General features: G+C 37.7%; 1 protein-coding gene across 5 annotated transcripts; it reads right to left on the bottom strand.

Annotated features, from left to right (window-relative positions):
• Positions 1-16703: 16703 nt before the first annotated feature.
• Positions 16704-63358, bottom strand: BPGM (bisphosphoglycerate mutase). 5 transcript variants are annotated; one of them, XM_007504344.3, is made up of 3 exons: positions 63179-63358; positions 46765-47425; positions 16704-19599 (listed from the first exon to the last, which is right to left on the bottom strand). In XM_007504344.3, the coding sequence occupies exons 2-3, from the start codon at positions 47363-47365 to the stop codon at positions 19421-19423; spliced, it is 780 nt and encodes a 259-aa protein (XP_007504406.1). In that variant the 5' UTR covers positions 47366-47425; positions 63179-63358; the 3' UTR covers positions 16704-19420. The 5 variants fall into 5 exon arrangements, 4 of the variants coding, with proteins under 4 accessions (XP_007504406.1, XP_016281654.1, XP_056655695.1 ...); XM_016426168.2 differs by having other exon boundaries at positions 63155-63305; XM_056799717.1 differs by lacking the exon at positions 63179-63358 and adding an exon at positions 49148-49280.
• Between the last annotated feature and the right edge of the window lie 68098 nt (positions 63359-131456).

The following is a 131456-nucleotide window of genomic DNA, read 5'->3' as shown; positions in this document are numbered from 1 at the left end:
GGGCAAGACATCACAGATGCCAGCCCACATCCCTTGTCTCCGGGTGCACCACCACTGCTGATCTCATTCCCGGTAGGCTTGGGGAGGGACTTAGAACCAAGGATGGGATCAGAGAGAGGTCCCAGGCTAGACTAGCTCAGCTCAGGTCAGAGGGCTTCTCCGCTAAGCTGGGGAAATGGGCATGCCCTGCTACATATCTCCCTAGCATCCACATTTTCTCACAGAGCACAGCCACAGCAAATACCCGGGGACGTGCAAACTGGAGGAGCCCCGGTAACAGTCCAGGAGAAGCAGCAGGGCAGACGCTTATACCTGTCTTCTCAGACGCTCCGGAATCAGCTGGATCCAAAATGGAACCCGTTACCTTCTGGAAGCCGCTAGGGTGGATGGGGCACCAGAGTAAGTCAGGAAGACTTGAGTTTGGCTTCAGGCACTTACTAGCTGTGTGACCCTTGGGATGTCCTTAAACCTCTGTTTCCACAACTAGAAAATGGGGATAATAGGAGAGTCATCCTTCCAGGGCCGTTGTGAGGATTACACGAGAGAAAATATTTGTAAAAAATGTTGCAAATCTTTAAAGAATTATATAAATGTTAGCTATTGTTATTAAGATTGTGATCCCTTGGGGCAGTGAGGAGACAAAGTCAGAGCACTGGACCTAGAATCAGGAAGAATCATCTTCAAAATTGCCCTCAGATACTTCCTAGCTGTGTGAACCTGGGCAAGTCACTTACTCCTATTGGCCTCAGTTTCCTCATCTGTAAAATGAGTTGGAGAAGGAAACAGCAAACCATTCCAATATCTTTGCCAAGAAAACCCCAAATGGAGTCCCAAAGAGTTGTATGTGCCTGAAATGACTGAACAGTGACAACAAATCTGTTTTTTTCCCCAATGCTCCTCATTTCAGGGGATGGCACCAGCAGGCTCCCACTTACCCATGTTCCTAAACTCAAGATTATCCTTGAGTTTTTCCTTACCTTCCCACCCTGCCCACTGCCAGTCAATTGTCAGTTCTTATCAATACTCTCTCTTCAACATTTTTCACATACATCCCCTCCTCTCTAATCATTTGGCATCTACCCTAGTTCAGGAGCTCATCATGTCTTCCCTGAACTGCTGTTATAGACTATTCATTGATTCATCTACTCTCAGTCTCTCCATTCTACAATCCATCCTGCACACAGCGGTCAAAATTAATTAATTTAAAAATAATAAATAAATCTGTTTAAGAAACATGTCAAAGTATGTACTCTCTTGCCCTAAGTCACTCAGTGGCTCCCTATTGAATGTAGGGTAAAATAAAAATACCTTGGCCTATCATTTAAAGTCCTCAGGTTTCCATCTGCCTTTAGCAAACTCTTAACTCCAGACAAACTGGAATACTGGCCATTTTCTGAGCCCCAAGCTCTATCTCCTGACTCCATGCATTTATGAGGCCTTCCTGACCCCCTATTCTTGGAATGAATTTCTTCCTTACCTCTGCCACCCAACATCTTTTTCTTTTGTCAAAACTTAGTCCAAGTCCAAATGCTCAATGAATCCTAGTTGTTAGAGGTCTTCGCCCCCCTCATCTTCTTTGTACCATAATTATTTGCCTATCAGATTGCCTCCTGCCCTTTTCCAAGAATGTAAACTCCTTCAGGCCAGAGCTTTCATTTTAGTCTTTGCATCTCTAGTACCTACCTCAGTGGTCCCCAATGTTTCTTATTTCTCAAACCTCTTCCAACAATAACAATAACAACAACAAAATGTGTTGTGAATCCTCCAGGGTAAATAAATATACTATCCATAATATTCTTTACAATTATTTACCTCTGATGGGTGCCAAAAGGAATTTTTACGGTGAACCCTTGGAAAATCATTATGAACCACTTGAGGTTTCACTGGCCTAATCCAATAACATGCACAAAGTTGAATTGACCCAAACTGAATTGAATTAAATCACCACTTTTCAGACATCCTGAGCTCCTCCTGCCTTGGACCTCCTACCCTGGCCTCAAACTTCTGTCTTGACAATCTTGGGTCCCTTATTTCAGAATCACAGAATATTAGAGGGAGTCCAATCTCCTCATTTTTCAGATGAGGAAACAAACCCAGAAAGGTTAAGTGATTTGTCAGAGATCCCCCTGCTGATAAATGACAGATCCAAGATTTGAACTGACTTCTTTTGTTTCCAAATACAACACTCTGTTCCATCGTCAACTTCCCAGACTTCCCACTCACATCTATACTGGGGAAAATATCTAAACAGGAATAGCCAGAAATCATTGCTGGAAACCATCCTTCCTGGTGCCATTTGGGTCTGGGTGGCTCTACAATGGGCCAGTAAATTAGAAAAGTCAACAATGGAAGCAAAGGGATTTTTCAAAAGCCATAGCCTTTCAAACGGGAAGGACCATCTAGTCCAGCCCCTCAAATTACAGATGAGCAAAGCACCCTCCTTTATTTCTTTTTCACATAATATTCAAATCTAATGGTCCTACCTCGTTGGGCCAGTAGTGGAATTTTTCTCCTGCAGCTCTTATTCATATGTCTTAAAGAGGCAACTTAGTATGGTTGAAAGGCGAATGGCCTTTGGTATCAGAATGGCTTGGACTCAAATCTTGACTCAGATATTTACTGGCTGTTTCCCACTGAGCAAGAGACTTAAATCTCCCTATGCCTCAGTTTTCTCATCTGTATAATGTCAGTGGTTGCACTTGCTAGCCTTCAAGACCCCTTCCAACCCTAAATCTATGATCCTATGCCTTACAAGCATTTCCTTCCTTTTTCATCCATCATCAAAGTATAGTCAGCAACTCTTAAAAAAAAACACTGGTGATTGGAAGGAAAATTAGATCAGAGGAATTGGTCTATTTGAGGAGAAACTGTTCACTTGGTTCTCCTGGACCATTCACAAATAGCCTTTACCACAAGGGGGAAACGGATTCTTTATGTCTAGGTTTCTTCCTAGGTGTCAGATGGAAATGATTTTTAGCATTTCCAGTTTGGACTAAATTTGATCCCAAATCTGAAAAAAGAAAAGAAATATCAAATCCTTTAAAATCGATGCACCCTGGAAGCTACCCTCCTAACTCTCAAGCTCATAAGGAGTAACATGTCTTATCCTCTAATCTTTTCCAAAAATGCATTCCATAAATCTTTAACATCCTTGCCAATGGCTCCGTTCTCTTAGTAAACTCACATACCAGCTTTAAAGTAAATTTCTTTAAAACCAATGCACCAGTCCTTTGGCTTAAGTTTATATTACTTCCAGATCCCTATAGCTGCTGGCTTCTTTATAAGGTTAAAAATGATAGCATTTTTTTTACAACCTCTGCTGGATTTTTTTCTTCTTTTTTGTTACCATTGCTCATTTGATGGGCTGAGTGGAAAACAGACCATAGCAAGTGGGCAGATGCAAAGCCAAGTGCTGTAGATGTAGCCATTAATTATCCTCCACTGGGTGAGCCAACTCACTCTGAAATACCACCACCTGGTGTTTTCAGTGTGCCTTTGTACACCAGCCTTATTCCAAAGGGTGTGGTATATTAGAAAGAGCTGTGGGGATATAGAAAACCCAGAATCTAGTGCTAACTTCCATTTTAGAAGTTGTGTGACCTGGCTAAAGCTCTATATTTTTCTTATCTTCATTTTCTTCATCACTAACATGAGGATGCTGGAATCATAGAAGTAAGAGGCACAAGGAACCTTAAAGATCATCTAATCCAGTGTTTCTAATTCTCTGGAAGTTTGTGGATAGATTTTAGGGGATCCATAGATGATCCATAAATGATCCATTTATCATTTCCTTCAATTGTTTAAAAGTATGATCATAAACTTACTATCTGATAAAAACAAATTGGGAAAACTTGAAAACAGTACAGCAGAAACTAGGTATAGACCAATATCTCATACCCTATATCCATGTTGGCGAACCTATGGCACCTGTGCCAGAGTGTGCCGGAGGGGGCTGCTCCCTTCCCCTTGTCCATGGGCACCTGAGGACATTTCTCACATGACCCATCCCTCTGCCTAGTAGCCCAATGGTAGCACTTCCTCCCTCCCTTGTCTGGGGTAAGACAGAGGGCTCACATATAGTGTGAGGGTTGCAGTTTGGGCACTTGGACTCTAAGAGGTTTGCCATAACTGTCCTACTCCAAGATAAAGTCAAAATGGGTATGTGATTTAGAAATAAAGGATGATAAATAAATTAGGAAACATAGAATAGTTTACATAGAAGATTTATGGAGAATGGAAGAATTTCTAAACAAATAAGAGATAGTAAACATTAGAAGATGTAGGCTGATTAGAAGGTTTAATTTTGACTATATTAAATTGAAAAGTATTTGTACAATTTTGCAATGTTCTCTAGCTCTTGCTTGGTCTTAAATCCATTCCTTTCCCACAGATCTAAAATTATCTGTACAAACAAAACCAATGTAACCAAGATGAAAAGGGAAACAAACTGGGCATGAGGGGAATAACAAATTTCTCTGGTAGAGGTTTCTTGCTCAAATATATAGAGAACTAAGTCAAACTTATATGAATAAGAGTCATTCACCAATTGATAAATGGTCAAAGTATATGAACAGTTTTCAGATGAAGAAATCAAAGGTATCAACAATCATATGAAAAACTGTTCTAAATCACTCTTGATTAGAGAAATGTGAATTAAAACAATTCTGAGATATCTCACACCTATCAGATTGGACAATATGATGGTAAAAGAAAGTGGTAAATAGAGAGAATGTGGCAAAATTGGGAAATTAATGCATTGTTGGTGGAGCTGTGAACTGATCCAATCATTATGAAGGGCAATTTGGAACTATGCCCAAAGGGATATAAAACTGTGCATACCCTTTGACCCAGTAATACCACTAGTAGGTCTGTATCCCAAAGAGATAAAAAAAAAAGGGAGGTGGAAAAGAACCTATTTGTACAAAAATATTTATAGCACCTCTTTTTTGTGGTGGCAAAGATGAGAAATTGAAGGGATGGCCATCATTTGGGGAATGGCTGAACAAATTGGCATATACAATAGTGATAGAATACTACTGTGCTGTAAGAAATGATGACAATTTCAGAAAAAGCTGGAAAGATCTAAGTGGGCTGATGCAGAGTGAAATAAGCAGAACTGGGAGAATATTGAACACAGTTCCACCAATAATGTATTAGTGTCCCTATTTTTACACATCCCCTCCAGTATTTATCATTCTCCATTTTATCATTTTAACCAGTGTGACAGGTGATCTGCTTCATATTTAACCTGCATGACATCAAGGCAGGCACTAAACTTCTCTTGGCTTTAAATGAGGGCAATGAACAAGTTTCTCTGAGGTTCCTTCCAACTCTAAAGCTATAATTCTCTGAAAATGAAGGACAAAAAGGTAAAGAAACTCACCCCCAAAACATACAGAGAAAGAAGGGCAGAGCAATAATTGTAATCTAGACACTCTAATTTCAGATCCAGTCCTCTTCTCGTTCTACCATGGTAATAAAACCTGCCCTGCCAGCTTCATAGTGTTATTGTAAGGATCACGGAACTAAAGATGGAAGCCTATCTGTAAATGACGTTGGCAAATTATAAATCCTTCTACAAATGGAATATGGATTAGAGGAGGCTGCTAGGTGGCACAATGGATAAAGCCCTGGATCTGCAGTCAGGATAGATCTCAGTTCCAATCTAGCAGCTTCTTCATCTGTAAAATGGATAGCTAGGCTGGGCCTAGAGTCAAGCAGATTCATTTTTCTGAATTCAAAGCTGGCCTCAGATTCACAGATTCACTAGCTATGTGACCCCAGGAAAGTAACTTAACTCTATTGGCCTCAATTTCCTCATCTGTAAAATGTAGAATGAGCTGGAGAAGGAAGTGACAAACCATTATTTTTGCCAAGAAAACCCCAGATAGGGTCACAAATAGTTTGACACAACTGGAAAACAACTGAACAACAACAAAATGGGGATAATAGCATCTACATATATGGAAGCCAGTTCATTAGAGTGATGGTTAAATTAACTTCAGTGTGAGCATTTTCAGGGTAAATCAGTAAAATTTACAAATCAGGGCTTGATTTATACTTTGTCAATTGTTGAGTCTTTAAAAGGTGATGGATAAACTGTAAATAATGCAGATTAAATATAAAGGTGAGTTGTGCATTCGTTCCTCACCCCACCTCCCCAAAGAACCAGCTGTTAAGAATTTACCTATTTAAATGTTTACCTGTTAACCTCTAACACACACTCTTGCCTAACTTCCAGAGTTGTTGTGAAGACACAATGGGATATTTGTAAAGGGCTCTGCAAACTTTAAAGTCCTAAATAATTGATAGCTAATAGTATTATGTAACCTGACTTCTTTAAAAAGAAAAATCTTGTTCATGTATTTTTGGCTTGTTTTTTTTTTCATTATCTTTGTCACTTCCCCAAGTGACAAGGAAGGAAGGAAACTAGATAGATCATTTATTTGGCACTTAATGTGTGCACCAACACTAAGTTAAATTCTGGGAATACAAACATAAGCAAAAAAAGGCAGTCCCTGCCTTAAGGAGCTTTTATTCCAAGAGGAACAATGGAAAAGCCGAGCACTAGGAATGGATCTGGTACAGAAATGAGTATGGATGCCTGGGATCTCCATGAAATAGTGGTCCCAGACAGAAATTCACCAATCAAAGGAGTGGTCACATGGGCAAAAGCATCTTCAGGATGAGAAGGCTATTGTGTGGAAGTGGAAGAATTGTGGAGGAAAAGTGGAGGAAAGTCAGGTTTATTTTAAGCCAAAGTTCTTTTGGTGGTCAGTTCCCTTAGGAAAAATGCTGGATGAGACCTTTAATAATCCTCTAGTCCAATCCCCTTAACTCAGACCTTACCCCTTCCATCCCTTTGCCCCCAAATCTCCAAGGTCTTGTTTCATACTTCCCAGCGCATGGAATGTTCTTCCTGTTAATATTTAATGATATCTTTTGACCACCCACTTTATCAGATGTTCCAGAATACTCTGTGCCTCCCATGTTATTTCCATTCTACTTCAGGATGTTTCAGACTGAAATGTCTGCCATTGGAACACATCCTCTTCAATAAAAATTATTGCTGTTATCTAATCATTGAACATGGCTTAATTGACTGCCCAAAGATAATACCCATTACTTCTTCCCCACCCCATCGCCCCCAAATCCACCACAGATCCACAGTAATCATCTTATCCAGAAACTGGAAAGCCTGGAGATCAGCTAGTTACCTGGTTCCATTAACTCTTGCTTGGACCTCTCCTTTACACATATCTCCTACTCCTCTTTGGCCTAATTAATTTGGGTACTCGTTCTTCTCCTCCTTGAGATTAAGTTCAAGAGCAAGACTTGAGATCTATCCCAGCCAGCCACAATCCCTGAAATAGGATAGTTGTTGTATGGCTTGTTGAACTGAATCTTAATGAGTTCTAGGAACTTTAGACTTGAAATCATGATGCCTAATCCTCAGTACAAACTTCCAACAAAATCACAAACACACCTGGGGAAAATGATTGAACTTGGACCTCAGCCTCTATATCAAAATGATGAGAATAGGAAGACATTCAGGGTTGGGCTTGATTCAGGCCAGGACCCAGGTAGTTTGGGCTCAGTTTTTCATAGATCATTCAACAATTAACAAAAGATTTGGCCCTAGCTATATCAGAGGGTTATTTAATGAGCTTTGAGTTAATTCAGCTGAGGGAAATTCTTCTTACAAAATCCATCAGTCAAACCTCAAAGAGCCCTTCTGCATGTCCTAGTGGTTGCTTTATACACCATCATTCAAACATTTCTTACAACCTAGTCTAATGTATGGATGTGAGAATTGGACTATAAAGAAAACTGAGAGCCCCCTCAGGATTGACTCTTTCTACTTATATTGCTGGACAAGGCTTTTGAGGGTCCTTTGGATGGCAAGGAGATCAAGGCAGTCAATTGTTTTTTATTCCAAATTTTACAAAACCAGCAAAAGAAGCATTTCTATTTTTCAAAAAAGAAGATAATACACAAATTAAATTACAAATCTCCTGTATGTTTAGCTTTCTTTTCTTCATATCTGCATAATAAATCCCATTCACTAGTGTCCCAGCCCCTTCTTACCTTCCCCACATCACAAAAGATATTGTCATGGTGGTCAACATGGACATGTAAGTTAAATCTTACATATTTCCTCTTTCTATTCACTTTCTAGAGGTAACATTCAGTTTATTCTTCCAGCATTAATTCTGTGGCTGTATATAACATTGTCCTGGTTCTATTCATTTCACTATTCGTTATATCATGCTTCTTTCCAAATTTTTAAGAACTGTTTATCATTTCTTATGGCATGGTATTCTCACAATTTATTTAGTCATTCCCCCAGTTTCCAATTCTTTGCCACCACAAAGAGAACTGCTATAAATATTTTGGAACATATTGGTTCTTTTCCTGATCTCTTTGGGAAACACAGTTTCATGGAGTATATAATTTCATAACTCTCTTGGGGCATAATTCCGAATTGCTCTTCCAAATGGTTGGATCAGTTCACAGCTCCACCAACAGGGCATATGTGTCTCTGTTTTCCCAGATTCCTTCCATTTGTCACTTTGCCCTTTTGTCATTTTAGCCAGTCTGATGGACATGAACTAATATCTCAGAATTGTTTTGGTTTGCATTTCTCTAATCAGTAGTGATTTAGAGTGTTTTTTCATAAAATTATATATGGCTTCTTCATCTAAAAATTGACTGATAATCTTTTGCTCATTTATTACTTGAAGGATGGCTTTTATTCTTATTAATTTGACAGTGCTGTCTACATATTTTAGATATTATGAGACCTCTGAGAGGTTCTCTATAAATCCACGCCCCCTAATTTTTGCTTTTCTTCTAATTTTTGCAGCATTTATTTTATTTGGACAAAAACGTTTCAATTTAATGTACTCAAAATTATTCATTTTACAAATCAGTCAATACCTAAAGAACTTAATTAAGACTATTCTTTGAAAAGTCAAATACTTAAGCTGAAACTTAAATGATTTGGCCACATAATAAGAAGACAGGACTCACTGGAAAAGACCCTGATGTTGAGAAAGATTGAAGACAAAAGGAAACAGATATGACAGGAGTTGAGATGGATAGATAGTGCCATGGAAGCAATGAGCATGAGCTTGGAGAGTCTGTGAGAAAATGGAAGATAGAAAGGCCTGGCGTCCATAAGGTCATGAAGAGTTGGACACAACTGAATGACTGAACAACAATAAACAATGACCCTATGCCAGGCACTATAATGCTAAGCCCTGGAGATACAAAAAAAGAAAGGCAAATGAGGATCTTTGTCCTCAAGGAGCTTATAGTCTAATGGAAGGGATGGCATGCAAACAAAGATATAGAAAGCAAGCTACATACAGGCAAAAATAGGAGATAATTAACAGAGGGAAGGCACTGGAATTAAGAGAGGTTGGGGAAGTCTTTCCTCAAGCGATGAGGAAGTGATGTCAACAGTATTACTCCTTGGTCCCTAAGCAACCAGATCTCCCAGGAATGTTTTAATACCTTTTAAGGGGAAAAAAAATGGGCTGAGGAGAGAGGAATGTATGGAGGCTTTTCCCCCCCAAGTAAAGCTACTTAACCTTAGTTCTGAAAAAATAAGACTCCCAATAAACATATAATGCAGGCAACTTGAAGAGGAGGAACATGGGGAAAAGGGGAAAGCAGACTCCCCTTTCCTAAAGGAAACTTTAGGTTTGAGGACTGAAACTCCTGGGAAAGAAATGCTGAAATTCTGAATGTCTGAAAAGCGTATGTATGATACACTTCCAGGTCACAGTCAGATACTTAAACAAGGCCAGTGTTTAACTACAATGTAGAAGAAAGGAGAGAAAGTGGTCAAACCAGCAACATTTATCTATCTTTAACAGATCTGCCCTGGTCTCATAGTAAGTGGGGAATGGGGTGTATCAGGACTAGAAAGAACTACAGAGAGGAATCCAGTCTCATCTCCTCATTATATAGACCAAGAAACTGAGTTCCAGTCAGCTTAAGGAATTTTCCCAAGATTACCCAAATAGACTTTAAAGAGTAGAAATAGTTTTGGGTTTGTTTTTTTAATGAACTTAGTCAGAGATCCTTTCACCTTTTCCCTTTGAGACCTTGGACAAGTCACTTGACTTCTTAGGTCCAGGGCATTGGATTCCGAATTATTATTTTTTTTACAGATTACAAAGGATAAACTCCCCAACTTCCCCACCTTCTCTAAGCCCAAAGGATGCTGCTTAGCTCCACTTCTGAAGTTTGACCTGAGGGCTACCCACAACCTTGTGGGCTTGTGCCTCCAGCTAGTCTACAGTATGATCCAAAGTGAAGGATGTCAGTGTTTCTATATAAACACTCTCATGAAGAGAAGGCAGAAGAGAGGGTCAAAAAGTGTTTGTGCAGGATGTGGAAGTGGCAAGAACACTGATTTTGGAGACAAAAGAACTGAGCTGGCTCTGACAATTTCTCTGAGCTTGACATCTTCTTTATTCTTAAGATAGGCACTCAGTTAGCTCATCTGTAATACAAGAATAATGCATCAGCCATCTCCCAGATTTGTCATAATGGACACTGTAAACTTTCTAGCAATCTGCAAAATGTGAGGAATTGTTTTGAGTGATCACTGGCTAACCAGGCTCTCCACACAGAAAAAAGCTCCCCATGATACAGAAGAATCAGCCAACTATCAGCCATCTATATGTCACCAGATTCTATTATTAATATGTCCCAAGATTATTATGGAAGACAAATAAGTCAGTCTGTAGTTTATAGGAACAGCCAGATCAACTATAAACCGATCTCTAGTGAGGCAGATAGATGGCTCAGTAGATTGAGGGCCAGGGCTAGAAACAGGAGATCCTGGGTTCAAATCTGACTTCAGCTACTTTCTAGCTGTGTGACCCTGGGCAAGTCCCTTAAACGCCCATAGCTTAGCCCTTACCCTTCCTCTGCTTCAGAACCAATACATGGTACTGATTCTAAGACAGTAGGTAAAGGTTTAATTTTTTTTTTAAATAAACTGATCTTGAAGAAATCCTGAGTGGAGCATGAATGCCTAACCTGAGGAGTCCTTGAAGCATGAGCAGATATCCTCTACCTGATTTCAGTCTGAGCAAATACATGACTCAGAGCCTTGTTCTGTAATGATGAAGTCTTCTAATTGGCTGTGTAGCTCCCATGGCTCAAAGACTGCTGAGCTGGAATTGAGTAGGTACATAAATGAGACAGCCCACCCCTACGCCACTCTCTTTTTCCCTGGTGTCAACTCCTTTGAGATGATCCTGAGAACTGGAAAAGAAATGTAGTCTGGTCTGCCATTTGGCTGTGGCAGGTGTGAGTAATGGCTATCTCCACCTTTGATGTTTATTAAGCAATTAAGGATTGTTACATCTTCCTGGAAACTGAGAAGACTATAAAATGAGAGAGAACTTTGGAGCCCACCCAGTTTTAATTAATTGCTGTTCATTTTTTTTTAATTTTGTTGGTAAGGAAATAGAGGCTCAGGCAGGGGAGATGAGATGTCTGAGATCATACAGCTAGAAGCAGTATGGTGCTAGACTTGGGTTCTGATTATACCACTGACATCATTTTGTCATGTTGGGCAAGCTTCTTCTTAATCTCTATTTCCTCATGTATAAAGATTATATATAGTATACAATGATAAATGATATTCTGTTTCACGTTCAATCCTTTCTGCTCTAATTGTGTATATTGAAATGCTTACTTCAGATGGTATTAAAGCCAGAATTTTTAAAATATATTTTATTATATTTATTATTATGTTAATACAGTTTACATCATATTGATATTTTATAATCCTGTTTATTTTATTTTATATTTAATTATATTTATTATTTATAACATATTTACATAAAAAACTATTCAAAAATACAAAAAATAAAATGGAAACATAAGATTATCATGGAGATCAATGGAGATGATATCTAGAAAAGATTTTGAAAACAAAGTGCTATAGAAAAGCAAGCTCTTGTTATTAGTCACAAAACTAAGATGAGAGCCCAGGTGTCCTGGCTCCCAGCTAATGGTCTTTACCTCATACCAATCACGTGGAACAATGTTGGTTGTTTTTTTATCCTCGTCCATCTCTATCAGCAGAGAACCATGGATGGACGGCTTTAAATAAAGCCAGATGAAATATATCAATTGTAAACCAAAAGAGAAGAGCCCACCTACTCCTTGTCTCCGTGTATGCTTGTGGGTTTCTTCACTCCTTATGATATAATTACTGTATTTGGCTTTTAATTGAAGTCAGGCTTAGCCAGCTGGTTCTGACTCCCCCAAAATGAGGCTTGATCAAGGGTGGGACAGAAAAGGAAGAGAAACAAATATGTTTCTCCCTTCTGGAAGGAGAAACACGGCTAACAGAAAGAAAGGGGGGTGGGAAGACATTGTAGCTCTCTGGCTCCTCTTGCCGTCAGTTCTTCTGCAGCTCATAATGAGTACAGCTATTACTACTACTAACTAGCATTTTTATAGCATTCTAAGGTTTGAACATTGCTGTATACATGTCATCTCGATCGCTCCTCATCACTGTTACAACTCATCAGCAGAAAACATAGCTGTTCAATTTTAGATGGCCACATTGCTTTTCTTAAGCTGACTTTATGTCTGGGAAGAAGCAAAATAGTAGTGTTAACAATGAGATAATGGTGGTAATAATGATGACAGTGACAAGAATTACTTATCACACCACCTAAAAACTTGGTCAGAAATGCAAGGAGTAGCTGCAGCATTTTGAGGCAACTTCTTTGTGGTTTTTGCCTTTCACTGAGTCAAATTTTATTTCTTTGCTCCTTGGTTATTGCTCTTCATCTATAAGACAGCCTTAGCCAGGGCTCGACTGAAGAATGTGAAGGCACAGAAAAATCCAGAAATTCCTCAATCCTCATCTCATCCTGCCCTACAAAAAAAAAGACTCTCTTTTCACCATATTTTGGGAGTATGTGTTGGAAGTCAGAATGTTTAGTGGAGAGAGTGCTAATCTTGGAATTGGGAAGATACAAGTTCAGATCTCATCTCTGACACTACCTGTGTGTCCTGGGCAAGTCATTTAACCTTTTTAAACCTTGATTTCCTTATCTGTAGAATGGAAGGTTTGGACTAAATGGCCTCTTAAGGTTCTCTCTAGATCTTAATCTATGATACTTTGATCATTGTTTTAGTATATTTTTCCTAGAGAAAAGATTCTTAATCTGGACTCCAAGAACTTGTTTTTTAAAAATATCAACATAATTGTTCCTTTGTAATCCTATATACTTTATTTTATGCATTTAAAGACATTATTCTGAGAAGAGACTTCATCAGAGTCTAAAACACAAAGTATTTTTGCCCTAAAGAAATGCTCAGAAGGAGCCAATGAGCTTTCTCTAAATTAGAAAACAAATCTGGGAGGATTTGTCATGAGAACAGGAAGCTAACACAAGTTAACCTTTATCTGGTATGCCTGTAAGAACTGAAGAAAGGCTCCCCTCTACAACTGGTGCCTTCTTTCATGGGAAGCAGGAGATAGCAGCATTGACGGTGCACAGAGAGCTTCACCAAAACACTCATGAAAACCAGATCTGTGCTCCCAGAATCCTTAGTAAGAAGTCTTCTCCCTTCAGGTTACTCATACATTTAGGGATTTGCCCTGGGAAAGCAGGATGAGACAAACATCAACATGTGCTTTTCAAGATTTTAAGGAAATATTCTTTTTAATACTGTCACTAAACTCAAGGCAAATCTACTTCTGCCCTAAATATGAGAAGGCATTTCTGACTGAACACTGACCTCCAGTGTCTGTCTATAGAAATAGATGCATAAGATTACAAAATAATTCATCTTTGCCAAAGGAGTTCCTGGATATTCATATAGTAATCGTTTTTCTATGCAATTCAATTCTGTATTTTGGTAGCATAAGATGTTGGACTTCAGCTTGCCTTGTCTTTCTTAGCAGATGTCTCAATTGGGCATTTGCTTCTCATAAATAATCTCATTTTAGCTGGTTCCAGAGGAAGGTTGGATTTTGTTGTCTTTCTCTTCCTTTCTTTTTCCCTCTGTCTCTGTCTTTCTCTTTCACATTCCCTTCTTGCTACCTATAAAGAAAAGGGAAGGGAGGAAGAGATTTGCAAGTGTACCATCATGTGCCTCTGGACAGAAGAGAAATCTGGAGCCGGTGTCTCTTTAATTTTGTGGGGGATGATGGTTTCTTTTCACCTTCACAAAATCTGGACATCACCATGGATAGACTGATACTACTGGTGTTCCAGTTCTTCCTGGTGAGAGGCTAGAAGGATGGTGGCAGCAACCAATGATTTAGAAATTAGTATTAGTGCTTAAAACATCTGAAAATGCATTCTCATTTGATCTTTACAACCAGTCAACCAATCACAACCTCACAACTGGGAGGCAGTGCCAATTTATTTCTAAATAATCTCATGGGTCAAAAATTTCCCATTTGGACAACTTGCTCTCACAGCTTGTTTCTCTGCTTTCCATTCAGTCCCCAAACCCAATCCCAGCTTTAACAACTCCAAGTACTCACCCATTAAGCCAGGTTAGTTTTGTTGAGCTAATTTGAAAGGTAGGAGCTACTTTTGTGGAGGAGAAATGGGGAGAGGAGAGGAAGAAAGCACCATTTACATTAGTCCCCATACTTGGGTGGACATAACATCAAAGGAAGGAAGACTCCTCTCATGACAATGGTTCCCCACTCACATGAATGTCTTTTCCAGCCTGTCAGTTCAAGCATTTCACTTTGAAGCTTTGACCACAGCTCTCCTACAAAGGACAAAGAAGGGATTCTGTGGGGGATCAACCCCTGCAAAGGACCACAGCTGCTCATTGGAGGATGTTAGCCAATGTTTGCTAGCAGATAGTTTCCATCTCGTTGAAGGTTCATGAAAAATGCTTTGATGCCATTTTCTAGATTGCCATCAAGCTGTGTGTGTGTGTACATGTAATATATTATAAAGAATTAGCTTCATTCTAAAGCACTTTCAGTTCTCTATAGCTTCAATATTCTTAAAAGCAGGAAACAACAGGAATTTTGCTATTGGGACACTAAGGTTAGGCTTTAATTGTAGGAATGCCCACAAACAGGTAAATGACATATCAAAATTTGGGGAAAATATTTTCTTCTTTGGGGAAACCTTAAAATATGGCATATCATTATATCCACTGTAAAATAATTCTTTAGGGAGAAACCTTGCTCTTAGGGAGCTACCAAAGGGTGAATGGTTTTCTCAGGGTCATACAGTTAGTGTCAGAGACAAGACTTAAACCCAAGTCCTTCTGGGTTTTCTATCCATTACATCACACCACTCAGCATTTTCAGGTGCCCTTAAGTGAAGCCAAGTGTTGAAACTCTATTTGGGGAATCTGAAAGTACCTTAGGATGACGCAGGGAAGAAGTGAATATATTGCATGAACATACTAATGTGACGAAGGTGGACTGCTTGCATTTCCCATGGGAGTCTCATCACAAAGGTTTCTATGCTTCGATCTTCTCGTCTACAAAAGACAAACTAGAACCCCAGTGATAGATATGACCATGAAATGAAATGTAAACGCTTAATAATTTGTTCGAAAACATTGTTTCTTATCCTGTTGTCAGCATTTTGTCCCATGCCTAGCGTATAGTCAAGATTTTTTAAAAGGTCAGTCTTGAAGTAGACCACAACTTTTAATGTGAATCTTTTAATCTTTTATATTTTAAGTCACATCATCCCAAAATGTGCTAGGTTACTAGTATTTTACCCCAGGCTCTGGAATTTCTTCAGACCGCATAGCAAGTTGTTGAGATGCCATAAAAGTTTATATTTTAAAAGTTACTTTCCTTTTTTTGTCAAAGCTTTCCACTTCCTATCAAATATGTGATTGAATACTTGACAATGTTCTCTTAGAGCATTTAAGTTGTATCCTGTTACCTCACAATTCCTGATCTGAGTCAATTGGGGTGGGGAGTATGCAGGTCATCATCATCGTCTATATTCCAAGACTAAGTGATGTTTTGGAAAATCCATCATCCCTTAAGATTCTTTCCTTACCCATAACCTCTTTTCAGCATCTAGCCCATAATCTTCCAGGAAAAAAAAAAAAAGATGCTTTTCAGCTTGCATGAACATGTGTTAAGTGAGCTTTTCTTGGCTACTTGGAGATCATTACTTCATAAGAGAACTTTACCATACAAAGTCAAACCAGTGGAAGGAGGATGTGAGTCCATCTCGAACTGTGACCACTACAGCGAGGGCGTTCCCAGTGAAAGAGAATTGTCCTAGTGATTCCTCACGCTTGTGAGCCACTCCTTTCCTCTCAAACAGAGGGAACCTACAGTGCCCTTTCCTGGCACAGCAAAGACTTTAAAAGGTTAGAGATGACTCGATTAGCCTTCAGGAAAGAGCCCTTTACCAAGTGTGGAGAAAGTGATGCTTCCGATGCTTAAATTTTGCCAAAATGACTCCATTAGAAGAAGAGGAGGCTGGATAATGAAAAAGTGTTCTTGTTTCTCTGTTTGAGGTCCTTCCTGGAATGCTGTGGTTTAAATTCCCCTCATAGCATAGTGAGAGGCACTTTTGTGCCAACATGGCGCTCCTGGTGGGGGCAACCATCATGATGGGAGATGAGAGGAATGACCCGTGGGGCGATTGTGTACCAAGTGAAGAAGGAGGAAGTTGGCAACAGCCAAATCACACACACCTTAAAGATGATGGGGAAAATGAATTTGCTTTTAATGAGCCAAAAGTAACATTATCAAACATAACACTGAACACAACTGCCCCCACTCTCCTATCTCACATGAAGGACTAAAGGTTCTCTTCTATTGACTACTCTGGAATACACTGAAGAAGTTTCTGGAATAGAGGAGGAGGGAAGGAAAATAAACAGAAGGGGGAAAATGATCATTCCACTTCAATCCACTAAAATCCTTATTTTTCTCAGCCACACATTTTAAAAGAATGGTTAGAATAAATCCCTATAAGCATAGCAAAGTTTTCAAATGCTGCTGAGGGTGATGAGTCTACTACATGTCAAGATGCTCCCCCCTCCCACCTCAAGCAATCAGCCTCCCCGTTTCTGCCAAACATTAAAGGGGGTAAAGACAACCAAAGGTGATAAAAGGATGGAAAAATTAATTCTTGATGCCTCAGTTTAGCCATTTGATCCTTCCCTTCTAATTTGGCTGCTTCGGTATAACTGCATGAGCCTGTTTTTAGAACTAGTTCACATTGCCCAAGAAACAGAATTTTTCTATGTCAATTTCCCCAAAATTGGCATCACCCTCTGCTAAGGCAAAACAGAATACAGGCTGAAAACTATTGCTTTGAGGATGAGGCAAATTCCTTGTTCACAAAAGTTTATCTTCTCTCAAAAGGGTAAAGAAAAAAGAGTTTCAGTTTTTTTTTTAAATGGGGGGATTTGCTTGGGCTCCTCCTTCCATCTTATATTCAAAGGGTTCATGTTTCAGCTAGCTTGGATAAGTTAAAGGCTCAAAAGCCATTCTCTAAGCTCAGGTCAAATGAAGAGGCTTTTAAGATCCAAAGGATGGCATGAAGGATAAAACACAGTGGGAAAACTCCCCTAGTATTCTGACTGATCTCCATCTAAAGAGTGGTCACATCTAACACTGAAAATTGAGAAGTATATATTTTTACACACACAAAATAGATTTTTTTTTATCCTATAGGAAATTCCCCTCGTGTGTTCCCTACAAGCAAAGAAACAGGTGCTGATCCTGCTAAAGGCCCTTGGCAACCTCAGTGTTTACATGAAATATCAGCCTCTCTAGGAAAAGAGAATCTCTCTTTATTGCAACTAAAAAAAGAGGCCTCCAAAGATACAGAAAACACATGCCTAGTCTGTCAGGATGCTCAACCTTGTGTATCTGAAGATCACTCTAAAAAAACACCACCATCATAAAGCTTTCTTTGACTAAATACATAGACTTCTGTCAAGGATGTTGTGACTTATTAAATCTTCATCACTTTTCTGCATAGATTTTACTCCAGGGTAGTTTCATGTAATGGAATAAATACTGCCTCCTCTCTGAGTTTACAAAGAAATTATAACTGGTAGACCTCCAAAATGTCCTCAGATGTAACCTAGCCCTAAGAAAATGCTCAGCCTCAAACATCCTCTATGGACAGCTCACTCCTCTCCTCGTTGAGAAAATCACCTATCATGGAAACTACAATTACTGTGATGCCCTTGGATCTCAAAGGTCAACTTCATGGGGTCAGTGGTGAGCTCACTATTAAAAAAAAAATAACTTTCAAAAAGTGTCCAGTAACTAAATCACTGCCTTAGGAGATAAGATTTCAAAAACTGGCTAAGAATCAAGTCTGAGGCCCTAGAAACACAGAAAAAAAAGGAGGGGGGGGGCAGAGGGAGGGACAGAAAAAGTAAAGGAAACCCCCTGCCCCTTGCAGTGGGCTCTGTACTATAGTCAGTTCTCTTAGTTTATGCTGGTGTTACATGACAGACACAACTTATATTTTTTCCTTGACTGCAAACAGTCACCATATGGTCTTCACAGTCTTTAAATTTTATTTTGTTAAATAGGAAACTCAGTAGTGCCCAGACACTGAAATGAGCCCAATTCTTTTCCAGTGTTACAGGAGGGGTTTTAAATCTAATGGAACAGATCACAAAAAGGCACAAAACCAACTGTTTTTAGTTGAATGTTACACTTGGGGTAACAGTCAACTAAGGAGGGGAAACCCACATGCTATGTGCTTTTCTTTTAGTCTAAGCTACTCCTTATGACAGATTTTTGTCCCAATCTTTTAGATCCCAAGAATTCAAGGAAGGGAGGGAAAAATAATCAGAGCATGAAATATTCTAGTTATTTATGCTCTGAAAACTTCAGTGGCCAAAGGGAATTTTACCAAATACCAAACAAAGGAAGTTTTTGGGCTGAACACTAAAACTAGAGGGCATAGTTTTATGAGGGGGGAAAAAAAGATTTTTCCTTGTCAATGAGTCATTGGTCTTAAATAAATCAGAGCACCCATTCCTTTATGGAGAAGGGGGAAAAAATCTGATAATAAATAATTCTTAGGTGCAGTGCATTTTCTAATACCCCATAGTGCAATCTCAGAAAGAATTTAGTGCATGGGAAAGTGAATTACACCCCAACTGAATGGAAGGAGGCACAAAGCTTCCCAAAGATATTGTATCAGAATGTCTCAACCTCACTTACAAATTATATCCGTCACTAACTTATCAGAGGTTTTTGATAATGCTCAAAGCCCCACCTATTTGCCAGTTTGTCTTAAGATCATCAAATAGGCTGCACCCCATAGTCTGCCTGCTCAATGCTCAATTTTGGGTTAATTCAACTTCATACACAAAAAGAACACATTTTAGTATCTGCCCCACACTACAGAACCTTCCCACAACTTTTATCCAGTCAGTAGTTATTTTATTTTACGGCTTGCTTCACTTTTCCTTGATCATTCACTTTCTTGATAGCTTCTTGGATGGCTTCTTGGTCGCCCAGGAATTGATGAGGGCCAATAGCATGGAGGTTCTCATCTAGCTCCAGGAGGATGGGGACACCAGTAGGGAGAGTGATGTTGATAATGTCATCATCTGAGATGCCTATAGGACAAGGAGAAGAGAGCAAGGAAGTACTTTAAAAAATAGGCAGATTCGGCTTGAAAAAAAAATATAAAGTAAAAATGACCACATTTAAGGAGCCCCTTATTCTGTACCTGGCAGGAGTTCATAATCTAGGGATTATGAGGGCACAAATCAAATATAAACCAGTCCCTGCGCACAAAGACTTGGAGAGAATTAAAGACTAAACACATGAGAGAAAATAAAATTACATATACTCTCCTAAGTTCCATCTACGTTTTATGAGAGTAAACTTGACATTTTGTTCATCTGTTCCTCCTCAGAACACTTTGGAAAGAATCTGGTGAAAATAGACAAACAGAAAAGTTTTGAAAGTTACACAATGAATTTCTTATGTATTTTTAAAGGAAAAACAAGCTATATGCAAAAGACAGTCAACTTCTTGTACAATCACATACACATTTTTCTATGTGGAAATGTTCATTTGTGTGTGTTCATGTTCATGTTCATTTTGTTGTTTAAGTTAATAATAAAAATGCAATTTTTTTTAAAGGAAGAGCTTAAGATTTGGAGTCAGAGGGCCTGGGTTCTAATGACAATTCTTTCCTTTATGACTTTGAGATGGTGCCTCATTTGTAAAATAAAGGGGTTTCATCTGATGTCCTCTTAGGTCTTCTTCCAGGTCTAAATCTAAGACCTTAGGGTGGGTGGTCTTTCTATATGTAAATGTGTAGATTGTGTTTCCTTCAGGAAGCCTTCCTTCATCCTCCCCCTTAGAAATCTGAAGGCCAGGGTTCTCTTCTCTCACTTCCTTTTTCTTCTATATATAGTAGTACATTTGAAAAAATTATCAGAGCCAAATGTTGCCCTAGTTCTCTGGGGGTATTACTAAAATTAGATCTCTTCCTCTGATGTCCCTACAGCACAGGCTCATTTGGTAGGAATGTGGTTGGTATTTCCAACACCGATGGGGCCTGGAATACCCTGGCCCAGACTTTGCCAAGCATGAACTTTCCTCCCTGGGTACATACCAGTCACTTTAGGCAATTCATCTTTGCATCTGGGGATGAGGATACCCCCATGGGTATTAGAACAAAAAGGAAAGGAGGAAGATGGGGAAAATTTACAAGTAAAAAGCTAAACACTTGATTTAACTACTATAACATAAAGAATTATTTAATAAAGGAATTCAAAAGTACATGTTAATTCTATAAGCACTTATTAAATGTTCACTGTGTGCCCAGAACTGGAAACAAAAACAAAAAAAGCAAAACTGTTTCTGCCTGCAAAGAGTTTATAATCTATCAAGGGACATATAGTTCATACCTATAACTAAATACAAGACAAACATAAGGTGACTTGGTAGAACTAGGAGGCCCCACCAGGATATACCTCATGTAGAAAGTGACATGGTAGATAAAGAGTGCTGGCCTTGGAGTCAGGAAGATCTCAGTTCCAATTCGGCCTCAGACACTTACTAGCTACATAATCTTAGGTAAGTCAATCTCTCATAGCCTCAGTTTCCTCGCCTGCTAACTAGGGACAATAATAGTATGTTATCTCAGCATTATTTTAAGACTCAAATGAGATAATATATTCCTATATTAAATAAATTATAATATATAATATTACATATTATATATTTATACATATAATATATATTTTAATATATTTATATACACATATAATATATAATTATATATTTATATATAACATAAAATAATAAATTTAATAAATAAATAAAATTTCCTAGATATATAAGCAAACCTTACCATGATCTGTAAATATTAGCTATTATTATATGATCAGGTATTATTATGTGAACATACATATTATTATATTGCCATGACTAATTATGGGAAAAAAGTACAGAACTTGAGTTGAAAGGGACGTAATCCTTTCAATCTATCTAATCCAAATAACAACAGAAAAAAATCATAGTACTCCCCAATTATTATCTCATTTGATGTCCTGAGAAGATGCTATTATTATCCCCGTTTTACAAAGAAAGAAACCAAGGCAAATAAAAGTAAAGTGGCTTGCTCATTGGCTGAGGCTGGATTAGAACTCATGTCTTCCTAACTCCAGACCTGGTGTTTTATCTACTGTGGGTGGCACCATCTAGGTTGGGCTGCAATTGCCTCATCTCTACAATATATGCTTTTGCTTTTAATTCTCTCTGATATCTATCCTTCATTCATCCTTTGTTTGTTAAACAAAAAGCAGGATCTAGTATTTCATTTTATTCCCTCCAATAAGAAAAAAAAAATTCCCCAAAACACAAAGACAGGTTAAGTTTGGAGAGGGAAGGGGTGACTAGCACTTAGATCAGACACAGGAGGTCCCACTTCTAACTCATAACTCTTCTTCAGGTTGGGTAAATTCTGGGGATTTCTCTGAGCCAGGATCCTTCTGCAAGACAGTCCTAACTCTCTAGGGCTATGGAATAAGCTTCTTCTTGGAGGATTAGCCCCTAAGCAGAACATTTGACAGTTTTCCAGGAACTGCAGGGCTGTTCTAGGTTTTTGTTGATTGTCCTCTAACAACAAAACCAAAAATCCCTACACCAAACTGAAAGGATGCCAAGTCTCTGGCATGCTCGTGTTTATGCTTCATTAGCAAGTACTTTCTTGTTAAAGCTTGCCAGGACCCACCAACAAATATTTATATCCTTTTGGAGATCCTGTCTTTTATTTAATAGGTGCCAAGAACTCTGTTAACTGATGTTGGTCTCTTCTGTTTGCAATCCCCACCTCCAAAAGCAGCTTTAGTGGAACTGAAAATTAGAGAATGTTATAGTCCAATAGAGTCTGTTAGAGCCATCTCCATCCCTGGAATTACTATGCTGAACATGCAAAATATACACATGTGAGTACACGTCTGTATATTACATATACAGGTAGACAGACAGAGGCTGTCAGCTCTTAGAGGGAAACGTTCTTAAAGAGAGGAAAATGGATGTCCAGATGAGTTTCTTGAATCACCTGAAGCTTTGTGGTTGTTTTTTCCAGTTACCTGATCTTTTCCTACTACTCAATTTCACCCTTTCCCAAGAAACCTTTTGTGGGTCCATCTTCCACCAAGCCTCTGGTCTCTGCCCATCCCATGAAATAATGCACCCCCCACCAACCTTCCAAAGCCCCTCACCCTACCAACTAAATGAAGAAGAAAATCCCTTCATCAAACCAGTATTCGTGGTCCTTCCCACTTTTCTCCCATCCCTCCCCTCTCTATGATCTAGTTAAAATGAACCAAGTGTTGTTTCTTGAAAACGTCCTGGCACACTTGGCCACCTCTGCCTTTGCTCTTGCTGTTCTATCTACCTCACCTTCTTAAGCCCTATTTATTAAATTCTAGAATTCTTGTCCTTCATGGCCCAGCTCCAAATGCCACCTTCATGAAGCCTTTGTTCAAATCTCCTGGCCAGATGTAATCCCCTTCTTTATCTGAACCCTGTTTCTCCTTGTATTTTCACTTTCTAACCTGCATCTTTTGATGTTCTGATGACTAATCTTGACAGGGACAGGGTCTAGGTCTTCTATCCCCCACCACAGCTGGCCTAGAGTAGATGCTCAACAACTATTTGATAAATTAAAAGGACTTCAATCTGCTACAGTAGATGTCTTCAAAGTAAAGACAGGCTTTTGGTATTACTTGCAAGAGACAGGACAGAAGATGGAAAGCTGGCATGAGAAGAGCCATTTAAAGGTGCGTTAAGGCAGGAAGAATATTTGGGTGGAAAATACTGGAACCACAAAATAAATCTGCAGGATATTGGAGAGAAGGTAGGCAGCTATGGACTGAAAGAAAGATTGATTCTATGTCGTTTCCTCTAACCTATAAACAAATTACCACCATTAAAACCAAAAGGTCAGTGAAACAAAGCTTTATTGTTACATACTATGAGGGAAAGAGCTCTCTATTGGGTTCTACAATTGGTTCTGCCATTGACTAACCACAAGTCCTTGCTCAAAATATTGCTTCTCATTTGTGAGGGAAAGGATCAGAGCAATTTAAAGAGATCTAGACCTTTGGAGGTAGAACAGGACCAAATGGAAGACAAGTGTTCAATCCTGACTAGTCAAAAATGGCAGAATATGCTCGTTTCTGTTTACCCAATAAGAAATAATCACTTTAGGGGAAAAGAAGTGAGCATGGATGGAAACCATTTGTGCTGACTACACAGTGAGCCCTAGGCTGGTCTATGTGCCACATGACCCAATTGTGCACTTAACCTTTTCTGAGACTACTATGAAGAGTGTAAGACCATCTACGAAAGTGCTTATACCCATTCTCCTATCTAGATTAAGTATTCTTTAGCCTAGGTCCTGTGAATTTGTTTTAAATAATATACAACATATGATATAAAATAGTTTGCTGACATGTTATATATAACACATTAACATATAACACAAATAATAACTTGTTTAGATAATTTTTATATATTCAATATAAACTTTCAACATCACTCATCTCCTTTGTAATCCTATGTATTTTTAAAGCACTTAAAATAGTTTTTTCAGAAAGGGGTCCCTCGGTTTCACCCAATTGCTAAAGAGGCCCATGATACATAAAAGGTTAAGACGCCCCCTCCCCTTTTTCTAGGGCAGATAGGGCAGAGCCTCAGACCTAGAGTTGGGAGGACCTGGGTTCAAATGTGTCCTCACACACTTCCTAGCTGTGTGATCCTGTGCAAGTCACTTAACTCTGTGCCTAACCCTTGTGCTTCTTAGAGGTGTTACTAAGGCAGAAAATAAGGCTTTTAGAAAAACAAACAAAAACCACAAAAGTTCTAGCCCTTTCCCTAAAGAATAGAAATCATAAGTAGGGAGGTTTGAGGAGAGGAGTAGTGAGTTATCTAGCTCCAGGTTATCCTGAATGGCGTTGGGATACCTACAAGAAGTCACCGTTTGCTATCTACCCCAGGATTAGAAAGCCAGGGGTCGGGAGACGACTCTCCCTAGAAACTCACAAAGATACGAGGGGCCAAGTTTTTGTAAACCTTATGGTGCTATAGGAATGCAAGCAGTTATTAAGGAAAAGATTAACCCACAATGTTTGTTAATTCATCTAGTTTTTGCTCAGACTGTTCTACTAGTACCTTGTCTCTGCTTGTAACAAATAGCCATGAGGTTGGGAGTACAGTGTGTGTCCAGGAAAGGGGTACTACAGGAAAGGGGGACTCCTGTGAGGTGTGATAGTCCATGACTGTAGTGATAGCAAGTTTTAATGAAACAAACTGGCCTGAACCTATCACACAAAACCATATGTATATCAAGGCTCTTTGCTTTTTGAGATAGAGGTATAGTCAGATCTGCAGCTAGAACAGATCTCGGGTCATCGAGTCCAACATTCTGATTCTATAGTTAAGGAAACTGAGGCACAGAGAAATCAAGTCACACAGGAAATAAGTAGACAGACCAGATGTTGAACCCAAGTCTTAGAATTCCAAATCCAGCACTCTTTCCACAGTACTAAGTACGGAGCACAGATTTTCACCCATTTTGGTAGATAATCCTTCTGAATCTTAAGCTGGAGGACCCAAAGGGCTTGCCCCCTGACCACTTAGTCAATAAGTCTCAAAGGAAAGATTTGAACCAAGCTCCTTATGATTGCAAGTCTGGCACTCTAAACATTAAACCGTGTTGTCTTTCTAGCTGAATAGCACATAAAACAGAGTCTATAAATACTCTTTTTCACAAGCTCCCAAATATCAAGGTGAAGGAGAGAGCCAAAAGCACTCTATTCATAAGTCTCATGATCCAATTAGATATTGTTTTAATCAGTAAAAGATTTCAACAGCATAATTTTCACTCTTACTCTAAAGCACTAACATACTATATTATATATTTAAATACCAGCTTTGATGTAAAGTACAACCAAAGAAATTTAAAAAATAAATACATAGCAATGTAATAATACTTCCTTATTAAATTTCTAGTGGTATCCATCACGCACAAGGACAGCAAAGAACTTAAGTTCAACAATCACACAAAAACATTTCCAATGAACAGCAGACTTTCCATTCCAATTAAATGACTCCAGCCACACACGCAGAGCAGCAAACTAATTGCTTATAAATATTTAAGACACGCAAACTGGTTAATGAGTCAACTGGTGCTGAGTGCCTAAGATTCAAAAAGGACAAATTCAGAAGAGTTATAGTCCAGTAGTTGCTCATGTTTATACATCTTAGGTTGATCATTTCAATCCAGTCTCAATTTATGGCCCGAAGAAGGTCAGTGGTCAGATTTCAGAAAGCTGGAGTAACCCAGTCAAAAACTTGATTCAACCAATTTAAATCAAGATTATTACGTAGGCAAATATCCATCACAAAAATCCACTTTATGGGGCTTCCAAGTAATGTTGTTATAATGGAACAGAAAGCAACAAAGCATAATGAGTAGTGTATTGGGGAGTTGGGGGGGGGGGCACAGCTAGGCAGCATAGTGGATATAATGCCAGGCCTGAAGTTGGGTGAACCTGGATTCATATCTGACTTCAGACACTTCCTATCTGTGTGACCCTGGGCAAGTCATTTCCCCCTTATTGCATAGCCCTTACTGCTCTTCTGCCTTAGAATCAATACTTAATAACACTATCAAAGAGACAATGTACACATGTAAACACACATGCTTCACTTTTCTGCCTATCATGTAAATGCCATGGTATCAAGTTTGGAGGTTTTGTTTTTGTGTTTAAATTTTTTTAATCAATACTTAATATTGATTCTAAGACAGAAGGTAAATATTTAAAAAAATATAGTGTAATAGATTCCAAGTCAGAAGAGATCAGGAGTCAAATCTCTTCAGTCACCTACCCTGAGCCCCCAAGCAAATCCTTTAACACCTTTGAATTTCAGTTTCCTTTTTAATAAGATAGATATAATTCCTGCAGTACCTCCTTCACAGGGTTACTGGGAAAATCAAAGAAACAAACAAAAGGCACTTGATAGATTTAGCTAGACAAAAAGTCATCGTAGGTTGTCTTTCCTATCTTTGAGGGGCCTGAAGAGGAAGGTGAAAGGAGATTTCAGATTGATGAAAAGAAAAGCTTCATTGGAGCTGCTCCCCAAGGGAATTAACTCCCCAAAGGCTAACAAGTTCTCAGAAGGTCTTTAAGCAGAAGTTGGACAGCCAATTATCAGTCAATGATTTAGAAGAGAGATAGTGAAGAGACTCATGTTTTGGATTGAGGTCCAAGTAGATAAGCCCTGAGGTCCCTTCCTCCAATTTTTCAGTTCTACAAAGGACTTAGGGATAAGGTTTCAAGCTGCCCAGAATGAGGAAGGAAGTGTCATTAAAAATTAAAACCAACAACAACCAATCCCTAAACCTTCCCTCCTCCTGCTTCCTGGATCTGTGTTTGTGAATGGACTCCACAAATTCTGGAGGGTCTGGCTTTGTTTAATTGGTGAGAATCTTTCAGGTAGGGAAAAGGTATTTTAGAGTGATGTCAAGGAAGCAATGCGAGTGCATGCGTGTGCACATGCACACGCACACAATTTCCTTTCTGCCTACAATGCAAATGCCATGGAATCAAGCTGGTAGGGGTTTTTAATTTTGTTTTGTTTTAATGTAGACTTCCACAGCCCCTCTCTGCCACCATGATCATACGTGCAAAGTATGACATTTGAGGAGACAGGGACCAAAGAAGCAAATGTTTGCTGTACAAGCTGTTCTTTGTAAAGAATTCATAATTAACCAGAACAAAAGCAAAGTTACCAATAAATCATGTGCCAGAACCCCAGACAGTTTTACTACATAGAAGCTTTTTCTGCACTGACCACTTCTCTCAATGCCCAACTGTATTATTAACATCTTCCTACAGATGGGAATCTTCCAATGGAAGCCCTTTAGGACCAAGGCAGAGATTCTAGCTTCTTCAGTATACTGTTCTAGAGTCATAATATTCTTGGGAATAAGACCTTCCTTAACCTTCATGAATTTAAGTGATATGGTCTTCTCACACACCATGGTTAACATGGAAATATGTATTTTATGAGAACACGTGTACAAGATACATCATATTAACTGCTGTTCTGGAGAAGGAAGGAGAACATGGATTTGAAAAATGTCAGAAAATGATTAAAAATTGTATCAACATGTAAAAAACTAAATTCTTGAAAAAAGAAATGTAAACTCATCTCTTTTTATCTTCAGTAGAAATCATCCTAAATTAAGCCAGTCAGTTAAGCATCTACCTAAGAGAAAGATAAAGCATGACAGAAGGCAGCTTTCTTTCCCACCTGATTGTGGAGCAGGAAGTCTTTGAGCAATTGGGAAAGCTTCAAAAATGGAAGTCCTATTTTCATTATTATGGTCCCTATCCTAGGAGATATGCACCTGGCAGAGACTGAGGTTGAAATGGTTGAAAAATGACTTTAAAACCTTTAAGAGTCTTAAAGAGTAGAAATGGGAAACATCTAGACTTCTATCTAATTTTTCTGACGTATCAAGAGAGGGGCAGCTAGATAGCACAATGGACAGAACAATAGGCCTGGAGAGTCAGGAAGACCTAGGTTCAAATCTGACTCAGATATTTCCTAGCTGTGTGGCCCTGAGCACTTCCCTTGCCCTTTCCACTCTTCTGTCTCAAATTGATACTAAGACAAAGGATAAGGGTTTAAAAAAGGAAAGAAAGAAAGAAAAAGGAAAGTCTAGCAGCAGTAGTTTTGGAGTCCAAGACCTTGGATTTGAATCCTGGCTTTATTACTTTCTATTTGTGCAAGATATTTACTTTCTAACCCTCAGTTTCCTCCTCTGTAAAATGAGGGGGTTGGACTAGATGATCTTCCTTTTATCGTTCTATAACCACTCGTGTAGAAATTCTGCCAGCCAGGAAGTTTGCTAAATGTCATTTGTAAAAGATCATATCATCTACCATAAGAATAAAAAATAAAATATATAGAACGTTTCTGACTAAGGAATTTCCAGCCTAACAAGGAGAAGCAAGATCAGTTTTTATGTTGGCTAAGAACAAAGTAAAAGTGACAGCATTAAAAATGCTCGAGGAGAACAACAAAATTTTCTTCCAGAGAAAACTTCACAGAAGTGAAATTTTTAGATAGGAAATGGACACACACACACACAGCCTTTTTATTCCCTTCCTGTCAGTTTCTACTTTTAGTGAATTTTTCTTAGCTGTCTAGACAATATTTCCCTTTTGGAAGGCATTTTTGCCTCTAGTAGGCAAGTGTTCTATGCAATAATAATTTTTCAAGTCCCAAATTATTTGAAACTGCCAAATATGCATATATATTGAAACACACACCTGAGATGCAATTTAATCTAAGAAGCTATGATTAAAGTTAGGGAAATTCTATTTTTTAGCCATTTCTGGAAGAGGGAAGAAATGAGAAAGCAAAATTTAAAATTAGCCATCAAAAGAATTAAGAAATGAAAAATGACTTTAAAATAAATTTTTTAAACACTGAAGAGTAACAGATAGAAATAGCCTTACTGTGAAAGGACTTCTATTTGTCTTCTCTGGTTTTCCTGACTCTTCAAGAGGAAGACATTTAAATCACTCCTGGTTTTTTGTTCTTGTTTTTGTTCTGACCATTGGTATTGGTAACACTCTTCTACCAATCAATGTGTGTCTGCAACTCTTCTATAGTCTTAGAAAAGAAACTGCTTACAACATTCATAAAATTAAAACCACTCAAATCAGGTTGGAAAAAGATGATGTGCTCAACTTCTCTCAACTTGGATGCCATAGGACTAGAAGAAATAAGACTAAGAAATGATTTGGTTTTGAGCAAGAGAAACCCAAGCATTATGTGTATTATTACCTTATCCTTTTGGATAAGAGAGTAGAGCAATCATGATCCATCATGTTTAAATCAATTCATATTTTCTAGCCACCCTTTCCCAGGGTTTATACTCTAAATTCTAAATTAACGTAGCATGAATTAAAGATGAGAATTTTTTTTCCCCACAGGATACAGAATCACAGATGTATCCTTGGAAGGAAGCTCAGAGGCAAACCTCATTTTACAAATGTGGAAACTGAGGCCTAGAGAAGAGTCTTTCCCAAAGACTCACAGGTAGTATGAGAGCCAGGAGCTGAAAACAACTCCTTTGACCCCAACAGCCTATGCCTTTTCCACCATACCACAATGACTATGCTCTAAGTAAAAAAGTTAAACATAAAAACACTAAGTAAACCTTTTAAAGCTATGTCCAAATGGCCTATTTACAACATATTTGACATGACTTGGGACACACTATAGTGTAAGTATCCTATTTTCCTGTTTTGAAGATAAGAGAATAGTCTGGCAAAAGTTAACCAATCAAGCTGACTTGAAAATGAACACAAATACTTATTACAACCCTTGATTGTGTAATAAAGATAGGCTGGGGATGGGAGTGTTTAGGGAGGAAATCCTTTCTATATGGTATAATGTTTTAACTGTAAAATAAAACTGCTGAGCTGAAGGTTCCCATAGTTTCTATTTCAATTCCCATACAGGAATACTTAATCAAACTTTATCACACCATTAGGTAAGTGTTGTTTTTTTGTATAGGAGGTGACACTTGACTGCTTATGAAAATCTATTCCACTAAAATGTCAAAAGGCAGCTTTACTCACGTCTCCTCCCCACCCTTGCAACCAGACCTGGCTGCCCTTTAGATGATTTCTAATTTCATCCCACTCTCTTCTGGGCCTCCTTCTTCTACCATATAAAGTCCTCCAGGGGCTGTATCCATCTGCTCTGCCTGCTCCCAATTTAAGAAGTCTCCATATTCTGAGGCTCGGTCACAGAGACTAAACAAATGACTTCTGGCAGGATCCAGACGATAGCCAAAGTTAGATTTGAAGGACCTTTTTCCTTCAGTGAGGACTGGCAGAAAACAAATACCAGAAGTGGCCATGCCAGCCACAGAGAAGGAAATTGAAACTTCCTGTCTGGGAAACCACCAAACTAGATTCTATTAAATTATTTAGGTGTACATTAAGAGAATCCATGAAAATGATTTGTAAAAGGTAGGCCTGAAAAGACATTTGGGAAAGAGATCACAGGCTAGCAGGGAGGCAAAATAATAGCTAATATTTAAGTAGCTAGGTCTAGGGCTTGCAAAACACTCAACATAGATTATTTCATATAACTCTTGCAACAACCCTGGGGGATAAGTTCATTGTGTAGATGAGGAAAGCAAGGCAGGCAGAAGTTTAAAAAATTACTTGCCCAAGACCACAAAGCCTGTTAATTATCTGAGCAAGGATCTTTACTTGGGTCTGGTTCCAACTCAGGTATTTTATCTACTATTCCACTTATCAGATTTTAGTTTTCTAGATCTCTGTTGAACCTCTTTCCCTGTCAAAAGTTAACTTACTAACTTACTTCTCTGGAAGGTATGACATCCTTCCAGTTGCCTAGCTTTACAACCTTGGAATAATCCTCATCTTTTCATTCTCTTCTTAAATCAGCTTATGGAACTTGATTCTATCTACACAACATTTTGTGCATCCAGCCTATCTCACCAGGGTGTTAAAAGATCAAATAAGATAATATTTATAAAGCACTTAGCACTACCTGGCACATAGTAGGTATTATAAAAATGCTTATTCCCTCCCCTCCTCCTCTTTCTCATACATGTCACAATCTTAATGCAAGTCCTTATCACCCAGCACCTAGATTAGTATGACAGCCCCAAAGCAGTAACTGGCATACAGCAATGATTAATAAATGCTTACTGGATTGGACCAATTAGGTTTAATTCTGCATGTCTCCAAAGGGAAGAAAGATTAGCAATGAGAAGTTGCAGCACTGATGCACAGGAAGAAGGGGGAGAGGAATAAAAAATTGTTCTAAATAATAAGAGTTATCCAAAAGAGAACTGATTGCCTAAAAGGCAGGACATCTCTAAGCAGTACAATGTATTAAGGGGATTCTTATTTAGATATGGAACAAGATGTATCTTTGATGTCCTTTCCAACTGAGATTCTGAGATACCATCAATTTGCTCCAACATATAGCTACATTATAGGGTGAGTCCTTTTCAAATTGAAATGTAACAGTTTAGGAGAAACAGTCATTATTTTTTTAAAGATACTCAAGTATCAAATGTTTCATAAGTTCATGTTAAAAAGTATCTTTTGTGTATTAGGAGCCGCTGCCAAGTAGGCAAATCAAATGAAGATAATTTTGAGTAGTTTTAAGTCTGGGAAGATACAATTTGTTCCTTTGAAGTTGAGGGCAATTCATTGAGGAGAGATAAATCTTTTTAGAAAGGGAAAAACCATCTGAGGCCTTAACTTGCATATATTATCCACTGTGATTCAATAACCAGAGGCTCAGGAAGAAAGCAATAGAGATTGTATAGACATTTAACACATATTTGTTTTAAGCACCCAGTCTTCCAGTGCCTTAATTTTATAAGATTCCTATGGCATTATTAGATCCAATTTTATATCAATTTCTCATGATAACAAAATCCAAAATGTTACTAACAAAATCAGAATGATTCCTTGAAGTTAGTCCTACTTCCTAGGAAACATTCTAAAAGAGAGTTAAAGAGATATTAGAAGCACCCTCCCTCTCCCCTGCCTACCTATAAATTCTCAGAGAGATAGTCCAACCTCAGAAATTGCATCAAAATAGCAAAGAAATGAGGTATAGTGGAAAAAAAAAAACACTAGAGATGAAACCAGTTTCTGACTAGCTCTGCTACTTACTGTGTGAGCTCTCCTTGCTTACTTCCAATATCTCCCACTCGTTTTACTCCCAATAGCAATGTTCTGTCTGATCAGTATGATCTGCACCGATCCCTTGGCACAATTCACATGGTTGGGGGATCTGGCTGCAGACTAGATGCCAAACCCAAAGCTGGTGGTATTGCTGAAGCTAAGTGTATACTGCCTGCATGGTCAGTTACACAAAGAGCAGACCATTGCTTTGACATCACTATCACCTACAACTAGATCTCTCTATGACCTCAAACCTTAAAAGTAAACCTTTCAAAACAATACCCTAGGCTGCCATCTCTCCCTGAGTATTACTCTTACACATCCTATTATTCGCCATCACAGTCTTGACCTTCAGTCCCTCTCTTTTCTCCAAATCTATCACCTCTACTCTGGCCTCATTTATTTTCTCTTTAGATTCTTGACCCTAGCATAGAATAGTTCATTACACTGTTCACCATCCCTGAATCAATTCCCCATTGTAATACTGCAATTCCTGCCCTATCTTTGTTATTAAATCACTTCTGACCTTCTCCACTTTTACTCCTATGCTTCTAAATACAAGTAGAAGCCTCAAAATAATACCAACTGGATTTCCTACAAATTCATGTTATTTAATGTTAGCAGGGACCTACTACATGGAAATTTCTTTATACCTTAAATAATGAATTCCAGACCTCCTCCTTGAGATCATTCTTCTCAGCAGAAAATCAAGTCATCTACCTTACTAAGAAAATTGAGATCATCCACTATGGATTCTCTCATTTCAGCTCTACACCTTAAAACTCCACTAAATCACCACATAGCCTCTCTTCCTTTGCTCTAAGCTGAGGAAGAAGTGGCCTTCCCTTACCAAAGTTAACCTCTTGATTCCATCCCCTACTGCCTTCTCTAAGAGCTAGCTACAGCAATTATTTCTACTTCTCTCTCTTATCTTCAGACTTTCTATTGGTTTCTTTTCTGTAGACTATCAGATATACTCTCCTCTTTTCTTGGTTGTCACAACTGTTGCTTTCTTTTGGCTCTCCTAGCTTTCTTTCTTTCTTTCTTTCTTTCTTTAACCCTTACCTTCCGTCTTGGAATCAATACTGTGTTTTGGTTCCAAGGCAGAAGAGTGGTAAGGGCTAGGCAATGGGGGTTAAGTGACTTGCCCAGGGTCACACAGCTGGGAAGTGTCTGAGGCCACATTTGAACCTGGGACCTCCCCTCTCTAGGCCTGGCTCTCAATCCTCTGAGCTACTCAGCTGTCTCCTCTCCTAGCTTTCTGAACACTTCTTTTCAGTCTCTTTTGATGGTTCATCATTCCTATTCCTAATCATGAATATCTCAAAGGCTGAAACCCCTTCTCACTTAACCTTCTTTCCCTTAATGACCATGTCTAACTTTTACAGATCCGGTTCTTACTATTCACATGATTCCCAAATCTATATATCCAGCTCCAACCTCTCTCCTTAAGTCTAGCCCCAAATTGCCAATTGCCTGCTAACCATCTCAACATAGATGCCCAATCAATCTATCCTAAATGGAACTTTTCCAACTTAAAGCTGCCCACTTGCAAACTCCCTTCTGTTGAAAATACTGCCATGTTCAGTCGCCCAGCTTTATTAACTTTGGAAAAATCCTTTCCTCTTCCTGTACCCTCACTCTTTCTATTCACTATCAGCTGTGAAGACTTAAGAGCTTCTGCTTCCATAACATGTTACCCATCCCTTTCTTTATATTCCCACAGTTACTTACTATCCTTGCTCATATCTTCATCATCTCTAGTCTTAACTATAGTAAATAGCTTTCTTAATTGGTTTCCCTGTTTCTAGTCTCTTCCTTCTATAATCCATCCTCTACATATCTGCCAAAGTTTCTTCTAAGGCACAAATCTGACCATGTTGCTTGTATTCAAATAAAACAGACCATGGCTCTTTATTGTCCCAACGATCAAATTCAAACAACTCAGCCTAATATTTAAAGCCATTCACAGTATGACTTGAAACTTCCTTTCCAACACTGCTTCACATTACTCTTGTTTACTCATTCTTATTTCAAAGAAAGCCAACCTCTATTCATTTCCCAAATGTTACATTCCATCCCTCATCTTAGTGCACTTCACATCCCTAATGTCTAGAATGGACAGTCTCAGTTTTTTTCTCAGATCTCTTATCTCAGACATGTTCTCAATAAAGCTTTCTGACTTCTGGGTAAACATGGTGGCAGTCTAGACGCAGGACTCTTCCTCTCCTCACCACCTACCAATATAGACTACCTCAAAAGACCAAAAAAACCAAATTCATATGAATGAAGGGACTCTACAGTAGGGCACAGCATTGAAGGTATGTGGGATTTGGGCATTTCCACACTATAAGGGGGTGAAAAAGCTTCCACCCAAAACAGGAGCTGATCTACCCTCCCCCACCCCACCTATGGAGCCAGAGTCAGAGCCAGCATGCACTAGAATCAGTGAGTGAGCAAGGGGCACATCAAGAGCGAGTGAGGGGCACTTCTAGGTCCTAGGCAGCTGACTAAGACCACCAAAGACCTACCCCAGAGAGAAGCTAGACCTGAAACCCCAGCAGGCTGAAGAGTGTAGACCATGGACACTCACGGGAAGATAGCACAGAGAAGGGCAGCAAACAGTAGAAGCTGCAGAGATTCGAGAGCTGGCCTCAGGCAAAATCCTTGTTCCTTAGCTCCATGTACAGAGAGTCTGCCCATCTCACTCGAATTTCTGACTGGAAAGGGAAGGGAAAACCACCATAGTGATGGCAAATAGTACCCAGGAACAACTTCCCAACACCAAGAAAAACAAGAAGGGGTTGACCCTGGATAATTTTTATGGAGGAAAAACTCAGGCTACAGAGGAAATAGAAGAGGAAATACAAATAAATGCATCAAAACCTTCCCAAAAAAATGGAAATTGTCCACAAGCTCTTGAAGAATTTAAATTGGAGCTTATCAAAAAGATGGAAGCCTTCTGGCAAGAAAAGTGGGAAATAGTTCAAAAAGAAAATAACAGTTTAAAGGACAAGAACTCCCAATTGGAGAAACAGCTGGAAGCCACAAAAAGCAGGATAGACCAAACTGAAAAGGAAAACCAGTCTTTAAAGACCAGAATTAGGCAACTAGAAGTCAATGATCTTGCAAAACAGCAAGAATTAATAAAGCAAAGTCAATAAGGCTTTTCCTGAACTCTCCTGGTGTCAGTGCTTTCTCCTTCTGCAAATTACATTGATTAAATTTATTTGGGTATATGCTGAATCACCCAGTAGAATGTAAGTTTGGGAATAGACACTATGATATTTTTTTGTCTTTATTTCCCTACCACAGGGCATTGTATGTAGTAGGTGCTTCATAAATGTGTGTGTAATTGAAGGAGACAAGACTATCTTGGCCATGCAAAAACAGGAAGATCCTAATCACAATGAGGTACTACAAGTAGTGTCTGAACAAGCAAGCTGGGATGAGTCAGGAATACACTAAGGCTACTGAGATTTGACCTGTTCCTTCTCTAATGAAGTTGTGAGTTATGGAGGAGGTTGTATCCAAGGGAAAGGAAGACTGAAATTGTCCTTATTTGAGAATATGGCTGAGAGTGTTTTCTATTGCCTTATTATTCATGTTTATTCCAATTAAATGATTTACTATGCTGTTCTTTGCTTGGGTCTATTAACTGTAAAAAGTTAAACACAAACATTTTTTCCAAGACAAGCTCCTTTTACTAGACTTTCTAATTAACATTCATTGGATTATGGGGGCAGCTAGGTGGCTCAGTGTACTGAGAGCCAGGTTGAGAGACAGAAGACCCTGGGTTCAAATCTAGCTTCATACATTTTCTAACTGTGAACCTGGGCAAGTCCCTTTAGCCCTTTGCCTAGCCCTTACCACTCTTCTGCCTTGGAACCAATACAGAGTATTGATCCTAAAAAGGTAGGTAAGGGTTTTAAAAATATATTCAATGAAGTGAGGGAATCTTTCAGAATATTAAAAACAAAAATATCACATTAAAAAAAGGAAGGAGGGAAGAACTTATTAAGTACCCACTATGTGCCAGGCACTATGCTAAGCACCTTACAAATAAGATTTTGCTTGACACTCATAGCAACTCTATAAGGTAGGTGTTATTATCTGCATTTTATAGATGAGGAAACTGAGGGAGGTAGAAGTGACCTGCCTTGGGTCATACAATACTGGTAAATGTCTGAGGCTGAATTTGAACTTAAATCTTTCTGACTCTAGCCTCAAAGCTCTATCCACTGTGCCACCTAGGCAATTTGGTACTTGGAACTTAGTCAAAGTGGGTTCTTGACATACTTTCAAACCTGTCAACTATGATAATGGCCAAATTATCTGGGTGCTCCTTTAATTAGCATTCCAATAAAACATTCCCTGTCACTTTGCTACCTCATAAGAATGGAGGGGAGGGAAAAGTATATCAATGGACATTTAAGATGACATGAAGTACCCTGTCCCTGTGGCACGTCTGGCCGCAGCTTTTGGAGCTGGGAGGAACCCTAGTGATCCCAATCAATTTCCTCTACCTCTGGCTCCATCCACTTTAGAGATGAGAGATGAGGATACTGAGGCCCAAAGAAGTTAAACAGCTTATCTAGAGTCACTATGGTCATAAAATTGGATACTCAAGATTTGAATCAAGGTCCTTTCACACACCATGCAAAGATACAACATACCTGAATACATTTCAGAAAGGCATTAACAAAGTCCTTTTAAGATTTCAAAACTGGCCAGTTTTTTAACCAGATTTATAATTGGTGCCAATTAGAACCATAACTAAGGCCAAGTAACCAGGGTTTTGAAATGAAGAAAGTGCTGAAAGCATTTAAAATCCTTCAGGAGACTAGAAGCACCAGAGTACAATTTACCACAAAACATCAGTGGCTACATCCCAACCATTCCACCAGGGACTCTTCTTCTCCTCTCCCCAACAGCTTTCTCAGAAGTATGAGTGTACCTTCTGTACTATTTGCCCCCAAAGTATATTAATTCAGGAAATAAGCATTTATTAAATGCCTGCTATATGCTAGATGCTGGGGTAAACTATAGAGATATTAAAAAAAAAAAGAACAAAAGACAGTCCCAGTCCTCAAGGAGTTCACAAGCAAATCATGCTGTTTGTGCTGGATATATTTTGTGCTATTTAATCCATGTGCAAGGATAATTAACTAGAGCTAGAAAATCTAGTGTCAACACATAAGCCTAGCACAAGCAAAATATACATATGTATATTTTTATTCGGGATTGCAGACAGCTCCCATGGTCAACTAGGGGGATAAAGCACATTTTCCTGCCTGGCTAATGAATGGAGGCACTTTTTCTCTATATTCCTTCATGGATACAACTGCTTTACAGCAGAAAGTTAGTGACTGGACATATGCCAGTCTACCTCGGAGAAATGCTCATTTTCAATGCTAAGAAAGGTCCAATTTGGATATGGAGAAAGGATGCAGCAAAAAATGGGAAAAGAGTATCTGAAATTTCCCTCCAAAGCATTCACAGGAATAAATACTTAAGAATAAAGATATGGGAGTATTCCGGTGATTTCTTAGGCTCCTATTCTTAGAACTTTAGGCTTTGTGGAAAAACTTATATGAACTAAAGCAGAATGAAATAAGCAGAACCAGGAGAAAATTGTAGATAGTAAGAGCAATACTTCCAATGAACACCTGTGAATAGCTATTCTCAGCAAAACAATGATCCAAAACAATCCCAAAGGACTCAAGATAAAAAAAAATGTCATCTGCTTCCAGAGAAAGAACTTGATAAGAGTTCAATCCAGACCAAAGCAATTTTTTTCACTTTCTTATTTTTTGTTCAAGTTTTCTTTCACAAAAGGATTAATATGGGAAAATATTACACATGTAAAATCTATATAGGGTTGCTTTTCATTTCAGTGGGGAGGGCAGAGGGAGAAAAAATTCAAGACTCAAAATTCTTTTGAAAATGTTATAAACTGTTTTTACATGAAATTTTGGAGGAAATAAAACTAGAAAAAGAAAAATAATAACTTTAGGCTTTGTGTTAAATAGAATAAAATTATTTCTGTCTCTTAAGAAATTAGCTTACTAGCTCATTTCCAAGATTTGGTTTTAAAGCTATCTTAAAACTTATAATAAAGGGGAAGCTAGGGAGCACAGTAGATAGAGAACTAGGTCTCGAGTCAGGAGGACTTGGGTTCAAATTTGGCCTCAGATACTTCCTAGATGTGTGATCTTGGGCAAATCACTTAGAAGCCTCATTTGCTTAGCTCTTTATCCTTCTGTCCTAGATTTATTGCTAGGACAGAAAGTAAGGGTTAAAAAAAAATCAGTGGTATCTAATAGATGGAGTGACTGAAGGCTATGAAAAGGCAGTTTTCAATAGAAATGAAACAACCACAATGAAAAGGCAGAAATGAAACTTAACCACATGAAAGCTACAAATGCCTAAAACTCTGAGTTTTGTAAACCTTAAAATTTCTTAGACTTAAGTCTAAGAAATTTTAAGGTTTACAGTTTCCACCTCACATCTAGACAAAGACGACAAAAATGGCAAACTGTAAATGTTAGAGGGGTTGTGGAAATAAAGGCATACCACTGCACTGATAGTGGAGCTTGTGAGGTACTCTAACCACTCTGGAAAACCATTTGGAACTATACTCTCTAAGATCTACAATGGAAGAGGGAGGTCCTCATCTGGAGCTCCTAAAACAATGAAATCACAAATGTCTTCCCATCCACCAAAAAATAGAAAACTCAAATCCACAAAAGTCAACAATCCATACATTCTCCCAGACCCAGCAATACTTTGTTCAGTCATGTCTGATTCTTGGTGGTCCCATTTGAAGTTATCTTGGCAAAGATAACGGTGTGGTTTGTCATTTCCTTCTCAGTTCATTTTACAGATGAGAAAACTGATGCAAACAGGGTTAAGTGACATATCCACAGTCATCCAAATAGTAAGTGTTTGAGGCCAGATTTAAATTCAGAAAGCTGAGTCTTCCTGACTCAGGCCTGGTGTTCTATCCTTACTGCCAAATAGCTGCCCTCACAATATCACTCCTGGGCACATATCCTCAAGGATGGCAAAGAAAAAAGATATCACATATAACAAAATATTCATCATAATAGAAAAAAATTGCAAGGAGACTAAACACCTATAGATTGAGAAAGTGCAAAGGAAATTGTGACATATGAAAGCAATAGATTATGATGTGAGAAATGACGTATAAATTTTTTAGAAAAATTCTGAAGAATCTTATGAAATAATACAGAAATGAAGTAAGCAGAACCACAAGAATTTACATGGCGACCACAATAATGAAATGGAAAACACTGTAAGACATAAGAGACCTCATCAGAACAATGACTAACCATGATTTCAGGAACTGACTAACCATGATTTCAGGAACGTGTTGCTCTCTACATCTCAGAAAGAGAAGTCATGTGCCAAGTGGCCGTGTGTTTTTTTTCCTTAACTGTACTCCTTTGTTTCAAAGGAGGGTTCTCTGGGGAGTGGGGTAAGGGAAATCAATAGATTATTTTTAAAAGTCATTAACTTTTCTCTTTAGAAGGAAAAAAAACCACCCTTTCCCCATATATTTGATTTTTCAAGAGTTGAGAAAATTCAGAAACTCAACATAATCCTTTAAATTTCTACTTTTCCATTAAAGAATTTATTGTAGCTTAGACCTTGCCACTCTTCTGTCTTGAAACTGATATTAAGACAGAAGGTATGGGTTTAAAAAACTGAAAGAATTTCTTGTAATGTGTGGGTATGAGTAACAGGTTTGCATTAGAAAGACCTTAGGTACCATGTAATTCAATCCCCTCATTTTTATAGATGAGGACGCTGAGGCCCAGAGAGGTGAAGCAACTCTGTGTGTCACTGAAGGCTCAAATTAGGAGATCTAAATTAGACTTCCTGCTTGCCACCAACTCCAAGTCTACTCCTTTTTGCATTAGATTATTACTGTGCCATCTCTTACTTCTAGTCTGAAGTGATACGCCACCAGGGGGTGCTAGGGACTGAAGAACGCAAGCACTCATTTCCAATGCACTTCCAATACACTCATGTGGAAGAAAGTCATTAAAAGTCATAATAAGGAAATGGCAAGCCCAAGGTCACTTTGGTAGTAAATAGCAAGGCTAAGACACAAACACTGCCCAGCTGCCGGCTTTAAAAACCTTCCCTTTCTTCTTAGAATCAATACTGTGTATTAGTTCCAAGGCTGAAGAACAGTAAAGGCTAGGCAATGAGGGATAAGTGACTAGCCTTGAGTTGCACAGGCAGGGAATATTTGAGGCCATACTTGAACCCAGGACCTCCTATCTCTAGACCTATCTCTTGTGCTCTTTGTGGTGGCAAAAAAATTAGACCTGCCTCTCGATCCACTGAGCCACCTAGCTGCCCCCTTCTACAGTCTTAATCCTCATGTCTCCTGCCTTTCTTTCACTACTATCAAAAATAAGGAATTAGTCCTATTCCTCCATTGCAGTCTGGCATCCAAACTCACAACACAACTACTATGTGCAAAGTCACCAATTATACCCTCGTAGCCAAATCTAGGGGGCTTTTCTCAATCTTCATCCTTCTTGGTCTCTGAAGCATCTGACAGGGCTTAACCAAGCTCTCTAAGAGGTCTGGGGATGCTGCCTTTTCCTGATCTCTCTGTCCTTTGTTAAATCACACACTCCCCTTTCTAGAATACCCAAGGCTCTGCCCTCCGTTCTTTTCTCTTCTGCCTCAACACTGGCAGGTTCCATGGGTTCAATCATCACCTCTATGCAGATGACTCCCAAATTCTTTTCCCCCCAAAGTCCAATCTAACATAACCAAATGTCTATTGGCTATTTCTAACTAGATGTCCCTAGAAATCTCGAACTCAGGCTATCCAAAATGAAACTTATCTTCTCCCAAAATATGTCCCTATTCCAAGCTCCCCCGTTTCTGCTGAGAAGACCCACCATCTTTCCAGTCACTCAAGGCCTAAATCCTCAGCGCTTCATCTTCATCTCCTCATTCTCACTCACCCCATGTATCTAGTTACTTGCCAAATCAAGTCACTTCTCTGTCCACAATATTGCTTCCACATGATCATTCCTCTCAGCTCCTACAGGAAGCACCTTATTTCAATGCCTCATCGTCTCTCTATGGAACTATTTTAATAGGCTCTTTAAAATGCTTTATATTATTTTCTTATGCCAAACCTAAATCCCTAGAGCTCCTTCTGCTAAAATGGTAACTCCTGTTCTATCTAGATAGTTACTCTGTCTTTTAAAAGGCCCTACAGAATACAGCTATAACTGGAGGGTAATTAAATAAGTGGGCCTATGGCCAGGACCTTCAATTTCATACATAATAGAAGGAAAATTGGTGGCATGAGGAGTATCTAAGAGGAGGTTCGGCCACTGTAATCCAAACATGGAATGCTCTGAGAAAAAGAACAAGAAAAAATAATGTTAAAATAATGTTGAACCACAGAAGGACAGGCAAACATAAGGATGTCCTGATCAAGAGATTAAAAAAAAAAAAGAACAATCTCTGGAGGAGATTATAGGCTTTATTCTTTAGGGAAGGAAGTCTCTAGAGTTAGAGCCATCACATCTGGAGTTCTGTGATAGGAAGGGAGTCTAGATACCCTCTTTTTCTATTTCCCCAACAAAAAATAAAATAAAAATCAGTTTCAGGTTAAAATGTGCTCTTCCTGCCTCACTGCTCCCTCCAAAAGAATCCTAGTCTCATTTCATGTACAAGATACTTAAACCTTCTTTCAAAATGATTTTATTGAGTGCATATTATACTGACTTAAGTGACAAAATAGGCTTTTTGGTTGGGGGGACAGGATTAAGGAGAAAAAAAAATCAGGAACGCAGTCTGAAAGTCTATTTTATAAAATCTTGTTAGAAGTATGTTGTTTTTTTAAATCAGGGTATCCCTAAAGATCTGGAATATGGGATCACTATAGGTATAAGACAAGATCCCTGCTCTGAAAAGCTTATAATATGGAGGAAAAGCTATATTAGGGCATAGAAATATGAACATAAGAAGATTCTATGTTAGCAATCTTAAAGTCATAAAACTAAGCCAGAAAACCACCTGTTAAAGCTTCCTTCTGCAGCAAACTAGTTTTACTACATAGTTTAAAAAAAAAAAAGAGGACTTTTTCAGCAGATAAAAATAAATGTCATCTTCTTCATACCAAATATCTCTACTTTATTCATGGCAGCATTCCCCAGCACCAAATCTACACAGTCCTATGAAGTGTCTGTTCTCCCAGCTAATAAGAATTGTAGAAGTAACAAATTTTAAAGGGGAGTTAAAGGAATAGAAGGTCTGCTAGGTGGCACAGTGGATAGATAGAGTGTCAGGCCTGGAGTCAGGAAGGCTTATCTTCTGTGAGTTTAAATCCAGCCTCTGACACTTATTAGCTTTGTGACACTGGACAAGTCACTTAACCTTAACTTGGTTTCCTCATCAGCAAAATGTGCTGGAAAAGGAAATGGCAAACCATTTCAGTATCTTTATCAAGAAAACCCCAAATGGAGTCACAATGAGTTGGATGTGCCTGAAAAAACGACTGAACAACAACAAAAAGGAAGAGAAGATTGAAAGCACATGATACAGTAATAGCTGCAAAAGGACAACCAAAAGAGGACTTATAAAAAGCACACACTTTGGAACTCAAAATTTAAACAACAAAGAGAATGTTAAATATTATTTTTTACATGTAATTGGGGAAAAAATAAAATATTTTTAAAAAACATATATCACAAGTTCTCAAGGTGGAGTGAATTAGCAGGAAGGAAACCACCTTTTAAATCAGGGAAACAAATTTACAAACAAATGTTGGTAGCCTCTGAGGCTTTCGCTGTATTGCCATAATGCAAACACTCTCATTCCTCATTTAAGCTTCTATCTGTTCCAGCAAGCATTTGCTAAGCAGCTTCTATAAACAAGGCACTGGAGCATACAAAGGTGTTCCTGAGGTCAAAGAGCTTCCTTTCTAGTAGTGGGAAGACTGTGCTCAGAGAGGTATAAACACATGAATGCTTTAGGAAAGAGAGAATATTTATCACCGAAAAACTGGGGATCAAATAATAAATAACTAAGGGCTTCCCAAAAAGAGGCAACAGGCACTCATAGCCATGAGCCTGGAAGGGAGCTAGGGATACTCAAAGTTTTGGATTCTTCTGGGTCATAATGAGGTTGTGTGGCTTAAGAATGAAGGTAAGTGGGGAAGGTAGGTGGCTCAGTGGATAGAGAGCCAGGCCTGGAAATGGGAAGACCTGGGTGCAAATCTGACCTCAGATACTTCCTGACTATGATTGGAGGCAAGTCACTGAACTCCAACTGCCTAGCCCTCACTACTCTTCTGCCTGAAAATCACAAATCTAAGACAGAAAGCAAGTATTAAATTAAAAAAAAAAAGAATAATGTTCTAAATTGACTAAATAAACTTAAATTTAAAAGAAAATAAAAAGGAATGAAGGGAAACATATAAACCATAAAAAGAATTTGATTAGAAACAATGGGAATGAAGATTTTAGTCCTTAAATTTCAGCTAGCTGGAAAATTCACTTATGCAGAGGGATGCTAAGTAAATCTGGAGTGTGTCCTTCCAGACATACAAAACTGGTTCAGTTAATCTTGGAAAACAAGAGGTTGGGGCCTGAGGATTAGACTTTTACTACATTAAAATAGCATTTAAGGTTGGCTGAAGCTAATTAGAACAAAGAATTCTAAAATTTGATTCACAATCTGACTCGAGCCTATCCAGCTCCTGCCTCTACCTCCTTCCTCTTCTCTGTACAGAACATTCAGTCTCCTGTTTCCATCCATACCTTTGGGGAGGCTGTCGAACCCCATGATTGGAATCCTCTGTTTTTTCACATCTACCCTAGTTCAGCTTAAGGTTCGAAGCAAATCAACTTCCTTTGAGAAAGCAATTCTGATTTCCCTGCTTGTTAAGTCTCTTCTCCTTCAGCCTAAGAGCTAGCTGATATAGTGTATATAGCACTGAGACTGCAGTCAAGGAGATCTTAGCTCAAATCAGGTGTCAGACACTTATTAGCTATGTGACCTTGGACAAGTCACAACCTCTATCTGCCTCGACTGCCTCAAGTGTAAAATGGAGATAATAATAGCATCCACCTCAAAGAGCTATCATGAGGATGAAATAATGTTTGTGAAGCACTCCGCAGAGTCTGGCACCTAAGTGCTATGTAAAGATTTATTTCTTTTCCCATCAAATGACTCTATATTAATTTTGTATGTATTTGTATATATATAATATGAGATAGATATATATGTGTGTGTGTGTACTTATCTGTGACCCCATTAATCCCCCAGTCCAATGGTTCTTACCCTGAAGTCCATGGACCCATAAAGGATCTAAGGATATATTTATACTGTGATTAAAATTCTCTAGAGATCGGATCTTCATTTTGTAATTATTATTTAGCAAAAAGCAGGAGAGGGAGACATAAGCCCCGAGTGGCCAGCTAGTTCTCTCAGCCACTTCCTCGGCACGTAGGCTGAGCCAGCTCAGAGCCGGAACATACACCCTCCGGATCGGATCCCTGGTTCCAGGAGAAAAGCCAACTTCCTTTCCCCTCCATGTATTTTGCTCTTCTCCATGTCCTTTTCCCAAGGCTCTCTGACTGGAGGACTGAGAACTCACTCAGGACAAGAGGCAGGCCTTTTGGGCTCGGCGGCACAGTGCATGTGCACTTTTCTCCATGTGGCTTTGCCTAGCTCATTTAATTACTTCACCCCACAAGAGATTTCTTGTTTACACAAACAGAGAACTTGTCTCCACCCTGCCTTAGCCTGGGGGGCAGATGCCAGTTTCTAGCTTCAGACAGAAGATCAAACATTTTTTAGCTTTAAAATCAAAAGTTGTTTTGGGGAGCCAAAAAGGGGGTACAAATGAATATTAATTTTCCACATTAAAAAAACTTACTTTTTGTCTTAGAATTAATACTAAGTATCAGTTCCAAGGCAGAAGAGTGTAAGGACTGGGCAATTGGAATTAAGTGACTTGCCCAAGGTCACATGGCTAAGCAGTGTCTGAGGCCACATTCAAACCCAGGATGCCCCATCTCTGAGGCTGGCTCTCTATCCACTGGGTCACCTAGCTGCCCGTAAGGATAGGTTTTAGGAGGGTCCATAAACTTGAACAGGAAAAAAAAGTTACATCTTTTATTTTCATTAATCTTTAATTTCCATTATAATTCTATGGATTTTATGCATTTAAAAACATTATTTTGACTTTTCTATTGACTTTATCAAATTGCCAAAGAGGTTCAAAAAGATTTTTTAAAGGGGGGTGGGATGTAAGAAAATCTGCCCCAGTAAAACAAAAGCTCTTTGAAAGCTAGTGCTGTCCTACCTGTCTGGGGGAGGGGGGTGGTCTGCATATAGCAAGATACACCCCCTTTAATCAATCAAATAATCAGAGAGGTCAGAATAAGATGCAAACAAATGCAGCTTTATTGCTTATGAAGCAAAGAACAAGGATGGTGGGCTTGAGTCAGAGATCCAAAGGCAATGTCCCAAGATCTACCGATGAACTCCCAATTTATAGAAAACTAATATAATGCCCTCCTCCTGTGCCAAAGAGTACTAATTAAAGGTTTATATGAGAAACTGGGAGGAGGAAGGGGGAAGGAAGAGCAAGGCTGTGTCTAATAATAAACTAATGATTCAAACTTAACCTCTACTTGGAGTTTCAGGAATATTGATCTAATATTGTCATTACTAACCAAAAATATATTGAGAATAATACACTAATCTCGTACTAATTTTCACTCCATACATACCTGAGGACAGGAACCACATTTTTTGCCCTTTTTTGGTATCTTCAGAGCAGAGTACTTGACATATGGTAAGAACTTAATAAATGCTTGCTGACTGACCAAAAAAAGTTGGTGCTGTCTCATTTTTGTCTTTATATGTTTCACCAATGCCTAATAATAGTGCCTAGTATAGAGTAAACACTTAACAATGCATATTGAAAATGGAAGGCTTAGTGACCTCATTTGAAATTACATTCTCTCCAAACCTTTTAACTCCCCTAGATATCCATTGTTTCCAAAGAAGAGATGTTTAAATGCATACACAACATGCACACACATATTATTTGATTTACAAGAACAATAGGATGAGGGGGTATCAAGGTGGCTCAGCAGACAGAGCTCTGGCCTGAAGATGGAAAGTCCTGCAGTCAAATTTGACCTCAAATACTTCCTAGCTATGTGACCCTGGGCAAGTCACTTCACCTAATATTAATTCAGAGGAGAGGGGAGGAGAGAGGGGAGAGGGGAGGGAAGAAGAGAAGAAGAAAAGAAGAGGAGGGGAGGGGAAGGGAAGGGAAGGTCTTACTCCTGAAATGACAGACTGGGAAGATAAAAGGGTTCAAATACATCTAGCAAATGCTTTAATACTTCCATTCTTTCTAAACCAAGAATGGCACCCAAGCACATCATGTAAACCTAGTAAGTCTCATACCTTCCAGGTGTTTTAGCAGTGCTCTACTGCTATTGCCATGAGCCGATATGAGAACAGTTTTGCCACTTCTCAGTTCGGGTGCAATCCTTTCAGTCCAATAGGGAAGCAGCCTATCCAACACTTCCTTCAGGCTTTCTGCCCGGGGCAGCTGATCCAGTGGCACATCACAAACTTTATACCTCCGATCATTGTAGATTTCATGATAATAAGGATGAGATTCCTCAATGGGAGGCGGAGTCACATTATAGCTTCTTCTCCAGATTCTTACTTGTTCTTCACCATGATTCAGGGCCATTTTCTCCCTATTAAGACCAATGAGAGCCCCATAGTGCCTTTCATTTAGTCGCCAGGAACTCTCCAATGGAACCCATTCTTGACCCAATTCTTCCAGTATCAGCCAAGCAGTATGGATGGACCGATTAAGGACAGAGGTAAAGACAAGATCAAATTCAAAGTGATGGGCTTTGAGTTGCTTGCCACAGTCTCGAGCTTCTTGTACTCCTTCGCTGCTAAGCTTCTGATCCACCCAGCTGCAAAAGCGATTCTCCTTATTCCAAGCTCCTTCTCCATGCCTTAACAAGACAAGTTTATACTTGGCCATTGTGATAATGAGCTTCCCTAAAGCTCTTGAATGGATCCACGCTTAATGATGGTGATGCATCTAGAAAGAGGAGGGGGAAAAGGCAAAATGAGGAAGGCTCCTCCTTCAACACTCTCACTTGGAAGACAATATGTTTTGTTTTATGGCCAGCTTCCAAAGTAAATTGGCATCTGTTTGAACACCTTTTCACATCATACCTAGCTATTCACTCATAGGTTAGAGCACACACTCTGACTATACCTTACAGATAATTAATTATAGGGGGCCCAGTGGACTTAAGTGTTTTGATGGCAAGATAGTATGAGTTAATTATAGGGTATCAATTAACAGAACACCTACGACACCCAAATGGTATGTGGTGTTTCCTCCAGATGTGTGGACAACACATTCAGAGGAGAGAGGATTTAGTAGAATAAACTGTGTCAGAGAATGACTGGTAGATGGGAACACACCTAATGTCTAACAGACAGTGCCTTTGGCTTGGAAGAAATCCCACCCACTTTTAAGTGCCTCACTTTTTTTCTCTAGGGAGGAAGGAGGCAGAAGAAATTATTTCATAGTTCTGAAAAGCTTCCATTTCCTTTCTTCCCTAAAGTCTATTAAAATGGTTACCCCAGAAAAAGAGCATGAACATATTTAAGTTATCAGCCATCATTATCACTACCCATATTTATATCAACAATACTAAATATTTATTAAACACATAGCAGATGCTAGACACTGTTAGATATAAGAGGGGAAGAGGAAGAAATCTTTTCCCCTCCAAGGTCTTAACTGGAGGAGACTATGTACAAACAAATATAGGTATAAAATAAACACAAGCTAGGTCGAGAAGGAAAGGTAACAGCATCATTACTTTGTTGGTTTAAAAGTGCTGTTCTTACAACAACCCTGGCTGAGCTAGGTAGTACAAGCCACATTTTATAGATAAAGAGACTGAGGCTCTCAAGTGAAGTGACTGATCCAGGGTTACAGAGGCAGTAAGTCAAAACCCATATTTAAGTGAATCTCCCTAGACTTCAAGTCCAGCACTGCAATCTCATGTTCCCCTATCATCATTCAAAATGAAAAGCCAAATGCCACAACATTACCAAAGCAGGAATCTAAAAGGCTCCGTGTACAATTGATAGCCATGAAAAAAACACATTTAAAATTGGAAAGCCATAAAAAAGACATGGAAAATTAACTCAAACTGGAAACACTCACCTGATCATTCAGAGGCATTTAACTCAAGACAGGTCTCAGGCCTGATGTAAAGGGGAAACCTTTGGCAGGAGAAAATGAGGCCACAAAAACAAGTTATCCAGTGCAGCTGTTTAAAGCTGCCTGGAGGAGCAGATAAAAACCAAGCAAGGTCTGAAGGGGGTCAGAGAGGAAAGACACAGATAACATGGCCTTCACACATGCACACTAGCTACACCCTTCCAACTAAGGAAAGGCATCTACTCTAATGATGGAATTAAGCCAATTTGCAACCAATTACTTATCACAAATATGAGTTGTCAACCCAAATAAGTGCTTAACCCCTAAAGGGATCAGTTTCCTCTTTTTTTTTCCTTCAAACCCTGATCTTCTGTCTTAGAATCAATACCGTGTCTGTGTCCTTAACATCTCTGGCAATCACTTTACAATAAAATTTTAAATGTATAAAATATATTTTAAAATAAAATTAACAAATGAAACATATTAAAATACAGTTATCGAAATATTAGGTGGGGCAATGGATAGAGTTCAGGGTCTGGACTCATCTTCCTAGTTTCAAATCCCACCTCAGACACTTACCAGCTGTGTGACCCTGGACAAGTCACATTACCCCACTGGCCTCAGTTTCTTTGTCTGTAAAATGAGCTGGAGAAGGAAATGGCAAACCATTTCAGTATCTTTGCCAAGAAAACCCCAAATGAGGTCATAAAGAGTCAGACACGAACAAAAACAACTGCACAACCACAAAAAAAAAAAACCCAGACACAAAACACAACAACAAAATATTATTTTCAAAACCAACTGAATAAGCCCTAGGTAGAGAAATCCTGCTTGAGGATTCCTTCTAGTTCCAAATCTTTTGTCTGAGATGCTTTGCTGTATATCCTATTCAACTCAACTTCCTCCCACAAAGCAACTAAGCTTAGCCAGAACTCTGTTGGTCATTTGACCACCACTTAAAGAGGCAGCTATGTGCCACAACACTGTGCTGAGGTGCTTCGGAAAGACAAAATGACCATTAAGATATAGTTCCAGCAGTAGTTGCATCACATCTCTCCTGGCAAGTAAGTAATGTATTTATAAGCATTAACCCCCAACCTCTTTGATATTTATTTGCACTCTGGGGAGTAAAGATTATGTGAACCACTGAGTCTTGGGCTTCCTCTGCTATTTTTGGCAACTCATTAATCTTTGAGATTCTTTCCCTGTTTACTAAAAGACAGTGATTCACCAGAAATACATAGTCATCAGCAGCAAATTTAAGACTCTAGACTCAACATTTCTATCTCTCTTTAGAAGTGTCTAGAGCTTCTGGAAAATACCTTTTAAAAGGGGTCTGAGTGTTCGTGAGAAACAAAGGCAGGAGCCAATCTGGAAGCCATTAAGAGGTGGCAGTATTTACATTTTAAGAACTTCTCTTTCCAGACTAGCAGGGGCTTTGGCATTTCTTTGTTAGGAGTAAGAATTAGAGCTATAGAAGCTCAAGTAATTTTACCTAACTAGAATATCACTGGAGTGAGTGCTAGGCTAGGGGGAAAGAAAATCCGGTACCCCTAGGCTTGGGGTCAGAGGTGAGAGAAAATGAGGTTAAAGGCAGTCAGGAAACAAGAAGTCATTCGTTCTGGCTGTCCCCTCAAAAGCAATTTGTACCAAGCTACTCCTCTTGTCTCAAGGGGGCTCTGTAAACTGAAACAGCTCTCTAAGGCCGAATTTCAGATAGATATGGATAGACAGATAGACAGACAGATATGTATTTATACAGGGGTATATATATGTATGTATCATTTCATATGCACATGTATGTACAAAACATGCATGATCTGTATGATGTACTTCTGTGTATATGTAGGTGTTTCTGCCCACATGAATATACATGTATTACACACACGTAGGAGGAAATGCTGGCATCCTTCCCTCTACTCCCAACATACACACAAAAAACATACAGAGGGAGGGCTGAGGGGATGATTATACAGGAAAAAATGGCACATACAGGAGTACTAGAAAGCACACTGGCTCCTGAGTCACAGGGCCGGGTTTACATTCTGGCTTCACTTCTTACTACCTACGTGACCGAGGACAAGTCACATAACTATTCTGGGCTTAAATTTCCTCATTGATAAAATGAAAGAATTAGACTAGATTTTGTAGGCTCCCTTCTGGCTTTAAAACCTATTATCCTAATTTAAATACATGTAAGTAGGTGCCCCATCAGGAGGTAGCTCTAAGGTCCCAAGTTATGCCAACAGATGAGTCAGGTTGCACTAGGCTGAAAAAGTAGACTTTTGGCCATCAGTGGTCAAAAGCTGCAGCAGGCTTGCAATGTGCAGGGAAGGAAATAGATAAATTAAATCACAGATCATTGATGTGCTTAAAACGACACCTATGTCTATGTTTTATTTATACGTGTGTGTACTTATGTAGTAGCCAACAAAGACAAGAATTTAACTTTTCTCTGCTCAGAGAGAAAACCCTTAAAAAGGTTCAGTTTGCTTTTAACGTCTGTATTTCCCTCCTCCTGCTCCTCAGCCTGGTTTTTAGTCACCGATTAGCGAGTTGGGTTTGTCTCATTCTCCCAAAGGATGATTCCCCTTTTCCTGTTGCTGCAAATACTTGCAAAAGAGAACCAGTGAGGTTCTGATGCTCTGAAGCTTCAGTCTCCCCTCACAACACACACAGTAAGGACAGGTGAGTTTCAGAGCTAGAAGGGCCCCCGAGGGGTGATGCAGAGAGTTCTCTCATTTGACCGATGAGGAAACTGAGGCCCCCCAGAGGTGAAGTGAGTTGTCTGAGGGTCCAATACCTTAGATGGCAAAATGTGTAAGGAACACTATTACCACGGCATGGCCTTATACACACATGTGGACGCACGCTTCAAAGGAAAGATTTCCTTTTTCATGAGTTGGGGTGAGGGAAGATGGGGAGAAAGAGTAGATTTGTATTATTCAAAAAATAATCTTCTCAAAGTAGAAATCTGGTCCTATGACTCCCTGGCTCCAGAACTTCAAGTGGGTCCCTACCGCCGCTCCTCGGCTTGGTATTTTTAAAAATCCTTTGCAGACTTGTGTTGAAATCTATATCTATACCCAGAGAAAGAATTGATAGTCTGAATGCAAACTGAAGCATACTTTTTTTCACATTCTTTATTATTCTTGGGGGTGGTGGGGGTGGGGATAATCTGTGTTTTCTTTTACAACATGGGTAATATGGAAATGTTTTGCATGACTGCACATGAAAAATCTATATCAAATTGATTGCCTTCTTGAAAAGAGAGGAAACAAGGGAGGAAGAAAATTTGAAATTCAAAAGAAATTTTTTAATGCTAAAAAAGAAATTGTTTACTATGTAATTGAGAAAAAATAAAATAAGTCTTTTCCAATGAAAGCCTACCTTTCCAAAGGTTTCACCTTACCCTTTTGATATGTTCTTCTCTAAAGTTTCCCCAACTCCCTAGTCATTAGTATACAAAATGTACACTCAATGATGTACATATGTGTTATCCCTGATAGAACATAAATTACTTCAGCTGTCCCCCACAATTTTTATAGGGTAGGTACCTTAGAACCTGGCACATAATGGATGTTTAATCTGATTGGATCTGCCCAAAGATCTAAGCTCCTTTAGCCTAGAAGAAAGAAAGATTTTATTTTTTAAATGAAGGGATGGAAACAGCCTAAGACTTTTGAGAACCGTACTAGAGAAAAGAGGAATTAAGGGTATGCTGCTGGTACACAGAAGGCAGAATGAAGAGTGAGTGTAGATTTGGCTTAATATGAGAAAACAATTGACACAGTCCTCAAATAGAAAGGGCTATCTTTTAGGGAAGTGAATTCTTGGTCACTAAAGGTATTCACAGAAAAACTGAAAATTCACATGTTATGGATGCTATAAAAGACTTTTTGTTTTGGATTGATATTTAAGTCTTAGAAAAGAGAAGAGGGTGAAGTCTTAGAAAAGAGAAGAGGGTGGTTGAGGGGGGAGGGGACTGCTGCTTCCCTTTCCTTTAAAAAAAAGTTCAAGTCCTCCCTTATCTTTAAAAAACAAAGCAGATACACACACCCCAAAATAAGTAAACATACCTTCTTCCTCCCTTTCCCCCACTTTCTAGCTAATAATCTAATGCCCCTTCTATTTTTCTGTACTCTGTTTGTTTGTTTGATCTTTATCATCTCAAGGCCATTGAATGTGGTAGATGTTGAATGAATGCTTGTTGAATACACTCAGGGTTTGGTGTAGAAATGCTGGAAAACTCAAAAAGGGAACAAGCAAGAATATAAGGAATAAGAGGGGTCAGGTTAAGAGGAAGGACAATATCAATAATGCTTAGAAGAGAATATAGGCAAGAAGAATAAATTTCCTGATCTTAAAAAGTTAAAGGGGGAAAAAAATGAAAAAAGGCAAAAAACTAAAATCTAAAAGGATACTCATCAATTTGAGAAAGACTAAACAAAATGTATTTTTTATGAAAGTAACAGAATAGTATTTCACCATAAGAAATGAAAGAAAATTTCTAGTAATATGAACTGAGCAGAGCCAGGAGAATAATTTACATAAGGACCAGAACTTGAAGAAAAACAACTTTGAAAGACTTAAGAACTCTGATGAATGCAATGTTTATTCAATGTCTATGTCTTCAGAGGACATGATGTCTTCTGAAGCATGCCACCCCACTCCATGACAAAGTTAATTAAAGTCAGGGGATAGGAAAGACAATTTTGAACATGACATCTATATGGATTTGTTTTGATTTTTTTTTAAACAGGGGATTGTTTTATCTTTCTCTGTGTTTTTAATGGGGGAGGGGGGTGTTAACAATAGAGGTGTCAAAAAGTAGAGGGTCATGGAAACATTTTTTTAATGTAAAAAAGGGAATAGAAGGAAGTACCAGACAATTGGGAAAGTTTTGAAATTAACTGGTGGAATTACATGCTATTTTTCTAATATGCTATTTTTTAAAAAGCAAATGGTATGAAACTGATACATGGTTTCATATATAATTCTCTTTTATGTTCTGTTATACATATGGAAATATTCTTTTTTAGTGTGTAAGTTTAACATAAAACATAAATTGAACTGCATGGAAAAAATATACATTTCTACTTCCTTCTAGTCATTTTATTCTTTTGTCAGAAGCTTTTTATGTATTAATTTGATCATAAGGGTTTTTTTTTACCTTTTTTTAATATAGTCAATTATGGTAAGTTTTCCTTATATTAAACTATCCTTGCATATCTAGTATAAATCCTATTTGGTTATGATGTAAAATCTTTGTGATATATTGTTGTCTCCTGGGTAATACTTTATTTAGAATTTCTGCATCTATCTTAATTAATGAAATTGGTTTATAATTTTCCTTTTCTGTTTTTGTTCTTCTTGGTTTAGGTATCAGCACCATTTTTGTTCCATAAAAGGAATTTGGCAGGATTCCTTCACCAACTGTCATAAATAATTTATTTAATAATGGAATTAGATGATCTTTAAATGTTTGGTAAAATTCATTCCATTCTTAAACCTCAAATTGACCTCTTTCTCTACTGATAAACTAAAGTAGTGGTTCTCAAACTGTGATCAAGGGAAAGAGAGAAGTACCCAAAATTCTTCCAGGGGGTCTGTGAGAATCAAGGCTATTTTCATAATAATCTAAAATATTTTTATTTCTGATATGGTAAATATTGATAGCCTTACATCTAAAAATATTCTTTGAAGGGTTCTCATTAGGTTTTAAGGGTGTAAAATGATCCTAATAGAAAGTTTGAGAACCAATTCTTTACAGAAACTACTCTTCTAAAGGTCACAAAATGCCATAGGCTTTCCCCCTCCTCTCCTACCCAAGCATTTCAATAGTTAAGATATCAAAAGTGCTTCCTCCCCACAAATGTCCTATTATGAGACATCACCATAACATGGAATAGCCTTTGCCTTGCTCCACAATACCTCCTCAATGTGTACCCTTCTCAACACTCTACCACCCCAGCTCATCCATCACCACTGTTCTGGATGTTTTGACAACCTTTTAACTTCTCTTGAGTCTCATGTCTCTTCTTGCTTTAATGCTTCCTCATCATAGCTAAAAGTGATTTTCCTAAAATCCATGTCCCTCCCCAGCTCAAGAAACTTTAGTGATTCCCTAGTACTTCCAGGAAAAATTCCTTTGCCATTTAATCTTTCACAACCTCCCAACCTCCCTCTCCATCTTACTATATATTACTCTACTTTATATTCACTACAGACTTTGCTGTCCCTCACAAACAACACTCCATCTCCTGAACCTGTTCTTCATGCTTGGCATTTGCTCCTCGCTTCCCTCAACCTCCAAGGATTCCTAAATCTCCACTTTTCTTCAATGATCAGCTCAGTTATCACCTTCTTCATGAAGCTTTTCCCAACCACTCCCCCAACTCAATCATCTTGCATCTTCTGAATACATCTATATATGTACATTACTTCCTCAGCAAGAATGAAAACGTCCCAAGCACAGGGACTATTTCACTTATGTCTCTGTAACCCCAGCCTTCAGCACTTGGCACAGGGACTCATTTCTAGTGGGCCCTTAAGAAAAGCTTGTTGATGAAGGCTATGCTAACAAAGTCTAAGTCCTAGTCTGTCAGACAAAGCTGAAGAGGCTTTGAGTGTAGTCCTAATGATGAATTATGGGACAACCATGTTAGTTAAGTTCAGTGATAATCATCATAATCATCAGTGATAATCTCCCCTTGACAGGGAAATACTACCACTCCTCTGGCAATGTCTCCTTGTTGCCACCAAGTAGGTCAAGAAGAGCAGAGCTTTGCCTTCTAAAATTACCACCATAAGATTTACAGTCCTTTCCCTTCTTTTTCTTCCTAGAACTATCCTTTTCTTTCTCCCCACCAAGTCCTGTCCTATAGCACAGTTACAGTTCAAAGAAAGCTCAGGTGCAAACCATCTATAGCAGGTTTATTTTACTCAGCTTTGAGTTAGCATAGGTTCTTTATCTGAGGTCTGTGGATTTATGTGAGTATTTTTAAAATATTTTTATAATTATTTCAATTCTGTAACACATTTTATGCATTTAAAAATATTCTGAGGAGTTCATAGGCTTCAAAGACTACCCAAGGGGCACATGGTACACAAAGAAGTTATTAACTTTTGATTTAAAGCATTATTATATCTCTTCTAGACTCTCTGAATAAAGTGGTCCTCTAGATTTGGACTACTGAAGTCACTGTCTCTCTCACTAGCTCATTCAATTCCAACCACCGGTCCACAATGACATTTGTTTCCCAGATCCCTAACCAAGCTTTTCTATCTTTGCCTTGTGCCCTGTTCAAAGCCAATTGATCTCCAACTCAAGTCAGTGTCCCTGGTGCTATGGCCACCAGAAAACTGTGGCCAGCCTTTCCCTTTGTTCAGAACACTGGACGCTGTTCCTAAGTTGAGTCTTACATTTCTACCTCTCAGATTCTCATTAATTTGCTTATCTCCCTCTCCATTTCCTGATTTTAATGCCTTTTTTGTTAGCAGATTATAAATTCTAGCCATCTGACTGAAAAATTCATCCTGGAGATTGGTCAACTATTTTAACCAATACCAAAAAAAGGCCAAATAGGCATTTATTAGTGCCAGGCACTATGATAACATTAGGGATACCAAGACAAAAGCGAAAATTTCTATCCTCCAGGAAGATACATTCCAGCCATGGGGAACAACATATACATTTATAGGTATATAAAAAATAGACACAATGTAATGTGGAGAAGGTGCTAGCAGGTTGGAAAGGGGTGGAAAAACCTAAAAAGACTTCAGGAAGAATTTAGTGCTTGAATTAAGCCTTTACAAAAACCAGGGATGCCAAGATGTTGAGATGAGGGAGAAGCACATTTCAGGCATGAGGCTGGAGGAGAGGATTTGACGCAGGAGAGGAGAGCAAGCACCGAGAGGCCAGCACCAAGGCATGGAGAGGGGAAATGAAAACGGAGTGCCATATATAAGGAAGAATAACATCTCTGCCTTTTGGTATTATAAATTCATATGAACAACACATTGAGATCAACCAGAAATGCCAATAGATTTTTCACCTTCATTCACCTACACATCTGGTTAAAGGAGAACCTTAGCATTACTTTTGATGGGCAGCATTCCCAAACTTAACCTCTATTCTCAATTTAAACCTTGTTAAATTCATCAGACCAGTCTGAAGTCTTTCATCAACTCCCAGATTTGAAGCTTAGTCATTAGTTATGCCTTTCATCAATGGTGCAGTTCCATATTCCCAGTTGGATAAAAAATATCTCAACCTGGACAGCCCATACAAAACTAGTCTCATAACCTCCCTTACCTAAGGTAATAACAACTTTGCAACAATTCCACTCCTAGTCCTGATAACTCCATTCCCCTAGACTAGAAATCTAATGATCATTAAAAAAAAATACTTTCTTCTTCATCCCCTGAGAGTCAGTCTATTACCACATTTCATGATGTACTCATTTCCAAGTCTCTACCATTTGATTCTTGCTTTCCCTTCACTCTGCTAGCCCCCAATCCAGGATTATGACCTCTAGATTACTAAAGCAGATTTCTTACTGATCTCCCTGCTTCTACTCTCTCTTCACTAACCCAGCCTATAGACCACTCCTAGAGCTGGCTTCCACTGTCATCATTTCCCTTACCCAGTTTAAAGAACTCTCCTGTCGCATCAAATCTAAGCTTAGTCTGGTTTATAAAGGCCCACAGAATTTGCTTTAATAAAACTTGCTTTTTCTGCTACACCTCAGACAACCTCAGCTCCAGGTAGACTGGTCTCTTCGCCCCTCCTCCCCAATCTCAGAGGTCACCCTGGTGCCATTGTTGAGGTGACTGGTCCCTTCCTGGAATGCCATACTCTATTTCTACCTGCCTATATGTCATTCTTCCTTTGAAGCCCCACTTACATTCTATCTCTTCATTCCCCTCCTATCTTTCTATTTTCCTTATACCTTACTCCCTGATACACACACACACACATTGGCTGCCTGGCTGTTGTTCCATGAACAAGATACTCCATTTCTTAGATCCAGGCATTTTCTCTGGTTGCCCCAATGCCTGAAATACTTTCCTTCTTCCACTCCAACTACTGGCCTCCCTGGTTTCCTTTAAATCCCAACGAAGCCATCTTTGACTGGAACTCTTCTTACTTTTAATGCATTTTCTTCTATTAATTATTTCCTTTTATTATATATATATATATGCATATATATATATATAGCTTGTATATATTTGCTTGTATGTTCTCTTTTCCCATTAGATTATGAATTCCTTGAGGTCAGGAATTATCTTTTCCCTTCCCACCCCACTTTTTTAAAAATCCCCAGGGCTTAGTACAATGTCTGACCCTTACCGAACATATAATAAATGTTTCTGATTCCTAGGAAGAGAAACCAATATATGAAGATGAGACAGAAGATGACAATTGAGAAAGTCTTATTTCATTTGTAGGAGTCCCTAAAGCTTTCTAAATAAAATTCTTTCTTCCCCAAGGAGGTCAAGCTTATTGAAAAAAAAACAAAAACATTTATAAATATATGTCCATCCACAAGCACTTCTCTATTGGCAAAGGTTCATGGAAGTTTAGAGCTGAAACCAGCCTCAAAGTCCAATCCCTTCATTTAACAGATGAGAAAACTAGGATCCAGAGAAGTTATAGATCATAAAATTATAGGGCTGGAATTGGAAGAGACCTCAGAGACCACCCAGGACAACCTACTTATTTTATAGATGAGGAAACAGAGGCCCAGGGAGGTTAGGCAATTTATCCAAAGTCACAAAGATTGCAAGTATGAGAAGTAGGATTTGAACCCGGACCTTCTGGCTGCAGAACTAGTGCTCTTTTCATTATACTAAGGTCATATTGCTAATAAGTGATTGGGAGTCTATACTAGACTAAAAATCTACCCATTCCAAAGCCAGGGCTCTTACTTTTGCGCCATATGTTCAACAAGCAGAGAGACGTCAATTACAATTGTAAGATGGCAGACCCTGTACTCTATCGAGCACTGCTAACCCCACCCCCCACCCCATACAGGTCTCCTCTAATCTGAATATAACAAGTTTTTGGTGAGCAGGGACTATTGGCCCTATTGCTTTCCCCAACACTTTATAAATGGTCTTCATTTGCTCGTTCCTAAACCCTTACTTAAGTACAAGAGGACTAAAAAAAAAATAGACATCTAGTCGGAGAGTTAGTGCCTCCCTGCCCATGTGCTCTCATGCCAAAAGAGACACTCAAGAGATGACTGATCTTACTCCAATACCTTTCCCAGTCAGATCCTTCCCCTGACATTTGCACTCCTCTTCCATTAGTCACTTTAAAACAAACTAAGGGAAGGAAATGTTGGCTCAGGAAACTAAATAGAGATTGTCAAATACTGGCACACATGGATCATCAGAAGCCTTGGCTTAACACAGATTGTTTCTTGCCTGGAGCAGCCTCAATGCCTCGATGCCCACCTGGTTTCCTCTAAATTATACACAGTTCCTATCAATTAGCTCCCTCCTCACCCACATTTAGGGCCCAGGCTAAGATCACAGGTACATAGAGGTGGTTAAAGTATTGGCTAACATTCAAGCCTACTCAACAGATGGGAAACCAAGTGCAAGAGTCAGACAGGAATTGGGAGTGACTAATCCCTACCCCTACACCAATTCTGCTCTTCCTACAACAATGAGTGGAAGGGATGGCAGAGAAAGTGAGGCAAGAAGGTGGAGAAGATAGGTGAAGTGGGACACTAGTAGGGGTGTGCTAGAGTAGGCTTGAAGGGAGAGGATGTTGTTAAATTTTCAGTGTGAGCATCTTCATGGTGGAAATTGGCAAGTGCTACAAACCAGGCATTCACTTATTGTTCATAGTCCAGACTTTAAAGAGTGATGGAGAAATACTTAGTAATACAGATTAAATTTTAAAATGTCCTTCAAAACATATACTGGTCTAGAGAGCCAGTGGTTAAATAATTTCTAGTACACCAGTGGACTCAACACAACTTATGGTTGAAAATGGGAGAACTGCTTACAGACTTAGCAGGTTGGAGAATTTTAAAACTTGCTAGGAGCACTTAGAGATCATAAACCCACCCTAATAAAAATACATTAAGGTTCTGGTTACTATTTAATTAGCTTGTTTTCCAAAAAGTGTTAATATACCAAGTTTGTGGCCAAATTTCAATGAAATGAACCCACCCTTATTCTCCCATTACTACCTACTCAGAAGAATCTCCCAGATGTCTAAAGGGTCCCATTCAAACTCTTTGGCCACACCAGATTTTTTTGTACCAAATATATTCAGACAGATTTTGAACATCACTTTGGAAACTTTTTTGTTATGGATTTTGACATTCTAACAGTCACTGTATATCTTTTTTGTGTCTCCAGGAGCAGATAAAGAAGAGTTGAGGCCCACTACAGGGAAGACTTATTTACAAATCAAAGTTTTAAAATCTTAGTTAACTTTTTAGATTCGGGACTATTAGAGATGTATAGGAACTTTGAACATCATTGAATTGGATCTTCTTGTAGTCAAAAGTGATTTGTCCAAGTCTAAAAAGTTTATTGACTACTTTGGAACCAGTATTAAAGTGAACTCTTTAGTTAAATGTTAATGTTTACAATAAACTCTGCCTTCATTACTATCTCAGTGCCTATTAGTGAGTGATTGCATTGCCAAGAAAGAACCTAAGTTGTCAACAAATTCACACTTAATTAACAGTCATTAAGCATTTATAAAACCAAGTACCAGGAACTATGCTAGGCTACTAACTTTCCAAGACCAACAAATAAATAAATCATTCTCTGCCCTCAAAAGCTTACATCCTATTAGGGAAACAATATGTCCACCTATAAAATATAGGTGCTAACACTTCAGAACCATTCAAAGCAGAGCTACAATTAGAAATTATCAATGAGTTCAGTACATGTTCTTCTCTGCTAGATAAAATAATAGAATTTCAGAGTTAGAAGGAATCTTAGAGACCAGCTAATTCAATCCATACCTTAACAACCAACCTTTCTACAACATTCCTTAAAAGTGGTTCTCCAGCCTTTGTTTGAAGGCCAATCTCTAGTGAAGGAGAATTCATTCCCTCCTGAGGCATACTGTTCCACTTTTAGATATCTCATATTTGGGGGGAATTTTTTCTTTAGAGGCACCTCGCTGGCTAACTGGTCCTGGTATTAAGAAGAACTGAGTGCAAACTCAGGACAGTTATTGGCTATATGACCTGGGGCAAGTCAATTAACTTCTATCAGCTTCAGTTCTGTCCACTATAAAACAGGGATAAGAATAGCATCTATCTCCCAGGTTGTTATGAGGATCATATCTGTAAAATGCTTAGTGCAGTGCCTGGCACATAGTAGGTGCTTAATAAATGTTTCTTTTCTTCTCTCCGTAAAACCTAAATCTGCCTCTTTCTAATTTCTACCACTGCCCCTAGTTTAAGCTCCCAGGACCATGAAGAACAAGTTTAATCCCTCTTTCATAAGACAGTCCTTGAACTACTTCAAGACATCTATTCCACCCCAACCCATACCTATTCCCCCACTACTACTACCAAGTTATCTCCTCAGACTACATATGACTGCCTCCTCTAATTAGTTCTTATATGACATAATCATGAAGCCTTTCATCTTCCTGTCTCTCCAATTTATTAATGACCTTCCTAAGATGGAGTCCAAAAATGAACACATTACTTTGGATGTGATCTTACCAGAGCAGAATGCTGATCAACTATTAAGGTTTTAAAAACAAACCCCCCCTAAAAAAAAATAAGTTTTTACCCTCAAGGAACTTACATTTTACCAGGGGACACAACCTATCCACATATAAATTGTACAAGCCAATATGTGAGGAGCATTCAAAATAAAATTACAAACAGAAATAAAATTCATGGGTTTAATACTATTCCACCCTCCACTGCTTCTCTTAAGGAAGCCTAAGATTACAATAGCTTCATTTAGTTCACAGGATAAGAAATTGGTTCATATTAAGCTTTCAGTCAACTAAAACCACAAATAGTCTATTCAGAAAAATGATCCATGTCTCATTATCTTGTGTTTGTGGAATTTGTTTTTTGGACCCCAACAATCACTTTACAGTTATCTTGAGTTTTCTTATTAGATCCGAGCCTAATGTTCTAGTCTGTCAAGATCTTTTGAGTCCTAATTTTGTCTCCCAGTTTCATGAGACTTATAAATGTGATAAGTGTGCCATTTATACCTTATTCAAGTCAGTGATAAAAGCGTTAATCAGTATAGGCCCAAACAGACTCTTGAGGTCCACCATTAGAGACCTTCTTCCAAATTAATATGGAACCATTACATTACACCTATTCTTTGGGTCCAGCCATTCAATGAGTTCTGAATCCTACATCTTAGCCTCCATATTTCTGAATCCCACCTTTTCCCTATATCTTACCATATATTTTCCCATTTGACCCCCCCCCCAGAAAATCACAAAAAACCCTCTCACAAAGGCTTTGCAAAAATCTGAGCAAGAACTATTCACAGAATTACCCTGATTTACCAATCTACTAACTTTATAAATTGTTTATAATAATCTGGCAGGATTGATAGAATTGGAAGATCTTCATATGCTCAGTGCCTGGCACATAGTGGGTACTTTGCTTATGGATTGATCTGTTTTTGTAACATCATACAGGCTCTTTTTAATTACTGCTTTTTAACAATTCATAGAATCATAAAGCTAGAGTTCTATGGAGGGACCTCAAAAACCATCTAGGGCAGTTTCTTCATTTGACAAAGGAGGAAACAGATCCAGGAAGGCTAAGGGACTTAGCTAAGGTCACACAGGAAGTATCAGAGAAGGGATCTGAAACCAGGTTCCTGGATTCATTGCCCTTTCCACTGTCAACCCATAAGCAGAATTGACATTAATGATTATAACATCCTATTTTGAGGTCTATCAAAAAAAAAAAAAAAACCAACATTTTAATGCCATGGGTCAGGCTACGACATTTTAAAAGTTTTTTTTTTTTTTTTAATTTAATGAGTCCTATAGACTATGTAATCCTACCATTTAAATCTCCTACTTATAGCTACTAAAATAGCCATCTTCTCCATGTATTTCTCTTCTTCCTTTGGACTTTGGAGTCTAGTCTTTCAAATTAGACTTCAGGCCAGGTCCTGTTCTGGGATGTACATCGCAGGTAGCCCAGTACCTATAAAAGGTTCACATCAAGCGGCCTTCATCACCTCCAGCCTCAGCTACATCCCTAAGGACAAGGGAAGCCGATTCATTGCTCACGTTAACTCCTACCTACTCTGGCTGCCAGGGCGCCACGGCATATCATTTGGGATCCCTATCTGGGGCTGCCAGAGTAGCAGCTGCCAGAAAGGCTCAGACGGAGGAGGGACAACTTGGGGGCGGGGGGGGGGGGGAACGGAGGGAATCCCAAGGGGTTAGCAACTGGGGGTGCTGCACGGGCATAGCTCTTATACATACCAGCAGCACTCGGGTAATTTTTTTAAATGACCTTTCCTCTCTCATCCGCTCCCAAAGCACTGAATTTCATATGCATATGTGACATACAGTAATTAAGAACTCCCCCCGCACCGACCGACCTATCTCCGGAAGAAAGCACTTGCCTGACCGAAGACTTCTAAGCGCTGCTTCGCCTCGAAATAACCAGCAACAGCCTCCACTCTTCATAGCTCCAGCAGGCTCAAAGAGCTCATATAGAAGTAACCAGGGGCGGGAGAGTAAGTTATTTGCGTCTGCTCATTGGCAGGCTGAGCTGTCCCTCACAACCCAGCTGGCTCTCCGAGACAACAGCGCTCGCCCTAGCAAGTGGGATGGGCTCCAAGACACTGGCCAACGGCCTTTCTTATTTCCAAAACGCAAAGAGAGGAAGTGATGTTTTGATTGGTCTTCTTCAGAGACAGATATTTGCAAGAGCCAATAAAGTGCGTGATGAGACACCTGGTGTATTTCCCAGCCTCCTGCAAACTGAGAAGCTGAAAAGTCTAGCATGGCCCACTGGGAGGGAAAAAAAGCCCTCTGCCTTATAATTAATCAAGGATGCTCCGGCTGTAAATCTATACCCGAAGGATACGAGTAATAAGGAAATCATCTTTATTGCAATGGGAAGAGCTAGCATCAACACGGGAATGAGATAGGCTATGAAAAATAAATGTCTTCTTGCTAGGAAAACTCTTTTGGCATAAACGTCAGTGATTTTAAATGTCTTGAATGAACATCAAAGGTTTTGAGACAAAATAGTTTTTTAAAGTAAGCTTTCTGAAAAACGATTGCTTCTGTGTGACCCCGGACAAGTCACTTAGCCCCCATTGCCTAGCCCTTACCATTCTTCGAGCCTTGGAATCTATACGTATTGATTCCAAGATGGAAGGTAAGGGTTTAAAAAAAATTGCTCTTCCTACCTTTGCCACGGTTCACCCAGTTTACTGTAGTCAGGGGCATTAAACAACACCCTCCCTACCCACACCTAAGGAAAGATAATACTTGCTACCTAGAGGCAGTCTGGTACAGTGAACTGAAGTGAGTGGGATGGCCCCAAAGCCTTTACAAAATGAAAGGCAGAGATTACCTCAGGCAACCACCTTTGAGTCTACAAGCACTGGGCAAGAAGAACCACCAAAAAAACAGATCTAGTAGCATCTAGTTCAACCTGAAGTATGACAGACACTTTTCTCTGGTTAGTTTGGTATAAAGAAATGTACTTTTTTATTTGCTTTTCATTCTTGGGCTTTTTTTTTTTTGCTTTAAAAATGCTAAATTTATCAAAACGTTCTTTTTAAAAGGCCATCATTGTAATTTGGATCACATAATTTCAAAAAATTTATATGGGAATTTGTTATTAAACCTCATCATTTTACTTTTGAGAAAATTGAGACCCAGAAAGGGGAAATTACTTATAGACTAGAAAAACAAGGTTTCAAATTCAGGGCCCCAAATTAAAAACCCAGACCTAAAATAAGATAAAATATAAAATAAAATAAAATAATCCAGGGCTATTTCCACTACATTCTCTTGTACCCTGGAAACCCTGCTTGGTAACCTAGCATGAGATTTTTTTTTCTGCCACCCTTATAGAGTCTGTCTAGTGTTACTCTCACTGTTCCCCGTGCCTCCAATTTCCACCAACATATAAGTTTATAAGTGGAAAAAGATTATCACCAGCATAATTTTAAAAGAATCAGAAAACCTAGAATTCTTTCCACATACCATGTAGGAAAAAAAAATCTTGTTATATATCGCATAATAAGTGCTTAATACAGTAAGCCCCCCTGTTTATAGCCCTATTCAATGTCATACTTGGCACAGGACAACTTTTCCATTGGCATCAACCAAAGTGCAACTCCTCTCCAACAATGAGTATTTGCAAATCTCTTCCCCTGAAACATCCAGAAGGCAGAAGAGAAAGTAGACCAGAGCCTGAAAGTTAAATAGAATTGGGGGAGGTTATAGGAAAAAACAGAAGTGTGTGCCCAGAATCCTGCTGTCTGCCTTTAATAACAGTTCACATTTATACAGCATGTTATATATCACACATTTGCTCATCACAATAAAACCTGGGAAAGACAAGTAATATAAGCATCATGATCACTCCATTTTATATAATTATATATATTATAATATTTATATAAATGAGGAAACTGAGTCTCAGAAAATTTAAGTGACTCATCTAATGTAACAGTAAATAGCAATAAGAACCTAAACCCAGATTTCATGAATCCACATCCAAATGTCTTTTAAATAATATTATTATAATAATAGCTAATATTTAAAAGGCACTAATATTACTTCATGTAATTCTCACAACAACCCCAGGAAGTTGGTGATAACTAGTGTTACTATTTTACATATGAAGAAAGTGAGACAGAAGTTAAGTGACTTGCCAAGGGCTACATGGCTAATAACTATATGAGCCTGAATTTGAACTCAGGTCTTCCTGAATCCAGGCCAATTACTCTCTATATAACACCATCCAACTGACTCCATCTAGTCCCTTTATTCTCCTCTTCATCCCATTCCTTCCCCACAAATGTTCCTCCTATTAGAAGTCTGAAAAACTAACTCATCCTCCTCTCAGAAGAAAAGAGATATAAAGCCTAAACCAGGAAAAATAGGTGACAGCCCATCTGGGTTGCTGGCTCTCACAACAATTAACAAAAGGGATTAAGATTAGCCTGGAGTTCCACTAAATCTCAGATGAGTTTAACTAGAGTTTAGACTTCTGAAAGGGAATTCTTTATTCTCTTTGTCTATTTTGAATAAATCAACCAAAAACTTAAACACCCCTACTTAACATTAAGTAAGGGGGTTCACAAGTCACTTACTTGGAGAGCTCCACCCTTTTAACTCAATCAGTCAGAAACTTGTTAATCCTTTGATAAGAGTTTACACCCTTAGAGGATGAGAGGTAGATCCCATAGACACTGCGGCCCTGGGCAGTGCTAGGCAATTTGGAAGCTGTGATTGGCCCCTGTGAAGTGGAGGAAGGGATAGGAAGTGATATGGAAAAAGGACTAGTAAAAGTCCTGAACTTCCTGTCCAAGGGGTTTTAGGCTTGAGTCTTTGTTTTGAATCTTCACCTTGGAGCTTTGGCCAATGACTTGCCTTTTGGAGGTGGCTTTGGATTTGGACCTCAACTTCAACTCAGGACCTTAGCCTTTGGATCTTCTCCTTTGGACTTTGTCTTGGGTGAGTAAATAGCTGGTCTTCCCTTCCTGGCTTCTGGAAAGATTAGGTTCCAGAGAGACTTCTTTCTTCTGGAGGAGGCTGCATTGCTGAAACCTTTGTACAAGACATTGTGGGAAGTAAGAGATCGAGTAAATTTCATGGATTAGCTGTAAGAGGAAAATTTGGATACAAGCTCTGGGAGAAGATTCTGACAAGGAGAAAAGGATTGTGGGAGTTTTACTGGCATTAAGGGTCACTCTCTCTCCTGTTTTGACTGAGCTAGAAGGAGGTCTTTTCTCTGGCAATTTTTCCTTGGCAATCCTAATCTCATGAAGAGATTAGTGATTCCTTGGTTTGAGAGTTTGCCTTGGAGTGGACTGGTTTTTCCCTGAAGTACAGAGATCATCTGTCTGTGATCCATCTGCCAGCAATCCACTTGGCTAAGGTAATCCCAAGGGTTTGTCACCTGGGACTCTGGGTTACCTAGTGAAGCCAATTCCAGCCTTTAGGTAAGGGCTCAAATACATCTGTGAGTCCTTCCTTTTTTTCCTTTTAATAATCCATATTAATTAGGTTAGTTTATAGTAAGATAGCTTTTGGAGTCTTAGATAAGAGCAGGAAGCTGTAGGAAGGGCTTGAGAAGATCAGAAGAGCAAACCCCAGGTTGGGGAGCATAGATTGGTGGAAGGAGCTATAGCTGTGTTGATTTAGGACTTTATTTATCATTTCCCTACCCTTAATAAACTTGTTTTTATTTTTTTTGGTTTTGTTTTGTTTTTTTATAATTGCAAGGGTTGTGCTTTACTGGCCCTTGGGAGATCCCTAGGTGGGGTTTTATCATCTCCCATCCATCTAGGAAGGATTTTTACTTCAACATCACCAGGTCCTCTGGCTGAAGGTTAACAAGCCCTGCTGGGGCTGAGTCAAACACCGGAGCAACATTTAGTGTGATAGGCTAGATATTTTCTATACCCTCTTCTTATATTTCTTTACTTTCACTCTTTCCACCTCTTTGTAAATAAAAGCTACTAAAAGTCACTTGATTTGAACTATAATATTTTTAATCAGTGATCACAATATTACTTTAGAATTCTCATATTTTAGTCAAACCCATAAATTTTATCCCTACAGACTGCTTAGAAAGAAGTCTCTCTACTATCAGCCTTCACCATTTTGTTTGTCATTGTCCTGAGTAAAACATACATAATGAGGTATTTTTTTGTAGAAATGCTTATTGACTGAAGCCAAAATTGTAGATGGGAGATTCTGGGTTCAAATCTGGTCTCAGAAATTTAATAGCTATTTGATAGTTTGACCCTGAGCAAGTTACTTAGCCCTATTTGCCTCCAGTTTCCTCATCAATAAAATGAGTAAACCACATCAGAACCTCTGCCAAGAAAATTTTGACTGGGGATCATGAAGAGTTGGACATGACAAAAATGAATGAACAACAATGTCACACCTCCCCCCTATATACACTCTTCTTTCTCCTACCCCCACCAAAGGCTTTAGAACCAGAAAAGACTTTGGAACTCATCAAATCCATTTTACAGATGAGGAAAACAAAGGATCAAGGAGGGAGAGATGACTTACTCAGGATACAGAAGCAGAAAATACCAAAGCTTGAGGTTTCACAGCTTTTCATTTGAGTCACATTTTAATTCCAATACCAGTGCTTAGTACACTACACTATACTTTGAGCAGGAGTACATTGTCACAGACACTGGTGGGAGAGGATGGTGAAACTTCAGTACTTTGGGGACTCCTGGGTATTGGTTCATTTAGGCCTAGAAATCTCAATTTCCACTGCAATAGAAATGGCAACCTGGTTGCCCATGGGACCTGTCATACACAATCCTGATAATATCAAACCTTACCTTCGTTTCAATGACACTGAAAAGAATATTTTGTGTTGTTATTGACAGGTAAAAAGGAAGGCCTAAAGAACTTCCTCAATAAATAGATTCATAGAATAACAGAAATAATGGAAAAATTGCTAGATTTGGGATCAGAAGACCTAGTTTCCTGCAAAGACCTTCATGAACTGATGCAGAGTGAAACAAGCAAAATCAGGAGAACATTGGGCACAGTAAGAACAATATTTTGTGAGGGTCACCTGCTAGCTATTCTTAGCAACACAGTAATCCAGGACAGTTCTGAAGGACTTGTGACCAAGAATGCTTTCGACCTCCAGAGAAAGAATTGATGATGTCTGAATACAGATGGAAGCAAACAATTTTTCACTTTATTCCTAAGTGGCTTCATTGTGGTGTTGGGATTTTATATGAATATTCTCTCATTGATCAACATGGAAATGTGTTTTGCATGATCATACATGTATGACAGATCAAATTGCTTACCATCTCACAGAAGGGAGTAGAAAGTGAGGATAGATCTCGTAATTTTGGGAAATGTATGTCAAAAATTGTTGTTACATGTAAGCAGGGGAAAATAAATTAAATATTAAACAATATTACATGGTTAATATTTAATATAATAATATTAAAATAAATAAAATATTAAAATTTTTAAAAAGAAGACTTGTTTTCAAATACCAGCTGTTACTTATTTGTTGTTGTTGTTGAGTTGTTTTCAGTCCTGTCTGACACATCATGACCCAATTTGGGTTTTTCTTGGCAAAGATACTGGAATGGTATGCCATTTCCTTCTCCACCTCATTTTACAGAGGAGAAAACTGAGGCTAACAGGGTTAAGTGATTTGTCCAATGAAGTTGCCCAGGGTCACACAGCTAGCAAGTGCCTGAGGCCAGATTTGAACTCAGGAAGACAAGTCTTCCCAACTCCAGTCCTAGTGCTCTATTCACCATATCACCTAGATGCCATGCTATGTCAGAATCTATAAAATCAAGAGGTTGCCTGGGTGAACTCTAAGGTCCTATTGAGCTCTGAATCTATGATCTGCCTGAATACAGGAAGTATAAAACTCATCTTGTTAAGCTCTAAATGAAGTGTGGATAAGCCCTATGAGTAGGTCATAAACATGCGCTCAGGTTTCTATGGGTAGGAATTTATTATTACCCTATTGCAAAACTCTATTCCAAAGGCAGCTGAGATCACTAGAATACATGAATCAGGTCTGATAAAGGAACAATTTCCATCATAAATTCTCACATAGATAAGTCTTAGTCTGTAAAGACAATAGGGAGACCATGAACCTTTTCTCTTTCTTTCAGTTACAGTTATTACGTTCGTAAGCCTATGAGCAAGACTTTCGGTATTCAAGGAGGTAACTTCATCCTTTCCACTTTGTTGGTGCAATGGTAGCATTAATCCCCTGCCCTATATCTGACTTTTCCTACCAACTGAAACCTTTTCCTGACTCTTCACAAGGATTTCTTCTAGAGTCCCCTAAATTGGCTTGTTTCTTGCCAGTAGAACTCATTCAGATCCTTTGATGAATGACTAAAAAAAAGTTTTTTCTTTCTATACATGTGCATTTCCCCCCACAAATGCCTTATGTCCAGATATTATAGCATACTCAGGAAAGTCAAATTCATTTTTAAACTGCAGTTTTTATAAATCCTGCATCAATCTTAAAGCTGGACTTTTTGAAAATGACCCAAACATGCTACTTTTTTTGACTCTGGGGCCATTTGAAGCATGGCTATAAAATATAATGCACTATAAAGTTATGAGCTTCATAAACTGGCTGTGCGGCATCATGGCAATAAATATATGACCTCCCCAAATGACTATGATGAAGGGCCCCAAATTCACCTGAATTTCACAGATTTATAGAATCTCAAGTTGGCAGGGGCTTCAAGGGCCATCTTGCCCAACACACATGACAGGTGACCATCTGGCCTTGAAGACAGGAGGCTACTTGTCCTGTCTTAAAAGTACGACCTCCTTAAGTTAGGTTGATATCATGTAATTTTTATTTGTAAATTTTAGGGGTTCAGGCAAATATCTGGCATGTTTTTATGCTGAATGAGAGTAGGAGTTAAGGTCTTAATTCCCATCTCCTCCCTTCACCCTAAAGCACCAAATGTGTATTTACAAATGTGTATGTAAATATATTATACAATGCATACATATATTTAATATGTGCATAGACATATAATATATAGAGAGATCTAATATTATATATATATTGTTATTGTTGTTGAGTTGAATTGTTAAGTTGTTTCTGTTACGGCTGACTCTTTTTGAGTTTTCATGGCAAAGATACTGGAGTGGTTTGCCATTTTCCTTCTCCAGCTCATTTTACAGATAAGGAAACTCAGGCAAACAGGATTAGGTGACTTGCCCAGGGTCACACAACCAACAAGAGTCTAAGGCTGAACTTGAACTTGGGAAGCTGAGGATATTGAGCTGGGAGTCAGGAAGCCTTGAGTTTAAATCTGGCCTCAGACACTTTATTAACTGTGTGACCCTGGACAAATCGTTTAACCCTGTTTGCCTCAGTTTCCTCATCCACCAAATGAGCTGGAGAAGGAAATGATAAACTACTCTATTTTATATATATTTTAAACCCTTACCTTCTGACTTAATATCAATTAGAATACAGAAGAGCAGCATAATCAGGGTTAAATGACTTGCCCAGGAAATATCTGAGAACAGATTTGAACCTTGATCCTTCCAATTCCAAGCCTGACATTCTATCTACTGTACTGCTTAGCTGCATTTACCACTCCAGCATTTTTACCAAGAAAACCCCATATGAGATCATAAAGAGTGAGACACAACTAATGACTGAACATTTATGTATAGTGATTCCTCACCTATGGCAGGTGTTATATTCCAGAGACCTCTGCAATAGGTGAAAATCTGTGAAGCAGAGATGTTATATTTTATTATTTATATTTATTTTAAGGCTTTATAAACCCTTACCACTGTCCTATAGACCTTTTCCACACTCTTATTAACCTTTCCCATACTTATAAACACTGAGCCAACCAGTGCCCAGGATACAGAACACAGCAATGGGTTTGGTTGTCTTTCAGCCAATAGTGTGCCATGTACAATCTCATTGGTAAACTTGTACAAGCAGTAGTGGCATACTGCATTTCCATTGTGTACAGTACAGTATTCATCCACAAAATCCCACTATATAGCAAAAACTCTGTGATACAGAATTATATTTTTTTCTTTTTAAAACCCAAAATATAGTGAAGCCTCAATAAAAACTTGGACTTTTGACTCCGTCTCTAGCTCTGGGAGTTGAAGCTGGCCAGGGGGAAGAAGCTGAACTGATGTTATTTAGTTTCTGTCCCAGGCTGAAGGACCCTTCAGGGGGACTTCTGAAATTGGTGACGTTGTGAAGAAGAAAGAAGATTTTAACTGTTGTCCTCCATCTCTGACTGTCTCTCTGTCACAGTTGTGATTTCCCAAGCCCTCATAATCTTCATTTTAGATTAGGGACACCCTCATCCTTCTTACCTCAGTTTCCCACCCTGTTTCCCAATAAACCCCCCTGACTTGAAAAGGAAAAGAGTATCTTTATAGTTCACTCAGGGGGGAGGGAAGAAGCCAAAGGCTTCAAGAAGAACTGGGAGGTGAGGGAGACAGGGAGGAGAGGGTAGGAGGAGATTAGGAGCAATATTGATCCACTTGTTATCAGTAGGGATCAGTAGGCAAACTCCAGAGCATTCTGTGAACCTAAAAAATTCTCAGACCCTACTTTTTAAGGTTCACAATCCTAACCTTATGAAGTAGGGTCTGAGAATTTTTTAGGTTCACAATTCCCCTGTACGAGCAGTGTCTCTCATCTCTTTCCATTGTAACTAAGCACTCTCAGGTGTGTCCCATACTAGAAGCTCTCTCTAGTCTCAAGCCAGAGTACCTCAGTCACTGCAGCAACAAGTAATAGTGTCACACAGATTAACATTTCTATTTCACCCCTTTGGCAGTCTGGTGAAGCCTATGGCACCCTTGCCAGAATAATGTTTCAATATATTTATTAAATATGTCCAAGTGTATAAAGTTATAGATATTATTTATTATTGAATTATTACTTATTATTATTGAACCAATTATATTAAAATACAGTTCCCAATTCTCAAGTGTTTGGATCCAATGAATTATTAAAGAAGGAGTGAAAATGAGAAATTGAAGGTCCAAAAGAGTTAGAATTTTAGTTACAAATGTGGGTTCCCAATAATATTTCCTTTGCGTCAGGTATGGTGGATAAGGAGAAGAGGAACCCACCTTATCACTTCTTTTTTTTTTTAAATATATTTTATTTGATCATTTCCAAGCATTATTCGTTAAAGACATAGATCATTTTCTTTTCCTCCCCCCCCCACCCCCCATAGCCGACGCGTAAGTCCACTGGGCATTAGATGTTTTCTTGATTTGAACCCATTGCTTTGTTGATAGTATTTGCATTAGAGTGTTCATTTAGAGTCTCTCCTCTGTCATGTCCCCTCAACCTCTGTATTCAGGCAGTTGCTTTTCCTCGGTGTTTCCACTCCCATAGTTTATCCTTTGCTTATGAATCCACCTTATCACTTCTTGCTAAAGACAAAGAACACAAACCAAGAGGTATTCACCAAGCAACAGAAAGATGGAGGTATTCACAGTGCAATAGAAAGCTGGAGCCAGCAGATAAGGTCCCAGAGCCTCTTCTTGATACAGATGGATGTGCTGATTACCTAGCCACAAGTCTCATATCATAATGGTATTGATGTGGCATAACACTAATTCAGCAAAGTATGGGAAAAAGAAAGGGGAAAAAAAATCCAGAAAACTTGTACTTAAATCATTATAGGAGACAAAGTAAGGTCATTTCTCTGAAGTACTTAATAAATGCTCATTAATTGGGGGAATCTAGGTGGTACAGTGGATAGAGTTCTGGGCTTAGAATCTAGAAGATTCACCTTCAAGAGTTCAAATCCATCCTCAGACACTTTCTAGTTGTGTGACTTTTAGTATGCCATTTAATCTCGTTTGCCTAAAAATAAAATAAAATAAAACCCATTGTAAGGAGAATCGTCCAGCTCTAACCATCCCATCCCCTTCTTCCCCCAGTTTTTGAGTTAGTAACTAAGGAATATTGAAATGTTGACTGTGGGCAACTCTTAAGCTTGAACATCATTAGGAAAGTAAACACAATGTGCTGTGCTTTCTCATAAAACCAGATTTGAACACTATGTACAAATGATGATCCAATAGCTGAATAATAAAAAAAAGGTTATTCCTAGAGAGGGAGAGACGTTCTCCTGAGATATAATGAAGGTTGTAGAGATTAGGGACCACCCTGTAATCAATTGAGACAGAACAACAGACACCATGGAGCTCAAGTTCTTCACCACAAAAACCTCAGGCCATTAAAGGAACCCTAGACAAATATCTTGTGGATGTCTCTGAGGATGCCCTCCCACAAAAAGCTCCTTTCAAATAATCTGGAAAATCTCCAAACACATCTGTATCTGCACACACATTAACAGGAAGCTATGAGTATTAATAAAGTATCAGGCAGCTCATCTCTTTTCATTCAGCTTGGTACTTCCCTAGCAGAGGTATTAAGAGAGTGGAAGGCTTTGCCCTGAACTTAGCTAGTTCCCCTAAAAAATCCAAAGAAAATCAAATGATTCCTTTATTCATGCAATAAAAGTACCCTACTATATGCAATAAACTATGTCAACGGGTATCCAAGGATAAGACATGTTCTTTGCCCCCAAAAGGTTTGAAGATGTATGATTTGATGAGACAAGTCTAATACAGACAAATTAGAATGAAGAACATGAGACTTGTCTCCATTGCAAATAAAAAGGGTTCCTTAAAGAATATCAGAGAGGGAGATACTATTACTCTGCTGGGGTGAAGTTTGAGTGCACTGGACCTTGGAACTCCTTCCTTCCTATCCTATTCAGTGTGAAATGATGGCAAGGTAGTCATCATTATGTAAAAATGGTGCAAGCAAGTACATTCCTCATCCACAAACCACCAAGAACTGCTCATCAAAGAGTAAAACATTTATTTAGGCAAAATATCCAAGTAAATTACAAGGGAAAAGACAACTAGTGGAATCATTCTTTGTCCTCTTTCTACAGACCTTCTACAGACTCCCAAACCCAATTCCAGGGGAAATATTCTTTTTTTTTTCACACAAGAAATGATGAATAGTTTAATTTTGGAAAAACATGGAACAATCTACATGAAATTATTGAGTGAAACAAGAAGAACCAAGAAAACATTATATACAGCAACAGAAATATTGCTTGAAGAAAATGACTTGTATATGTCCACCTTTAGAGAAAGAACTGATGAATATAATTGACATAGTTTCATAATATACCTATAGCTTTTTGTCAAATGATGCCTTTTCTACTGAAGGCAGGGGATGGAAGGAGTTAACTGGGTATTTTAATTTAACAAACAAACTAATTAATTTTTAAAATAGTGCTTTAGAGAGAAGCCATGAAACACAGTGGAAAGAAGGCTGGCTGTGAAGTCAAGAAAAACTTACATTCTGATAATGTTTCTAACACATATGGAATATGTGGCCCTGTGGAAATCACTTAATCTCATAGTGTCCCCAAACAAATTTGTAAAAGTATGTTATAGGCAAGTTGTCAGCACGTTTCCTATGTCTTGGAATAAAAGGAAAAAAAGCTATAGTTTAAGACTTCTACCATTTTAGTTCTTAGAGCTTCCTTGGCCCTTGAATTTAGCTTCTTTTCTCCTCAAAGTGACAGTTGCTGTTTCTTGCCAATGTTACTATTGCCATCTACTGGAGCTATCATCTAAGGTCATTGCTCTTTCCTGGTGGGGATGGAGGTGTTGGGGAATGACACCCAAAGGTCCCTCTGATCCTTAAGAAAGGACTAAAATAGTGGAAGTCTTAAACTATAGCTTTTTTTTTCTTCCAAGGCATAGGAAACGTGCTTATTTAGAGACAGAGGAGAAGAGATGATAGAAGAGAGACTGAACATGGTAGGGAGGCAGGGATATTTGAAGGAACAATGCTGGAAGAGATGGGAAATGAATAGGATCAATGATACAAGCTTTTTTCTTGGAAAGGAATCTCTACAGAGGGAAGCAGCCCTCCAGGACATTCTAGATGTATGAACACAGAATTTGGTCAACAAGACTGTGAGTCAAGGATCTATTTGACTTCTGGCATTCAGCTTTCTATTGCATTTTTGGATTGTGTGAAGGGCTCAGTAAGAGTAAAAGGATGAAGGACTAAGTTCATGATAACGTAGTGAACTATACTGAAATGCTATAGCAATGGTGGTCATCATATGGTGGAATCATGCCATCCTAGGGAAGAAGGATTTCCTCTATGTTAATGCCCTGGGGCAAAATCTCTTCACCTTCTTATTGTTGCTCCAGTCTCACCCCCAAACTTACATCTTATTATCACCATAGAGGGAGGGAGAGAATGCCAATAGTTATCAAAAGGGGAGGAAATGTAAGATGATTTGGAATCACTATAGGAATAAGGCATTGTGGTACAGTGGAAAGTCCCAACTAAAGGATATTTAATAGCAATGTGATTTGGGGAAAGTCCTTGGAACTCCTCTAAGTTTCAGTTTTCTCATCTAGCCAAGTTCTAGTCTCAGCTAAGCCATTTAATAGCCATGTGATGGGGCAGGGGGCGGGGGGGAAGGAGTTCCTGGAACCATCATTTTTCAGTCTTCTCATCTGTTAAATGAGGATCATATTTTGCCCTTCATTGGGTTTATATGAAGATCAGGTAGCACTTTGCTTAACAAAATACTTAGTAAGTTGTTAGATGTGAGTTTCAGTAAATTGATCAATTGGAATCTATTGTTTTCTATTCTACTGTCCCTACTGTGCTAAAAATGGAGGTGAATGATTTTTTTTAATGGCTTAATGCCTAAGAGTGAGGACCCCTTCCAAAATAGATGCACACTGTTGTTTGTATCATATTCAACTCTCTTTATCACCCCAGGGTCCTACTGTCCATGGGATTTTCTTGGCAAGGATACTGGAGTGGTCTGCCATTTCTTTAAGTGGATTAAGGCAAACAGAGGTTAAGTAATTTGCCCAGAGTCACACAGCTATTGTCTGAAACCACATCTGAACTCAGATCTTCCTGACTCCAGGCCTAGTACTCCGGTCCACTGAAACATCGAGTTCTCCCTACACATACTCGAATTTATCTAATATTTTTCTAAAGGCCACTTAATTGGCTGAGTTGAATATTAAATGGAGATAAAGCAATGATCTAAGCAGAGTTTACATATATCATTCTTCAAAACCAAATGGATACTCTTCCTTTTGTTGGGGGAAAACAGTTCCATTCTAAAAGAAATAGGACACAATCTTTAATGTTTAGACTTAACTTGATCCATAGATTTTTTTTGAGTGAGGATTCATGTCCTTGAACTATAAGAGGGATAATTCAATTTGTCTCTTGGCTATTTCATAGATTTAGAATTGCAAGGGGTCTTAGAAGTAATATAGTAAAATGCTCTCATTTTACAGACCAGAAAACTGAGGCTAGGCAAGGTGAAGGTAATTTTGACCCAACTAGAATTCAAACCTAGACTCTCTGATTTTATTTGAAGCTAATGTCATCACTCTTTGGGGTAGCACAAAAAATACTAGAAACAAAGGGGCAATCCACTGACTGGAGGACACCCAAACGAATTACAATATATGAATGGAATGGAATCTAACTGTGCCACATAAAAAAATACTAATTAAGAGAAATTCTGAGAAGCAAAGATAGGGCTGTTAAGTTCATGAAAAGTTAATTAAGGGGGATTAGTAGATGGCTCAATGGATTGGGAGCCAGGCCTAGAGACAAGTCTTGGGTTCAAATGTGACCCTAGACACTTCCTAGCTTTGTGACCCCAAATAGGTCATTTAACCTCCATTAAACAGGATTGGTTCTAAGATGGAAGTGAATTAAACAAAACCAAGAGATCTGTAGCAATGTAAATGAAAAGAAGACCAAAAAAGAAGCTAAACTCTAATAAATTATAATGGTCAATTTTGCTCCCCAGAGAGGAGATGACAAAATAAAAGTCTTTTTCTTGGCAAAGAGATGGGGAAACATGGGTGTGGAATGTTGCTGATGATGTCATTTTTTCATGCCTGTTTTTCTTTCTTCCAAAGAAAGGGTTAGCATTGTGTGGGTATATGCCAGGAAATGACTAGGGCATAAAGACAAAAGGCATAAATAAACATATTTTTAAAATAATTTGGTCAAATAAAGTCATTTCCATTATACTAAGCTGCCTTTTAAATGGCTAAGGAGAGATTTTAGCTTTTGCCAGGGAAATCTCATGCCCAGAAAGTATGTCCTTTGTTTACCTGACCCATAGTAAGCTCTTGATAAATACTTATTAATGATCAAAGTACTAACATCCAGGATTTATATAGCAGTCAGGCACTGTGCAGAGTTTTACACTTCAGCATTGTGCTGAATTTTACAAATTACAAAAAAAAAATACAAATTTTACATTTGATTCTGCAAGGTGAATGCTATGATCCCTATTTTACAGCTGACAAAACTGAGATGAATAAAGGTCAAGTAACTTCTCCAGGGTCACACAGCTAAGAGTCTGAGCCTGGATTTGGATTCAGACCCAATGCTTTAGCCACTGTGCCCTTAATGACTCTGCAAGGTAGGAGCTTTTATTATCCCCTTTTTATAGTCAAAAAACAAAAAACAAAAAACTGAGGCAACTAGAGGTTAAGTGACTTCCCCAGGGTCACAGAGCTAAGTCTCTGAAGCAGAATATGTCCTCAGGTCCAATATTCTATCCACTGTACCACTTAGCTGCCTACATACTGACTAAATGTTGTGGACTGACTAAATGATATACTTTGTATTGTGTTCCAATCCATCAGTTTGACCATTTTAATATGCTATGAACTCCTTTTTTCCCCCCTGGGTGTTCTCAAGTTTCTACAACATTCTTATTCATACTGTCTCTCATGAGGCCCACAACAATCTGTATGAAATTGATGATGCATGAAATAGTATTTTCCTTACTTTATAAATAAGGAAAATGAAGGTCAGAACTGAGGAAGGATTTCCTCCAGCCTGGAGAGCTCTCTCTAAGTGTCTAGAGGCTAGAACTGAAATCTTTTGACCTCTAATTAGTGATTTACTCATTATGCTGCCACTGCTGCTCTCAGAGTTAATGGAGTTCAAAGTTGTCCATTGGAAAGAGAGTTAGTAGGCAACAGAGATTAATTTTTCACTCTTGTCTCTAGACTGTGAGCTAGGAAAATGGCTTCTGACCACACTGACCTTCAAACGCTTTTCTCTACCCAATGTCTCTTTCCCCTGGTAATTTAATGCCTAACTTTAAGATGTGCCCAATAGGTCTTCTTTCCTACCAAAGTCAATAAATTACCTCAGTCCTAGAGGATATGGTGTTTGCTTTTTTCTGCCCCTATCAACAACGAGAGGCAAGGTTTATATGTGTATTTTTTCCACTTTTTTTCATTTGTTATAGCCACCCATTCAGAAAACATGATGTGATTGAAGTAAGGGCACAACACGAGCAGCTTGGGTCCTCTCGTGTTTCTCTTCATTTCAATATGCCATTTATCTATTTCATTCATTCATTTAAGGGTCCAATATATATGCCCTAGACACTATATTAGGTTTGGGAGATACAAAGACAAAAAAAGAAATTGTCCTCGCCCTCAAGGAGCTTATTTTTTGGTGGGGGATCCAAGATCTGGAGCTAGATGGAATCCTAGAGGCAACCTAGTTCTAAATCTTTCGATTATAGATGAAGAAACTGAGGCATAGAAAGATAACATAACTTATCAGCATCAAATAGGTAATATAGACAGGGGCAAGATCTGAACCCGAGTTCTCTAACTTCATAGCCATAGCTCTTCCTATTGTACCTTCTACCTTCTATTTATTTTGCCTTTCTTATAGTGTATATTATGTTATATATGTATTATATTATATAATATATGAATGATAGTATATGATACATAATATTCTTATATTGCCCTCCTATAAAATATTTATACTATATACCATATACTATATTGATTCCCCTCCCCTCTGTGTTAACCCCTTCCCCTACCATGACATTTATGCACGCCACTTTGTGTATATGAATGTACACACACACACACACACACAACATGACCCTGGGGATATAGTACCAAATAATCTAGGATAAAACATAGTATTTACTATAGTGCATATATAGCATATAGCATATGTAGTATGCTATATATTATCCAACATTACATATTATATATATACCCCAGTATATAAAATTATTATACTATACTCCTAGCATCTCCTATAATACTACAGCATTGTTATATTATATCCCCAAAGCTCCATGCAGTGCCTGGTATATATGTGAGGATATACATACATACATATAAACACACTCATGTATATTTGCATAATATCTACATATATGTACACACCCATATATGGTGCGTGGTATTCTGTGATGCAGAAGTGAAGAAGGGAGTACATTTCAGGCACAGGAACAACATGGACCAGGGCACAGTGACAAATGATGGAACATCACATCTCATGGGGCAGGTAATCATGACAATGAAATAGCAGCTTGGAGAGCCCTTTGAGAAGTGAGTCATTTTAATGGGAATTGTTATTAATCTACCTCTTGAATCTGCTTTGAAGGAATTGTCTCAATATTTGTTATGTGTCTTTCCTCAAAATACACTTCCTTTTCTCTCTCCCCAGTCTCCTTGTGAACAGAAATGATGGGGAGGGATGTGGAGTGCCTGCATCCCTTGGCATGTCAATTTCATTTAGTTGACAAACTTGTGGGAAGGACCTACCTAAGGACCCTAAGCTAGATGAAAATACAAAACTAGAGAGGACTTACATTCTATTAATTTAGTATTTAGTAATGAGAGGGGGAAACAATACAGAAATAATGATGCAAATGAGAGACTAATCAGTAAAAAGGGAGAGGTCCAAGAAACAGGCTACGAGGAAGTCATAGCATCCTAGATTTTGGGCTAGAAAGGACGTTGGACTTCAGCTCAAAGGAAGTCAATTTACTCATTTGGAAAAATTCACAGAGTGATTCTGTGGTCTCCCTCAAAGTAGTGACGGCCACACATATGCCTATGACAAAGAATATTAGTTTGAACACCCCGAGCTTACTCACTTGTGAAATGAAGTACTTGTCTGCTCTCTGGTGGTCAAAGAAAAAAACACATCTTGAAGGATATATTAGTCTGGCTTCAATTCCAAAAGGTGGAAAGAATGCTCGAATTCCCTGAGGTTGGGTCCTAAGACTTCACCGGATCAGAATTGACAGGGATCTTTGAGAACATCAATTTTATTATTTTAGCAGATGAAAAAAAACTGAGGTACACAGACTTTCTGAAGGTCTCATAGGGAATTAGTAATAGAATCAAGATCTGAAACTAGCACCTCTCGCCATGAATCCAACTTACTTTCCACCATAGCACGCTGTCTCTTTCTTGATTTCCTTCCAGAATGATAGTCTATATTTATTTGACACTCTTTTGTGCTCATTCCATTGAAAAGATTATTTGGAGATATAATATCGGTGTTCTAAAAAATATAAATTTTGTCTTTCCTAAAGAGTCTATGGAGAATTTGGATTCTATTAGTATTAGTAAAAGAGAGAATATGTTTATATGCCAGAAAATTACATTTCAAAATTTTATTAATTATTATTTATAATTATTACATAATATTTGTACATAATGTATAATTATTTATTAATCAAAGTTAATAGGTACTATCAGGTAAAGGATGAGAAATATCACTAAACTATTCATAGATTCTTAATTTTAGCCTGACATCAGCAATGTAAGTGATCTTCATTCTTGCACCCCTATATACTATGTACAAAGTTTGTTCTTATCATGAAATTCATCTCCTCAGAGAAACACAGAAATCTCACAGAGGTATAAAGAATTTCTGAGGCTCAGTCTTGAGTCTTGATTCTAGGATATATAGTAGCCAACTTGAGAACCAACCTAGAGCTTGCCAGCTCTATCAAGACCACTGGCTGGTCCTGACTGGCCCACTATTCCTCTACCCCAGATACTTTCAGCTATAGTTGTATGAATAAACTATTAGAAATATTTTACAAATCAATCTTACTGGGTCAAAAAATTCCATGCACTGTGAATATATCTATCAGAAATAAGCCAAATAAGAGTTCACAAAAGTTTTTAAACCTTTTTTTATGTTGAAAATCCCTCTGGCAGGCTAGCAAAGCCCGTGGATCTCTTTTCAGACATTTTTATGTCTGGATGACATTTTTAATGAATGACATTTAATGAATAAAAATGACATTTTTAAATTAATAAAATAGAGGATTACAAAGGAAACCAATTATATTCACATTCAGTTATCAAAATATTCTTAAGTTTCCATAATGATAAAGTTAATAACCTGTGGTATAAGACTTATAGGCTTTGGTGCATCATGATTGTATCCTATGGACTCACTAGTCATACTGGATGTTTATGTTGATGTGCTCTCACCTTCCCTCTGAGAGACATCTAACCAAGATGCCTCATCAACCTTTATTGCAGATGCATTAGAGAGGGAAAGAAATGTGTTATTTCAGTGCCTCTATGGTCATTATTCCCCATGCCACATGGAATTTTTTTTTCCTAACCAGTGCTTAAACTTATGGATCAAACCTTTTGAAGGGGCAGTTAGGTGGCTAAGTGGATAGAGTCAAAATTGGAGATGGGAAGTGCTGGATTCAAATCTGGCCTCAGATATATCCTAGATGTGTGACCCTGGGCAAGTCACTTAACCCCAATTGCCTAGTCCTTATTGCTCTTCTGCCTTGGAACCAATACATAGTATTGTTTCTAAGATGGAAGGTAAGGGTTTAAAAAAAAACTATTGAAACTGGGACCTCTAATTTCCTCAGTATGGCTACTCCCTTCACTAACATTGATCAGGAATCCTCTATAATCTCATTAAATGGACTTCAAGAATGGCTGTGACCAAAAAAAGAAAAATCATCAAACTTTAGTTACCTTGAAGAACTTTTCTAAACTCAGTGCCTATAACTGCAAAGTCTCCCAAGATCTGACAGCTTGTATTCCATTGCATAACCTTTGAGAACCCAGGCTTTGCCCCATGTCACAGTGAGGCATCAGAGTAGGATTTCCCCATAAGGTAGCTGAAATACTATATGCTGCATTCACTACCTTCCTTTTGAAAGAGGAGTTTGAACAGAACCAGCAAAACAAGGGCAGAAACATCCATGAAGGGATTGCTATTGTCAGTACTCACCCAGCCACTGTCTAAGAAGTTTAAAGAAAAGCATGCTTTATACATAGCTTATTCTTACTCCTTAATTCCATTAATGGACACTGAACTGGAATAATAAAGCAGCTATATCTACATAACCTAAGAGATCTTTTGGTGGTATCAATTAACACAAGTTGATCATGAAATACATTTCACTTGAGGAGATCCTGTCTATTCAGGTGAAAGGTCTAATATTTTATATATATTATATGTAAATTTACATAGAAAGACATACACTATATATGGACATTCACACATACACACATTCTCTTAAAAAAAAAAAAAACACCTTACCTTTAATCTTAGAATCAGTATTGTGTATTGGTTCAAAGGCAGAAGAGCGAATTAGGTGATTTGACCAAGCTAGGAAATATCTGAGGTCAAATTTGAACCCAGGACTTCCCATCTCTACTAAACCTACCTGCCCCTCACATATAGACAGACGCTTGCCTAGAATCTAGGTAGAATTTCAAATCTAGCCTCAGAGATGGAAGAATCATAGTATCATGAGAAATAGAAGGTTCTTCAGAAACAAATTCTCTCATTAAAAAATTATGTCATAGAACTAGGAAACATAATAACAAAATTCATCTGGAAGAAACAAAGGTCAAGAATATTGAGGGGATTAATGGGGGTGGGGGGAAGTGTCAAGGAAGGTGACTCAGCAGAACCAGATCTCAGTATATAAAGCAGTAATCATCAAATGAGTCTGGTAGTGGCTAAGAAATAGAAGGGTGGATCTGTGGAATAGATTAGCTACACAATATACAGGAGTAAATGACCTTAGCAATCTAGGGCTTGATAAACCCAAAGATCCCAGCTTTTGGGACAAGAATTCACTATTTAACAAAAACTGCTGGGAAAACAGGAAAACAGTATGACAGAAACTAGGTATAGGTCAATATCTCACACCCTATACCAAGATATGGTCAAAATGGATGTATGATTTAGATCAGTGGTTCTCAACCTTTCAATTTGTAGCAATGAGAACACATAATGCATATCAGGTATTTACATTCCAAATCATAACTGTAGCAAAATTACAGTTTCGAAGTAGCCACCAAAATAATTTTTTGGTTTGGGGTCACTGCAACATGAGGACCTGTATTGCCGGGTCACGGCATTAGAAAGGTTGAGAATCACTGATTTAGATATAAAGAGTGATATGATAAGTAAATTAGACATAAAGAGTAATATGATAAGTAAATTAAATAAGTAAAAAAAAAAGAACAGAATAGTTTGCCTGTAAGATCTATGAAGAAGGAAAGAATTTATGACCAAATAAGAGAGAGAGAATTATAAGATGTATAATGAATAATTTTGATTATATTTAATTTAAAAACATTTGTAAACAACAAAAACAATGTAACCAAGATTAGAAGGGAAACCACAAACCGGGAAAAATTTCTCATTGCAAATTTCTCTGATAAAGGTCTAATTTCTCAAATATGTAGAAAACAAAGTCAAATTTATAAGAATAAAGTCATTCCCCAGTTGAAAAATGGCGAAAGTATATAAACAATCAGTTTTCAGATGAAGAAATCAAAGCTATCAATAATCACATAAAAATGCTCTAATTTGATTAGAGGAATACAAATTAGAGTAACTCTGAGGTACTACCTTATAACTATCAGATTGGCCAATGTGACAGAAAAAGAAAGCGATAAATGTTGGAGGGGATGTGGCAAAGTTGAGACACTAATGCATAGTTAGTGGAGTTGAACTGGTCCAATCATTCTAGAGGGTAATTTGGGACTATGCCCAAAGGTCTATAAAACTGAGCATTCCATTTGATCTTGTAATATCACTACTGGGTTTATATACCAAAGAGATCATAAAAAGGGGAAAGGACTGACAAACAAAAATGTTTATAGCAGCTTTTTTTTGTGGTGGTAAAGAATTAGAAATTGAGGGGATGTCCATCATTTAGGGAATGACTGAATGAATTGTGGTATATATTGGTGATGGAATACTATAGTAGTATAAGAAATGATAAACAGGATGATTTCAGAAAAAGTTAGAAAAATCTACATGAAGTGATAGAGAGCAAAATAAGCACAACCTGGAGAACATCATATACAGTAACAGCAATATTGTACAATAAGACTTAGCTACTTTCTACTACTTAGCAATACACAGGTCCAAGACAATCCTGAAGGACTTATGACAAAGAATGCTATCTATCTCCAGAGAAAGAACTGTTGGAGTCAGATGAGGATCAAAACATACTATTTTCCACATTGGTTTATTCATGGTTTTAGTTTTATATGAGTATTCTCTTACAACAATGACCAGTATGGAAATATATATTTGCCTGATAATACATGTATAATTCAGATCAAATTGCTTACCATCTTAGGGATGGAATGGGGGGAGGCAAGGGAGGGAAGGAGGCTATTTGGGTCTTGTAATTTCAGAAAACATATGTTGAAAATTGTTCATGTATATGTAATTGGGAAAATAAAATATCTTTGAATAAAAAAATAGTCTTCCAAAAAAAAAAGAAAGAAAAGAAAAGAAACTAACCTTCTCAGTCTACAAATGAATAAAGAGAAGCTTAGGTTAAGTGACTCCCCTAAGGTCATGCAGACAGTTATTGACAGGTACCATATCAGAACCCATATCTCTTAACTCTCAATCCAGCATACTTTCTACTATATAATTATCCATTTGTTCTGGATATTTCCAGAAACAAAAGGTAGAATTTGAATCTCCAAGGTCTATCTAATTTTTAGTTGTTAATAGATACCAACTATTGTGGAGATTTGGGATTGGCAGTGCTTTCTCATGAAAAGTTCAGGCTAAATTATCAGCTCACATGAAGAATTCAATACCCATCAGCTGTTGTCTAACAGTTGTTGACAAATAAAGTGTATCCTAAAGTCTCCATTTTAAAACATTTTAAAAGAAAATCTTTCATTTCCAAATTCCTTGAACCAGTGGTCTACAGGAGGTTTCAAGATGTTCCATAGAAAGACTTTTTCAGCTCATCAACCATATCTGCCAACACAATGTTTTTTTTTTTTCTAAGAGATCCCTCTCCTCATGCTCATGAATGTACTATATGGCCATGCCCACCTTTTGATTTATGATGTTCCCATTACCTAGAAAATTAATGCAATGGAATGTTTGTTCAGTCATAAAAAATGAAACATTTAAAGGACTCAGAGAAACTGGACGGACTTGTATGGACTGATACAGTCACATACATAGGACCAGAAGAATAATGTATGCAGTAACTGTATAATATAAATTGGAAGAAAGGACTACGAACTCTGAAGAACTGTAATGAACAATCTTGGTCCTAAAAAAAAATAGAAAAAACCTAGCTATTTATAGTCAATAAATAGAGATTTATAGGAATGAAAGGAATTTACGCTAAAAACAATGGGGAGTCACTGAAACTTCTTAAGAAAAGGAGTAACATCAAACAATAAAGTAAAATGAATAATTTTGATTATATTAAATTAAGAGGTTTTTGTACAAACAAAATCAATGCAACCAAGATTAGAAGGGAAACAACAAACTGGGGAAAAATTTATAACAGATTTCTCTGATAAATTTTCTCATTTCTCAATTATATAAAGGTCTCATTTCTCAATTATATAAAGAACTAAGTCAAATTTATAAGAAAAATGATCAAAGGATATGAATAGGCAGTTTTCAGATAAAGAAATCAAAGCTATTAATAATCATATGAAAAAATATTCTAAATCTCTCTTGATTAGAGAAATGCACATTAAAATAACCCTGAGGTACCACCTCACTTATCAGATAAGCCAATATGACAGTAAAGGAAAATTATTAATGTTGGAGGGAATGTGGCAAAATTGGGACACTAATGTATTACTGTGGTAGAGTTTTGAACTGATCCAACCATTCTGGAGGTCAATTTGGAATTATGCTCAAAAGGCTATAAAAGAAGGAACACCTTTTGATCCAGTAATACCACCACTGGGTCTTTATCTCAAAGAGTTAAAAAAAAATAGGAAAGGACCTGTATGTACAAAAATATTTATAACTGCTCTTTTTGAGGGAGCAAAGAATTGGAAACTAAAGGGATGTCCCTCAATTGAAGAATAGCTAAACAAAATATGATGGCGACAAATTTCAGAAAGAGCTGGAAAGACCCACATGAACTGATGCAAAGTGAAATAAGCAGAATCAGCAGATCATTATACACAGCAACTACAATATTATGGAATGATCAACTATGATAGGCTTTGCTACTAACAGCAGTACAATGATCCAGGACAATTCTGAGGACTTATGAAAAAGAATACTATCTACCTCTAGATATGGATTAGAAATGCTGATGAAAGCATATGATTTATCACTTGTTTATTTTGGTATATGTTTTGGGGTTTTAGTTCTTTAAGATTATTTGCTTACAAAAATGAATAATATGGAAATGATTTGCATCATAATATATATATATAACCCATATTGAATCACTTGTCAGCTACAAGAGGGGAGAGGGAAGAAGGGAAGGAGACAACATGGATCATATAGCTTTGGAAAACACATGTGGAAATTTGTTATTAAAATATAGTGTGGAAGTTCCAGAGGATAGTACATAAGTAGTGGGACATTGTAGGAGATGGGGTAATGTTAAGGTAAAGGAAGCAGTTGATCTTCAATAGTGTTGGATGGAGCTGCACAGGGATGAGGAGAATAAGAGGGAATGAGAAATTGTTAATGATTAGGGAATGAATTCAAACAGATTATTAGTAGAAGGAAGGAGCTCTGCTGATTAACACAGGTGAGTTGAAGGTTCTCTTTCTAACCCAGAAAACCAGTGTAGTGTAAGCTTTGGTAGATCCTACCAAACAGGAAAATCTTGCACAAGCTTGGTGACACACATTGTGTTTGCCATCTGAAGACTAGTCTAAGTGTTAAGAGGTTTACCACTGACTTTTGAAAAATTAATTTGGCCTTGAAATCCAGGGGATTGTATGTGTATGGGAGGAGGAGATGAGGAGGGCAATTAGTATGGTAGCTACATTAGTGAAGGCAGTACTCATAGTGATGACATCAATTTTTAGTTTTGTTTTAGCCCAAAAGATAGAAAAAGAAATTCTGTTCAAAATAGCTGCAAACAATATAAAGTAATTGGGAGTCCTCAAGCCAAGACAAACAGGGATTGTGTGAACACAATTACAAAACATTTTTCACACAAATAAAGACAGGTCTAAACAATTGGAGAAATATTAATCATTCGTGAGTATACTCAGCCAATATAACAAAAATAACAATTCTACCTAAGTTAATTTACTTATTCAGGGCCATACCAATCAAATTCCCAAAGAATTATTTTATAAAGCTAGAAAAAGGAATAACAAAATCCAGCTGAAAGAACAAAAGGTCAAAAATATCAAGAGAATCAAAGGAAAAAATATTAAGGAAGATGGTCTAGCAGTTCCAGATTTCAAACTTTATTACAGAGTGGTATTCATCAAAATAATCTGGTATTGGCTAAGATATATAGTGGTGGATCAGTGGAATAGATTAAGTACACAATATATATTAGTAAACTATTACAGTAAAAAATTATTGTTTAATAAAACAAAATAAACAGGCTTTGGGGATAAGAATTCAATATTTGACACAAATATTTGGAGAAATATGAAAGGAATTTGGCAGAAACTAGTGACTGACCAACATTTCACATTGTATATAACAGGAAAAGGTCAAAATGGATAAATGATTTAGGCATAAAGTGTGATATCATCAGTAAATTTGTGGGCATACTCATGAAAGAAAACTGAGGGAGGATTGTGGGAAGATGGTAGAGTAGGGATGTGAATCTTTCTCACCTTCTAAATCCCCCCCCACACACACACACACAAACAACCAAAAATAACTCCATAAAACCAACACTGAAAGGTGCAAAACCAGTTAGAAATATGGAGTGAAGCTGAACTGCCAAGGAGGAAGGTTTCTAACTTTCCTGGCCTCGGTCCCATAGCTTCAGGGGAAGGAACAGAACAAACAGAGGGAATCTAAAAAGCAGCTCCAAAAGTCAGGATTAGCAACCTCACCTTATTTGCTGAGTCCTGAGGATACCACTAGAATCTTATTCCCAGCTGAAGGGCCCAGGGAGCAGTTGTGTTTGATGCCTTGGCTCCTGAAACTCCCAGGGGTTTGGAAATAGAAGGAGTAGACACCTTGGAAGGCCCATGCCAGGCTCCAAGGCCAAGAATTCAAGCCTCTTTGCTAACAAACAAGAGATTTTGGAGGCCCAAGAACCACTCACTAGACACAAGCTCTGTCTGGGGCTACAGTGTTGAGAGAGAAGGAGTGAGGAAGGAGTGCACACTGGTGAGTATGATTGCTGAGAGACTGGGGCCTCATCAGCTGTGGTCACTCCTAGGAGAGTCTCTGGTTGTTGTCACTTGGGGAAACAGTCGGCCTGCTTGCAGTTGCAGAGGCAGAATAGACCTTAGGCTCTGGTGCTCCAGCACCTGAGGTAAATCACAAATTGAGGCTTGAACTTGCAATGGGGAGTACATCTGACTAAACTATAAGAATTGCAATAATTAAATATAACTCTATTTAGGGAAAAACAAACACACACAAAAATATTCCTGAAACCTGAGATAAATCAATACAGTCGGAATCTTGAGACTCTAGAAAAAACAAAGCCGTGAAAAAAAAATATAAAAATTAGCAAGCAAAGGAGAAAAATCCCAACTACCGATAGCTATTGTGGGAAAAGAGAAGATTTTAGCTCAAATTCAGAGGTCAGTGAAGTAAAAACACCTAATTCAAAAAAAGCAAAGAAATATAATAAATGGCTACAAGCTCAAAAAGAGCTTTTGGAAGAGCTTTTTAAAAGATCTCAAAAACCAAATGAGAGAGGTAGAAGAAAAATTGAAGAAAAAAGTAGAGTAATGTGAGAAAACCAAGAAAATTATGAAAGATTGATCACCCAAATTGAAAATGAGAACCAGAAACTTATCAGAAGAAAATAATGTGTTAACAACTAGAACTGAAAAAGGGGAAGCTAATGATTTCCTAATACAACAAGAAATAATAAAGCAAAATTAACAGAATTAATTAATTAAAGAGAATATGAAAAATTTTATCACAAAAACAATTGACCTAGAAAATAGATCAAGGAGAGACAATATAAGAAAAGTTGGACTCCCAGAAAGTTATGATAAAAAAAGTCTAGACACCATACTCCAAGAAATCAGAAAACTGCCCAGAAAGATAAAATCAAAATTGAAAGAATTCATGTTTCACCACCTCAAAGAGATGAAAATGCACAGGAGCACCATTGCTAAATTCCATAGCCTCCAGGTTAAGTAGAAAATATTATAAGCAACAAGAAAAAAAAATTTAACACTATAGAGCTACAATCAGAATAACACAAGATTTAGAAGCTACAACATTAAAAGAACACAGGACATGGGCACAACACTGCAGAGAGCAAAAAATTGGGATTACAACCAAGAATAATATATCCAGCAAATATGAGCATAATTACAAAAGGAGGAAAATGAATGTTTAACCAACTAAAGGAATTTCAACTATTCCTGGAGAAAAACCCAGAATGTAGCAGAATATTTGACCTATAAGAAATATATACAAAGATAATAAAAGACCAGTCATAAACAACCTAAAAGATCAAACTGTTTGATTCTGGCATGAGAAAATGTCTGGCATGGGAAAAAGAGTGATCTTTGGAAATATGGGACAATTTGGAAGTAGGAGGGAAAGGGGAGAGGATAAGGGAGGATTTGGGGGAAAGGCTATAAAGAGAAGAGGTACTGGTCAAAGGAAATTGGTCAAAGGACATCAGAGGAGAGACATAGCAGAAAGAAAAGAAGAGGGTGACAAATAATGAGGAGGAACAGAGAAGATGGAAATGCATAACTAGTAAATGTGACATTGAGTGTTATGGATGGATTCACATATGCAAAGAAAATGGATAGCAGAAAGGATAAAAAATCAGGACCTGACAGTGTGTTGTTTACAAGAAACATACTGAAAATGAGAGACATGCATAGAATGAAGCTGGTCCAGAGAAGGCAAGGGTAGTAGTAATGATCTCTATGGAGCTAAAATGGATATAATTGGAAGGGATGGACAGGGTAACTATATTATAGGGAGGGTGAGAGGGTTACTGTGGATATTGAAGCATTTATCAATATTGGACTCATATGTACCAAAAGTTATAGAACTCATATTTTTAAAGGAAAAATGAAATTAGAGATAGATGGAAATAGATAACAAAATAATCATAGCAGCAGACTTTAATTTTCCCCTCTCAGAACTAGATAAGTCTAACCAAAAAATAAATTAAAAAGAAGCTAAGGGGAAAAAATAGAATCTTAGATAAATTAAATTATTCAGATATCTAGAGAGCCCCCACATAACTGCATGAGATTATTAGTAGATCTAAGACTGAGCATATACATCATCTAAACATAGTTTCTGGTGGGACAGCAATGGTTTAGAGAGCATAAATATTCTGTAAAAGTCTTACCTTAACTTCATCTTACTGTGGAGGTAACTGAATTACTGAGGGGTAGTGACACTGGAACAAAAGTTCTACTCAGTATGACCAAGATGTAAAGGTCTGTTTTGGAAAGAGTATGGTTCTGGCAACAGATTGTGTCTGTTTCCTAAAGACCAATCTAGCAAAATATATTATGAGAACCAGATGGGCTAAAGTAATCAAATTAAATGCTGATAGTAATGTGGAGAAACAGACTTAATATTACATTTCTTGTGAATTTTTTTTTAGAAAACAAGATGGAAATATACATTAAGAGTGATAAAGCTGTTTATGCTCATTGACTTAGAGATCCCATTACTAGGATTAAGCCCTAAAGGCATTATTGAATGGATAAAAAGCTGTGTGTATATGAAAATATCCTTGGAATCTATTACAACAAAATAACTGGAAATAACACAAATGTAATGAATGAGAGAAATGGCTGAATAGATTGTGATATTTGAATGTAATGATTTATGTCATGTTCTTGAAATGACAAATATTGGAAATTATGAAAAAATGAAAAGAGAAGAAAAGCAAATAAGAATAATATATGCTATAATTACCTTGCAAAAAATACAACCATAAAAATCAAGAGAAAATAGTATCCATGTAAAAACAAGTCCAAGGGGAACTCAAAAGCAGAGGAGGTTTATATTAGCACACATACACAATTTACATTTTTAAGCTAATTTTAAACAATGTTGATTTTGTGATTTTGCACAAAATATTTTTTATGTATATGTTTGGTTAAATGTCTTTTGGTTGCTAAGTATATAATAATTATTTTAAAAAGAAAGAAAATTGATTTTACCATTAGAATGAGCAAAACATAATTAGAAGGATAATTTTTTAAATTCCTAAATGCTTATTAAGTTCAATTTATAAGCTCTAATGTTCTTGATTTGAATTATGTTCACTGTTGCTTTTTTCTGTCAGCAGGTTATCAAGTCTTGATTGGATAAATCATCATTCACTGAGCTTTATGGACATAACAGGTTTCTTTCTAAATCCAAGTTAGGAGAGCAGTGAACTGGTGGTAGCCTCAACTATTCATATTAAGGAATAAGAAGAAGCCTGGGGAGTTATTGATTGACTGGATTAAGGAAAATATAACATAGTTATTAAAAGAAGATGCTTTGTTAACGAATCATCTTGCCTCTTTTGTCCAAATGAGCTCATTATTAATTATCAGTAGTACACTTTGAGCTGCATTGGGGTTTTGGCCATGATATTTGTCTTTTTTTTTCTTCTCTCTTGAAATCAATACTAAGTATTGGTTCCAAGGCAGAAGAGTGGTCAGGACTAGGCAATGAGGATTTAGTAACTTGCCCAGGGTCACCCAGCTAGGAGATATCTGAGGCTAGATTTGAACTAGGCACCTCCCATCACCAGACCTGGCGCTCTGTCCACTGAGTCACCAAGTGTACCCCACCCCTTTTTAAAAGTCTTAATCTTTTAATAATAAAACTGTGTCCTCTTTCCTTATGGCATTTCTTCTCAATGAAGTCAAAAGAAGTTCCTGGGTTTCTTAAAGCATCACCTGAGTTTGTTGGTCTAAAAAAGAAGGAACTATTGACCAGTGTCTAAGAACTTATCTACTACTTGTTTGGGGGGCGAGGGGAGGGAGAATGGAAAGAAAAGAAGGTCAAGAGGATTTGTTTTGGCACCAAGTCTGTTCAAAAATCTTACAGTTTAAGTCAGAGAACACATGGGAATTCCAAAATTCCAGAGTCCCTTGGATTCATGGGATTTTAGAAATGCCATTTCATATATATATGTGTATATGTTTATATACATACATATATGTCTTTTTTCCTTTGGTCATATATTTGACCTTAATCACCAACAAACACAAGTATTTCAGTTTTCAAAGAATAAAAAAAAATTATATGAAACAATGAACTTTGGTTCCATATATTTTGTTTTTAAAGTATGTATTGAATTTAACAAGCTAGTAACAAAATTGTCCTGTTTGTGTCCCTTTATCACCTCTTTTTATTTGTACTTCCATATACTTTATGTCTGATTTTGTTCTCTTTATTTTGTTTACAATCTACTCTTCTGCCTAACTCATCCCCTACTCCATTTCTCTCTTTTTTCATTCATTCAATAAGAATTTATTAAGAGCTTTCTCTGGGTTGTGCACATAGGAGAAGCAGCAGAGCTTAATGGGCAGAAACAACTCGAACCTGAGTTCATGTTCTGTCTCTGACACACATGGGGTGCTTGAGCCCTTAATTTCTTGTTATCCCAGGAGTATAAATATTCCTATTAAAGACTATGACTATATTCCTATATGTGACTATAAATTTCTGCACTAGGCATTGGAAACAGATACAAGGACAAAAACAAAAAAGTACCTGCCCTCAAGGAGTTTACATTTTACTGAGAGAAAAAATGATGTGTAAAAAAGAGAAATAAATGCAAATATTTGCAAAATAAATAAGAAAGTAATGGGGGAGGAGGAAAACTAAAAGCTGGGAGAGGATCAGGATAAATCTTTTATAGGAAGTTGCATTAGAATAGAGCTTAGAAGCAAGCCAGGGGTTTCATGGGGCAAAAGGAGACCAACAAGTAGATTCCAGTCAAGGAAGACAGTATGTACAAAGAGAGAAATAGGAGATGGAATTTTCGTGAGGTATAGCAAAAAGGTCTCTGGTTAGAGGAAGAGCCAGGCAAAATAGATAAAACACAGGACAGAGGGGAAGAAAGTCATTGTTTTATATTGTTTTATACTTTACATATATATATATATACATATATATATATATATATATATATATACAATATATATTGTTTTATACTTTACCTCTGACATTCATGTATTATGTGACCCTGAGGAGCTCTCTAAGGCTGTTCCCTCATCTGTAAAATGGGGATAATAATATCTGTAGTATCCACCTCCTGGGATTGTTGAAAGGCTCCAATGAAATGATATGTATATGTAAAGTCCTTTGTAAACTCTTAAAGTTTGGATAAGGTCAGTCACTAAATGATTGAGGCTCCTTTTGGTTCTGGTTTCATGCCCAGAGTCATGGCCCCAGCTCACAAAGAAATTTAGACATTTTGTGTTGTAAGCATTTAACAAAGCTTTATTTGTCTCCACTGTGAATAAGGGAAAGGATCAGTGCTGACTGGAAACCCAATTCATCTTTTTTCCTTCATTTCAAGAAATTAATATATTGATCATATTTCGCTCTCTTCCCAAACTCATGTAGCTGCCCAAGTCCTTTTATCTCTCCCAGTTAGTCCCCCAGCCAGAAGATTTTCTGTATAGGTCTTTTAAAACCAAAGTTCTTGGAAAAGGTTTCATTAACAGCCAATCAGTATATTCTGCTTATCTGAATGGCCTTTGAAATTAAGCTTCCTTGAATAAGAGAATGAGACTTTAACAGTTCACTTGTCTAAAGCATAAGTCTGCTTCTAAGAAAAGAATTTGCTGAGTTGAGTCTGCCCTTACAGTTCACTTGTTTGGGGGTATTCTCAGATTTATAAAAGTACCAATTAGTAAAGTTTAAAAAAAAGACAAATTAGTGGAACATGTTAAAATAAGCCTGTCAAATCTTTGAATAAGGGAAGAGTTTATGACAAAATAAGAGATAAGAGGGAATTATGGGAAGCAAAATAGATAATTTTGAATACAGGAAATTAAAAAGCTTTTGCACAAACAAAATGAATGCAGCTAAAGTTATAAGGAAAAAAAGATACTGGGAGAAAATTTTTACAGAAATTTCTCTGAGAAAGATCTCATTCTTCAAATATATAGGGAACTGAGCCATTCCCTCTATCACCTGGATTTTGATACTACAGTTTAACATGCCATTGAACTCTATACCAACAATATAAACCAATTTGAAAGTTACACTGATGCTATTCTTTAGCACTACAATGTGTCTAAATATTCTTACACATACAGATGAAAGTGGCCAAGAACCTTCTATGTAATACAGATCCCCAATCGTGCTGTTCTGTCCCCTACATCCATGACTCTCTGCCAAAACTTGCATCATATGACTTGAAGGAGAAGGTTCAAGTAGTTTGAAGAACCCCAGCTCTAGTTTTGAGATCTCTGGTAAAAATAATAAGCATTAAGGGAATTCTTAAAAGAGAGAAATAACTTCCTATCTTGTTGACCTTATTGTCTAATATTATTCTAGAGATAAACTCTATACTTTAGCTAGACTAAGCAATTTAAACTTTATCGTATAAGTAATGGAACGTCTGGAAGAAGGTGAATGGCATGACGAACAGCATTTGGGGAAAATTAATCTAGCTTCCCTTCCATTTTAGGAATATTAGAAGGGAATGAAACTGGTAAAGAGGCTATGGTAGTAGTCTAGATAAGGGGCAGAAAATGGGGTGGGACAGTAGAATTATAGAAAAGGGATAGACTAACCTTAGAGATCATAGGATTTAAAACTAGAAGTAACATTAAAGGTCATCTAACCCGGAGCTCTTAATCTTCTTTGTGTCATGGATCCTTTTGGAAATCTGGTAAAATCTACAGACTCCTTGTTAGAATCATGTTTCTTGAGTGCATTTAATACATAGAATTACAAAGAAAACTAATTATGTTGAGATACAATTATCAAAATATTAAAAATAAGTTCACAAATGCCAGCTTAAGAATATTTGATTTAGTCCAATACCCTCACTTTATGCATAAGAAAATTAGGCTTTTTAAAGAGTGACTTAAGTGATTTGCCCATAGTCATGTAGGTGTAGCACAGCTAGAATCCTGTAAGAGACATCTTGGGAATATTGAAAAGAGCTGGTGATTTCATACCTGAAGAGAATGAAAAAGAAAAGTGTCAAAAGATGACTACAATGTTTCAAATATGGGTGACAGAGAAAATGGTAGTACCATCAACAGGAAAAAGAAGCAGCTATGAATCAGTTTTTAAGAGCACTGGACCTGGAGTCAGGAAGATCTGAGCTCAAATTCAGCCTTACATTTCCTAGCTATATGACCCTGGGGAAGTCACTTAACCTCTGATCCCCTGACACTGGAGAAGGAAATGCCAAAACTATGCCAGTATCCTTGCCAAGAAAACCCCTTGGATAGTTATGGCCTATGGAGTTATGAAAAGTCAGACATGACTCAACAACAACATGAACAGAGAAATCAGAAAATGTTGGGAGACAGGAGCTAGAAACTCCAGTTTTAGAAAGTTCCCATTTGAGGTTATAGCAAGGACTATAGCAGAGCAGAGAAGTGGAGTTTTGGTGTTATAATTTAGGAGGAAGGTCAGTACTGGAATTAGTTTTTTCAGTCACTTATCTGAAGATATAGCTAACATCACGAGAGTGGATGAGATCTCTGATGGTATGAGTACAACAGAAGAGAACACAGGACTGAGGATGGAATTGTGAGATATGACCACATTGAATCTAGGAAGAAAAAAAAAGAGCCTAAGTAATCAAGAACCTAAGTGAGTTGTCTAGCTGAATTCCACAAAAGAGGCAGTTACCAAAAAGAAGGTGTGATCAACAGTGTCAAATCCCGCATAGTGGTTAAGGAGGATTAGAATAAAACCAAGCCTATTGAATATAGAGTTCTATATGGCATGGCAAGGTATGGCATTGGTGCCACCTTGATATCATGCTGTCACATACATTGCACTCTACCTTCATAGACTCTCTTTCCAACCCTACTTTATGGATTTTTTTTTTTTCATTAGAATGCCAGCTCTTTGAGGGTAGGGAAAGCCTTGCTTGCTTGTATAGGCATCCCTTCCACATCTTGGGAGTTGGTGAACAGCAGCGCCTCAGTCTAGAAAATCCAAGTAAAAATTTTTGGCTCTTCCTTCATACCAGAGAAGAAGTTTAAATTTTAGAATAAACAAAACCCAAATAATGGAGTTTACACTAACCATGATCATATGAGGAAAAGCAAGTTAAAATGAACAATCACTTCTCAGACTTTGGCACTAAAATCAAGCATAGTGATATTAGATGGAACTGAGGCATTTAACAAAATCTCCATATTGGTCATGTTGTTGAAGAAAACACATCTAAAAAACCCATGAGGAATCAAAGTGAAAAAATGGTATTCTTCAATCTGCATTCAGCTTCATCAGTTCTTTCACTGGAGGTGGATAGCATTTTCTATCATGAGTCCTTTGGAATTGTCCTGGATCATTGTAAGTCATTCATAGCTGATCATCATACAATGTTGTCGTTACTCTAAAAATGTTCTCCTGGAAGCTGAGACATTTGCAAAAAAATAAATCTTAATGGATCTTAGAAGGAAGCACTGAAAAAGATTGTACTTCATGGAATGCGATTGATTAAGTCGGTTCTAAGCATGTATGTCCTGCTATTTGCATAAATGGGTAATGCCAAGTTTCTAATAAGACATTGCATTTTTTGAAGTGCCTGGGACTGCCTCTCCCTGCTCCTGGGGAGACCCGCTCACAACACTGGATGGGGCAGTCCTTCCCCCTTTCCATTTGGCTTTTCCTCCCTTTCCTCTGCACAGCTGTCTGCTCAGCTGTTTACTTAGCTGTCTGCTTTGTCTGAGCTCTGAGGATGGTGCAGGTGCAGAGGATTAGCAGAGAGGCTGGAGACTGAGTCAGGGCAGTCAGAGGGTCAGAGCTGGAGTGAAGGGACACAGACTAAAATGGCAATTTCATTGCTAGAAGGAGTTTCTCCCTTTACTAATGCAGGCTGGTATCTCCTTATTGGGATCAGAGGTGTCAAATGTGTTGCCCACAGACCACTTGTGGCCACAGTAGTCTGGAGTACAGCCCAAACCACAGCGAAATACAATTGGGAAATAACTGACAAAATTCAAAAAAATCAATATGTGGCCAGCGGGGATCCTTAGGCATAGCTTAGTATGACTGTTTCCGTATGAGTTTGACAACACTGGTCTAGATTCCTGAAAAGTTAAAAGTTAGAGGCAAGTCTTCAACTCATCTTCCCAGCTCTAATTCTCATTTTGTAACCTCTACAATGATCTTGGGTGTGCAAATCCAGTCCACCAGCTATGATAGCTATTCACCTCCACTTTGCACTTCTTGCTGATTTTTCCATGATGGGTTCTTTGGCTCTAGGTGCCTGGTATTAATACCCACATACAGCTAGGTGGCTGCAGTGACTAGAGTATTGGGCCAAGGATTAAGACAGCTTGAATTCCAATATGACTTCTGACACTCCTAGCTGTATGACCCTGAGCAAGTCATTTGCCCACTGTTGGCCTCAGTATCCTATAAAATGGAAATAATAATAGCATCTACTTCCCAAGATTCTTGTGAAAATCGAAAACATTTATAAAGAATTTCATACTAGTGGCACTGAGTAAGTAGGTGCTTAATAAATGTTCATTTCCATCCATATCTGGAAAACCCTGCTGTGGTTGTATTTTCTCAGAGGGAATATTTGGGTAGCTTTCAATTTCCAGCATGAAACTTCCCATGTTAAAGATACTGGAGGCTCGTTAAACTATAACTACAAGGTTCTATTGCTCCACAATATAAGCTCTTTCCCTGCATACACTAACAGCTCAGTTAATTGGTTTTAGGTTACTGTCTTAAGACACAGGTTGGTGACTAACTGGGGGTTTATAAACCAATTTTTAATTATAAAATATTTTGTAGCTATTTCAATATCATTGATTTCCTTTGTAATCTTAACTTTTTTTATTTTGTGCTTTTAAAAACATGATTCTGAGAATCATAGGCTTAACCTATAGTTAACCTATAGTTAACCTATGCCAAAGGGTTTCATGACACAAAAAAGGTTAAGAATCCCTGTTTTAGGAGGAAATGGACTATTATTGTTTATAGATAGTTAATTCATGTAGGCAATGAAATTCCCTAAAAGGAAGGTAAATAGGAGAATAGATAGGGATAGGAATATAGAATATAGGAATAGGAAAAATAGGAAATTAATAATAATAGGAATTAGGAAAAATAGGAAAATAAAATAGGAAATGGGGAAAAAAAAGAACCCCATTTTGGGTTTGTACAATTGAACTGACAGTTCAATCATATGTTGTTAGAAATACTGCACTAGGGGGTAGCTGGGTAGCTGAGTGGACTGAGAGCTAGGCCTGGAAACAGAAGGTCCTTGGTTCAAATCAGGCCTCTGACACTTCCTAGCTGTGTGACCCTGGGCAAGTCACTTAACCCCCATTGCCTAGCCCTTCTGCCTTGGAACCAATACATAATATTGATTCCAAGATAGAAGGTAAGGGTTAAAAATAAATACTACACTCAAACAACTATTCTTTACCTTAATCAGTCCTTCAAAAGCATTATCAATGGCCTCAGACACTTTCTAACTATGTAACCCTTGGACAAGTCTTAAGTATGGATTCTAAGACAGAAGGTAAAAGTTTTAAGAAAAAAAAAGCATTGTCAAGTACCCTTTGAGGTGGACTTCATGAAAAACACAAAACTAGAATTATCTCTATTACTTTAAATAAGAAGAATAAGCCTAGAGGAAAAAATATTTTCCCAAAATTTCATACAGATAGAAAGTTTTAAGAATCAATAAGAAAGCTGTGTATTTTTTTATTTGATTAAAATTTGAGTCTCCTTTGATAGAATCAATAAATTTGGTTTGCATTATAGCAATGACTCATGTCATTTAACCTTGGGCAAGTCCTTTTACCTGTCTGTGCCCAGATAACTTTCTTAGTCTATATGATAAGGAATTGTGACTGATATGCATTTAAACAAGTGATAATTCCTTATGCAAATGAAAATTCAAGTCTAGACCAAAATAAAAAGTATTCTAAACTCTATCTATCTATCTCAACCTGTCTGTCTGTCTTCTCAGTCCGTCTGCATCTGTGTCTGTCTTTCTGTCTATCTGTCTGTCTATCCGTCTATCTGTCTATCTATCTATGTATCTATCTATCTATCTGTCTGTCTGTCTGCCTGCCTGTCTTTCTGTCAATCTATTTGTCTATCTTCCCTCTCTTTTTATCGTCTATCTTGTTACATATCTATTCACCTATCTATCATCGCTATCTTTCTATATATCTGTAGCTCAAGGGTCCTATAGTCTTTGACATAGTCAGGAAATCCTATTTCCTAAGAAAATAGGGAAAGACTCAGAAAGTATCTAGGATGTAGCTGGCACTGGCCCAATGAAGCTAAACCATGATAGTTCAAGTGCTTTGGAGGGCTGTATTCAAGCCTTCAGGCCATTTACTGTCAAGTCTAGCAAGGGTCAGCTTGACAAAAATCATTTAGGGTCCCCAAAAGGCAGCAAGGAAAATGACCCAGAAGCAATTGGCAGGCAAGAGTGTTTGAGGTACTGGTAGCAACCAAAAGCACTTTATTGATCACTGCTAGTATTTTATAGAAAAAGTTACATAAACTAAGGGATTAGGTAAGCTTTTCACATATACAATGGAAAGTAATGATTTATCATTCACTTACAAAGCCAATAATGATTTATCATTCCCTTATCTCATAGAATCTAGACAGAGTTTTCTATAGGCTAATAAATCAGTATGTAAATATGGAACCATCTAGCCCAGATTTCCAAAGAAAATGTTTGCTTCAGTGAGTTTAGTAAGGATATCCAGTTACTACCAGCTACAGCAGGGAGAGATTCAATTTCTGCCCATTGTTCCAAGTTTAGAGCTTGTAAAACAAGACTCATCTGTCTTCTATGTGACCTTTATTCATCGTATTCTTTCCCTAAGCATTTTTTCCTTCATTTAATCATCACCAATCCCATCCCAAAAGCATTTCTAGAGTCCTAGCAGACAGGTGGCACAATAGATAGAGTACTGACCCTTGAGTCAAGAAGATTCATCTTCCCAAGTTCAAATCTAGCTTCAAGTACTTACTAGCTGTGTGACCCTGAGCAAGTCACTTAACTCTGTCTCAGTTTCCTCATATGTATGGAATGAACTGGAGAAAGAAATGGCAAACCACTTCAGTATCTTTATCAAAAAAAACCCTAAATAGGGGCCACAAAGTCAGAAATGACTGAACAACAACCAAAGCTATAGTTGTTCTGGCTCAGATCAGAGCCTGCAAGTCACAGCTAAATTGTGAAGGAGACTTTAGAAGATGGGCTTATATCTCTTCAACATTTTTCACCTTTATGCTAGCAAATATGCTAAGAAAGTCAACCAGAATGTTCAGTGGTTCCGGCAAGTTTATACCTCCTATTTGCAGAAGGACCATGTTCTTCTTGACTGTAACAGAACAGGTTTAATTCAGCTCATTCCACATTTACTAGATTGTACTTTGCATTATATAAGGGATTCCTTTCAGGTACAGTCTGCACTAGAGTCATTGCTGAGTTCCCTTCCTAATCTGCATGACTTTGGCCAAGTCTTTTTACTTCATTAGGCATAGTATCATCAAATGTAGGATGACAGATTGGGTTGGATGGATGGATTCTGAGGTCTCTTCTGGCAGATGGCTAAAAGGTTGGCCTTGGAGTCCAGAAGACTTGAGTTCAAGTCCTTCCTCTAACACATACTTTCTATTTGAACAAGACCAAGTCACTTAGCTGCTTACTGGTCCAGACCACTCTCTGAGATTTTAAATTACAGAAGCGTTACTCATCAGCAGAGGAAGTTTCCACACAAAGAGTCCCTTATACTGATGAAATCACGGGTCCAGACCAAAAATTAACCCCAGCATGGAATATTCCTGAATTCCATGCTTAAAATTACAGTAACCAACATTTATATAATGCTTGAAGTTTTATAAAGGTTGTCTCACTTGATAGATTTATTGGCATTAAAGTCTATTATTGTGGCAGGGTTACCCCCATACCACCAAGATCTGGTATTGTTTCTAGCACAACCAATTGATGGGCAGAGAACCCAACGACAGGTGTGAGCCCACTGCTCCTGCCTCTAGGTTCAAGTATGGCAGAAGTATACAGGATGGACTAAAGGAATTGAGGATTGACATTGAGACTGAAAATAAGAGAGGATTTTTATGTTCTTAAAGCATTATTTTCGTCCTATCACTTCCCAGCTCAAGAAACTACAGTACTCAATATGGTACTGGGGAAAAGATTCTGGACTAGGAGTCAAAACAGCTAATTCTGATCCCAGCCTATCACCTACTTCCTAGCTGTGTGACCTAGGACAATTCCCTAGTATCCCTGGACCCCAATATCCTTACTTGCAAACCAATCATCTCAAATAATTTCACTACTCAGAGTACAGTATCATCTGAAAACACAGAGAAGGGATTCTTAACCTAGGATCCACATAATTTTTAAGAAAGTCCATGAACTTGGTTTGGGGGAAAATATGCCTTTAATTTCACAAACTTCTAACTGAAATTTAACATTGCTTTCAGCTATGAATGAGGGCAACAATCCACAATAGCATTGGAAGCACCTGTGATTGTCGCAATAGAAACAAAAGTTACAAATCATTTATAAAAATGACACATTAAAGTCTTAATCCCCCTGGTACCCAAAGGATTTCCACTAAATCTTTTCAGTGACTCATAATACTTTCCTAACTGGAAGCTTGAAGTGGCTCTCCAGGATTTCCTGTTTACCCCCTGGACAAGGCCGGGATCTCTGACTCATCAAGATTAAATTTCTCCTCCTTGCCCCAGGTGGCCAGACATTTGAAACCCTGAGCATTTAGGTCATCAGGTTTATTCCATTCTTTGCTTATTGTGTGTCATGGAAAAATTTTTAAATCTATAGGTATGCCATGAAAATATTGGGGGGAAATACTGGTAGGGCCAATCTAACATTGTAGACATGACATCTACTAATCTAGGCCATACCATCTGAACTCAGCATATGAAGGTAGCATTAGACTTCAACCAAGGGAGGGTAGTCCAATGGACTAAGGTTATTAGGGAGAAAGGAAGAAATTATGGAATACAGAAAAATAGATGTCTGCACATTGTCACCAAAAAAAACCCCAACTTTTAAAAAAAATTTAATCATTTTTCAAAGAACAAAATTTCATTTTCTTTCCTTCCTACCTACTTCCTCCTCCAGAAAAAAGGTGGGGGGAACCTTTGTAAGAAATATGTGCAATCAAGCAAAAACAAGTTCCTGCATTGACCATGCTTTTTAAAAAGACTCATTCTACACCCTTGAATCTATCACCTCTCTGTCTGGAGAGAAGAAATATGCTTAATCATGGGTCTTCTGGAACCATAGTTGGTCATCGTGTTGATAAGAATTGTTCTCTTCCTATCTTTACTATCTTATACTTTACTATACTTAGACTATCTTTTCCCATGAGCAAATGCAGGTTTGGTCTTATGCTTTTAGGCTTCAAGTTGCCTCAATTTTGTTCTTATTTGCCAGGTTCTCCAAGCAGCAAATCCTTAAGAGGGAAATACCATATGAGATTCACCAGTTTCCTCTCTGAGTGCCTTCCATCTAATATATATATACTGAATTGTTTACATGTGGTTTCTCCAATTAGAATATAAGCTTCTTGAAGGCAAGAACTATCTTTTTTTCCCCTTGCTTTATCTCTTCAAAGCTTAGCATGATGCCTGATACCTAGTAGGCACTTAATAATTGCTTGTTGACTTGACATGACCCTATCCCTTCCTTCTATTCCCTAATATTGACATACCAAATTTTCACATATTTAAAAGTGATTCTCTATAAGAGATGGTTCAGGGGATAGTCTGGAAACTGAGTCTGGAATCAGAAGAACTTAATTCAAATGTGGCCCCAGATATGTACTAGCTGCATGCCCTTGGGCAAGTCACTAAACCTCTATTTGTCTAGGAAAAAGCTAGATTGCTCAGTGGATAGAACACTGAGCCTAGAGTCAGAAAGACTTGAGTTCAAAGCCAAACCCAGACACTAAGTTGGTATGTGACCTTGGACAAATCACTTCATTTCTGTTTGCCTTAATCTACTAGAGAAGAAAATTGCAAACCACTCCAGTGTCCTTACCAAGAAAACCAATGGACTCTGTTGAAGAGTTGGACACAACTGAACTTCTGAACAACATCAATAACAGCAAGAGATATTCATTTGGATAAGGGACATACTAAAAAGAGAAAAGAGTTAAGCAATCCCAGCTCACAAAATATCTGAGAGCTTTTCTTTTTTTACAATTTTAATTATAATAATATCTTATTTTCCCAAATTACAGGTAAAAACAACTTTTAACAGTCATTTTTTAAAATTGGGAGTTCCACATTAGTTTCTCTGCCTTCATTCAGCAAACATTTATCAAACCCTCAAGTGTAGAGAGCACTGGATTGGGCACTCGTGGACAAAGATTGGATGAGACTCAACCCACTATCTTCATGAAGCTTACCTCCTTATAGTGGGATAAACCACATAGATCATGTACCATATTACAAAGTATAGAATGGCATTACTACATTGTTGTCATCATCATCAATAACAGCAAGTATTTATTAATCCCTTTCTAAATGCCAGGCACTGCACAGGAGGTCCAAGGGGAAAGACAACTTATAACATTTTCCACCAAGTTTTCCTTGATATTCTATCTGCATTAAACTCTAAGGGATGGGTTATAATTCAACACCTAAATATAGGGAAGAGAGACACTTTAGGTATGGGAAATAGTGTGATTTGACATCTTTAGATGAGGGAGAAGGTAAAGATAAAGATAAAACCATGTTTTTGAATATGGGGCTAGAGGGGTACCATGATTTCACTGGTGGAAACAGCGATGTAAAAAGAGGAAAAAATGTAGAGAGAAAGGTGATAAACTCAACAGTGAATATACTGAATTTAACAGGTTATATCTTAAAATCTCTCCACGGGGAGATGTAGACATTTAGAAATGGAATTTTGAATCTCAGAAGGGAAATTAGGTCAAGAGATACAGTCTTGGACACCCTGTAGTAGTTGAAGCCGGTAGTGAGTGAGATCAACAAGGAAGAAAATGCAGAGAGAGAACATGGCCAACAAGGAAGAAAATGCAGAGAGAGAGAACATGGCCAAATATAGACCCCTGAAGAACAAACCAATTAAAGAGTCCATAAGAGAATGAGAAGCTAGTGAAAGACATGGCAAGAGGAGGACCAAGAAAGTTGGGATACCTCTGAAGCCAAGGGGAGAAAAGTATCTTGATATAGTAGGAAGAAGGAATGATCAATAGTGTTAAAAGCTGACAAAGGGCCAAGGAGAGTAAGTACTAAGACAAAAAAACAAACAAAAAAGTTAAGTAAGGGGACTTCAAGAATAGCTTCAGTAGAATAGTTGAGGGAGAAACCCAGATTCCATGAGGTTGAGTAAAAGGTGGTACTGAAGTGTGGGCTTTGTGTGTAGACAAGCTCATCGAGAAATTAGCAAAGAATTCTCAGCAATTGTCCAGGAAAATTCTGAGGGACTCATGACAAAGAATGCTATCCACCTCCAGAAAGAACAGTTCCAGTGGAGTGCAGATCAAAGCAGCTGACTTTTCACTTAAGTTTATTTGTTTTTTTGTTTGGGGGTTTTGGTGTTATGTGATTATTCTCTAACAAAAATGATCAATATGGAAATATGTTTTGCATGATAATACATGTATAAGCCAAATTGAATTGTTTGCCAGCTCTGGGAGGGGGGAGAGAAGGAAGGAGAGAGATCATTTAGATTACATAAGTTTGGAAAGCGTATGTGAAAATTTGTTATTACATGGTGTATCTTCTTATCTTCTTGTGGGATCTGGGTCAGGATACCACAGAGAGAAGATTACTGGATCAAGGAGCCAGCTGGACCTACCTGTCTGGTCTATGGTGCCAGGCAGAAGTCAGTTCTCCAAATACTGGATCAGTTCTGCTCCTCTCCCTCTCTAGAGTTCTGAATTCCTTTTTCCTGCCCATCCCCCTGTTGCTGTAGAACTCTGCAGCTCTCTTCTTTTTCATTTCTCTCCAAGATGTCAAATCTTATCTTACAATGTATAATACACGGATATACAAATATCTTTATAATAAAAATAAAAGAAATTGTAAAAAAGAAAGTAGCAAGGAAAGTAATAAGCTATATGGTACAGTAGAAAGAATGGCTTTAGAGTTATAGAATGTGGATTTGAATCCAGCTTCTGATGCTTAGTGACAATGTTTAAGTTCTCTTTATATCATTTTTTAAAATAGCATTGCATAGAAAATCATGGAACTTCAGTAGTGCTCCTGTTCAAGCCATACCTGAAAAAGAATCCCTTCTATAACATACCTAGTTATCCGGCCTTTGTTTATGTTGTGGATGACTATCCCATTGAGCACATGTGGGAATGTCCCTGTGCCCCTGGCCTCTTCTCTCTGGCCCCATGTCTTCAGACCTCTAGCTGAAGAGCATGTCCAATCAGTGGTTCCTGGTTAGCCCCTTGTTTCTGTGACAGAGTGGAGTACATTAGGAGTTGTTTTGAAGATGATTGGTGACTGAGTTCAGATCCTACTTCAAATACTCACCAGTGTAATAAGGGACTATTTGAATTGTAATTGATAACTACAGATCAGGCCTAATCTTCTTCCTTCCTCCCTCTTCCTCTCTTCACCCTCCCTTCTTGCCTCCCCCCTTCCTGTTGATTCTCTTATTGATCTCTCTAATCAACTCAAGGGTGAATTTATGATGTCTCAAGTGAAATACTCTTTCTCTTCTCTCTTATGTAAGAGATGTATTGGGGAAGACAGGAAAGGATAAGGAAATGAAAGGGAACATGGTTTTGGGGTTTCCCTAATACTAGAATGAGTCTTGGGTTGAAGGATGGTGAAATTTAGTTCAATTTGAAAAATGGCTGATAGGTCTGGAAGTTCAGTCACTATCACAACAGAGCTAATCAGAGAGAGAGCTGGACTTTGTCCTTCTTTCTTCTGTCTTCTAAGCCAAAAGATAACCTTCAGTTTTCAGTCTCCAAAAGCCCAGAGACATCAGACCTCTTTTGTCTTTGCAAGCCAGTTGGTCTGCTCCTATCCTCCAACTGCTTCTTCCGGTCATATTCCAAAGGGAATGCTCTCATTTGAGTGACAGGTCATCAGTCCCAGATATTCCTGCCTTGTTGCAAGCTTTCCCAATTTCTCTCTTCTACACCAGCTACATAACCTTAGGCAAGTCACTTAATCACTCAACCTCAGTTTCCTTATTTGTAAAATGAGGATAATGATAGCATCTCCCTCATCAAGTTGTTATGAGGATCAAGTGAAATCATATATAAAGCATATTGTAAACCTTCCAGTGCTCTATAAGCACTAGCTATTATTAGGAGTGTGTATGCATGTGTGTATAAGTGTGCATAGAGCCAGGTATTAAATCCTGATCTTTCCATTCCAAACCCAGTGCGTTTCCCACTACCTCATGATATAAGCTGCAGATTCTGAAGAAGGTGGCCATTCATATCACAGGGGGATTTCTCTCAGAAGCAATAGTCTTCTATTGAGAGCTGCTTCTAGAGCCTTTTGTGGACACAAGCGATAATTTCTACCAATTAATCTCCATGGGGAAAATGAGAAATAAACACACATCTGGATGTACAATCCAACTGGTTAAACCACTCATGGGGAAACAGAAAGCATACAAAAATGGGTATTCCCAGACTTCTCACATCATGTAGCTTCTTCTGCATGTTCCAGGGATCCAGTTCTCCTGCCCCTCCTGGGTGTGATTTTTAACAGATTTTTTTAAATTATAAATGAGCCAACATGGACAAACATGCATACTTCAAAACACAAAGGAAATAAAATTAGACTATATGAAACTATAAAATCCATTACATACAATTTAATGTTTAAGTATATATATAGGATGTCTCAAAATCTTAGTGTGATTTGAAATGGCTTAAAACCACGCTAACACTTTTGAGACAGCCTGCATAAAATTTAGAATGCTGGTAATAAAAATTCCTTTTCTTCCCTCCTGAATTTACTCCTGCTCTCTTTTGTGTATTTTTTAAAAAAAGATTTCACCGATGTTATTTTCTCTCCTTTCTTTTTTGCTATTACTAACGCCATCTATCAACTAACTCAATTCCTACAGGAGCCCTCTCTTGTGACTGCATTAGGCAGAATGCCATCAGTGAGAGTTTCATCCTTCCAGATTTGGAAGCAAACAGAATACTATTCACCCTCAAATGATGGAGCTGCCATTGACCAGTTTCCCCTCTCCTCCCTTCCTATTACAAAACAAAAGCATATAGTCTCGGTAAACAAATTACTACATTGCTAGACTGAAAATGGATATCACGCATTTCTCCAATGCATCATCTATTTGCTAAGATATAGGAAGCTCCATTTCATCAATTTTTTGGTTGCTATTGGACCTTGCGTTGACCAGAATTCTGAAGTCTTTCAAAGTTTTTTCCCCCTTTACATTATTGTGTAAACTGTTCTGACTCTATTCACTTTATTCTGAATCAGTTCATACAAATCTTCTTAGAAATCTCTGAATCAATCCCTTTTGTTACCTTTTATGGCACAATAATATTCCGTTACATCCATATACTCTAATTTGGGCAGCTAAGTGGCAAAATGAATAGAGTTCCAGACCTGGAATCAAAAAGACTCATCTTTGTGAGTTCAAATCTGGCCTCAGATACTTTACTAGCTGAGTGACTGGGTAAGTCAATGAACCCTCTTTGCCTCCATTTCCTCACCTGAAAAAAGAGGTGGAAAAGGAAATGGCAAACTATTTGCAAAGAAATTTTTTTTGGTTCTATGAGATTATTTGGTTTTGGTTCTACGAGATTATTTGCTTGCAAAAATGAATAATATGGAAATATGTTTTGCATGATAATATATGTATAATCCAGATTAAATTGCTTGTCAGCACTAGGAAGGGGTGGGGGGAGAAAGGAGGGAGACAATATGGATCGTATAACTTTGGGAAACATGTGGAATTTGTTATTAAATTTTTTAAAATCCCAAATGGGGTCATGAAGAGCAGACATTGTAAATCTTGAAATTTCTCAGACTTGTGAATGTTAAAAATTTCCACATTGGGAATCAATTGGAAATGCAAATAAAAAAACTCGAAAGTGACCAAATTAAAAACCCCCAGCAGAAAACCAAACTAGAAATCCTTAAAAATTAAGGGAGAAATTAATAAAATCGAAAGTGATAGAACTATTGATTTAATAAATAAGACAAGAAGCTGGTACTTTGAAAAAACAAACAAAATAGACAAAGTACTGGTCAATCTAATTAAAAAAAGGAAGGAAGAAAAGCAAATTAACAGCATCAAAGATGAAAAGGGGGACATCACCTCTGAGGAAGAGGAAATTAAGTCAATCATTAAAAATTACTTTGCCCAATTATATGGCAATAAATATACCAATTTAAGTGATATGGATGAATATAGACTAAAATACAAACTGCCTAGACTAACAGAAGAGGAAATAGAATTCTTAAATAATCCCATATCAGAAAATGAAATCCAACAGGCCATCAAAGAACTTCCTAAGAAAAAATCCCCAGGGCCTGATGGATTCACCAGTGAATTCTATCAAACATTCAGAGAACAGTTAATCCCAATACTATACAAACTATTTGACATAATAAGCAAAGAGGGAGTTCTACCAAACTCCTTTTACGACACAAACATGGTACTTATTCCAAAACCAGGCAGGTCAAAAACAGAGAAAGAAAACTATAGACCAATCTCCCTAATGAATATAGATGCAAAAATCTTAAATAGGATAATAGCAAAAAGACTCCAGCAAGTGATCAGAAGGGTCATCCACCATGATCAAGTAGGATTTATATCAGGGATGCAGGGCTGGTTCAATATTAGGAAAACCATCCACATAATTGACCACATCAACAAGCAAACCAACAAGAACCACATGATTATCTCAATAGATGCAGAAAAAGCATTTGATAAAATACAACACCCATTCCTATTAAAAACACTAGAAAGCATAGGAATAGAAGGGTCATTCCTAAAAATAATAAACAGTATATATCTAAAACCATCAGCTAATATCATTTGCAATGGGGATAAACTAGATGCATTCTCAATAAGATCAGGAGTGAAACAAGGATGCCCATTATCACCTCTATTATTTGACATTGTACTAGAAACACTAGCAGTAGCAATTAGAGAAGAAAAAGAAATTGAAGGCATCAAAATAGGCAAGGAGGAGACCAAGTTATCACTCTTTGCGGATGACATGATGGTCTACTTAAAGAATCCTAGAGATTCAACCAAAAAGCTAATTGAAATAATCAACAACTTTAGCAAAGTTGCAGGATACAAAATAAACCCACCTAAGTCATCAGCTTTTCTATATATCTCCAACACAGCTCAGCAGCAAAAACTAGAAAGAGAAATCCCATTCAAAAATCACCTTAGACAAAATAAAATACCTAGGAATCTACCTCCTGAGACAAACACAGGAACTATATGAACACAACTACAAAACACTCACCACACAACTAAAACTAGACTTGAGCAATTGGAAAAACATTAACTGCTCATGGGTAGGACAAGCCAATATAATAAAAATGACCATCCTACCCAAACTTATTTATCTATTTAGTGCCATACCCATGGAACTCCCCAAAAATTTCTTTATTGATTTGGAAAAAACCATAACAAAGTTCATTTGGAATAACAAAAGATCAAGGATATCCAGGGAAATAATGAAAAAAAAAACACAAATGAGGGGGGCCTAGCAGTCCCAGACCTCAAACTATATTACAAAGCAGCAGTCATCAAAACAATTTGGTACTGGCTAAGAAACAGAAAGGAAGATCAGTGGAATAGACTGGGGGCAAGTGACCTCAGCCAGACAGTATACGATAAACCCAAAGATCCCAGGTCTTGGGACAAAAATCCACTATTCGATAAGAACTGCTGGGAAAATGGGAAGACAGTGTGGGAGAGATTAGGAATTGATCAACACCTGACACCCTACACCAAGATAAATTCAAAATGGGTGAGTGACTTAAACATAAAGAAGGAAACCATAAGTAAATTGGGTAAACACAGAATAGTATACATGTCAGACCTTTGAGAGGGGAAAGACTTTAAAACCAAGCAAGACATAGAAAGAATCACAAAATGTAAAATAAATAATTTTGACTACATCAAATTAAAAGGCTTTTGTACAAACAAAACCAATGTAACTAAAATCAGAAGGAAAACAACAAATTGGGAAAAAATCTTCATAAAAACCTCTGACAAAGGTTTAATTACTCAAATTTATAAAGAGCTAAATCAATTGTACAAAAAATCAAGCCACTCCCCAATTGATAAATGGGCAAGGGACATGTATAGGCAGTTTTCAGATAAAGAAATCAAAACTATTAATAAGCACATGAAGAAGTGTTCCAAATCTCTTATAATCAGAGAGATGCAAATCAAAACAACTCTGAGGTATCACCTCACACCTAGCAGATTGGCTAACATGACAGTTATGGAAAGTAATGAATGCTGGAGGGGATGTGGCAAAGTAGGGACATTAATTCATTGCTGGTGGAGTTGTGAACTGATCCAACCATTCTGGAGGGCAATTTGGAACTATGCACAAAGGGTGATAAAAGAATGTCTACCCTTTGATCCAGCCATAGCACTGCTGGGTCTGTACCCCAAAGAGATAATGGACAAAAAGACTTGTACAAAAATATTCATAGCTGCGCTCTTTGTGGTGGCCCAAAACTGGAAAACGAGGGGATACCCATCAATTGGGGAATGGCTGAACAAACTGTGGTATATGTTGGTGATGGAATATTATTGTGCAAAAAGGAATAATAAAGTGGAGGAATTCCATGGAGACTGGAATGACCTCCAGGAAGTGATGCAGAGCGAGAGGAGCAGAACCAGGAGAACATTGTACACAGAGACAAACACACTGTGGTATAATTGAACATAATGGACTTCTCCATTCGTGGCAGTGTAATGTCCCTGAACAATCTGCAGGGATCTAGGAGAAAAAACTAGTGTTTTTTTTTTCCATATCCATATCCATATCCATAAGCAGAGGACAAACTGAGGGAGTAGAAACACCGAGGAAAAGCAACTGCCTGACTACAATGGCTGAGGGAACATGACAGAGGAGAGACTCTAAACGAACACTCTAATGCAAATACTAACAACATGGCAATGGGTTCGAATCAAAAACACATGTGATACCCAGTGGAATCATGCGTAGGCTACGGGGGGTGGGAGGGAGGAAAAGAAAATGATCTTTGTCTTTAATGAATAATGCATGGAAATGATCAAATAAAATACTATAAAATTAAAAAAAATTTTCCACATTGGGGAATTCTCCATTGGAACAATTCCCTACTGGGAACATTCCCCATTTTGACAATGAGAACTCTACTTGGATCAGAAATGGGAGGACCTCTACTCCACCATACTTAAGACTGCTTTAGGGGAGAAAACTCCTTGCTAAACAATGACAGTACTTAAACCCATACTTATAATGAGGCAAAAAGTTCTTTAAGCCATGCCTATTTTTAGAATTAATACAATGGGGTGCTAAGTACCTATTAAAGGTCAGGCAACTTGTAAACTTGCCAGGAGCAAAGAGGTGAAAACTTATTCAGAAGTTTTTTCTAGTACAAACTTACTAAAGGGATTAGTCGACCCAGCAGTGTTTTTAGAATGAGCTGTCCTTTGGAAAACGTCTACTGTGATTGGTAGATGTAAGGACTTAGGGGAGGTGATATAGGAGAAAACCCCCTATATAAGAAAAAGCAGAATCTCTTGAAAAGATCTCTTGAGAGAGGCTCTGGAGAAGGGAAGCTCTTGGAGGACAATCTCTAAGGAGGTCTCGCTGGAGCTCCTCTGAGGGGACTCTGTCCCTCTGGAGGCTCTTGAGAGAGGCCCTTTGAAACAGTCTCTGGCTGGAAGGCTCTTTGAGGAGGACTCTGGTTGGAAGGCTCTTTGAAGAGGACTCTGGCTGGAACTCTGTCTGAGGAGACTCTGTCACTAGAATCCTTGCTTAGACAGACCTTGTGGTGAGTGATAAAAGACTGACGACTGACTGATCTCTCTCTCTCTTAAGACTCAGGTCTAGGCCATGTTGGCTTAAGGCCCTTCATACTTATTTCCTTTTTCTCTCTTTCTCTCTTTTCTTTAATTCTTCATTGTATTATTAATTAAATTCTCTATAAAACCCAGATGACTTGGGTACATTCATAATTGGGAATATTTCCCTGGCGACCACCTTATATTTGATTTAAAACCAAGACACTGTAGTGAAACATATTTTCTACAGTCACAAATTTACTCACCCACTCTTATATCTACTATAATTTATATCTTCCACCATTTAACTCTTACAGTTTATGACCCCAACTCTTTTAACTGCCACAATTTATGGCTTCCACTATTTTAAATTACTGAAATAACTGAGCAACAAGAATAATTTGTTCAGACATTCCACAGTTGATGAGCAGTTACTTTGCTTCCAGTTTTTTGCTACAATAAAAAAGTGCTACTGTAAATAATTTTGTACCTATTAGTCTTTTCCTGTGTCTCTGATGTCTTTGGGGTATATACCTAGTAGATATCACTAAGTCAAAAAGTAGTTACAGTTTAATAACTTTTGAGAATAGTTCCAAATTGTTTTCCAAAATGGTTTGATGAATTCCCAATTCAACCAAGAGTATGTTAGTGGGCCTGTCTTCTCACAGTCCTTTCAACAATTTTCTTTTTCTTTTTCTGTCATCTTTGCCAATGTGCTAGGTGTGAGGTGGAATTCAAGCTGTTTTAATTTGCATTTCTCCTATTATTGTGATTTAGAGTATTTTTTTCATGTGGCTGTCAATAGCTTCCAGTCTCTCAGGTTCAAGTTCTCAGAAAAAAATGAATTTGCTTTCAACTACTGCTACAGAACTGTCATGATGAGGACAAATTACATACAAACACACACACACACACACACACACACACACACACACACAATACAACCTTAAGAGCCCCAGCATTGAGTCTCCTAACAGAAGCCATGAAGAAGCTATGTATTTTGGGCCTGGAGTTGGGACGTCCTAAGTTCAAATCTAGCCTCAGATACTTCCTTGCTGTGTGATCCTGGGCAAAGTCACTTAACCCTCTTTACTCAGCTCTTACCACTTTTCTGGCTTAGAACCAATGCCCCGTATTAATTCTAAGATGGAAGGTAAGGATTTAAAAGAAAAGAAGCTCTGGAATCACTCTTTTAGCCAACACTCAGACTAGCAGGTTGTGTCCAAAGAACAAGGTTCTAAGAGCTAACATTAAGAGGTTGGGGGAAGTAAGTCTTTTTAATGCTACTAACTCATTAGCACCCATTTTGCTTGTTCTTCCCAATATAATTCACTATGGTTTATGACTTTAATATCAATTTACCAATTGGTCTTTCCTCAATATTAGTTAACCAATTAATATCAATTAGTTTTCACAAAAGGATATTTATTAAGAAAGTATAGCAAAAATCAAAGTACAATCTCCTAAAAAATCAGGAAACTGCTGGCTCTTCCATTTTGGTCCTTGTGAGAGAGAGGACTCAAATAAAATGATGGCTGATGTCTCCCAAACATTCTCTCTTCTATGTTCACTTCCAAGTGTGACAAAGCTGCTGGACAAACAGCTGCCATGTTTGTTGGACACCATGTTTCAGGGGCTAAGTTGATTTCACTGCTGGTCAGAGTCAAACAAGTTGTTCCTCAGATTGGCCTCTTCATTGGATTCAGCTGCTGTAGCTACTGGACAACTCAACTAAGAACTCCTCTTACTAGATTTCTAATGGCTCTTCTAACCTTTCAAATCTCACAAAGCCATAATCGGGTCTACTTAGTTTCTGATACTCATTCACCTAAGATCAATATAATAAACACAACAAAGACAGAAGAATAGTTGTGCCATGTGCTCACAACCATATGGTAGCCAAATGAGAGAGTTCTAGGCTCTCTCTTCCATTCAGAGACCCAACAAGTGTTCTTGCCTCAGGGACCACCAGGAAAGAAAGAAAGATGTTTGTCTCTTCAAACTTCTTTGTATGAACATTCTGGTCTGACTTAGCTGCTAATTAAAAGGCTTTTTGTCACCATGAGGAAAACTGACAGGAAATCTATGCATGTTCTGATGGGAGGGAGGGCAAGGGTCCCTCTGCCATGCATTTCTGGAAGCAGACATTATCTAAGCCTTTTTGAGAGTGCATTTCAGATAGAGTATAGTCCAAGTCTTTAGCTAGGTCTCTATTACATTTGCATACCTCTTTATAAAAACCCAAGGAAAGCAGCCTCTCCAGTGATATTCCAATACATAATCAAAGATTATCCATATTTTGGCTTACTCTTTCCCTCTTCCAATTGTTTAGTGCATTCTTGGCAACATCATGCTCAAGATAATTTTTCTAAATTTACAAATCAAGCTAGTAAGCTTCTAGATCTTTTGTCTTTCCTTTTCCATAATATAAATGTCTAAATATGTGATTTAAAAAAAATAAACCCTTAAATTTCTGTTTTAGAATTGATACTAAATATCAGTTCCAAGGCAGAAGAGTAGTATGAGCTAGTCAATTGGAGCTAAATGACTTCTCCAAGGTCACATAGCTAGGAAATGTCTGAATCCAGATTTTTAATCCAAGACCTCCAGTCTCGAGTCCCAGCTCTCTATCTACTAAACAACCTAAAATAGACAACTTTGACTAGGTGAAGAAAATTCTCTTCAATGAGGAAATCATTCTGAAAGAAAGAGTAATAGTGAAGATAAACACATAAAAATATTCTATACTATCTTTAAAGAATCAAAGCTAAAATATATATTTGCAAGTTATTGATAAATTTTATTATTATGCTGTATACAAATCCCAACAAGTTCACAATTAAACTCCTTAAAAAGTTTAGGCAAATTGTGTAAAATGGCCCCCTAAACTGATAATACATACAACTTTCATGTCAATAGTTTTGTTTATTAAAAGAAAGAATGCGATGTGGCTTCTATGTTACAGTGCTTCTCTGACCTGCACTACCTGAATGTCAAGTATGTTACAATTCAACTCCAAGATTCTCTAGGACCTTTAAAGGAATTTGGGAGTGTCTAGTCATTCTGGGTTGGCTCAAACTCTCATCAGTGGCCGCCTTCAATTTTAAAGGTCTCTTAAACTTCAGTTCCCTTTAGTCACTTAATGATCACATTAGCTTTTACAAAGTAATAGTTGCTTCCCAGGTGTAGCATACCAGGCATGTTAGCATCTTGGAAGTATGATTGATGTGTTGATATTGTGTCCTGTATATTCATTTACCAGACACATGGTCAGATCACTTAATGTTCGTTGTATGGAAAGGGACAGTTCAAAGGACTAGCTCAAAGGACTAGCAAATTCCTGGGCTGGGCGTTGACAGCCAGAGTGCCCTGGTTTGGAGTACATTCATTTACAAAGCCCGGGTTGGATTAATCTCCTCCTCTTTGATTCCATTATTGTCAATTCTACCAATGTAAAAACCTATATCATGTCACGTATTCATTAATCACCTCCCACTTGACATTCCTAAGGTCCCCAATAAAGGCTGGGGAACATGTGCGAGCCTCCTCTTCTCTTACACCTCTTGCTCTCACAGCCCTTGCTCTTGCTCTTGCTCCTTGCACCTCTTAATCTTGCTACGGCCTATAATGACCTCCTCATATCTGACTGACAGACACAGCGCAACTGCCCCGCATATGTCCCATTAATCTCTTGACTACCTGGTCCATGGGGGATATCCCGGAGTTCTCAGCTCCACGCATATTCTCTTGTTTCTCATAATTTCTCTGCTTGCTTTCTCTTTCTAGAGAGGTAATTATGGAGCTCGCAACTCCCCACGTGTTTTAACTTGTGGTCTCTGAGTCTTTATTCCTGCATCTCTTCCTCTGACTGTTTTATCTATCTTACATCCATATTCCTCTAGCCTCCAATTTCCTTCTCAGGTCACCACCCACAGGTTCGTTATATAGGAGCTGCTGATGGATCCTATACAAGGTAAAACAGAAACAAACACACACCACCCCTAACACTTTGGACAGGCACAATTCTTTCTCCTCCTTTCTTAGTCTCAAAGGAGGTGAAGGGTATTAGGTTCATAGTTCCTAAACCAGTCCTTCTTGGTTTATATATTCTGGCACCCTGGTTTCTGAGAGCATCCACGCTGTGTTGGAAGCAATGCCCTACCTCTAAGGTCACCACAGCTTGAGGTTCTGGGTTTAGGTACTCTACTACCGACATCTTGAATCCCAAAGGACAAATCAAATAGTCCTAAACCACAAGCCTGATTCTTGAATCACAGGGCCTAAAAGGGGGAAGAAAGATGGTCGCCCTTCCTTCCACACCACCTGCTTAGTTCAAGACATAGGTAAAGAGGATCTTCATTCTCTGGATGCAGCCAGAAAGAGAGAAGCAATTGTGCCTGAGTCAGGTAGATTTAAAATTATAGCCTGTTCAACCTATGAAGGCAATGGAAAGAGACTGCTTACATTCATGTGATAAGGGAATGTAGAGTGTCTTTTCCCAGATCTAGGTTCCTGCCATCTCCAGCATGAGTGCCTACATTTTAAATGATCTAGATATGACTACTAAAGTCTCATAAGATATAAATTAGTACCAATGCAGTCCATTTTTTAAAATTAAAGATTTGTTGCTAGGGTTAGCATTCATTCAGTATAAAATTATGGTCATTGAGTATGCTTTTTTTAAAAAATTGATTTCTTCCCTTTTCATCACTTTATAATCCATATTGCTTTGTATTCTTTATTTTTTTTCTTGCTTTATTACACATTAACATTTCTCCAGCTAGAGATTGCTAGGTATACAGAGTTTGTACTTAAATTCAGGAAGTATTGAATTTGAATGCTTCCTCTGACACTTCTCTCTGCCTCAGTTTTCTCATATGTAGAGTAAGGATAATAATAGCACCTGCTTCATAATATTATTGTTAAGGTTAAATGAAATATTTGTAAAATACTTTATAGATATTAACTATTATGTTAATATGCCACAATTGTTCAGACACTCCCTAGTTATTGGGTAAACAATTTGTTTTCCACATTTTTTCTTTTTTTTTTTCACATTTTTTCTATTATAAGCAGTGTCACAATGAATATTTTTATATAAATAGGACTTTTTGTTGTCAACAATCTCCTTGGGATATAAATCCAAAAGCATTATTGGTAGGGAAAAGTATTGATATGATATCAATTTTATAATTTTTATTATAGAATTCTAAATTGTATTCTAAAATGGTTAGACCCATTTATGTTTTTGCTAATAGTGAAATAGTGTTCTACAGACATTGAATTTTTTCCATACGTGGGCATCTTTGCCAACTTAGAGTAAAGAAGATAAAAATTCTAAGTATAGAAGATCCTAGAGGAGGCAATATTCCAGAATGAGTGATGGTCTATGTGAATTGTGAAGATGTGAAATGGAATATTGAGCTTAAAGAACAAATAGCATACCAGTTTGGTTAAATTATAGAATATATGCTAGTGATTCATATGAAATAAGTCTTGAAAAGTAGGAAACAGCTTGATTATAGAGAGTTTTAGTACCAAGTTGATGAGTTTGTATTTTATTCCAAAAGTAATAGGAAACTATTGAAGGTTCTTGATCAGGAAAGTAACATGATGAGACCTATATTATATAGAGTATTTTGGTAGTTGTGTAGAAATTGGATTAAAGAAAAGAGAGATTAGAAGCATGAAGACCAATGAGAAAGTCATGAAAATAGCCCAGGTGAGACTGGATGAGGTCACAAGCTAAGGCAGAGGAGGTAAACAATGTCAATGGAACTTCCAGTTGGAGAGGTCCAGCAGACTGCTAATGAGGTATAACTGGGTTCAGAAAAGAGATGTGGAATTCTTATATAGATTTTATAGTTTTCCACATAGAAATGATACCTAAATCCATCAGAGTTGATGAAAAGAATTAAAGAAGTGAAAGGATATTAGGACAGAGTCTTGGGGGTACTCTTAGGGAAAGGAATTGAATGATATCCCAGTGAAGAAAATGGAAATAGTCAAACATTGGAGGAGAATCTGGAAAAAGGTGTGTCACAGAAGTCAGAAGAGGTAAGAATATCTAGAGGAAGAGATGGTTAATAGTATCAAAAACTTTGGGAATCAAGTAGGAAGATCAAGGTCACAAGATTTAGAAGTTAAAAGTTCATTACGGAACACACTGATTCTTTGTTGGTGGAGCTATGAATTGGTACAATCATCCTATAAAATAGTTTGGATAGGCACAGAAAGTGACTAAAATTCTTTACTCTCTTACCCAGAGATTTGACTTCTAGCTATATACCCTATGGAGGTGTATGACCAAAATAAAGTCCTCTTGTATACCAAATGATTTATAGCAATATTTGTGTGTGTGTGTGTGTGTGTGTGTGTGGTAGAAAGTAACTAGAAACAATAGATGTTCATTAACAGAGGATTGGCTGCATAAATTATGGTATATTAATGTAATGTAATATTATCGTACTGTTAGAAAAGATGAAGATTAATAGAAGGAACCATGGAAACATAGTTCACACTTCATTGTCAACCATTAAAAAAAAACATTTATAGCTCATAGTTCATATGAACTAATACTAAAAACCAAATTTTAAAACCAGACCAATAAAACAATAGGTACAATGGCAAATAATAAAAGCTAATTACTAACTACTTTATAACAATATAGTACATTAAGATTTACAGAACACTTTACATATATTGTCTCATTTGATCCTCACAACAAACCCATGAGGTAGGTGATTTTGCTATTCCCATTTCTCAGAGGAGGAAACTAAGGTTGAGAGAAGTTAAACAACTTCCCCAAAATCATTTAGCTAGTAAGCAACTAACGTAGGATTAGAACCCAGGTCTTCCTGAACTCTATACAAATGGAAAGAAAAATAATAATATAATAACCAAAATAGAATGTTGTGAAATAATCATGATAATCTGCATCATGCAAGAGATAGAGCACTGGACCTAGAGACAGAAATGCCTAAGTTTGAATCCTGACACTTATTAACTATGTCCCTAGGCAAATTACTTAGCCTCAGTTTCTATATCTATAAAAGGAGGGAGTTGGGCTTGGTGGTACAACTCTAAGATCTTGTAAATATTTATAAATACAGAATGTTTACATGTTTTTCTATTGAGTTTATTGAATACATGTATATCCCTCTCTGTCTGCCTGTCTGTCTCATTATTTCTCTCTGTCTCTGTCTCTCTGTCTCTCTGCCTCTCTCTCTCTGTCTCTCTCTGTCTCTGTCTCTGTCTCTCTCTGTCTCTGTCTCTCTGTCTCTCTGTCTCTCTCTCTGTCTCTCTGTCTCTGTCTCTGTCTCTCTCTGTCTCTGTCTCTCTCTGTCTCTCTCTGTCTCTCTCTCTCTCTGTCTGTCTCTCTCTGGGCCTGGATTTTTCCATTAATGAGTAATGGAGGGCATAGCTAAAAGATGCGTGCCAGACTATAATACCAAGTGGAACATAAGGAGGCCTCTGCCCACCGTATGAAGGTCAAGCATTCTTTGCATTTCAAAGAGACACACGAAGGGAGGGAAATCTAGTTAATTTGCTATTTTTAATAGAGAATCCTTGGGGGCATTTTTTTTTGCTTTTTTTGTTGTTGGGTTGTTTCAGTTGTCTGACTCTTAGTCACCTCATTTTGTGGTTTTCTTGGCAAAGATATTAGAGTAATTTGCCATTTCCTTCTCCACCTCATTTGACAGATTAGGAAACTGAGGCAAACAGGGTTAAGTGACTTACCCAGGGTTACATAGCTAATAAATGTTTGAAGCCAGCTTTGAACTCATGAAGATAAGTCTTCCTAATTCCAAGCCTAGTATTCTATTCACTGTAACATCTAGATATTCCCCATGTTCCCTTTTTTTGTTTAGGACTATAGAATTTAACTATTCCCTGCCCCAAAGAATAAGGTAAAAACTCTACTTTGTAGCATGGTTTATACTTGGTGACTTTCGCTGAAGTAACAGAGCATGGATGTACATTAAGGAACCATAGTGAAAGAAGATAAAAGGTTTAAATAAATTAATCAGAAATACTTAGAACCTGACGATTTTGAACATAAAAGATGGGCTGCTGAAAAGTCAAGCATACAAAGATTTCTCAAAAGGAAGTATTCAGTAATTATGAGTGGGCTGTGTACTAGGGAAGGAAACAGTCCATTCCAATTCTAAAAGCATTTCATTAGTATCTATTATGTACTGAGACATGGCTCTGCACCCTGAGAAAACAAAGATAAAGTGGGAAAAAAGTCCTTGGACTCGACACAAGCTTATATTCGACTGGAACAGAATGATTAGGAAGGTTTGGATGTAAGTATTCAAGGAGAGAGAGCCATGAACAATTTCAGAAAAGATAAATTGCTGAGCCACCAAAAAGAATCCTTGGGACATTCTTAGGCTCTCCACTTGTGTGAATCTTTGGCCCCTGTGTTTTCTTCTCCTAAAATTCTAGAATTCTCAGCTATGAAAACTTAGCTACTCTCAGCAATGCAATGATCTAGGATAATTCTTTTTTTTTTTGGTCAATTTCAAACATTATTTCTTGGATACAAAAATCATTTTCTTTTCCTACCTCCCCTCCCGCTACCCTTCCCATAGCCAACACACGATTCCACTGGGTATCACATGTGTGATCTAGGACAATTCTGAAAGACTTAAGAAGGGAAATGTTATCCCCCTCCAGAGAAAGATCCATTGGAGTGGGCTGGATGCAGATCAAAGCATCCTATCTTTCCCATCAGTGTATTTATGGCTTTATTTGGGGGTTGGATTTTTATGAGTGTGCTCTTACAACAGTGACCAATATGGAAGTGTATTTTGCATGATAGTAAAAATAATTTTTTTTTTTTAATTCTGGAATTCAGGAAACAAAGTATTAGATTCCATTTAAGACTGGGTGCAGCAAGCCTTTCATTAGAGTTTGTGTTCACCTTTGAGGGTGTGGGGTCTCCAATATATGTCACACAATTGAAGTGAAAGGAATAATAAACATTGAATTTCACAACTGGAGGGTAGCTCAGAAGCCAATCTAATCCAACCCAGACTTGAACAAAACTTCCCTGCACAGGGTGCTAGACAAGTCTCTATTTCTCTTCTGCTAGAAAATACCCAGGTAAAAAGAATCCAATACCTCCACCCCTAAGGGAGCAATATGCACAAAATATTTATTTTAATTCCATATATCCTTAAATAAAGGTCCTCTAGAACAACGGTTCTTAGCTTGGGGTCCATGAATTTGTTTTTTTTGTAAAAAACAATTTGATAACTTTATCTCAAGATAATTGGTTTCCTTTGTAATCCTACTTATTTAATTCTATGCATTTAAGCACATTCTTCTGAGAAGGGGTACAGAGGCTTTACCAGATGGACAAAGAGGCTCATGACATGTAGAAGTTGAGAATCTGTATTCTAAAAATTATTCCTCTAATTAAAAAACCAATGGTAAGAGCCAGGATTTCTCTAGAGCCTATTATGTGGTGTTTACAAATGCCATCACATTTGATCCTCACAACAACCCCAGGAAGTAGGTGCTGTTATTATCTCCATTTTAAAATCGAGGAAACTGAGGCTAACAGAGTAACTTGCCCAGAGTTACACAGGTAGTAGCATATGGAGACAAACTTGAATTCAAGTCTTCCTGACTCCAGGTCTGGTGCTCTATCCATTGCACTATCTAGTTGCCTCTATTTAAGTTTTGTAAATCTTATACCCCAACAACTCAGCCAATCTGCCTATCCCTGGGGCCTTGTTAGGAGACCTGGAGGATACAGAGATGAAATGGCCTGGAGTATACGCTCAAGACTAAGGAAAATCCCAGAAAGGAAACTCTAAATGAAAGGGCAACTGAAGGACACATCCATAAACTGACAGAAATCCATGTGTAAACATCAGTCAGGAATGGGAAAAGTTCTCTGGAAGCCTTCACGCTGGCTTTTCTTTTGGCAACTTCAAAATAGTGGCACAGTTGTTCTTTTTTGGTTATGGTTTTTAAGTCATGTGTAACAAAAGATATATTTTCCTATAAGAAATATATTATCCCTTTATCGGGCTACCTGAATTCACTGTAAAAATCTTTTGGTTACTGATTAATCATAATTTCTAAGCTCTTCTGCCCACTCATCGAGATGTGAAAGCCTGGGGCGGGGGGGGGAGAATTTCCAGATAAAAATGGTTTTTTTCCACTTCCCATTGAATTCATTATAGTAATATTTAGCCTAAACACTAAATTAACTATCTAACTAAGAAGACTATTTTTAATAAATCAGTTAAATGAAAAGAAGAAAACGCTAGAGACAAGAATCAATTGAGTGGTTATACTAAGATAAAAGAATTTAGTGCAACAAAAGACAATATCAATAAAATTAAAAGAAAATAAGCCGATTAAAAACACTCACTATGTATATATCATATAAAGATATACACAAAATCTATAAGGAAATGATTGAAATATATATGGATGTGTATATGGTCTCTCTCTATATTATAAATAGCACTTAGCACAGTGCTTGGTATACAGTAGGTACTTAATAAATGTTTCTTGATTGATATATATCATATACACACATTATATATGTTTATGTGTATATATGTACATGTAGGTGTATATATACATATGCATATGTGAATACGAATGATTAATAATATATAGTACCTAGGGGCACAATGATCAAAGGACATCAAAAAATTTTGGAAGAAATATGACTTTTTAATGGCCATATGAAAAGATACTTAAATTCCCTAATATTCAGAGAAATATGTTCAAGCTGATCTTAACCACATGTCCATTGTCAAAAATATCAAATACAAATATATATACACATGCACACATGCACATATACAACAAATGTGATGGGGGATAAGTTCTAATACATTATTGATGTTCTTGTAGACTGTTATAGACATTTTGAAAAAAAATCTTGCAAAGACTTTAACTCAAAATTATTATTAAAAAAACATAAATACAAAAATAACCTATTATACAAATGGGGAAAGAATACAACTGTGCAAAATTACTGATAACTATTCGATAGGTAATAGTAAAAAATTAGAAATAATCTATATGCCCAACAATTGTGGGATATTCGTGTATGTGAAATTCACATAAAAATATAACTCACAATAGGCACATTTGCATTAAGGTAGGATACAGAGAATGACAGTACAGCTTCTGACTTTCAGAATGGGTGGGTGGAAGCCCTCCCTGCGTGGACTCTGACCAAGTGGTGGAGTGATTCTGCCTGGACATCAGAACACATGACTCAGACTGTCCAATCAAAAACCAACTAAGTATAACGTCCTAGGAGATAAAATAGCCAAAACAAGCTGGAACTTGCTCTTGCTGGCTCTGGCCCCTTCCTGAACTCAAGCCCATCCCTTAGTTTGTGCATGTATCCCCTTTGAGGTATCTAGGACCTGATGAAGCAGCAACTCAGCAAGAGACTGGGAGGTTAGACTGGCAATCTCAATTTCTCTTTCTTTCCTTCCTTCCTTCTTTCTTTCTTTCTTTCTTTCTTTCTTTCTTTCTTTCTTTCTTTCTTTCTTTCTTTCTTTCTTTCTTTCTTTCTTTCTTTCTTTCTTTCTTTCTTTCTTTCTTTCTTTCTTTCTTTCTTTCTTTCTTTCTTTCTTTCTTTCTTTCTTTCTTTCTTTCTTTCTTTCTTTCTTTCTTTCTTTCTTTCTTTCTTTCTTTCTTTCTCTTTCTTTCTTTCTTTTTCTTTCTTTCTTTCTTTCTTTCTTTCTTTCTTTCTTTCTTTCTTTCTTTCTTTCTTTCTTTCTTTCTTTCTTTCTTTCTTTCTTTCTTTCTTTCTTTCTTTCTTTCTTTCTTTCTTTCTTTCTTTCTTTCTTTCTTTCTTTCTTTCTTTCTTTCTTTCTCTCTCCCCTTCCTTCCTTTTTCTTTCTCTAATAAATAATTATAAATTTAGTGTAAAGTCTCCAATATTAATTTTTAAATATAACAAGTATAATGGAGTTTTATACTCCCACAAAAATAGCAAATATTAAAGAATACAAGGAACTACATATAAGAAGTCATGCAAGGCAAAACCAGCCATCCTGGAACTCTTTATATACTAACTGTAGCTAAATAGTAGGTAGTATTGTGGATTAAAATATCAGACTTGAAGTCAGGAAAACTCACTTTCCTGAATTCAAATCTAGCCTCAGATACTTACCAGCTATGTGATATTGGGTAAGTCACTTAACCCTATTTGCCTTGGTTTCCTCATCTGTTAAATGAGCTGGAGAAGGAAATGGCAAATCACTCTAGTATTTCTGAATAGAAAAACCCAAAGAATGTGGAGGGTCTTGTGTGAGAAATAATAAAGTTGGCCAGTAATCATTGGATCACAGAGTGCATAGAGGGGAATAAAGTATATTTTATATTTGATCTTGGAGATAATAAAGAACCATTGGAGTTTATTGACTAAGGGTTGAGGGTGACACAGTCATATCTGTGTTTTATAAAGATTAATAGCTGAATGGACAGGTACAGAGAGAGACTTGAGGCAAGGGGACAATTAAGTAGGCTATTACAATAGTTCAGGCAAAGATAGCATGTACCTCAGGTACGGTCAATGTCAATAGAGAGGAGGGATTTAAATGAGAGATGTTATGAAGGTAAAATGGACAAGACTTGGAAATAGGCTGGATATGGGGGCAAGGGATGAGAAGGAGTGGGCAGTCAAGGATGATACCTAGATTTTGAGCCTGGATGACTGGGAGGATGGTGGTAATCTCAACAGTAATTTGAAGGAAAGAGAATATAGTAGTGAATCAATTATGTTGGGATAATCTAAAAAAAAAAGATGCATGAGAGTGATGCACTAAGAGATGAAGTAGGGAGAAAAAAGGGGAGAATTATTTCATGTTTAAAAACAACAACAAAATAGATAAGCAATTCATTAATTTGATTTTAAGAAACAAAGAAGAAAACTCAAATTATCAGTATCAAAAATGATAAGGGTGATTGTTCTACCAAAGAGGATGAAATTAAATAGAATTATTAGGAATTACTTTGTCCAATTACATGTCATTAAAATTGAAAATTTAAGGGAAATGAATGTTTACAAAAATAAAATTTCCCACTTCCGGGTAAACATGGCTGCAATCTAGATGCGACTCTCTTCCTCCTCCCCGGCACCGAACGAAATAGACTACCTCAAAAGAGCATAAAAATCACCTTTGGAAGAATGGAGGGACTCTCCAGTATGCCACAGAAATGAAGGTACATGGGGTTTGAACATTTCCACACTATAAGGAGGACGAAAAGCTTGCACAAAAACATGAACTGAGCCGCCCCTCCCCCCCCCCACCAAACCAGAGTAAGCTATCAGAGTGCTCACTGGGACAGCAAGTGAGTGAGGAGCATCTCTGTTTGGGAGGGTGCACACCAGGGTCCTTGGGATCTAAAGACTGCAAGGAAACGACCTCTCAGGGCGGTTTCACGGGAGAATCCTGTGCTGAGCATAGGGGGCTGCGGAGCTGAACTCCAGGGCGGTTGCACTGAGCACCTGGGTGGAGTTGAACACCTGGGTGGAGCTAAACACCTGGGTGGGCCGCGCTGATCGCCTGGGCAGTTGGGCGGAACACAGGGGCCCATGCTCTAAGAAACCTCGGAGGCTGGGAAGAACTAGTCTGAGGCAACCTAAATTCACAGAAAACCCGTCCATATCACCCAGACCCCAGACCAAAAAAAAGAAAGTGGAATAAAACCAGCAAAGGGATGGCTCACATGGGCCAAAATCAAGCCTCCAAGAAGAAAAGGGGGGGAAAGTGACTATTGAAAACTTTTATGGAGGGAGTACCCAAGGAAAAGAAGAGAATGAGGATGAAATCCAAACAAAATCAGAACATGCCTCCCAAAATGGAAACTATCCACAAGCTCTGGAAGATCTCAAACTGGAGCTTACCCAAAAGATGGAAACCTTTTGGGGAAAAAATGGGAGAAAGAGATCAGCAGTCTGATAGACAAGACTTCACACCTGGAAAAGGAGCTGAAAGCATCTAATAGAAGGACAGACAAAGCTGAAAAGCAAAACCAGTCCCTAATGACCAGAATTAAGCAACTGGAAGATAGTGAACATGCCCAAAAGATGGAAACCTTTTGGAAAGAAAAATGGGAGAAAGAGATCAGCCGTCTGATAGACAAGACCTCACAATTGGAGAAAGAGCTCGAAGCATCTAATAGAAGGGCAGACAAAGATGAAAAGTCAAACCAGTCCCTAATGACCAGAATTAAGCAAATGGAAGACAGTGAGATTACAAAACAGCAAGAATCAATAAAGCAAAGCCAAAAAATTAATGAATTAGAAGAAAATATAAAATATCTCACTGAAAAGGTCAGAGACTTGGAAAACAGAGGAAGAAGAGACAACCTCAGAATTATTGGTCTCCCTGAAAAACCAGAGATAAACAAAAACATCCATGCTATTCTACAGGAGATTATAGAAGAAAATTGCCCACATGTTCAGGAGCAAGGGGGCAAAATAGAAATAGAAAGGCTTCATAGAACACCCTCTATATTAAATCCCCAAAAGACAACCCCCAGGAATGTAATTGCCAAATTCAAGAGCTTCCAAGAAAAGGAGAAAATCCTACAAGAAGCCAAAAAGAGGAGCTTCAGATATAGGGGGGCTCCCATAAGGATCACACATGATTTAGCAGCTAACACACTAAGAGACCGCAAAGCATGGAACATGATATTTAGAAAGGCAAGAGAGCTGGGTCTCCAACCAAGAATTAATTACCCAGCAAAACTGACTATATACTTCCAGGGTAAAGTATAGGCATTCAACAAAATAGAAGATTTCCAAGCATTTGCTAAGAAAAGACCAGAACTTAGTGGAAAATTTGATATCCAATCACAGAAAGCAAGAGAAACATGAAAAGGTAAATATGAAAGAAAGGGAAAAGGAGATAAAATCTTATCTTTTTCTTTAAATCAAACTCTCTTCTATAAGGAATACATTTATATCAAATTATATATATTAATATGTGGGGAAAATGTATTGTGTAACTTTCAAAAATTGTATGCATCATAAGAGTAATTAGAAGAATCATGCATAGGGAAAGATTGGGGCATCAAGAAGATTTGGTGAAAGGGGGGGCAAAGAAAGAAAAAGGGAGGGGCGTAATCATCGATAATACTAACATTTACTTCAAGAAATGGGGGGGTGGCTAAATAGAATAATCTTTCCCATTCAAAAATACACATGGGAAGGGGAGGGGAAGAACTCTTATATGAGAAGGAGAGGAAGAGAGCATGAAGTGGAATTACTTAAACCTTACTCTCAGTGAAATCAAATCTGAGAGGGAAGAACATCTAGATCCAGTGGGATCCTAAATTCCATCTTACCCATTAGGGCAATAAAGAAAGGAAAATCAAGGAGGGGGAAGGGAGTATAAAAAGGGAAGGAAGGAGAGGGGAGAGGGGAAGGGAGCATAAAAATGAAGGAGCTAGAAAGGGAAGCATATCAAGGGAGGGGACTAGGGGGACTGACCTAAAGTAAATCAATGGTTCAAAAGGATATAGCTAAAGAAGAAAGGTCAGAACTAGGGGAAGATATCAAAATGCCAGGGAATCCACAAGTGACAATCATATCTTTGAACGTGAATGGGATGAACTCACCCATAAAACGTAGACAAATAGCAGATTGGATTAGAACCCCAAACCCTACCATTTGTTGTCTTCAAGAAACACATATGAGGTGGGTTGATACTCACAAGGTTAGAATTAAAGGATGGAGTAAGACCTTTTGGGCCTCAACTGATAGAAAGAAGGCAGGAGTTGCAATCATGATATCTGACAAAGCCAAAGCAAAAATAGACCTGATCCAAAGGGATAGGGAAGGTAAATATATTCTGTTAAAAGGGAGTATAGACAATGAGGAAATATCACTAATCAACATGTATGCAACAAATGGTATAGCATCCAAATTTTTAATGGAGAAACTAGGAGAATTGAAGGAGGAAATAGACAGTAAAATCATATTAGTGGGAGACTTGAACCAACCATTATCAAATTTAGATAAATCAAACCAAAAAATAAATAATAAAGAGGTAAAAGAGGTGAATGAAATCTTAGAAAAATTAGAGTTAATAGACATATGGAGAAAAATAAATAGGGACAAAAAGGAATACACCTTCTTCTCAGCACCACATGGCACATTCACAAAAATAGATCATACATTAGGTCACAGAAACATGGCACTCAAATGCAGAAAAGCAGAAATAATACATGCAACCTTTTTAGATCATAAAGCAAAATAAAAATATTGATCATAAAGGGTACATGGAGAGCCAAATCAAAAATTAATTGGAAATTAAATAGTATGATACTCCAAAATCGGTTAGTTAGAGAAGAAATCATAGAAACAATTAATAATTTCATTGAGGAAAATGACAATGGTGAGACATCCTTTCAAACCTTTTGGGATGCAGCCAAAGCAGTACTTAGAGGAAAATTCATATGCATGAGTGCATATATTAACAAATTAGGGAGGGCAGAGATCAATGAATTAGAAATGCAAATCAAAAAACTTGAGAACAAACAAATTAAAAATCCCCAGAAGAAAACCAAACTAGAGATCCTAAAAATTAAGGGAGAAATTAATAAAATCGAAAGTGATAGAACTATTGAGCTAATAAACAAGACTAGAGGCTGGTATTTTGTAAAAACAGACAAAATAGACAAAGTACTGGTCGATCTAATTAAAAAAAGGAAAAAAGAAAGGCAAATTAACAGCATCAAGGATGAAAAGGGGGACCTCACCTCCAACGAAGAGGAAATTAAAGCAATCATTAAAAACTACTTTGTCCAACTATATAGCAATAACTATACCAACCTAGGTGATATGGATGAATATTTACAAAAATATAAATTGCCTAGACTAACAGAAGAAGAAATAGATTTCTTAAATAATCCCATATCAGAAAAAGAAATCCAACAGGCCATCAAAGAACTTCCTAAGAAAAAATCCCTAGGGCCTGATGGATTCACCAGTGAATTCTATCAAACATTCAAAGAACAACTAACCCCAATACTATACAAACTATTTGATATAATAAGCAAAGAGGGAGTTCTTCCAGATTCCTTTTATGACACAAACATGGTTCTGATCCCAAAGCCAGGCAGGCCAAAAATAGAGAAAGAAAATTACAGACCAATCTCCCTAATGAATATAGATGCAAAAATCTTAAATAGGATACTAGCAAAAAGATTCCAGCAAGTGATCAGAAGAGTCATTCACCATGATCAAGTAGGATTTATACCAGGGATGCAGGTCTGGTTCAATATTAGGAAAACCATCCACATAATTGACCACATCGACAAGCAAACCAACAAGAATCACATGATTATATCAATAGACGCAGAAAAAGCCTTTGATAAAATACAACACCCATTACTATTAAAAACACTAGAAAGCATAGGAATAGAAGGTCGTTCCTAAAAATAATAAACAGTATATATCTAAAACCATCAGCTAATATCATCTGCAATGGGGATAAACTAGATGCATTCCCAATAAGATCAGGAGTGAAACAAGGATGCCCATTATCACCTCTATTATTTGACATTGTACTAGAAACACTAGCAGTAGCAATTAGAGAAGAAAAAGAAATTGAAGGCATCAAAATAGGCAAGGAGGAGACCAAATTATTACTCTTTGCGGATGACATGATGGTCTACTTAAAGAATCCTAGAGATTCAACCAAAAAGCTAATCGAAATAATCAACAACTTTAGCAAAGTTGCAGGATACAAAATAAACCTGAATAAGTCCTCAGCATTTCTATATATCTCCAACCCATTTCAGCAGCAAGAATTAGAAAGAGAAATCCCATTCAAAATTACCTTAGACAAAATAAAATACTTAGGAATCTATCTCCTGAGACAAACACAGGAACTTTATGAACACAACTACAAAACACTCTCCACACAACTAAAACTAGACTTGAACAATTGGAAGAACATTAACTGCTCATGGGTAGGACGAGCCAATATAATAAAAATGAACATTTAGTGCCATACCCATTGAACTCCCAAAAAATTTCTTTACTGATTTAGAAAAAAACCATAACAAAGTTCATTTGGAAGAACAAAGGATCAAGGATATCCAGGGAAATAATGAAAAAAAATACAAAGGAAGGGGGTCTTGCAGTCCCAGATATCAGACTATATTATAAAGCAGTGGTCATCAAAACAATTTGGTACTGGCTAAGAGACAGAAAGGAGGATCAGTGTAATAGACTCAGGGTAAGTGACCTCAGCAAGACAGTATATGACAAACACACAGATCCCAGCTTTTGGGACACAAATCCACTATTTCATAAAAACTGCTGGGAAAATTGGAGGAGAGTGTGGGAAAGATTAGGTTTAGATCAACACCTCACACCCTACACCAAGATAAATTCAAAATGGGTGAATGACTTGAACATAAAGAAGGAAACTATAAGAAAATTAGGCGAACACAAAATAGTATACATGTCAGACCTTTGGGAAGGGAGAGGCTTTAAAACCAAGCAAGACTTAGAAAGCGTCACAAAATGCAAAATAAGTAATCTGGAATACATCAAATTAAAAAGTTTCTGTACAAACAAAACCAATGTAACTAAAATCAGAAGGGAAGCAACAAATTGGGAAACAATCTT

The sequence above is a fragment of the Monodelphis domestica genome, chromosome 5 (assembly GCF_027887165.1).
Source record: "Monodelphis domestica isolate mMonDom1 chromosome 5, mMonDom1.pri, whole genome shotgun sequence".
Classification (NCBI taxonomy): domain Eukaryota; kingdom Metazoa; phylum Chordata; class Mammalia; order Didelphimorphia; family Didelphidae; genus Monodelphis; species Monodelphis domestica.
The sequence above is the reverse complement of the archived record's forward strand: the minus strand, read 5'-3'. Positions and strand labels throughout refer to the sequence as shown.

Bases quoted from the DNA above. Each gene is read 5' to 3' on its own strand.
- BPGM (XM_007504344.3), bottom strand. From the start codon at position 47,365: ATGGCCAAGTATAAACTTGTCTTGTTAAGGCATGGAGAAGGAGCTTGG. The intron at 19,600-46,764 runs GTATGAGACTTA...CTTGTCCTATAG, and splicing joins ACTGCTAAAACACCTGGAAG to GCATCTCAGATGATGACATT.